The 144179-nt window shown below is 34.0% G+C and overlaps 12 protein-coding genes across 28 annotated transcripts; 4 read left to right on the plus strand and 8 right to left on the minus strand.

The window, feature by feature from the left end:
- Positions 1-2818: 2818 nt before the first annotated feature.
- LOC102607835 (putative ABC transporter B family member 8) lies at positions 2819-9429 on the minus strand. The gene is made up of 9 exons (XM_006475534.4): positions 9020-9429; positions 8832-8886; positions 8409-8590; positions 7855-8312; positions 6018-6558; positions 5728-5907; positions 3943-5229; positions 3418-3833; positions 2819-3325 (listed from the first exon to the last, which is right to left on the minus strand). The coding sequence occupies exons 1-9, from the start codon at positions 9272-9274 to the stop codon at positions 2974-2976; spliced, it is 3726 nt and encodes a 1241-aa protein (XP_006475597.1). The 5' UTR covers positions 9275-9429; the 3' UTR covers positions 2819-2973.
- A 9911-nt stretch (positions 9430-19340) lies between these two features.
- Positions 19341-23561, minus strand: LOC102624306 (tRNA A64-2'-O-ribosylphosphate transferase). 2 transcript variants are annotated; one of them, XM_006475501.4, is made up of 7 exons: positions 23161-23561; positions 22901-23061; positions 21725-22418; positions 20479-20579; positions 20277-20385; positions 19915-19974; positions 19341-19811 (listed from the first exon to the last, which is right to left on the minus strand). In XM_006475501.4, exons 1-7 carry the CDS (start codon positions 23441-23443, stop codon positions 19645-19647), a joined length of 1575 nt encoding a protein of 524 aa, XP_006475564.1. In that variant the 5' UTR covers positions 23444-23561; the 3' UTR covers positions 19341-19644. The 2 variants fall into 2 exon arrangements, with proteins under 2 accessions (XP_006475564.1, XP_024953703.1); XM_025097935.2 differs by having other exon boundaries at positions 22901-23056; positions 23161-23309.
- Positions 23562-36224: 12663 nt separating this feature from the next.
- On the minus strand, positions 36225-38259 carry LOC102624599 (hypothetical protein). Its single transcript, XM_006475502.4, has 5 exons — positions 37478-38259; positions 37114-37247; positions 36838-37004; positions 36674-36758; positions 36225-36587 (listed from the first exon to the last, which is right to left on the minus strand). The coding sequence occupies exons 1-5, from the start codon at positions 38045-38047 to the stop codon at positions 36437-36439; spliced, it is 1107 nt and encodes a 368-aa protein (XP_006475565.1). The 5' UTR covers positions 38048-38259; the 3' UTR covers positions 36225-36436.
- A 7092-nt stretch (positions 38260-45351) lies between these two features.
- LOC102624878 (hypothetical protein) lies at positions 45352-52844 on the plus strand. Of its 2 annotated transcripts, none has more exons than XM_015529464.3 (15): positions 45352-45523; positions 45641-45781; positions 47040-47095; positions 47227-47401; positions 47903-48004; positions 48400-48471; positions 48901-49017; positions 49643-49720; positions 50297-50359; positions 50431-50527; positions 50669-50747; positions 50822-51033; positions 51691-51836; positions 51973-52095; positions 52323-52844. In XM_015529464.3, the coding sequence occupies exons 2-15, from the start codon at positions 45695-45697 to the stop codon at positions 52473-52475; spliced, it is 1560 nt and encodes a 519-aa protein (XP_015384950.1). In that variant the 5' UTR covers positions 45352-45523; positions 45641-45694; the 3' UTR covers positions 52476-52844. The 2 variants fall into 2 exon arrangements, with proteins under 2 accessions (XP_015384950.1, XP_015384949.1); XM_015529463.3 differs by having other exon boundaries at positions 45651-45781.
- Positions 52845-53431: 587 nt separating this feature from the next.
- On the minus strand, positions 53432-58005 carry LOC102625157 (cytochrome B5-like protein). Of its 13 annotated transcripts, none has more exons than XM_052435629.1 (8): positions 57857-58005; positions 57592-57652; positions 55266-55424; positions 54974-55085; positions 54850-54890; positions 54643-54720; positions 54417-54508; positions 53432-53639 (listed from the first exon to the last, which is right to left on the minus strand). In XM_052435629.1, exons 4-8 carry the CDS (start codon positions 55050-55052, stop codon positions 53573-53575), a joined length of 357 nt encoding a protein of 118 aa, XP_052291589.1. In that variant the 5' UTR covers positions 55053-55085; positions 55266-55424; positions 57592-57652; positions 57857-58005; the 3' UTR covers positions 53432-53572. The 13 variants fall into 13 exon arrangements, with proteins under 13 accessions (XP_052291589.1, XP_006475575.1, XP_006475568.1 ...); XM_006475512.4 differs by lacking the exon at positions 55266-55424 and adding an exon at positions 55224-55265 and having other exon boundaries at positions 57857-58000; XM_006475505.4 differs by lacking the exons at positions 57592-57652; positions 57857-58005 and adding exons at positions 55823-56410; positions 56527-56861.
- A 7843-nt stretch (positions 58006-65848) lies between these two features.
- LOC107176660 (uncharacterized) lies at positions 65849-66652 on the minus strand. Its single transcript, XM_015529477.1, has 2 exons — positions 65963-66652; positions 65849-65881 (listed from the first exon to the last, which is right to left on the minus strand). The coding sequence occupies exons 1-2, from the start codon at positions 66650-66652 to the stop codon at positions 65849-65851; spliced, it is 723 nt and encodes a 240-aa protein (XP_015384963.1).
- A 9769-nt stretch (positions 66653-76421) lies between these two features.
- On the minus strand, positions 76422-79837 carry LOC102627548 (uncharacterized). 2 transcript variants are annotated; one of them, XR_003065038.2, is made up of 3 exons: positions 77788-79836; positions 76647-76910; positions 76422-76552 (listed from the first exon to the last, which is right to left on the minus strand). XR_003065038.2 is itself a non-coding variant. In XM_006475517.4 (2 exons), exon 1 carries the CDS (start codon positions 79550-79552, stop codon positions 77789-77791), a length of 1764 nt encoding a protein of 587 aa, XP_006475580.1. In that variant the 5' UTR covers positions 79553-79837; the 3' UTR covers positions 76422-76907; position 77788. The 2 variants fall into 2 exon arrangements, 1 of the variants encoding a protein (XP_006475580.1); XM_006475517.4 differs by having other exon boundaries at positions 76422-76907; positions 77788-79837.
- Positions 79838-80596: 759 nt separating this feature from the next.
- Positions 80597-82731, plus strand: LOC102628045 (mitochondrial import inner membrane translocase subunit TIM17-2). 2 transcript variants are annotated; one of them, XM_006475518.4, is made up of 2 exons: positions 80597-81389; positions 82481-82731. In XM_006475518.4, exon 1 carries the CDS (start codon positions 80699-80701, stop codon positions 81374-81376), a length of 678 nt encoding a protein of 225 aa, XP_006475581.1. In that variant the 5' UTR covers positions 80597-80698; the 3' UTR covers positions 81377-81389; positions 82481-82731. The 2 variants fall into 2 exon arrangements, with proteins under 2 accessions (XP_006475581.1, XP_006475582.1); XM_006475519.4 differs by having other exon boundaries at positions 82486-82731.
- A 570-nt stretch (positions 82732-83301) lies between these two features.
- Positions 83302-85452, plus strand: LOC102628527 (probable 3-hydroxyisobutyrate dehydrogenase-like 1, mitochondrial). The gene is made up of 2 exons (XM_006475520.4): positions 83302-84559; positions 85036-85452. Exon 1 carries the CDS (start codon positions 83500-83502, stop codon positions 84553-84555), a length of 1056 nt encoding a protein of 351 aa, XP_006475583.1. The 5' UTR covers positions 83302-83499; the 3' UTR covers positions 84556-84559; positions 85036-85452.
- Positions 85453-88840: 3388 nt separating this feature from the next.
- On the plus strand, positions 88841-92469 carry LOC102629286 (receptor-like protein kinase 5). Its single transcript, XM_006475523.4, has 2 exons — positions 88841-91813; positions 91912-92469. Exons 1-2 carry the CDS (start codon positions 89194-89196, stop codon positions 92334-92336), a joined length of 3045 nt encoding a protein of 1014 aa, XP_006475586.1. The 5' UTR covers positions 88841-89193; the 3' UTR covers positions 92337-92469.
- A 378-nt stretch (positions 92470-92847) lies between these two features.
- LOC102577960 (hexokinase) lies at positions 92848-99132 on the minus strand (the record flags this gene model as incomplete). Its single annotated transcript, NM_001288857.1, is given in 9 exon segments — positions 92848-93534; positions 93847-93928; positions 94477-94607; positions 94696-94794; positions 94896-95051; positions 95202-95276; positions 96444-96626; positions 96717-96867; positions 98646-99132. Coding segments are annotated over 9 exon segments (1497 nt in total). The 3' UTR covers positions 92848-93186.
- Positions 99133-109066: 9934 nt separating this feature from the next.
- On the minus strand, positions 109067-111558 carry LOC102608126 (protein DETOXIFICATION 52). The gene has a single exon (XM_006475535.4). It carries the CDS (start codon positions 110849-110851, stop codon positions 109256-109258), a length of 1596 nt encoding a protein of 531 aa, XP_006475598.1. The 5' UTR covers positions 110852-111558; the 3' UTR covers positions 109067-109255.
- Positions 111559-144179: the final 32621 nt, after the last annotated feature.

The raw sequence follows: 144179 nt of genomic DNA on the forward strand, positions 1-144179 counted from the left end.
CACCAGTAACACACAAACACAATCATCAGCAAGACAATTCTAGAATAGTAACACACAAACACAATCAACCGCAAGACAATTCCAGCACCAGTAACACACAATCACAATCAACAACAAGACAATTTACTAATGATATTACTAAATCAGCATATATTACCCTAATCAATGCAATTTTACAAGTTGGGGAAATAATCATTTCCCAATCAACCAAAATCTCAATCAGCTAAAATAATCATTCCATTTCCTTAGGTCCAGAACTATCAGTGATGGCAACGGAGACCTGGGCAAGGGAACCATGGTCTGGCGGTTGTCACATGACTGTGATTGCCAGCTGTCGCGTGTGAGTGGATGAGGAGGGTCGTTCATGTTACCGTTGTGAGTGCCGGCTTTCGCGTGACTGTCGATGATGGCAACAGAGATCTCGATTGAGTGATGGCGGTGGTCTGTTGTTTGTACTGGCTGTCGCGTGACCGTCAGTGATTGTAGCTTTTGTGAGTGTGAGGTAAAAGAGTGTGTTTTCAATTCGAGGTGGTGGTCTGTTTTTGTTTCTATGGTTCGAGGTGCAATTCATCAAAAGAAAGGAAAGGAAAAATGTGTTAAACGCACCGTTTTTAATTTAATCAAAATGGTGCGTTTTAAATTCGGAGCCCGATTCAAGGTTAAAGTTGAGGTAAGTAGTAGCGCTAATAATTGCATGCTAATATGTAGCTGACTCTTTTGTTACCTTTATTGGCTATATAAATTCATAATCAGCTTGTCAATGTTTTTATCCAAGCTTCAATATTCCCTTTATTTTTGTGTAATTTTCTCTTAAATGATTTCTTAGATTTTATTACTTTCTTTCATTTAGCAATGGAGGCTTTGGGTCAACAAATTGCAGCAATGAGGCAATGCTTCTTTGATGAGGTTTAATTTCTTTCACTCTCACTATTCTTCTTATCTCGAGCTTTAATGAATTTTGTTTTGTTTTTTTTTTAATGGATTTTGTTGCTTGTTACTCTTTCAATAAAATATATTTTGGAAGGTTTACATCTTACTGTATACGTAAACAATATCTTGATTTTACTATAGTCATGAATAAACAAGCTTCTATTTGTCAAAATGGATGGAATTTTTTTATGAAAATAATCATTTTTATTTTATATATTTTACGAAATCTATTTCCACAATTTTTTTTATTCTTTTTCCTTTTTGACCAATCCAAAAGTTTTAGACAAAAGGTTAGCGCTGCAAGGGCAAACACCCCCGGTTTAAAAAAAAAAAAAAAGAACTCTGAAAAGATAAGAGTCTTAGTTGAAATTTACTATTTATGTTTAAAAAATTATTTTTTACCTCTCATTTTATAGATACTATATTTCGGCGTCTTTAAATGTGTAATTTCTTCATTTTAACCCCATTGAACCAAAATACTAATTCCGCCGAAGACCAAATTAGAAACCAATTCTTGTATATGTTGTCCACTAAAGCTTCAAGAAAACAATTGTTAATGGAGATCATAATCGATGTATATGATTATTATGATCTCAAATGTTTTGTTAATGATAATAAAAATAATAATGTAGGCTATTTTCTTATTAAAAGATTACGTATATTAAAAAGAAATTAACAGTGAATGCTCCTTCTTCCAGGAAATATTGAATAGGTATTTTATTCAGCTTGAACAACTTGAAGAGAACAACCATGGTTTCGTTGAGGATGTGTTGAATGTGTACTTTAGGGACTCAACAAGAAGATTGGCTAATATTGAGAAAGAATTGCAAATTAAGCTTATCAATTTCTAATCCTATTTACCTTGATATTATTTTATGATGATTTTTTTTATTGTTATTATTGTAATTTAATTATAGATAATGATCATTTACAATATATTCTGCAGGCAAAAGATTAAAGTCAATTATGTTGAACTGGATAGGTTCTTTTATAATTTGAAGGAAAACAGTGCTAGGTACTACCGTATATGAAAATAAAAGAAAATTGACTCAAAATTTTGCACTTTCTTATGTATACAAGTCTTATAAAGGTGCATGTTCGGCCGCACCTAAACATAACTTTACATACAAGTATTCTTTTTAATCATTTCGTTTTATGCTAACCATTATTTACTATATTCATTATTCATAATTCCAGCGTTGGTGCTAACAATGTAAGGAATGAAGTTAACAAAACAAGAGCACTCTACAGGGCAGCAACTCTGGAAGAGTAATTTTATTATTTTATCCAATATTTGTTTTCAATTATCATGATAAATCAGAGAATGAATGAATTTATACTTTACAGCATAGCATTTTGATATTAATTATATAATAGGGTTGCAATAACGTGAGCAGGGCAAAGGTCTCCCTAGAGCAGCCGAAGGTGGAGCACTCCACTACGAAAGACAAACTCAAGGCTTATTTTGAGGTTTAATTATTAATTATCCCATAAATAGAATTTTGTTGCGTAAATTTATTAATAATAAACTAAACGAATTTTCTTTTTCAATTTCTTTTAACAGCTGGCGGCTCAACTTCGAGCTGACGCTGATTAGAGAACTGGGCATCAAAAAAAAAAAAAAAACCCAAGATGAAGTGATATTAAACAGAGTGGAGGTTGCTGTTTGGTCTGAGCAAATCAACCATTTTCTCTTAGGAATTTACCTTTTATGCTTTTGTCTGTTTTTCATTTTAGTGTAATGAGCTCACAGCTAGTTTTTCAAGGGGTTGTCTTTTGTAATAAAGATTGTTCATGGTTTAGGTGACCCTTTGTTGCTTTTTAAAGTTCTTTTAACCTTCAAAACTTCATGTTGCAATTAATTGTGCTTTGTGTTCAATATATTCAATCTCTCATGGTCTCATGGCCAAAGTTACTAAGTTGAGAAAAGATTAAGCCGTTAAGGAAAATTGTTACAATAATTACACTCGCTTGACCACCCATTCCTTGATTATTTTAATAAGTTTATTTTGATCTCTATGATCTATAAGTTGATTTTGATCTCTATGATTGAAGGGTAGCAAGATTGAAAAAGGCCCCTCGCATGTGCGTTAATTGAGCATAGGTACCTCTTTCCACTACTCTCCCATCAGCAACCAAAGCAATGGAGTCAAGCTTTTTAATGGTGTTAAGCCGATGAGCCACCACAATTGTGGTTCTTCCCATCATAATTCTGTCCAATGCTTCTTGAACAACTTGCTCAGATTGCACGTCGAGTGCACTTGTAGCCTCATCAAGTAATAGGATCGTCGGGTTACGAATTATAGCTCTTGCTATTGCAATTCTCTGCCTTTGCCCTCCTGATAATTGCACTCCCCTTTCGCCGCATTCAGTTTCATATCCATCTTTTAAAGATCTACAGCAAATACAAGTAGCAGCCCAATAAAAATTTTAGTATACTTTTGCCAATTAGGTGCTAAAAGATTACTAGTTAGCAAATGTGCTTACGAGATAAATTCGTGAGCATTGGCAGCCCTAGCAGCTTCCACCACTTCGTTTTCCGAAGCATCAAGCTTTCCAAACACAATGTTGTCACGTATGTTGCCAGCATATATCACTGGCTCTTGGCTGACGAGTGCCGTATGCTTTCGGTACCAGTGAACATCGAGCTCCCTTACATCCATCCCATCAACTCTAACTGATCCTTGTTCAACGTCATAAAATCTTTGAATCAATCCAATTACTGTTGATTTTCCACACCCACTTTTCCCAACAAGCCCAACACTTGTTCCTGGCTTCACCTCCATGCTGAATTGCCGTAAAACCAGAGCATCTGGCCTGCTTGGATATGCAAAATCAACCCTTCTCATCTCTATCTTTCCAGATATTTTTTGTAACTTGCTTCCACGTGTGCCATCCCCTGCCTGATATATAGAATTACAAATGAATTATTCTTATATAAAACTTATGCTATAATGAAACCTGTACATATACGTATATATATATGTATATATAAAGAAAAATTTTACTTACTTGCGAAGACCCTGGAATCAAGGATTGCCGGTCAAGAATCTTGAACACAGATGCGACCGCAGTGGAGCCCTTGGCTAGATCAGAAGTCATGCTTCCTGCTTCAGCAATAACCTTTCCAGTGCTTACTAATATGAAAAATGTTTTAAACACATCCCCAGCTGATATTTGTCCCTTCTGAACCAATGTGCCACCGTACCAAAAATCCAAGGCCCATGACATAAAAGTTAGGCACTGGGCCGACCCCATACCAATTCCTGCAAGCCATGACTTTTTCCTTGCCTGCTTTCTGGGTTCCTCTTGAGCTTCATCGAAGATTTGAAGAACCTTTCCAGCACTTCCGAATGAAGTCACAATTCTGTGATTAATGACTGCCTCCACAGCAATTTGAGTGCTGCGATTTTGTGCCTTAACGAAATTTGTCGAAACACTTGAGAGCAGTACTTTTCTAGTGTAGAAACATAGAATTGTGAGTGGCTGGACTGCTATCATAACAACTGCTAATTTCCAAGCCACAACTAGCCCCATGATCATTGCAATGGCGACAGCAGAAGTAGTTTGAACTAATAAAGATACTCTGTCTGCAACTAGGGACTTAACCATAGATGCCTCATTGCTCAATCTGGAACATAATGCCCCACTTGAGTTTTGCTCTTCATCGAACCAAGCTGCTTCAAATGTAAGAATCTTTTCAAGCATTCTTAACCTGATTCTCTTGGTTAGTCGGCCACCCATATAAGCAAAATTGTAATGTTGCAAAAGATTAAAAGCCAGAGAAATCAAGGAAAGAGAACAGAAAATGAGTGAATATGTACGGATTCTTGATTGCATTTCACTGTGACTTTTAGCAAAGAAAGCAGAGATCATGCCACCAATGGTCAAGGCATAGGTAGGTTGCACTGAGCCAACGGCTATAGCTGAAAGGCTTCCGATTAGGCCTTGTTTCCATTCAGGTGCGTTTAAAGAGAGCAGCCGGAAGAATGAAGGAGGCAGGTAAGTTACTGGCTGCGGGCTATCAATGACGGGTAATGGCGAAGCAAAAATAGCTGGGCTAGATCTTGCTGCACTAAGCCGGCCACCACTACTTCTTGTAACAGATGACACATGTGTTTCTGGGATTGTTTCTTGGTCATCACAGCTGAATTGTCTCTGCAATTTGGCCATTTTTGCATAGGGACCATCTATTCTGTTGATGAGATCATTGTGTGTGCCTATTTCTACCAAGCAGCCATTGTCAACTACTGCTATAAGGTCTGCATTCCGGACTGTTGAGAGCTTATGTGCCACCACCTGACATGTCAAATAACTATCAGAAATATTTAAAGTAATATTTATTCATATTTCACTTTAATATTGGATCAAGGAGCTCTCCCTTTAGTAACTGGTTGCAAGCAAAATGAGACACGTTATTGAAAAATATGGAAAGGTATATGTTAAAATTGGAACTTATCATAATTTTAATAGATAAATCTACATTGGTAAAACTTTTCCGCGAATGGTATTTGAAGTGTGCAACTGAATACATTATCTTGAAGATTAACTTTCTCTATTGTCTCAACTTTATTTAATTAAAATTTACTTTCAATTTAAGTCAGATTAAAATTGAAGCTTTATAACTTTTAACTTACATATATAAGAATAAAATTATTAAATGTCAAAAAAATTACTTTTTAGTGATTGGTAAGCGCAAATGTAAATGGATGTTTACTAAATATTCTAATTGTTGTATTTTCAAATTGACATAAAGTACAATACGTTTGACCAACAAATTTTGATAGCAATATTTACCAGTGTGGTTCTTCCCAAGGAGGCCTGATCAAGGGCATTTTGCACCAATGTCTCAGATTCTGAGTCAAGTGCGCTTGTTGCTTCATCAAGCAGAAGAATCACGGGGTTCTTGATAATGGCTCTTGCTATAGCAATTCGCTGCTTTTGTCCGCCTGATAAAAGTGCTCCCCTTTCACCAACCTATTGCACATGAAGATCATACATGTTGTTAGAACTATTCTTGAAGTCTCTTATTTGATAAAAACTAATCTTGATTACAAGAAACTGTATGTTGTTGATTTTGCAATTACCTTTGTTTCGTACCCTTCTGGAAGCTGCCTTATGAAATTATGAGCATTTGCAGCCGTGGCTGCAGCAATAACTTCATCCATGGTAGCATCAAGCTTCCCAAACATTATGTTATCCTTTATTGATGTCCCAAACAACGCGTGCTCTTGACTCACAAGACCCATTTCCCTTCTAACCCATTTCAACTGGAGCCTTCTAATATCTACACCATCAATCCTCACAATCCCATCATCGGCATCATAAAACCGTTGCACAAGGGCAATTGCAGTTGATTTGCCACTTCCGCTAGCCCCAACAAGAGCCACGGTTTTTCCTGCTTTAACTTTGAGATTGAAATCTTTGAGAACAATGGAATCAGGACGAGAAGGGTACGAGAATTTGACATGCTCGAATTCTATTTCTCCGCGAACTTCATCTAGCACGAGTCCTTTTGTGTCTTCGCCATCAATTTCTGGAACCCTATCTATCCTGTCGAATATTCTTGAAGCCGCAATTGAAGCTTCTGTGAAGTACTTCAGTTCAGGAAGTGCTGATCCCAGGGATCTGCATTACATTCACCACAGCACAAAATTATTATAAAGAGGACGTCCATAAATACATGAGCAATTAGACAAAGATAATTATGCAAGATCCTCATATGAGGGCAATAATATGAATATTAAACTTTGTTTGCACATAACTCCTTCATTAATATATCATGTTGAGCTAGTTTCTTAATTATTTTCTTTCCTTCCTATTACGTGCACAAATTTTTCTAGTGAAGATCTTGCTAATGTGAGTCATAAGGATACAATAATAAGTAGACCCCTAGCATCAAGAGTCTTGAGAGAGATCTCAAAATTGATTGAACTTGACAATTTACGGTGCATCAAATGTCAAAAAATATAGGAAAGTATTAGCATACTTGTATTGCTAAAACAAGCTATGGCATCAATACATATCTGAAAACAAGAATTGCTTTTATCAAGCTTTGGCATAAAGACAAGTTCAACATATGTCAATCTCTTAGCCACTTCTTCTTCAAAAGAGGTAGTCACTTACAATAAGACATGTACACTTAGCAGATCCACTACATGAGATGCCTAATTTGACAGTAAATTGTCAATCGACAAGGGAGTGGGTGGAAGAAAAAGAAAGATATAAATAGCTAAATGCAATTGACTTCTTTCTTCTGCAAAGTGGCATAATAAAGATTCCTCTAAAGCAACAGATTTCCTGGTGGAATAAAAGACTTTATGAGATCAAAAGAATCCAATAAAGGCAAACACCACATATTATTTATCTTTATATGCAAACTCTTATTCATTGATCAGTACAAGGTCTACAAGCTTACAGTGAGAATTAATTAATCAAAGTATAGGACTTTAATTTCTAAAGACTTCCTCTAATCATTAAGATCAAACAGGCAATATAGCTACCCAATTATAAGTTCTACATATATTTATTCCTTGCACCACAAAAGATAAAGGTCCATCCCTCAATAGTGATCATCAAGCTTAAAATAGCTATATAAAACAAGTATGTAGTATTATAAATTTTCACTTGGCTTATGAAGGAGCTATATTTTATGAAGTTTTTTGTTTATAGAATGAGGCTTTAGAAATGATATCTAGTTCCTGGAGGATTCCACAAAACTATTCGGATCAAGATTCGCTCATTAAATAAAATTCAGATGGATGACTATTGGAATCATATTTCGTCATTTATAAACAATTGTGATCTTTAGAAGCTCACAATAGCTTAGATCCTAAGGGAATATTCCTCATTCAAAGAACCCTAGTCATTAAAAAATCCATCGTACGAATGATCACAATAAAGGAGAGAAAGTTGAAGACGTACAGTCCGCTCAAAATGAAGGAAATGCCAGCAGCATAGATCTTTCCACCTGTTTCTCCTTTGAACATGACCAGATGACTTCCGTACCAAGCAAGAAAAGCCCATATCGCAAAAGAAAGCCCTGTACTCCCAACAGCCAAACCCTTAGCTGTCCCTTGCTTGATTCCAAGCTTTGTTGTACTATCCAATATTGCTTCATACCTGTCAATGATCCTCCTCTCAGCAGAGAATGAGTATACAGTCTTAATAGAGCTCAGAGCCTGCTCTACAATTGCATTCGCTTTGCCATACTCCTTGTATGCCTTTTTTGAAAGATATATAAGGTATTTCCCATAGATCATTCCAGGAATGATCAGGAGAAGCAGCGTTGGAAAGGCAACCAGAGACAATCTCCATGAAAAGTAAGTTGAAAATGCAAGTCCTGATATGAACACTGAAGCGTTCATAACAAAAATGGGCACCTGATCAAGTTTTGAAATTTTAAACTCATTAGATAAAAAAACGTTATCTGATTTTAGAGTGTTTGATAATAAGTGATCAAGATGACCAAGCTGTACCTTTTCACTGAGAAGTTCTTGTATGAGAGAAGTGTCTTTTGAGATGCTGTTAATGACCTCTGAAGTAGTAGTTGCATCTTGTGAATCAAAAAATCCAACTTCTTGTCTGAGAACAGCTTCCAAATACTTGTACCGAATCTTCACCACTTGCCGTTCGCTTGTTTTGCTCCAACAATAACCCTCTGTAAAGCACAAATTAATTAAGATTGATGAGTTCCAGAATAAGCCATTCTAGGGTTTCATAAAAAATGACCTCATTTTTCTCTCCGTGACTTAAACTCTGAAGCAAGTGAAGTAATTAATGTTTTGTCTTCTTACAAAGTTACCAAGTTATTAGTACTGATTGAGTGAACATTAAAATTTTCCGAACATGCCCTTGTTATCCTCAAAAAATGTTGGAAAAAGAGAGGTTTTTGAAATTACCCAAGAAAGCCACCACCATCACTGCTAATCCCAAGTACACAAAATACAAGCTGCACTGTTAAGGAAGATTGAAAAAAGGGGAACATGTATTGAGTGAGTGAGACCGTAAGCCGTAAAAATGTTTGGAATAGAAATAAGAATGAAAATGAAAGTGTGTTTTGTTGACTGCTTAGTAATCGCTAGCTTACTTTTTCAACCTCGTCTAAGAAATTCTCATGATGATTTTGTTGGCTCTGAGTCTGACCAAAGCCCAAGCTATTCATTATGCGGCTGGCGAAGACCAGTAAACAGTTTGTGGACATGCCATCTCCAATAGCACCCACGGTGCCCAACACCATTAGCAAAATATCTGTCCTATCAGCAAATCTGAAAATTATGCCTATGTTGTTTTTGTTCTTCTCTCTTCTCATTATCATCTCTCCTTTATTCTCTGACTCATTCATCTCATCAGAGGAACCGATTTTGCCTATGAGCTAGAATATTGGTAGAGTACTAAGACAAAAAGCAAAAAGATGAAGTGTTGTTTGGGCGGAAAGGACTTGATATGTTCAAAAGACACACCCTACATTTCTGCTTATATATATATAGGTACAAGGGGTAGTGATGACCGGTGACTTTCCCTGAAGCAACCATTTGTGTCGCATGCTTTTTTTTTTATGTGGGGTTTTCAATATATATATATATATATATGTATATGTTTAATGAGGTTAAAGGTAATCATTCTTTTTTATGTCTTTGGTGGTGCCATCTTACTTTTTTATAATACTACCATATTAGAGAAGCAAGGATATGAAAACTATTTCGTTAATGGGCTTTTTTTATATTAAACTTACCGTCCCTTTCTTTACATGTCGTTTTTATGATGTGAGATTCGCTTTCAACACACGTCGTTTATGTCTGCTTTTATTTAGCTATTGAATTTGATCCTGGGTAAAAGGTGTTGGGATATTCCTAACTTTGGCTCTCATGGGTCCAAAATATTATCCCACCAAAATTATCAAAAAGATATAGTCCCAAGTTGTCTAGAAGATAATCGTAATAATTTAATTTACGAGTTGTCTAGCAGATAGATCATAACTATTCTTAGTTAATATTGGATAATAAGAATCGGTTTTTTATTTAATTCTTGTAATATAGAATAGTAGTGTGGATTCATTTATTGGTGAGTCATTATATAAAAATTTATGGGATCTAACTCAAAAGCTACCTCTAGAATTGAGAATTATCTCCATGCTTATATTTTTTGTTCAATAACTATTCTCAATTAATGTAGCATAATATACTCAACAGAAAGCATGGTCAAGGATTAATACCTTTTTTTCAAAATTGGTGAAAGGAAAAAAGAAAAAAAGAAAAATTCCCAAGAAGAAACGTCATGAATAATTATAAGGGAGAGGGAAAAAAATTTAAAAACCTACTAGATATTTAAACCCTTTTCTTGATTTGGTAGAGCTATTTTGTAGATAAAATAATAGCCTCGTATATATGTAGGTGTGTGTGTGTATTTTTTATGTATGTTCTTGCATTTCTTAATTGCATGTAAATTAAGTCGGTTGCATTCACAATCTTCTTCTGACATTCCACTATGTCCTTAGCTGTATATGTTGGACTTAGTCCTCTCTAATCACACCTAATGACTTAAGATCTTTGGATTTATTCTTTTCTTTGATTTTTTTTTTTAATTGAAATTTCAAATAAAAACAGTTTCCAAGTTGTACGAGAAGAACTTCTGTGGAGTGTCAAAATTTAGATATTTCGTAGAAGGCATGATTGTTATAACATACAACATCTGACAAATCAAATTCAAAATTTTATAATTCGATGACCAATGATGATCATTTCGAATCTTTTAGACTCTTGTTAGTCTTACGATTATGATATATTCCCTCGTTGATAATTTAGATCATCACAAAGTTTGCTTAAGGATATTGAAATCTTGAGGGGTTATGAAATCTCTCATAGGATTTCTTTCTATGGCGACTGAATTTGTAAATATTAATATATATGTTCTAAAGTTTTGATCGATTACTTTTCAAGTAATTTTATTTAATTAATTATCTGAATTTGAATCTTAAAAAAATACAAAATAAAATATTAATTTATACTTTACCCATCTCTTTACCCTTAAAGAAAATAATTACTGTTTCACATTATGGTAACAAAATATAAGATATAGACAGTCCATAATTTCTTTATCTCTTAACCAACTTTTTCATCATCATATTTTACATGTTTGTATTTTGAAAAAGTGATGCTTTACCCATAAAATGACATAATGTCGAAGAATTTTCTCTTTTTTTTTTTTTTTTTGAGAGGGGGAGGGGGGTTATTGAGAAAATGGTATAGAGAACAAATTACATGCTTAATCTGAAGATATCATGTTAGGACCTTTTTCCTAAAGGCTAATAATTTATCCTAATCCTTATTAGTTTAGGAATATTTTAAATGCAATTTGGAAGACCCAAAAAAAACCTGCCACAGCTACCACTATTCCATTACTGATTTATATATATATATATATATATATATATATATATATATATATATATATATATATATATCTCTGGTTCCACTTGTCGCTACATTCTGCTTTTTTAACACTGTTTTTACATTGAATTCCAAAAAAAAAAGAGCAAAAAACAAAACTCTGTATTTGCATTAATTCTTTCAATTTTAAGAATTTTCTTATCAGAATAATTTTTTTCCTGAGCTGCTGTCAATCGATCTTTGATGCTAGCTACTTTGGAATTTAAAATATGCTTTATTCATTTATATCTTTTTGCCATTTTTTTTTTTACATTAAGCATCAAACGTGCAATATTTGAGGGAATTTCTTTTCTTTTCTTTTCTTTTTTTTTTTTTTTTGCCTCTTTTGGCACTGAGGGAACAAATGGAATATAATAATTCTTGGGGGAATGCATTAATTTGATGAAATGTACCTCATGTTGTTCATTAACCACATGCTCAATAAGATTTTACTTTTTCTGGTATTAATTAATTTTAAGGACATCTAAACCCACCTTTTTTTTAACGAAAGAAACTTCTAACAACCTCCTAATATTTCAAAGTACTCAAATTGATGGCTCCCATCTGCTAACAAATTTCAAAGTAAGGACAGTTATTAACTTTATTGAATATTATGAGAAAATTTTTCATGTAATCTCTATATTTTGAAGATAAATATCTGTTCAATCTTTATATTTTTAAAAGGGAAATTATCAGCTATATACTCTTAAATGACACCCGTATCAGACGTGTGTGAACATTTTTTAAGTGTATCACTTGTATACCATAAGTTGACAAAACACTTTTGCCGTCCACCAATCCGGTAACTTCCGTTTGCAAGTGCTGACATCATAAAGGTAATCTAGTCTTTTAAGATGGACGAAACTTTGATTAGAAAAACGACAATGTCATCCCATTTACCTAGTAAAAAATGACATGTCATATGATATATATTGATAAAACTGACATGTCATCCCATTTATCGGATAATTGTTAATAATTGCTAAAAAAAATTACTTTACAACCAAATCTACTCCTCTAAAATTTAACCTAAATTTTTGAAGATCTACTCCTCCAAGCTCCAAATTTTTGAAGATCTACTCCTCCAAGCTCCAACTTGAATTTTTTATGGTATAATATGTATAATTGTAAATAATACGTTGTTAACAAATTTTTATGGTATAATATGGATATTTTTTATGGATAATTGTTAATAATATGTACCATTAATAATTCATTTTTTTAATCAAAAATTTTTTTGTTAATAAAAAAATAAAAAAATTGTGTATTGAAAATCTACGTTAATTTTTGGGGTAAATTTATCTTTTACCACATTTTGAGTTTCAAGGGTGAAACAGTCAATTTGCCACAATTCTGTTGACTTTCTAACGGAAGTTAACGGATTGGTGGACGGCAGAAATGTTTTGCCAACTTAGGATATACGAGTGATACACTTGAAAAATGTTCACACACATTTGATACGGGTGTCATTTTAGGGTATATGACTGATAATTTCCCTTTTTAAAAATACTTTGAGACATTATTATTGTTAGTTATATTACACTCCTACCCTTACTTTTTATTTTTAAATTTATAATAATATACTTGCAACAATACATTACAAAAAAATGTTAATGTATTAAATTGACCCTAAGATTGAATTAATAATTTAATAAATTGATTTTTTTTCATTAATCTCTCTAAGATTATTGGAAGGGTATTATTGCAAAATTTAAGAAAAGTAGGCATATATCAGTAGGACCATCTTAAATTAAGGGGTCACACATATCAATTGCACATAGCATATTTGATCCACTTGTAATGTACAAGCAAACCAAAATTATGGGTGAGGCTATTTAATTTGAGGGTAATTTTTTAGGACAAATTACACCCATTATCAGTATGCCCGTATTTCAAATTTGTAAACAAGAATTTTACAGAGTGATGCACACGCTTTATAAACTATGACACCTCCAAAATGTTGTTACTATAAAAATATACGAGCTTAACTCATACTTAAAAATTAATTCATAAATTAAAATTTATTCAAACCTTATATAATTAATTAACCCAAGGTTTATTCTATGCAAAATAGTATCCCGTACGTACTATCTACCTCCATCACAGTAGATACAAGAAACTAATGAAGGAAACTCGAATGAAAATTATATTTAGGGAATTAATTAATTTAAGAATGTATGGTCAATATTATCTCTATTAATTGTTATCACCACAAGTGCTTATATTCTTCATGACACGTATTCATCACTCTTTGAACTGGACATTTCCCACTGTCCAAACTAAATCAGTTCAATAAATATCGAAATTAATTATTCTTAAAAAAATACCAGCCATACTACATGTAACATCTATATGTTTAATGTCCATATTTAATTATCTAGTAAATAAAATTGTTGAGATGATGATCATTGTTTAATATTTAAACTAAATTAAAAAACTTAATAACTCTTGGATTAAATTAAATGAATAATTGAGAGTTTGTTTGCTATTCTAGGTAAAATAAAATAAAATGAAGTCAAAATAAGATGATCCATTTAGAATTGTTAAAAGTTAATTATGTACCCAAAACGTTTTTGTTCACACCAAAAACGTGGAAAAATGAAAGTCGAGGGCCGGCTTTCTCGCCTTAAACCCAGCTGATTCTTTTCAAATTTCGAGGACTACAACAATTAGCTGTCATTGCTCATTAGTTTTCAAAGGACGATGGCGGCTTGCTCTGGTCAACAAAAAGTAAAGATTAGAATTATAAAAATAAAAAAATTGAAATTAAAGACAAGGATTTTATTTACTTTAGTCTTAACACATCTTTCATGATTAAAAAATATCCCACTAATACAAAGCCAAATGTGTCAAATTAGGTCAAAACAATTAATCTGATAAAGCAAATCCGAAAGTGCTTTAATTAACTAAAACAATAATTTTTATATGGGGAAAGAGGATGATTGTTATAAATTGTACTATGTTAATTGCTCCAATAACCACGTGAATCTTATGCTTTATTTTTCTTTAAATATATAAAAGTCTGGTGTTTGGGTATGTGCCTAACTTCATTAGTTGTCTCACAATTCAATTTGTACGATGTCAAGTATTTTTATTGTAGTTTGGGCACGCATGCTAAATTTGAAACCGTTGAGTGAAAGCCAATTTCTTCTTTTTTTTCTTTTTTTTTTCCTTTTTTTAATCCCAAGCAACATGTGAGTTGAATGGTCGGAATTTGGACATTTAGAAGTTGGTTAGTTAAAAGTGTACGTTCTGCAGTTGTTTTAAGGATTTAGTATCCTATTGCTTCTTTGTACAAATGTTTTTAACAAGTCCAATTTGGAATTTATCTGATTGTATTGTCACTACGTGTTTATTCTGGATTGGATAATGAAATAGTATTGTATTGCTTCATTTTACCCAAATCAAATTTTCTTTTAATTTTAGGAAAAAAAACTATTGCAATCGATATCACCTATGTCTATTGCTATAATTAAGTAACTATCAATTAATCATCCAGCAAACTAATGAATGGTAATGTTCTTTTAAGGTAGAAAATATTAATATGGAATTGTCTTGAATGGTAATGTTCTTTTAAGGTAGAAAAGATTAATATGGAACTGTCTTGCTAAAAGTGTTGCACTGTTAGCTAACTTTTTAATTGGAATTTTGTGTGTATATATCATGATTGAATTTGCTAAATTTGGTGTGACGTAACGTAGAAATTTATGGTCAAACTTATTTTAAAGTTCTCATTAATTGAGATTTGTTTCAACCAAGAACTATTCTCAACTAATGTGGGATTATCTCTCTAATAATTCTTGTCATATGTAGTCCAATCTTTTTTATCTGATTCTTATCAAGTGGAAAGATAATATACGATGAATCAAATAAGCCAATAAAAATCTAGTGTATAATGTCCCTGATCTTTAATACTTAGTCCAATAACTATTACGTGTCAATATTCTCCGTAACACATAAATCCGACTCACTTATTAGTAAAATCAACTTTTAAGAATAATTTTTAATACTTTTGTAAAATCAACATACCCATTTTACATTTTTACTATATTTTCTTAAATATTAACTTGCAATAATGCATACATATCAATTAGTTTATGAGTGTCAACTAGTTTAGTTGGTATAAAATTTGTTGAGTTAGAGTAAGAGATTTGAGGTTTAGCCCTACTCATAAAGAGAGGGAAAAGACCAGTATGTTGTGCTAAAATGAAAATATGTATTCAACTCATTTGTGCTCTAAAACTAAAAATAACTAAACAAGTTTTAAAATATGATAATTCTAAGTCTATTCGAGCTCACTAACTGGAGTAGTCCCGTAGAGTTGATGTCGTTTTCCCTTGGAATTGATGATGGCTGTGTTATAAAGTGCCATCCTCTTTATAGATATTCCAAGGGATGCTGAGAGTAGTTTAGGATTGCTTTTGAAAAAAAAAATGATCTTGATCTTGGCAATCCATTTTAATATGACTTTATCCGGATAAAAACCCTAGTGTATGTAAACCCTTTACCTTTTAAATATGAGAAAGAAAGAGGGGGACTGGGTGAAGCAAAGGAGCTTTTGTTATTAAAATATGAAGTGAAACTTTGGCATTAGACACTTTAACTTGGTGCCACTCGTAAAATTAACTTCAAGTCCTAGCCACTAATTGTGGTCGTCTGAATCATTTTTTTTTTCTTTTTTTATGAATGAATAGTATGAATCATTAACCATGCAGGAACTGAGAAAGAAAAGTTTGAAAACTACAGTGTGCTAATTTGGCTTCATTTAGGATTTTCTTAACCTTCTCGTGTATTCACACGACAATTAGTAATTAGTTTATGGGTTTTCTTATATTTTTTGTAACTAATAATTATCTAAATTGATGTAAAAATAAATAACAGAGTAATGGAATATGATTATAAACTATATTAAATATAATTTAAGGACACCTTTAATTTATTTGTTCATGCTGGATAAGAAAGTGGGCCTATGCATGGTTACAAAAATAGTATTACCACCATGATTCAAAAAACAATTATTAAAAGCTAGCCATGTTCATTATTATCAAAAGTGAAGAGATTCAAACTAGTTATCAAATTAAAATGAAGCCACTAATTAGATTAGTGGTGGTAAAGTGGGTATGGTTTTTGTTGAATTTTCGTTGTAGGTCACTGTTTTACTATTGCCACGTTGTACTATTGCTATCTTCATTGTTTTTGTGTTGTTTTGCTTGTTGGTTTTTGAGTTCGTTGTTGCTTGCTACATACTAATTAACTACAATGGTTTTGAGTTCTCATGTGCCTGATGTGTGGAAATTAAATATCTTTCAAATATTTGAAACTAAACGGGATTTTTTTTAGACTTAGCTATCTAGACTCTGTTCTCACAAAGTTGATTTAGAAGGCTTTAACAAACTTGTCATTATACATATTAGAATTTTAAAAAGAAAATTATCACCAGCCACCTCAAAAATATTAATTGAAATTGCAAGTATCTACCACGAGATTCTAATAATATATTTGAACCACCTTGAATTTTAATTTTATATCATTCAGCAACCTTTTCGTTAATTCTGTTGTCCGTTGTTCAAGAATTTAAAAATAAAAGTCTTTTTTACCCCTGAAATAAAAAATAAAGAGTAAAATTATTGTTTACTTGCTTAACTAAATCTATGAGTAAACTAATCTTTTATTTTTAAATATGTAAGTTGCTTCCTTATGTTTGTTGGTTTTTTAGTATGTTGGTTGTTGTTTACTCATTAATTTTGAGTCCTCCAGGGTGTACTTTGTGAAAAAAAAAATATATAATTTATATTTGAATTAACTAAAGCTGTTAACTCATAAATTTCCTATAAAATACCTTTTGAGGGACTCTAAACAAATGATTAAACAGCAAGCATCAAACTCAAAAACAACGAGCGAGCACAACATTAAGTCAGGTATGTTTGGTATCATTTTCCACCTGCTAATTTTCGTTTTGTACGAACGAAAATCAAGAAACATGTTTGGTGGGCCTCTTTTTTAATAGTAAAGTCAGAATATAAATGATGAAATATTTTCATTAGGAGAGAAAATCTGGAGAAACAAAAAGAGTGTCGCCAGTTGTCCCCAACCGGGCCCGCATCTAGCCATTTTCTTTAATTTTTTTTATTTTTTTTTTCATTTCACCGAATATACTGGTTCATTTATTTCCGCTAAAAACTTTTACATAAATTTCTCTCCAGCAGATTTCTAGTTGGTGGGTTAGATCTTTTCCTTTTCTTATGTTATGTCCTTTTTTATTTGTTATTTCTGAATATTATTATTCAATATTTCTTATTAAATATAATTAGTTGCAGTTCAAACTTTTGTTTTTAAGCTGGTCAAAATTAAATGCTATACTTTACATTAGCTTGTTTGCATTTTTTTTCAATTGGAGTGGAGTTAGTTGAACCTACTAAATTACTCACTTGCATTCTTCTCTTAATTAAAATTTTTATTGTAAAAATATAATTTAATTAATTACTTATTTGGCCTTTATTCTCTCTTTCTTAATCTCCTTTATCAAAATTTTTTTGTGACGCATGAAGTAATTGCATTTAAGATTTAACAAATGAAATTATTCAAAAATTAACAAATTCAGCCTTATTGTATTCTAAAACAAAATGAAAGGAAAAATGACCATTGTATAAAAATTAAAAAATAAAAGTATTTGTACTACTTTGAACCTATTAGAGATTTTTTGGTTGAATCTCATAAATACAAACTTTGAATGATAATAAGAATTGATAATTTTATAGTTAAAAATAAGAAAAAGATAAAGTTGAGTTAGCAAGAAAGAATAGAAAAGAAAACTTGACAGAGAGAAAAATTAGTGTAGCTTTGGACCATTATTGTAGAAGAGAGAGAAAATAGTTTATCAAGAAGAAAATAGTCAATCCAAGATAATTTTATAACTTTTAAGAATTAGAGAATTAAAATGGGTGTTAAAAGAAAATTAATATGTTCAAATAGCCTCACCCTTTTAATTAATTAACAATCATAATAGATAATTTTAAGAGATAAATATTATATGATTAAATAACCAAGAATTGAAAAAACTATTTTATAAAAAAAGATTCACCAAACACAATTTCACTATTTTTTATATTCAGACAAATAAACTTTTCATTTTTAAGAACGTCAAATTTAAAAATAAAAAACTATTTTCCTCCTCTGAAATAAGGATAGAAAACTCCAATTGAAAAACAATACTAAGTTATGTATGACATATTTGAAAATGAATCCGATTGTTTTAGACCCAATTATTCAGACTCTGTTATCATAAAGCTAATTTAGAAGGTTCCAATAAACTCCTAACTGTAAATATCTATATTTTTTTTAATAAAAATTTAAAACTTACAACCTTTTAATCAGATCTGTATAGTCTGAATATCTGGACCCATAACGAGCATAATCTATTTTAATGGACATAATCGAAAACTCGCAGCCTCCTAAACAAGCACTTTAATATTTGAACTTTAAATCTTAAAAATAAAGAAAAAAAAATCCACCACTCAACTAAAAAGATTAAAAACATTAAAAACATAAGTTATTTCTTTTCATCATCACAAAGCAGCCACAAAAAGCTTAAAGTAGCACAGTCAATTCTATGCAAAAATGGAGGGGTCCAATAGTCGATTTCGACTTTATGCGTTCGTGCTTTCGATCTTGTTTCCAATTATGGACTGGCAAAAGGTTCAATGAGATCATGCGACGTGGTTGCTCCAACCACCCGAGCTGGGCCGCCGCCGCCTCACGCCAATTCCTAAAGTCTTTTTAATTCACTGTAACTGCGTGTTTCCTTGTTTCTGAATTATCATCTTCACCTGTTGCATTAAAAGCCTAATTTCTGCCTTCTTTTGACCTTTCTCTTTTTAAGTCGGAAAGTCAAGATTAATTATTCTGCGGCCCCTATTAAAAGCTCATTACGACTAAAGATTAAAGATCCCGCAATTAAAATACTCCAAAACCAGGCCCCAATACTGGGAAAAGAAAATTTTGAATTACAGCAAGGCAATCATCAATCGGCTCAGAAGAAACAATTCACAACAAACAAATTTTCATTTGGTACTCACAAAACAACAAACTTTTGTCTATTTTCTTTCTTTCTTTAATAATATTATCTCTAAATCTCTTAGGTCAGTGGATGGGCTAACCCCATAGGCCGAAGTGCTATGCTACAAACCTAAAAATAAAAAATAGATAAATAACAAAGGGTCCAAAATTTGCATTGCAGACCCTCCAGTCCAGATTTGTCAAGCCAACTGAAAAATATTCCGGGCGTTAATTAAACAGGATCAACACTTCCACCACCAAGAAAACTAAATACTTGCTTCAGATTTCCTCTGGATGGCCGAGCATTTGATGCAAATTTACAGATAAACACAAGCCGTCGCCGCATCTCCAATTTAGTAATCCGAGTCTGATTGAAGGATTTCCCATCATCGAAGATTCCTGATAAAAAGATGGCTTTCAAGTTCAGACATAACACACAGAAGCAATCTTAATGAAAGAACTGGCAGCAAATGTAAATATCTGGTACCATACGGGTAACTACCTTCATCATCAAATAATGATGTCAATATTGCCAGACAAACACACACACTAATATCTTCCCCTGAAACAGAATGCATGAGATTAAGAAAATATTAGGAGGCATTTTCCCACGGCAACAGAATGAAAATAGAAAATAGGAAGTCCAATTCATTTTTCATATCTCTATCATTTATAGGTGTGTACCAATTGTGCAGACCAGCAATTGCAGCAGGAAAACAGATAGTACAAGGAACCGATGAAAGAAAGCAATATAATACAAAATTCAAATTAATGCTACAGAAAATAGAAGAAAAATAATCAACTTTATATAGCCTGTTCAAGAGTGCAACTTTTCAAGGTAAGATGGCAGATAAAAGTCCTTACCGCTATGACAACAAATTAAAAGTGTTTTTCCCTTGCTAATATTGAGCTTCACAAAATTAACCGCGGAAGGAAGATTCCTTAACAATGAAAACCGATCCAGTTTTGAATTCTGAAGAATAAAAGCCAAGCCAGGCAATTGAGTACCAGAAAGATAATTTAAAATTTAAAATGTTAATTGTTCAATTTTTGCTCTTATACGTACCACCATTGGAAGATGAAAATAGGCTTCTGCATTTGAAAGACAAACAGTGATGGACTCTTGATCACAATTCAGAATACAATCAACATTACGCTCCTCTGCAGCTGCACCCAAAATTGCAAACCAAGGGTGAGCCAAGTGCGAAGCAGAAGCACAAGAGCATAGGGAAAATTGTCATGCATAATCAGTGACAGAGAAACTCATGCACATGCACAAAGATGAAGTTCTCAGGGACTTCTGTTGAGAGTATTAAGAAATTACCAGGCCCCCAAGACAAACACATATATTAACCAGCAATAAGCATCAGTAGCACCAATATCAACCAACCTTACCTCCACTTCTAGCACCACCGGTACTTCTATTTAATCCGCAGAGTAAGAATCCTCATCCAAATAACAATAGATGCAGGGAATCAAGCCAAGAAAGTTGATTCCAGAGATTCAATTCCAGACCAGGTATATCATATCTAACTCAATCAGAAACTATAAATAAATTGTTCAATAATAACTGTTTCGCATTTAATATATCAATATGGAAGGGGGCTGGTAAAACAACATATCATAAGTTGGGAAAATGTAATACTACTAACTACAGGCAAGAATTTGGCATAACATAAATTTTCTGGTGCATTCCTTTTGAAGCTACATCCAAAAATATTTCAATGATGACACCACTTAGACTCAATCTTCACACTGCAAGGTATAAAACCAACCATTTCCAGAATCCATGTTTTGACGGATTACTTCCGTCAAGCAGGCCATATTCCCTGAAGCATTATTATAGGTAATAAAACTAGAACATTTTAATAAATCACAAACAGTAGCATGACTGCATTGTATTTACAAGCACAAAATTGAAACCCCCAGGATACATTATCCCCCTAGTAAATAGACACAACTTTTTCCTTCTTCTAGAAATCTAAGAAAATGTAATATTAACTGACAGGAACACACACAAGGATGCAAAAAATAATATTAACTGTAGAAAAATATCCTCTGAAATTTAAATTCTAGGTGCTGAGAACAGAAGACAAATTTCTTTTAAAGTTGAATTTAATTTTTATTTCCCTAAAAATTGCCAAATGAAAAAAATGTTGGCATTCAACATCTGGAAACCAGATTTCCATTTTGAGAATGAAACAATAGCATATACTACAAACATGGATCACACAACCAAATGGTTCAATATGTAAAGGGCAGTTTATATAGAGCAGCACGAGTACAATTGAACAACTGTCAATTCAGCTTACCATGTTGAGATGTACCAACCGCTAGATTTGTTGAACCCAGCCAAGATATTGTACAACTTTCATCAGAGGCCTTCAAATCAATATTAAGGTCTGAAATATCTGAGGATAAAGGAGGTTCTACGTGAGAGAGATCAGATGAATTTCCCGACAATTTTGAGGACTTAAGAATGACCTGGGGAGCAATCTGTCCCCTTTGAGCACGATACACTCTATCCTTTTCAACTATATCAGCTACCTTCTGGTTACAGATATCAGGTCCAGAGTTAATAAGATCATAAGCATTCTTCCAAAACAGATTAGGAGTCAAACCCCTGGCCCAGCTCTCTTCATCATCTCCAGCTCCTGGAATATAATTCCAACTAAATTCCGATGTAGTCCTGTTCTGAATTATGCCACTCTGGGAAGAGGCAGAAACAAGGATGATTGGGGTGAAGTCCCAAGAATCATGATCGGGCACTTCATTTAACCAAATGACAGTTTTTTGAGAAATCCATAGCGGTCGTAATGGCTTCTTTAAACATGATGCAAGTGAAGCAATGTCAGCCCCACTGGCATCCAACTCTTTGATCCATTCTTCCACACGGTCATCGATAGCTGCCTTTTCTGTGTCCGAAACCCAGAGAGGAAGATGCAAGGAACAGTCCCAGTCAGCTGTGAACTGACTTGTACTTTTCTCATGTTCATCGGAAGCATTCTGCTAGACAGCAAGAGAACAGATTAAAAAAATCACAAAGATTTTCGTCAGCATTTCTGACAACATATGCAAACCAAAGATAGCATATTATATATAAAAGTATAAAACTGAATAACTGGAAACGCTATGTTAAATTAGCCAAGCTGATCCTACATGTAACAACCTAGCTCACTGAATAAATAAAAAAGCGCTTGGTATTGCATTCGCAGTAAGCTTTTTAGTTTAAAACAGGTTCCTTATAAGCATTATAAGTCCTTTTCTGACTCTAAAAAAAGCGCTTTTCCTACCTAACATTATGTAATAGACCCAATAGAAAAAAAGAATGCAGTTTTAGCTACTTGAAAATACTCTCAATTTCAATCTCATATTACTGGACGTCACAATAAATTCACGTCAAGGCTGAGTAAAGTAAGACAATTTTCACACAATGTAGTAAAAGGAAATAAGTAACTAATAAATGAAAGAACATTACCAGCACTCACCCCCTTAGCAAGCACAACGCCACCATTGCACATTTTCTTGCGATACTTATAAACGGACCGGTTCAAAACACACGTCCAAATCGGTATCGTTTTGGACATGCTATCCGGAAATCGCTTCCCTTTCCTCGTTGAATCAACTATGATACACCCTCCCTTCTGTCCTACCCATTCGCATTCAAACAAATAAAAAAAAATTAATTTCAAATCCTCACATTTATTTGATGTGATTAATTTTTTAAAAAAAAGTGAGGATACCATACCAGCTAAGAGTGCCGCGTGGAGGTTGAGGCGGGAGGTGTTGAAGGACCAATTGTTGGTGTGACCGTCGGTGGATTTAAAGTAGCAAGTGGAGTGGAATTTTGAGGAGTACCAGAGACCGCAGCGGAGGTTAGCGAGAAGAGGAAGTTGCGGCCACAGCTGCGAGATTTCGCCGACGAAAATCGAGTCGTCGTATATTGATCTCAAAGCGTTGTAGAGTGTGTTTTGCCGTCTCTTTATTGTCCTTGCTGCTCTGTATATGCTTATGTTTGCTTCGTTCTCCATTTGCAGAGCTTGATCGCGCGAGGCCGCCACAACCGCAAGGGCCTTTTGGCGAAGGTCTTGTAGACGATGGACCAACTAGGAACACGAAATAAAATACTTAAATGAAGACGTCGTGTTGTTTAATCGTATTTTATATGAATCCAATCCTTAAGCGTGCAGCGTGCTTTTGTATTGGTTTGTATTAATATATATTATATTATTTTATGTAGATATATTATATTATACTGTATTATATTATATATTATATTAATTTTATTTTTAATTATATTAAATTGATAAATAAATAATTATTTTTATATTAATTATTAATATATAAATTTAATATTATATAATAACATAATAAAAATATATTATTAGCATTGTGAAATAAAATAATATTATAATTTTATTTAAACTTAGCTTCACAAATATTAAGTTAATTTCTACTGCATCCAACGAACATTTTAGTTAGCGCCTTATACTTTTTACTATTTAAAAATTGTTATTCAATATTGTACTTGTATCACAATACCCCCTCTCTTTATTATTTTGAAATTAAATAATTAACATGTTTAATTTAGAACATTACACTCTTTTTTTTTAATATTAGGATTTTTTTAAATCCATTATCAAATTTCATTTAACACTCTACACTTTTTCTACTATAATTTAGTAAAAAAAAAATTATCTTTCATATATAGTAATAAATTTTTTAATAATATAATGTCAGTCCATGCTACATAAAATTACTTTAGCACTCATTTAAAGATGATGAACTATTGTTTACAACAATAAATTAAAGGAGAAAAAAATTTACACAGTAAATTAAATGAGGGCTAAATTATAATACTTTTTGTAATAGGATTATTGGAATTACATAATTTATTATGCATGTAAGTAAAATGTACTATAATATTTATTAAAAAAATTATAATAGAAAGAGTGTAGAGTGTTAAATGAAATTTGATAATGGATTTAAAAAAATCCTAATATTAAAAAAAAGAGTGTAAGGTTCTAAATTAAACATGTTAATTATTGTATTGCGATACATGTGTAATATAGAATAAAAATTTATAAATAATAAATAGTATAAGGTGCTAACTAAAATATTCATATGAAAGCAGTAGAAATTAACTTAATATTTGTGAAATAAAGTTTAAATAAAAAATAGTGAAAGGGGTTATATGAAAATGTACAGCAGTGCTACCACCAAAGACAAAAGAAGTGGTACGGTACCATTATTGTACTGTAGCTGAACCCTGGTTATTGATATATAAATATATTATTATATAATAATATAATAAAATATAGTATAATTAAATAAAACAATATTATCATATAATTTTTTTCTATATTTTATTTTTTAAAATATTATTTAATAATAAAATATATTATTTTTATATTATTGTAATAACATTTGTCTGAATTGAGAATGCGCCATTTAGGGCCCTTAAATTTTACCAAACATGTTCTTGATATTAAGTTAATGGGAAAAATAATTTAATACCCTATGATGTTATGTTCTAAACACACCCTAAAATCATCAAGTTGGGTTATGTTGGATTGTTATTAGGTTGAATTGGATTAGATTGAGATGATTAGGTTAAAATTATACTAAAATTAAAGATTAAATAAAGCAAAAGATATAAAACTTGAAGTTATACTTATCAATATCAAATATACATCTAATTTAATATGACAATTTAATTAATTATTTAGTGTTCAATAAAGAAAAATAAAAGACTAATTATCTTAAAATTAAGAATGTTTCGACAATGAACTACTAGGCATGCATGTTATGTAAAAATAAATAAACTAATTCAATATTATAAGTTAAAAATGCAATGAAAAGAATTAAGAATAAATGAAAGAAATACCTTAGTTTGACTAAGAATTGAGATTTGGGATTAGAGTTTAGCGCATTAGATGCAAGAATAAAATAGTCTTTTTTATAAAATAATAAAAAAAAGTTAAAATTTATATTAATTGTTTTGGTTTTTAGAGTTTTGCAATTAAGGATTAACATAATCATCATCATCATCATCATTGTGAATTAGATTAGGTTAAATGAATTCATCACAATCAATCCAATCCAACTCAAATATTAATTGGGTTTGAAAAAATTGACTCAATTAACACCCATTCAGTTCAAAAGAATCTGCTATATAAACAACAAATCATCCTAATAAAGAATCCAGCATGTGAAATTAACACCAAATGAGCATGCTTGTAAGTGACAACAATTAAATTGAAAACTAGTGTACACATGAAGACCAAACAAGCAAGAAGTCATTTTAAAGGACTTTGCTTCACCAAATTCTTTATTTCTCTCTCTTAGGCCTACCAGCATATTTAATAATAAGTGGTGATTGAGGATTGTCATGCACAACTGGAGGCCATTTGCTCTCATCAGCCATTAGATATAATTTATGACAATAGGTGTTCTTGAATGTTACTTTCTTAAATAGCGTATAGTCATTTGTATTGTACCTCATGGCATCAATGTTACAAATTGAATGCTTGCAAGGCAATCCTGATATATACCACTCACTTTAGTCGTAATTTTTTCCCAATAAACCAACAATAGTCCCTATAGATATCTTTCATCATCTAAAATATTTCGATTTGACCAAATATTATTGTCATTGATCTAGACACCTCTTTTGCTTTCATAAGCCTCTACCTCACAACTAAAAGCCACTCATCTTGCCAAGTAAGAACATGTTGCTGTCTCATGTGAATCATTTTCATTATTTTCTCCTTATTTTTTCAAGCATTATAAGGATCAAGATGCTTTTGAAATTTGAGATCCAGTTGTTGGAAGACTCAGTCATGTTATTAGTGACATGGTTATTTTTAGTTTGGGTAGGGAAATAATGTTTGGACCAATGGACAACTAGCATTTGCATCAACCAATCATGTCCACCAGGGCTGATTTCATTCAGTTCAACCACATTTGCATTTCTATATGATTGTCAGAATGGTTTCCTATGCAGTAAACTGGAAATTTTCTACTTGAAGTTTGCATAAATGTTCCTACTTCCTACAACAATATCTCTTTAAAGCTTGAGAAAGCATGTTGCATAAATTAGCAAGTGTACTAATCGGCACAAGTAATATAATAAAGAGTAGAGTATCGTCCTATAGAGATTGTATATAATATTAGCTACCAAAATTATTCTAACCCTAATTTATTTGAATAATTGAATAAGTAAATTTAGATTAAAAACTAAAATAAAACAAAGTAACTAAAAATTTAAATATGATGCAGGAAATTATGAAATTAACAAGAGATTAAGACATTAGGACATCCGACTTCACGATAACTAATTTAATTTAATCCTCTATATATGCTTTTAAAGTTTATTACCCATGTTGACAGTGAATTTGCCTAATTTATTTAATATCCTCTCTCAAGTCATATCAAAATACATTCACATATTAACCTACTATATCTCTAAATATGCAAAAATTCATTAAGCTTCATAGAAATTCTTAGATAAAACTGCATGAATCACATTGGCACATCTCTGTCTTTCGTTTAATTCATGGCATTCATTACACAGAGAAAAAAAACATAAATCTCCTCTCGGTCTCATTATGTATCCTCAAATTATTTAAATATTGGCTATATATTTAAAAGCATTAAGCACAATAATGAACACTCAATCATGAAATAATAAACTAAAAATAACATAGATTTATGAAATTAAATTTTCATGATTAGGCTATATCGTAGCCCTAACAAAATAAAGTAGTTCATGGGAATATCAAGAGAATTTATAAACATTATAGGGAACATTCAAGTAAGATAATTGGAAAAGGGAAAGAAAAACTCAATTTCAACGTCTTCTTCCTCCTCCAAATTGTTGCTGCTCTTGGCTTTTGTCTCTAGTTGAGTGCGGCTGCTGCTTCTCTTTTCTCCTATCGATTTTTGCTCCCGTTTCCTCATTTTATAATGGTCAATCGGTGGCCTTTAAATCCTTAACCCAAAAGGATTAAAAACAAAAGTAAGCCAAGCCGCCTTTGAATTCTTAAGCCATTATATTGCAAATTCAAAAGCCCAAGTTCACGTGCATGCATGCATAATGGTTAATTAAATCCTCCTTAATTTGTTTAAATTAAATTTCTTTATTTCTTTCCCTTTCTGATTTCTTCAACCATATTTCTTTCTAAATATTATGATTTAATTCCTCTTTAATCTCAGATTATACTTTAAATAACAAAATATAAAAATGAAGATAAAAATTAAAATAATAAAATATAGTTTACCATAAAATTAAATTAGGGAAACATTAAAATAATATATAAATTATTTGCACATCAAATCACCCTCTCTAATGCATGTATGTTGGTTACACATAAAACATAAATTCTCCCAATCATCGCATCTTATTTGTTCATATAGTTTATCTATCAAGTACACCCAAGATCTGTGTTTTTTTTTTCTATTCCACATATTGCTAATGAATAAATGCCATAATTGGCATCTACACTAACAGTAGACAATAACACTCTCTTATAAAGATCTTTAAGAAAACAATCATTAATACCTATAAACTACCTATTGCCCCCAAAGAATCCTTTTATACTTCTATCAAAGAACATAAAGAATGTCTTCAAATGAGGATTAACTCCACCCCTAACCAATCCCTATCTAATGACAGTGGAACCAAGATTAGAAGTAAGTATAACATGTATATACGTGAACAGTTTCTAGTAGTTTACTTTATGGTCATGTCCCAATAATTCTAAAGGCTTGTTTCTTGCTTGATACAATCTCTAATTACACCAAGTCATCCCATATCTTCTGAAAAGTTCTGATATAATAGCATCAATTAGCAGTTGAGTATTACTTCTAAAGAGATAAAGAAAGGTCCACATTGATGTTGCTTCATACTTCTTGTTATTTCTTGCACAAGTATGCTTTGAACAACGTGTCTTAATCTAAAAATGCCCCTTATTCTAGTTTGGACTAGCATGTACCCTCCAACTACATCTTATCACAGTACACATAAATGCTACTCTTGAATTCCCATTCCTCGCTCTTTCCAACCTAAAGGCATTTTTTACTGTATACATTTTCACAACCTTCCTGAATACACATATACATCTTTGAACAGTTGACCGAGTCTAAATACAATATTTTCACCATCAGCTTCACCATCAGCTACAAACTGAAATCCACTAAAGTTTGTCTCTGATCAACAATAAATGGGTTGAGCAGCCTCATCATCAGCCTCATCATCAGTCTCATCTAAATCAATACAACTATCATCACTAGATCAATAGTCATCCAAACCATCAACAAGCTCAGCAAATGCTTTTCATCTCCTTTTTTCTACAGGTTCATCCTCATGAGCATCTCTATCATCAATTGCTAGCAGCCTTTTAAGTGAATCTTCTACAACAATAGTTGGTGCTAACAACTCATAAGTGTGAACTTCATCATTTAAATAAGGGAGAGCAAACTCATTCTTGTCTGTAAAGTCAAACTAGTGCATTTATACCTCATCCTCTAGTGGAACAACAAACTGTTAGCTGGACTTTTAATTATGTCGATTTTGTCTTAAACAAAGTTAAGTTGTCTATGTCTCTTGTCAGGTCATCTAACTCTATCTTGATCATAAACATAGCCCAAATACACTTCCTATCCCGTAGCTTGTTGAATGCATCTTGCAAATCACGGTCACTCTTCATAGTAATAGTAGATGTCTCCCAAGGCAACATAATACTAAATCACACTTTAGTGGCATGCTAAATTGACTGATCGAAGCACAAATCTTTGATATCCTCCTATAACTTCTTCAAGCTATACTGCTCTAGCATTACTGAAACAATAGAAAGCATGTTGCTTGCAACAACAACCTGTGTGTCCATGCAACAATAGCTGAAATTACATAAAAGCATCTCTTTAGAATAAAAAACTTAAAAGAAAAAAAATAGGCATATGTAAATATATAAGTGAAAGTACAACATAAGTATCTTTGTTAATTATTATCCTTTGGTGGTAGTAATAGTAATAGTAGAAGTAACAGTAGCAGTAGTAGTAGTAATAATAATAATAATAATTAATAAATAAAATAAATAAATAAAAAATAGAGTTATATAGATAACAATAATAATTACATTCATAATTCAAAATAGAGACAATAAACACATATATACGTCGTTGTGCCTATTGCACAAAAACACAGCAACTTCATAACAACAATTCAAACTCAACAAAATTTGGTTGGAAAAATAAAAAAGACAATTGTGACCACTTCTTTTTTACATACCCACCTGCATAAATTAATAAATTAATGAGTTTATATGCTTCCCCAGTCTATGAATAGCATAAATCACAAACAAAATACAATCAATAACAATATTCATCAACCAATCCAAACATGTGTCTAAATCCATTCTCCTTTTAATCAATTTTTTTCACCACCAGCTTCATGAAAATAGCTTAAACTTAGCAAAGTTTAGCGAGAAAAATAACAATGACAGCTAGGACTACTTCTATTTTACATATCAATTTGCATAAAAATCACATATTACTAGGCTTATATGCCTTATTACATTATAAATAGTATAAATCACAACCAAAATACAGCCAAATAACAATTTTTTTCAACCCATGCAGACGTATGTCTGAACTTGATGTGTTTAGAATTTATATATTATTTTAATACTTTTGTAACTTAATTTTATGTTAAATTATATTTTATTATGTTAATTTTTATCTTTATTATTATATTTTATTATTGTAAGCATATGCAAGGAATATTTTACATTGATACAGCTAAAATACAAAATCAATTAGAACTTATAGGAAATAATTTAAGAATTCTGGAATGTAAAAAGAAGCCAAGCTGAATTAAAAAGTTGATTTCCAATCAAGCCATCGGGTGAAAGCAAATTAGAAAAAAAAAATTGCCATATTTAATTAAGGATGTATGTGAATTACCATGTAAAAAGTAGTGGCCAAATCCTAATATATTTATGAATTTAACTTATGTATGTGGACCAGGTTTTTTTATCATTATAAAAAGCATAGAGTTGCTGCAGTAAAAGAGCAAATAGAAGCCAAATGGCAACAGCCGCACAAATAAAACCAAGAGGAAGCAGCTACAAGAGATCCAAGAGAGAAACTGAGATTAATTCTTGAGTTTTTCTTTTCCTTTTCTCTATTGTCTTACTTGAATGTTCCAATTAATTTATTTTACTAGGGCTACAATGTAGCCTAACTATGAGAACTTAATTTTATAGATCTATGTTGCTTTTAGTTTATTATTCTATAATTGAGTGTTCATTATTATACTTAATGCTTTTAAATATCTTACACATAATGAGACCGAGAGGAGATTTATTTGTTTTTGCTCTTTGTAATGGATGCCATGAATTAAATAAAAAGACAAAGATGTACCAATGTGATTTGTGTAGATCTATCTAAGAAATTTCATAGAACTTAATGAATCTTAGCATATTTAAATTCACATAAAGATATAGTTGGTTAATATATGATGGCATTTTTTTATAATACTCGAGAGATGATATTGAATAGATAAGGGAAATTCATTGTCAACATGAATAATAGTATAGATGAATGATTAAATTGAATTAGTTATGGTGAAGTCGGATGTGCTAGTATCTTAATCTCTTGGTGATTTATGTTATTACTTGCATCTTTATTCAGTTTTTAGTTGTTTTATTTAACTTTTAATCTAAATTCACTTATTCAATTGTTCAAATAAATTTGGGTTAGAATAATTTCAATAGCAAATAAAATATACAATCTTTGTGGGACAATACTTTACTCTACATTATATTACTTGTGCTGATTAGGACACTTGCTAATTTACGCAATAGAACCCATTTTCCTTTTAACTAATTTTTTTGCCACCAACTTCTTAACAATAGATGAAACACAGCCAACAATAATTTCTAAAATTTCTATCTCCAAAAGCAAGAAAATCAAAGCTAAACAATAAATTTTAGACCTTGATAAAGTAACTAACATCTTTCGAGCTCCAACACTGGTGGCATAACTCGGCCACCGTCGATATTCACTAGTCTCTACTCTTTGAAATTGTGAAAATTTTCTTTGGTTACAGCGACTTCGAACGAGAGAGTATAGTAGAAATAGTTCAATTTCTTGCAGTGAGAATGAAACATTTTGCTTCAGTTTTGTGTGATGAAAGAGCAAAGTCTTTTACACATGGATATTAAGTAGAATAATAATACAATTATCCAATGGGTTTTCATGGGCTTCAACGCTTTTTTTTAATTTATAACAAATCCTTTACATGTTTACCCTTGTATACTGAGTATTCATACTAACGACAGGAGAGGTAAGGGAGGACACAAGGAAACTCGCCATCCAGTTATAATTAACTCAAACCTTAGGAAATGTTTTTAAAAATAACCCTTTTGTAAATTAGGTGTTTAAATTCACATGGGTTACAATTATTTTTGTCACAACTTATGTGATTAAAATTTTAGTCTTGCCTATTCCATGGGACATATTCTTAGCTTAAAATAGTGATAATTTTTAGAGTACATAACAACTCTATCTATAGAGTATTAAGAGTATTTCTAGCTAGAAGCCAAATTTTTTTTATTATGTAATAATAGTTTTTGAAACACTCTGTAATAGTATTAATGCACTCTTCAAACTTTTTTAGGAAATATGGAACACTCTTAAGAAATCATTTGCCTAACATTTTTTTCAAAGAAAATTAATTGTGTTTCTGCTTAGTCATGAAAACCAGAATAGAACAACTAAATAATTTCTTCCAAGGAAGAAAGATTGTCAATTTTGGTAGTAACATTAAACAACTACTAGATGAAGTTGCATTTTGAGTCGTAGATCTCTTGCATTTAATTGAAAGGCAAATGACTTTTCAAGAGTATACCATACTTCAGAAGAAAGTTTCACAATGGACTGATATATCTACTAGAGACTATTTATTTTGATTCTGTTAGGAAGGACAGTAGCCAACTAACTAAAATTTTATCTTGCCTATGCCATTGAACATATTATGAGTTCACAGAAATTTCTGAACAGCAATTTTGAACACATTGATGACTGATGTGGCTTTCCAAGTCATTGCCGCATCTAAAAAGCATAACTTGGGGTTTTCAAATCAAGATATTTTTGGGAATTAGATGTCTGTTAAGCATTCAAATTGTTTTGTTAGATACCAAATCACAAAATGAAATTTTTTGTATACTATCCTAATGGGACGTTGCACCCATTTATATTAAATAACTGATAAATAAAAGCTTATTGTCATTGGGGTGTCTATGCCTAGTATTTCTAGTTATCCAATCCAAAAAGCTAGTCTATCAAATAAAGTGACCTATTCTAGGTATAAACCCTATTAACTCTCCTTTGCTAGCTAGTGTAGGACATAACTCAACAATCACTTCAGTCCTTTCAACTAACATACCTGAGTTATTCCATCACCTTTGACTCTAATACCAATTGTTAGGGTGTCTAAGCATAGGATTTCTAAGTATCTAACTCAAAAAACTAGCATATTAGGTAGAGTGACCTATCTTAAGTATAAACCCAAGAAATTATCCTTTATTAGCAGATATAAGATACAGCTCAACAATTGTTGACATGATAATTCTAACCTTCCTATCAGTTTGAATAACTCCATGTTAGATTTTAATGGTGAAAAAAATGCAGAGTAAGTGGCTAACTGATGTAGAAAGCATACAGGGTAAAATAGATTAGAAATTACAATATTTTAGGTCAATTTAGTATTTAATATTATTAGGATTTATATAATTTTATTGAGCTTATTTGATTCATATTTGTAATTCTAATCTAATTAGGATTTTAGATTATTTCTCTTATTTGAGAAGGATTAAGATTAAGCGAGTTACTAAAATATATAGGTTTGTTATTCATAGTTTGTTAAAATACATAAGCTTCTCTTTAATAATATTCAGTATTTTCTCAATTGAAATATTTTCTCCTTTATGAGAGCCATCTTTCTTGAGTTATTAAGAATGTACGTTAAAACGAAATCTAATATCGATTTTGCCCTACATCAAGTGATATCAAAGCTTTTTTTCTGTGACAAACAACTTTCCAGACCATCAATCACCCTCCATATACAAATCCTTCCTCTGTTATCCATTGACTCCACCAAGCAACCCCCACAGCCACCGTACGCGACTACCGCATTTGTCGCTCTTCATCTTTTCCATTGAACTTCTGCTTCATCAAAACTAGAAAAAGCCGCCGACTATACACAAGCCATTAACACCACCAACCCCATTGTAGCCACCAAAAACATGCAAAAACAGCCGCTAAACCACCACAATATCCGCCCCTCAATTCACCAAAGTACGTCGTGATTTGACAACCACCACCACTACCAATCCATTCACCATCATCAGCCTTTCTTTCCAGCCCACTCTCACTGCCAACCGATGCCCCATTCATTGAAAACCAAAACTAACCTCCAACCGCCACTTTAATTCAATTTTTGGTCAATCCACAATGAGTTGAGTCAAACCACCACCGCCAGCACACTCACAGGCCTAAAATATTCTAGATCCACCTATCCTCGTCCAATTTTTTTTTATTACAATCAATATTACCCTATGATTTTTTTTATAAAAAAAACCTCAAAAAACCAAAACAAAAAAAGGAAAAAAAGAGAAAATTAAAAAAATGGTATAATGAGATACAGAGAAGAAGATGATGATCTTTTTTATTATGATAAATTTACTAATCTTAAGAATATTTTCAATTGGATTTTCAAAATTGAAGATATTCCAAAGAATAAACATGTTGAGTACGTGTCCTCAAAATTAATAGGACATGCATCACGATGGTGGACAAACTTACAAGCATCACTAATTCAACATGAAGAGATAAGATTCGAACTTAGCATAGCATGAAAAGGAAGATAAAAGCTTATTTTATTCCTCCTGAATATTTCAGATGATCCATCGTAAATTTGATAAGTGTCAACAAGGTACAATTTCGTTTGATTTTATAAATCTAAACTTCGAAATTATCGTTGTTGTGTGAATCTTTCTAAGATGATGAAGATACAATTTCAAGATTTGTGAAATGATTACATGCTGATACTAAGCAATGAGTTTTGTTACAAATTGTTGCCACTCATGAATATTGGGATGTCATTAAAATTACTTTAGAAGTTGAATTGCAAATCAAGAGAGAGAAAAAGCAAGCATTGAAGAGATTTAAATGAGTGTAAGAGCATTATGAGAGCCAAAAAAAGAAAAGATCAAGAGTTTAATATATTCATTTCGCCAAAACTACAACATGAGAGTTCATTATCCAAAAAAGATCATATCAAGGACTTCTCCGTGCTGAAGGATTCTAATATTGAAAAGCAAACTTCGTATGCCAATAAAGATTAAAACTAGCTAATGAAAGAAAATATTGTGCTTGAAGACTTTAAAGTTACTGAAGATATATTGATTGTTCAAGATTCAATCATTGTAGTAAGTGAAAATAAAGAGTTTACCCAAGATTCTGAAGTTAAAGATGTTAATATGGAAGAGCAATCTTTACTAGTTTCATCATTGGAAGAATAGAATATCAAAAAAGCTTCTTTTGAAGATATTTCAAATGAGCTTGAAGTTTTCAATGTAGAGGTACAATCAATTCTTAATTTGAGTTTTATATCTAACAATATGGTTAAAATTATGCAAGAAGCTTAAGATGAAGAGACATCAATTGTTTTAAAGATGATGAAGTTGATATGGTTCTACCAATTATTCATGAAGCTAAGCAAATTGTTCTTAACGACCTAGAGATAATTGATTTTGAAGTTAAAGCCAAACAATTTATTCAAGAAGACCCAAAGATAATTGATATGATTTTGCCTCTTCATAATGGAGACAAGAAAGTTATTCTTGAAGAAGATATTATTGCCAAGATAAAGTTACTTGGTGAGGACATTGAGCAAGGTTTGACAAAAGACTTGAAAGGCTTAGAAGTTATTCGTTTGTATAAGACTTTACAATTTTATAGAGTGACTAACAAGATCAAGAAGAAGATGAAGTACAAAGCATTTCGAGTTTCAAAGAAGATCGGTAAGAAAGACTAAGAGTTCGAACTCTAAGATACATTGCTAATCTACTTTAAGTTTCATCCTCCAGATAGTCTTTTGTTTCCAGCAAAACTCCAGGACAAGTTTTTTTCTTCGAAAAAGAGGAGAATGATGTAGGAAGCATATATGGTAGAATATATTAGAAATTACAATATTTTCAGTCAATTTAGTATTTAATATTTTATTCATCTTATTTTATTAAGCTTATTTGTGTCATATTTGTAATTCTAATTTAATTAGAATTTCAAATTATTTCTCTTATTTGAAAAGGATTAGAATTAAATGAGTTATTAGTATATATAGGCTAGCTATTCATAGTTTACTGAAACACACAAGTTTCTCTTCAATAATATTCTGTATTTTCTCAATTAAGATATTTTCTTTTTTGTAAGAGCTCTCTTTCTTGAGTTATCAAGAATGTACGTTAGAACGAAACCTAATATCACTTCCGCACTGCATCACTAACTTAGCAAGTGATGCATGCTTGGATCCTTGAACTTATAAATGGATTATTCTTTTTGTAATTAGTGTTTGAGAAGTTGGAAAATATTTGGACTGCTTCTTGAATAATACTTCAATAAATGTTTTTGGAAGATGGAAATAATTTAATTGATTCCTAAAAGATGCTATTCCACCAAGCGCTTCCAAGTTTCAAACTTCACATATGTAGCGAATTTCCCCACTGAAACAATTCCATGATGATCATATACAAAATCATCAGACAGCAAGGGATCTACTCATAATTAGCACATCAAATACATTGCAACACTCAATGAACTGAATTGGGTCCATTTCAAATTCAATAATCTTTCGTCATGATCGCAGCAACTTGATAACATAAAGACATTGTGTTTCACACACTTGTTTAACTTCAAACAGATGAATCCATACTTCACGGGCAGTAATTATTTTACGTTTCTTAAATTTTCGCATTCCTCAATGCTCCTTTGGACACAGTTGATGCTGGATTGAGGGCCTTTCGTATCTTCAACACATTCCAAGCAGTGGAAGCACAGTGCCCTGCAGTTGCCAGCACATCCCCTGTCGCCTCCCCTGCACTTTCCCCAAACCTGGAATTCAAATACCGCAAATAATGTTGGTCAAAAGAATGTAAGTGTTGTAAATTGTAATTTGGACATCTCTTTCCAGAATCTACCTCTCAGAGACGGCTCTGGTTGCAGCCTTGGAGGTTGCTGACAGCGCTTGTTTTTCGGCAGCTTCAGCTGCATCTAGCACTTTATCTATAGGTGGTAAAAAGTGAGATGATAAAGTACCCTGATATGGAAATTAATAAGTTAAATTTGGGCTTTAGTAACTTACTAACAGCATCAAGTGAAGCTAAGAGGACCTCTCCTGGAGCCATAGAGAAAAATGTCTTGCCTGCCTGGGATTTAACCAAAGGCGCCATTACTGATCCAGTGGCAACGCCAACAACATCAAGCATTGATTTGCTTAACTTATTTGTCATCTTCGACAGCTTTCTCACACTAAGAAGCAGGGGGAAAAAACACAATTGTTTGACTTAAAAAGTGAAAAATTTTGGCTTTGTTCATAAGATGTTATTCTAATCACAGTACTGTTCTTATCTTGGGATACCGTTTTAAGCTTTTGTTGACTTGGCTCTTCTTTCCGGACCCATCACTTCTGTTGTTATTATTACTTTCTCTAGCTGTGACACACTTTTTCTCCTCAGCAGCTTGAGTCAGTATCATTTCTCCTCCTTTATGGACCTGCTTTTATCCATACTCTCTTTAGATGAAGCAAATTTGGCAATTATAACATTTATTATTTGTTTTCATGGACAATTTATTATAACTTGATTTTCATACAATTTTCCCATTTCTGATGTTGCTAGTAACACTAAGAAACTATTAATAAGCTAATAGTTATAATTAAACTCAGCAAGAGATAATCCTAATTAATGCAATTTTGAATACTGTTCAAGTACTTGAAAATTGACCTGGTTGGTGTATGCGTTGCTGCATTTGAATATCCCCTTGATGATCTGTCCTGTTCCTCCTGCAATTGCCTTGGCCAAGACATTGTTGTAATTATCAATCTTGGGAGCAAACTCCTTCCAATCAATATCATTTTTCCTAGTTGACGTCGCCGCCCCAGAAAAGCACGAATGCTCTCTCAAAAACGAGTCCAGCAAGCCCAAACTGCTACCATACGCTTCTGAGAATGTCACTCCATAACTCAGTGGCTCATCATCTTTCATCGGCAACGAAAACAGATAGTGAAGGACATCAAGCTTCACTACAGGCTCATCTTTTGTCAAAGGCCACTGAAGGTCGTCACCAACTTTAATGATAGTCGCAAGAGAAACATTCTCGTCGAAAATCCTGACAAGCGTGAACTCCCCCTTGGCGAGCTCTATAGCTTCTCCTTCGTCCATGAGATGAACTGTGCATCCTGGAATTCTCAGCAGAACTTCCTGTTTCAGTGTTCTGGATTCTGGGTTTGATGGAGAAGCTGAAGAGGATTTCATGGCAGAGGTATTTTTGGAACGAGACCTGAAACAGCCCATATTCTTGTTACTTGTTACACTTTGTTCTCAAAGTAGAACTGCTTATCTAATGTTTAAATTGACAGGCACCAGAGAGGGATAAAGGGGATTGGATTACAGAAAAGTTATTCTGTGATATTGATTCTTTGTTTGTGACTTTATACTATTCCTAGTGAATAAGCTTGGGCGAAGGTATTGTTACTTTCGGTGGAAGAAAAATGTGACCTCAAAAGTTAAACATACGGCCATGCCATCGGTGCATACTTTCCAGGGTAGTCTTTTAGCTTAATCAAGTGCACTGCTGGCATGCTGATAGGTTGATGGCCCCACTTATCAGTCAAGTTTGAATTTCTAGTCCATTTACAGTACATCAGCCGATTTTGTACCGTCCAATTTGTATTCCATCAATTGGGTTGAATGTGAATGATAGAAGAGCATTTGGAGACTCAAAATTCAACCTAGTTAATCAAACTTAAGTTACCTTAGCCAATCTAATATTTTATCTGTTCAGAGTATTTTCAATTGATTTTATTTTTTCAATACATGTAAAACGTTTAAATGGTGGGTGCAATATTAAGATCCATCTAATACATCAAATCTTTTTGGTTCAATTAAAGATAGATCAATTCAAGTCATATGATGATGCTGCAGAGAGAAAGCAATGAGCTAGTGAGCTCTTGGTTGAAATGTGTCCTGTGGTAGAACACAATTCTGTCCCTAATTCTTATAGCGTCCTTTTGTTTCTTATTAGTCAAGATGAAACTTCAGCATGGTGCTCGTCTTCGTTGGATCGTTCAGTTTGTAAATTTTGTGGCAGTTGATGTGAATGTAGAAATATTTTTGTTGATAGGCGAGTGAATAAATGGGAAAGAAAAAGTTAAAGGAATCAATTGTGTATCATATTCCAGCTACTTAATTTCATCCTCTAGTAACTCACAAAATTTGTGACCTACATGGATTATTAGAGATCTGCTCTCCCTCGATATCTTGGGAAGGGAATAATATATGCCTTATTTGATCTCGGTTTAGTATCTTTCGTGGTCGGATGACCAAATTACTCTAAATGTCTATTTAGTATAATTCTTCACTAGTAAAACCTCAAATTTTGTGTTTTTTTAAGTAGAGGTTGAAAAGTTTTTTTAAAATATTAAAATGTCTAAAATATTTTTTTTTTTATTTCATAATCTTATTTTATTTGTTCATAACGTAACTTTAAATAACTTATCTACTAAAGTAATGTTACAATTTTAAAAAAGAGCTCTCACTGATAACCAAACAAAGAATTTTTTTTTGGGTAAAATCTTTACTTGTAAAAACTCTACTAATAAAATATGTACTTAAATAAACTCTATTTGAAAATTATACCAAATGGAGCTTAAAAATGATTTCATATATGCCTCCACACCCTCCATATCATCCTTAAAAATGTTAGAAACTTTTAAGAATTACAAATTTCAATTGCAATTCAAAAATAGATAATTGACTACCCACATTGAAATTCAACAATTCAAGAAATCAAAAGCTATTTTAGATTCCACCATCCAGAATTTTGCTAAATGCCAGGAAGTGTGATAGTGTGTATATCGAAAAGTTAGCCCATATGTATAGACAATAGTTTAGTTTTCAAGATTTTGCTTTGGGCACACTCAAAAAGAAAAATAACAACTAAAAAGTGACTGAAGTCTCTTCTGAGCCCTTATGTGAATGCCGATCGTATTTATATATGCTCACATTTATTATATAAACCCAAAAATACTATTATTCAATTAAAAAATAAAATCAAGAAATTTAAAGAGAGAATTAGTTAATTTTTTTATTGTCAAAATGAAACTAATAAATAAAAATAATATTTTTTTACTAACCAATTATTATATATATACACACAATTAAAAATATTTTAGACAAATATTTATATATGTTATGTGTAAATATAACATAAGTAAAAGACCGGGGTGTATTCAGCCTAAACATCAGCATGCCCATTTGGGCCTCCCGGTTGTCACGATCCATCTGCAGGTTAGATGGTCATTTTGTTGAGACACTTTTGTAGAAACATAAAATTAACACTTTCGCTTCATAGCTTTTTTTTTCCCCCTTTTTTATTTATAGCGTTTATTATGAAGGCAGTTTGTTTACAAAATTATTATCTAATGGAAGTTATTAATTTGTGAGAGTATTAGTTTAACTAGGTTTTACCGTAATTATTTAAATTTTGATTATATTTCAAAAAATTAAAAAAAATCAACAAATAATATTGTGACACATATCACCAACGGCAAAAACAAACGCGTCATCAAACTATATCTATCTCCAGATGGGGTCTCGTGGTATATTCAACAATCAACATCCAATGAAGTTGCCGGACCGCCGCTTAAATTTAAGAGTATTCTAAAAGTTCAATCTATTAAATGCAAGGGGAAAAAGAGAGAGAGAGAGAGAGAGAGGGAAGTTATCCTCTCGTGAAAGTGGCCGATCTCAAGTGCTTTTTAACCTTTGAGGAAGTGAAAAATTTCAACACTTTGTGTCACAGCGAGTACTCAGCAAGCAAAGCTAAACAGGTCCTAATCTTGACCGTAAATGATGCCACATGCATTCTTCAATGAACTTTCCAAATGGTGGTATTCGATAGCAATTGTGCACATGATGATAACGTTGTTGTGTATTTTTTTTTTTTTTTTTTTCCAAGCAAAAACGCTGGCAGTATCTGACTCGATTTGCAATTCCGTCGCTCAATGTACAATCTTTGTCAAAATTAATAACAAATAATTCCACTGGTCAAGCTCAAGCCAACGCCAACTGGAATCTCATTCTGTGGTCCTATTTATTTTTAGGAGCTAGCTACGGTACAGATTCTGTAACATACAGACCAGGTTAACCAGCCCCCAGTGGTGCCATTTGCTTGCTTTGTTTTCACATGGTGGGACACGTGGAGTGCATGGAGTGGGGAATGTATGTTACAGAATCTGTAAGATAGACTTCTCCTTATTTTTAGCGTGAAAAGTAAAATTCTCACTCCGTGAGAAAAAGTGGAAACCTACCCCCACTTCTTCTTCTTTTTTTTTAACCATTTTTATTAAATTCAATATAATTATATTTAATAAAATAAAATAAATAATATTATTATATTTAGTTAAAAATAATAATTTACATTGATTCTATGTTAAAATTACTTTAAAATAATAATATTATATTTATTTAATATTAATAATTAATAATTTATTCTAAGAAAACATTAATTGTGTACTATCTCATTGATTATAAAGTTTCATTTGTGTTGCTCTTATCAATAATTTTTAATTTTCATAATTAAAATTAAAATCAATAAAAAAAATTGTGATTACATAATGAAGAATATTAATAATTATTATTAATTTAAAAATATAATAAAATAAATATTTTATTTTTCAAATATTTTTTATTAATTTTATAATTAAAAACTATAATTCTTTAAATAAAGGTAAAACTATAATTTGAAACTATTTACTCCCAATTTAAGACAAAAGAAAACACATAAATTGGGTTTTAATTTCGGTTCCATACTCCCATTTCACCATAAGTAAGTAACATATTCTCACTCCTACTCTACACTCTCAATTTCAAGATTACTATTTCTCCGGATTCTCATTTCAATCCAAAATGTAAATGCTACCTTAGGATTAGTTTGGTGATATTGTATTTTTCAAAATAATTGTTGTTTGCTATCATATAAAAATAATCAGTTGCTAAGAGAATTAGTTAAATATTTAATAAAATATAATAAAAAAAATTAAATTTTTAAAAACAATCGTATGTGTTTAGTAAATCTCACTTTTAAAATATTATAAGAATACAAATGACTTAAATAGATATGATGTTCAATAAAATTTATTTACACATATATTTATATATAATTTTCTTTATGTGTATATAAAACCATTGATAACTAAAATAAATATTTTCATTTCATTAATTTTATTTTTTATTTTTTATTTTTTTATCTTAATATAATTAGTAATAACAATATTCTTTATAAATTTAATGATTCTATTCGTTAAGTGAATATAGTTAATATGTTAAGATATATACATAATTGTATTAGATATAAAAATATTTCTTAAAAACATTTCTTAACAAGCTATTCCTTTCTTTTTCTTTTTTCTTTTTCAAAATCTCTTGTAGGATGGGGTGATTTTACCAACGGTATTTTTTTTAAAAAAATTATCAAACACTAAAATTAACTTTTAACTTTTCAAAATCACTTTTATGTCTTTTAAAATCAATCACAAACAAATCCTTAGTGCCTATTTAGTTTGACTTATTTAAGAGACATAAGTGTTTATTTAATTTATAAGCTCTTTTCAAAAATTTTGTTATTGCTTGGTTGTGTTTTGAGTAGAGCTTTTGTAAATTAAATATGTTATTTTGCTTTTACAGACAAAATCTCAAATTTTGAATTTTTAGTAGTTGAGGTTAAAAAGTTTTTTTAAAATATTAAAATATCTAAAATATATTTTACTTACAATCTTAGTTTACTTTTTTTTATAACACAACTTTAAAAGGTAACTTTATAATTTTTAAATAACTAAAATTTTTTAGTAAAATCTCTACTAATAAAAATGCTACTTAAATAAGTTTTATTTGAAAAATTATACCAAATAAAACCTTTAGTCTTTTTGTGTGGGTGGTGTTGGCAATTATAAAATACATAAGTAATTAGAAAATAAGAAAAAAAAAACTCCAACGTATATTAAAAGTAAAAAAAAATTACTTAAAAATCACTTTATCAAATCCACTTCATGAAATATATGTAATACCCGCCGATAAAAGTGGAGGTTAGAATTTTTGACCGCATGTACCAGTTTTAGAGATTTAGAAAATTAAACTAATTTGTGGACAGGAAGAAACGTCTCTTAACTTCTTTGGTTCACATGCAATTATTATTATTTTTTTTTCGAGTTAAAAGCCAAAATTACATCTAATATTCAAAACATAAGCCTTTATGTTGATTATGACCGACCCCTGATGGTTAGTCACTTTTCTCACATGACATCGCAGGTGATTGTTAATCATTAGTCAATTGGCGAGTAGATTGTATTTCGATTCATCCACCAATGTGTCTGCCCATAGTTACGATAAATCTGTCCCTAGCGAAAAATTATGAAAAGTTTTCTTAAAACCGCCGGACATTTTATTAATTAAAATCTAAAAATTTCAGAATAATTCGTTGATGCCCACGTGGTCATTTTTTAAAACCTGGCATTAGAAAACACAACACGAAAACGAAATTGGATAAAGTTAAAATTATCTAACTGGAGTTTAGAATATAATAAAATTATTAAAAATAATTTCTATAAATTTTTCATTATAAATATTAGTAAAATCGTGATTATAATATACCAGTATATTTAAAAAAAATTCTATAATTATTTCTTATTTTTGTATTTATTAACAAAATTAAATAATCGAAAGTGCTGCTTTCGTATTAAAAAAAAAAAATTGCTGCTCCCAATGTCTATCTCTATCATTGATTTCTTCCAAGATTGACATACTCATTTTTAATAATTAAATCAACCCGTATCAATTTGTTTATGTGATTGAATGCTTATCCCGTTTTAATAATTCATAGTTGTTGTGTGCCGTCGCTGTCTCCCCTTAAATTTCCACCAATGCCACTCCTATTGACAAAGCGAAAAGAATCTATAGATAATAGACTGCACAATTGGCCAGTCGCCATTGGTAGATCATGAAGCTTGGCAGAGAGAACCCCTCATCACCCTTTTTATGTCAACAACAATGACGTCTCATGAATCATAGACTGCAATTTATGAGAATACAATAATGTACTTCATGACTTTATGCTTGTGTGCTTCCAAAAGAACTCCATGCTTTACTTACTATGGAAATAAAGCTTTAATAATTGTTTAGCTTTCATTTTTCACCTGTTTATCTATTTCTTTTAAACTAAATAACAGTGGTGAAGCTTCAATGTGTTAACAAGGGAGAAAAAACTTTTCATTCTTAAAAAGGAAGGTCTCATTTCATTTTTCTTTTATGAAAAAAAAAAGGTGGGTAAAGTTCAAATTGATTTTTTAACATATGTTTCCTTAGAATTTATACTCGAGTACCGATTAAAAAATGTATTTAAAAACCACTTGATTTCAATTCGAATAGTAACTTACTTAAAAAAAACTTTTGAAAATAAAGAGAGCATCTTTCTAAATAGAAATAACAAATAGTTAACAAAAGTAATTATGACATTTTTTATGCTTTATTGGAAAGTACATGAAACTAATGGAGATTCAAATAATATTAGATAAAATGACATAACTACTGAAAATGCCGTTTCCTATCTCCAAATTTGTTTGTCTACAATTATCAATTTTTATCATGCTATGTGTGTTTGATTTAATTTAATTTAATTTTTTTGGTTTGTATCCTCATGCTCTAAAAATTAACATGTTGTTATTGCCTAAGTTAGGGTTAAGCTCAAAACCTAAAGTTAAAATAATAAAGTCTACCTTTGGTTAGATGAAATGAGAGAAGAGGAAAGGAGCGGCAATGAGAAGAAAAGATGATTGATTTTAATTTCATTATTTAGTTTAACAGGTAATGTAATCCTTATTTTCTTCTCTTATTTCATTTCCCTTCCCTTCTTGTCTCTCATCTCCTCTCCTAACCAAACATGGCACTAAGATTTGTTTCATTCAAGATAATGAGATAGAAGTTAAAAAAAAAAGTACATGAAAGCTCTTTATTTGATCTAGAGTGATGCTTGATATAGAGAAATTTATCATCTTTTTCTATCTACCCACTTTCACTCTTTCCTTTTTTTATTTAATTTTCTCATTTTTCTCTTATCTTTCTCTACACTTAGTATTTTTCTTTGATCTACTATAAAGATATGTTTGGGCATTGTAGATTATTTTCTTCTGTGACTTATCAAATCTTTAGTTCAAATCAAATAGTTAGTATCAAAAGATTGCATATGTGACAATATTTTTTATTAAATAAAGCCTACATGATTGGGAAATCTCTTACCTAAATTGATTATTCAATTTTGCATCAAATTTGAAACCCCTAAAAATTTCAATGAATCAAGATGGAAAATTGCGAAGCGCCCTCCACAACGTTCCCGAAATAGGGTAGCGTGGCAGTAGCCGAAATTAGGGCTGACATTGGAAACGCCAGGGGCGAAGGAGAAGGCTTCGAAAAGCGACAGCGAAAGGAAGGTTCCGTTTCAAATTATAGCATCTGCCCCACGAGTAATGCATCCGCACGTGCCAGCCACCTCTCACACGGGTCCATAATCCTATACTATAAATAACAAACGACCCACCATCATGACCAAAATCGTCATCATCTATCTAACGGTCTCTCCCTCTTCTATCTTTCAATAATCAAAACACACAAACACTGTACAGCTCAAACTTTAAATTAAAAAAATAAAATATAAAAATATAACCAAAAAAAGAGTTGTCTGTCGCACTAACCACTCGCTTGGTCTCGGGCCTCCATTTGGTTTGTTATTTTCTCTCTCCCTTTCTTTCTTTGGTGCTCCTCTGTTATTAGTTGTTTCCGTTTGCCGGTCATGGCGATCTGAGCAAAAATACGGGACGGTTAACGGCTAAAATTTAGGATTTTGTAGGCAGAGAAGAGAAGACACGAGAGAGAGAGAGAGAGAGAGGAACAATGTCTGCATTGGACTCCATCGATTCGCTTCTCTTCTCTCTCGCCAGAGCTTTCTGTACTCCGCTCGCTGTTTTCATTCAGATCCAGGTACGTCTCTTGCTTTTGTTTTCTTTTTCCTTTTATTAATTATTCAATTAATTTTCAGATCCATGTTTGTATTCTTGCCTTGTTTACGCCAAAATTGTTCTTCCTCATCTTTTGGAGTTTAAAACGTGTTTTTTTTTCTTTATGAAAAGAATTATTTCTTTTTTTTTTATATGATATTCATAAATGTTTTCAATTAAGCTATTACTTCGTTTTTTTTTTTCTAAATATAATTATTCTCAATGTATGTGACCGATATTTGATACTGGCAATTTTGGCGCAGTAGAGTTCAAAAGTTGTAAATTTTGGTGACAATTGTGTTGTATTGTTGTACAGTGTAAACTTATTGGTTGCTATTTCATTATAACATTTTCTTCCTTTATTTTTTAAATTATCGTCTTCTTCCTGGAGTTGTTTAATATTGCAATTATTATTATTTCTCAAGCTGATAAAAGCTTGTCCTTTCGTTGGATTCAACTTCTTCTGCATTGTTGAATAGCTACTAGTTTCAGGATCATCCTACATTGTTGTTTGAGCTCCAACGCTCATGTTTTTCTGTGTTCAATGTTTTGGAATTGCTTTCTCTATTGGGCCCTTTGCGTGCTTCTGTTGTGCGATGGATGCCGTTTCATTGTTAACAGAGGCTTGGCTAATACAATGTATGTAAAATTACAACCTTCAAATCAAAACTTGAGAACTCCAACAGTAAAGTTGAAATCCTAATTTAAATCTCTTAGCACTAAATTAGAACAGCTAACGCAAAACTTGAACTCACAACTGTATAGTATTGAATCCCTTTCATTGGTCTATAAACTTTTAGCTGCAATGCAAATTCACATTCTTACCAAAAGAGTTAGAATTTTAAGAACTAGTTTGAATATGTATAGCCTAACACAGAAAAGTGTCAGGTGATGTTTCAGATAAAATAAGACCTTATTTTATATGTAATGGAGTTTCACATGCTCCCTGTTGTTCACGTGGTTTACATGGTTCTGATTGTTTATATGGTACTTCAGAATTGGAAAGCTTTCCAGCATACTTATTTTTAAACATAGATGATCATTATATCTATTTTTTTCTTGTGGGTTCGGAAAATCTGAAGATTTTTATGATTCAACTATTGCTTTGGGGCCTTTACATTTATGTTTTCATTAGACTGCATTGCTTGCTGGTGATTTTGTCATTTTACTTCCTCTTTGTGGCACTAGAGCATATTTCTTTTCTGACATCTTCAGTTACAATATCTTTACAATTTTTGTAGGGATGTATGATCTGCTTGATTCTTGCTCTTGGATGGGCCTGCGCTGCCTATGTCAGGTATCAAGATTTTCTTAGCAGGATGATGGTGATAAGCCTCCATGGCTGATGTTCTGCTACAGTTTTGTATAACCACTTGACTGTGCTATTTGAGGCACTGCTTACCCTGTAAATGGTTTTTCCACTCTCAGGAATAGAGAGATCAAACGAATGAAAGATGGCATGAGATGTGGCAATAGCTTTTCATTTCTTTGTCATGATATTAGTGAACTAGAGCACTCCAATCAGATCAAGCTGCCCAGAGTGACTGTTGTCATGCCTCTAAAAGGTTTTGGAGAACACAATCTACTCAATTGGAGATCTCAAGTAAGTCCTTTAATGCTGGAATTTTATCCAGAACTTACTCTGAGTTACTGATAATCTGCAAAACAGTTGTGAAGTTTGGCGACCTTTTTTGTTCACGCCTTTATTGGGTTTCCATCACCAATATTATGTTGTTACAAGATTATAACTTGTAACATTTGCTAGGGAAACAGGGCAGATGTAAAATTCTTGCTTCGATTTAGTATAAAATAACAACTAGTTAGCAATCAGATAAGAAAGAAAAAGGAAAAAATATGCTCTTGGATATTAGGTTTACACTTTACAGGGTCGGGTGTTTGAACTTTTGAAGCTAATACTTGGGCATTTGGATCTTGTTTTCAGATTGTTTTATTGTAGAAGCTATTATTCTGGTTGTAAAATTTCAAAACACCATACATAAGGCTTTTTTGTTTTTCCTTCTTTTTCTCTCCTCCTCCTCCTCCGTAGCTGCCAAAAGTAGATTGCTTTCGAGTTAGTTTCATTTTAATTCACTGCTGGATGCAGGTTACATCTCTCTATGGTGGTCCTTTAGAATTTCTTTTTGTAGTGGAAAGTAAAGAAGACCCTGCTTACCATTCTGTGTTACGGTTATTACAAGAATTTAAGGTATGTCCAATTAAAAAATGTGCTTTGTTCACGTGATTGCCTTTGTCTCACAGGGGCCTCATTTTATGCAAATTTTCACACAAAATGTCAAACTGTTGGGTTAATGTATTCTCAAATGTTTAAGATTAAATCGATGTCTGCAATAATTGTCCATCAATTATGCTTTTCAGATTTAATCTCAATCATTGAATGTGAATTGATCCAACGGTCTAAAAATATCTTAAAAAGTTATGTAAAAGATGTGGTTCCGTGGGTCCTTCCCTTGCATATAACACTGATGTCAAATCTAAATACTTGCCTTACATTTGGCATTTGGGTGTTTGAGGAATCTGTTTGAATGTCTTCTTCACCTTGGCTTCCCTTCCTGATGTGTGTGTAATTATTTATTTCCACAGGATGATGTTGATGCTAAGGTTGTTGTAGCTGGTTTATCAACAACTTGCAGTCAGAAAATCCACAACCAATTGGTATGTAGCAAGTTTAGAAATTGGCTTTCGTTTTTTCCAATTTTGAAATGTCTGGTAACATATCTTTAGAGCAATTTTATGAAAATGAAAACGATGAAAATGTATCTCATACTAGTATATGCAAAAAATGAAAAAAAAAAATTTGTGGTTCTGAAATCTTGTTTTCCAAATTGCATAAAACACCTCAATTTAACACTATATTTTGAACAATGAATTTCAGTTCAAATTCTGTTTTTCAAATACAACACCAAACAATTCTTTCCTCTGTTTTAAACTTATGAAACAGATAACAGGTTCTGGATATGTTGAGAATTTCTTCATATTATGTTTTTTTTTTTGTAGAATATTATGAAGTTTGTTAATTTGTCTATATTGGATAATTGTTTTGATTAGCACTTAGAAGATATAAATTGTGCTTCTTTTGTGAAGGTTGGAGTAGAGAACATGCATAAAGACAGCAAGTATGTATTATTTTTAGATGATGATGTTAGGCTGCACCCTGGGACAATTGGAGCCCTTACAACTGAGATGGAAAAGAACCCTGAGGTAGGTAGCGTTGTTTTTTGTCTGAAAACTAAATGGGTCTGAATTTTTCTAAAGTCTGAATGAGTCTGATTACGAAAATCTAAATGACATTTTTGTCTTTTTTTTTAAAATATCTGAATATAAGTGGCATCTTGTTTGTTTTTACAATAAAAAACATCTTAAACTTGGTTATTTGACATTTGTGTCTTGGTAAATTAAAACAAAAAAAGAGGATTAGATTTTATAGTTTAGGAAATAAGTTATTTTACAAAAATATTTTTGGAATATAATATTTACTTGTCATTCAGACATTTTTTCATTCAGATAAAAGTCACAAAAGTTGACTTTTTCTATTCAGATGTAAATGTCTGAAAATCAGACATAAGTTCTAAAAAACAAACAAACATATTTTAAAAAAGGCCTGAAATTAATAAAATTTCAGACTTCAGACATTTATCAAACAACCTCGTAGTGCCCAGCATAGGAACACCTGTTTCCTTCTGCAAGTTTAATTTGTAATTGGATTAAAATAAATACTTGTCTCAATGCTTTTTCTTTAGGTTTATGCTTCTGTTATCCTTATTGGCAATGGGTTCAAAACTTGGATTCCTCTAATGGTATTAGTTTTTTCTGTGTTGTTGTGCAGATATTTATTCAAACAGGATACCCTCTTGATTTACCTTCTGGAAGTTTAGGGAGTTATTGTATCTATGAATACCATATGGTAGGGTACCATCCATTGCTATTTTACTTAAATTTCTTATGCGATATAATTTGTGTATGTAGTCTAATTTCATCTTGGATAACCTCTTATGTTTCTGTTCCATTCAGTCTTGATCTTCCTATTACTGTAACTGCAAAAATATAGAAGATTAACTTACAGACTTAGTTTGTATCAATTAGATGGAGAGAATCGAATGCGATTATGTTTGATCCACTACTGAACAATCTATGCCAAGAATTATGTCATAAGAGATTGATATGATATACAATCTTGAGAGTTCTCTGTGAAACATGCAAATGCTAGCATGATGAAAAATATCAAATCCTAAAATTTGAAGTAAAAATGAGCTTACAGCTTAATGGTGATCAGTTCTCTACTGCCATCATCATCACTATTGATATTCTTGATTTTCTTGCCAAGTTCTGAGCTGGAGTAGGTTTGGGTAAAGCTTTGATCTGTATGGTCTATTCAGTTAGATACAAAAAACTGCAATAGTTTATTGCTAGCTTGCTATCCTTCTTACTTTCTCCATTTTCATTCAACTCATGTAAACGTTGGACATTTGTTTATGCACAGCCTTGTTCGATGGGCTTTGCTACTGGGGGGAAAACATTCTTTCTATGGGGAGGATGTATGATGGTAAGTGACTGTACCATCAAGATGCTTCATGTTTAACTGAATGTTAATCTAACTTTTTAAATTGTTTTCAGATGCATGCTGATGATTTCAGACTTGACCGCTATGGTGTGGTTTCTGGACTTCGTGATGGTGGATACTCTGATGATATGACTCTTGCCGCTCTAGCTGGTAATGTCCTCGTCAGAAGCTATCTCCTCAAGTTTGATGAGAGTGGACTTGGAAGCAACCTGTCTACAGATGTCCAAAAATCACAATTTAACACTAACATTGCCTGTGCTGAGTACTTTCTCTTTTGATGTTTCTTCCCAGGGGCTCATAATAGACTCATTACATCTCCTCCGGTTGCTGTTTTTCCTCATCCTCTTGCAAGTGATCTTAGTTTTGGAAGGTTTGTGATACTCATTCAATTTATGATTAATTCTATGCATCTTTTTCATGTTAACATTCTCCCTTCCTTTGTAGGTACTGGAATTACTTGAGGAAGCAAACATTTGTTTTGGAATCATACATCTCAAAAGTTAATTGGATAATGAATCGTGCTTTGTTTTCTTCCCACTGCTATCTCTCTTGGGGATTTGCAGCACCATACTTCATGGCATTGATACATGTTGCAGCAGTACTGCGAATCTATGGCAAAGGATATTCACTTGAGGAAACAAACATTACATCTGGTGGTGAGCACACTAATTTTCCTTGCTAGGTAGGTTAGTCTTGATTCAGGCAAAATCATTGCATAGTGAAAAAGAAAGGAAAGGGACTAGGAGCTAAAACATTGATTTTTTTTTTTTTTAAATCCGCAAGTTTTGTTGAACTGCATCTACTTGCTTGCTAGAGAAGGTGACCCTTTAGTTTTCGGGTTTGCTTGTCGTTTTTGTTTGAACAGAGATTCTGTTAGTGTTACTAATGCAGGATGTAATTTGCATTTAATATATTCTGTATTGTTTATACAGGATCGTTATTCAATGATACAGCTTTTGCATCTCATTTAAGGGACAATGAAATATTTGCAGTGGATTAATAATCAATGGGATTGCTAGTCTTTTTGAGAATTAGAAAAGCATTCCATGCACTCTGACCTTAGTTGTGTTGGTAATTATTTAATATTGGATGTTACACACAGATTACAATCACGTCTTGCCCCGTCCCTCTGTAAATGCTTCGGTAGTTCACACTTCATTGTATCAGCTTTGGGGTAGTCTAATTTTAATTCTGATGTGTTTAGCTTCTTATCTACTCACTTTTAGACATTAGGAATCGGAAGCTTAATATAGAAAAGTTCATTTTTGTGTTTTAATTATGTTCTTACAACCTAGAAAATTGCCTTTGTCCAGGTTTGTTATTGGTGAGCTGCCTAGCTATATGCACCTTCACAGAACTTCTTTCAATGTGGAACTTGACAAGGATAGAAGTTCAACTTTGCAACATGTTATCCCCTGAGGCACCTAAACTTTCACTTGCTACGTATAACTGGGTCCTTGTAAGTATTTTTTGCTCTGTTTGTTTGGTCGAAGGACTTCGTAGAGTTCCTTTGTAGAATCAATAGTGTTTCTAATCGCTGCTGTGTATTACAACCTGTCACATTATCGGCATAACTTATGAGTATTCCCAATCAGGTGTTTATTGCATTGGTGGTGGATAACTTTTTGTACCCTCTGTCAGCATTCCGTTCTCATTTCTCTCAGTCTATCAATTGGTCTGGTATCAGATACCACTTGAAGAATGGGAAGATAAGCAAGGTATGCCCATTTAAAGCCAAAAGCAGCAGTATAACTCCAATGACAGATCTTACTATCATCTATGCTTTAAATCTCATTTTCACAGTTAAATGTCAGGACTATTATACATACACGGTAGAAATGAAAATGTAAAGTTTATGGGCCGAGAGATAGCAATAAAGCAAAACACAAGTAGCCTTAGTTGATTTTCACAACCTTCTTATCAGCAGTATTTACATGTTCTGCAGATTGAAAGAAGCAAGGATATGGGTCCAAAATTTACAGATTTGGGAGGAAAGCACTTATACGGGAAGAAAGGAGCTCCTCCGAAAGTCTCATTTCTCAGCTCCCTGGCCAGAAGTTTGGCACAGTGGCGCCAACCTAAAAAATTTGATGTCTAAAATTGACCTTCCGCTTGCATAATCTTGGAAGCGTTCTTCTTGGTCTCTGTGATCTGGTAAGCAGCAAGCGTTACAAAGTAAATTATATGTAATTGGTTATTGGTGGTTCAATTGATCCTCTTGTATTACTAGGCAAATTCAAATTGATTGATTTTAGTGATTTAGGAAGTTTTGGCTCATTATTTTTATAATCCCCATTCAATCGATTTGATTCTTCAGGGTCAACCCGCCTTGTTTGGGCTGATCATGTAATTTGTATTCATTTGTCTATGTAATCTATAGATTCTTATACAGTCGAAACTCAAACTAAAAGACAGTACTGCAACTCCTACTGGGGCAGTAGTAAAGAGTGGAGTGGTGATTGTCAGATTTGCAAAGTGTTTTCCTCTTCTCTTTGTTCTGTTGCAAAATACGAAAGCAATTCCATACCGCCAGATGAAACTATAAGACTTGTATTTGCAGTGGCATGGAGACAATAATTTATCAGGCGGACGACACAAAATTATTGATGTAAATGAGAATACTTTTCATAAGCTTGTTTAGCAAATTGATTTATATTTTGGCAACTGTGAGGCAAAGCAACAGTTCGATATTGAATCCAAAAAAACAGAAAAACGCTCAAGCCATTGCCAATGAATGAGCCAGATACTCATCAGTCTTGAGACTTGAGATTCAAGAAAGTGTCTTATGACACTATGTATGGTCCTCCATATGAGCCAAGATCCTAATTTATGAAACTCTTTTATCATTTCGTTATCAATGGGGACAACAGCAGCAACAGACATTATAGTTTGAGGTATATCATGCTATTGGGCTAGGAAAGCTTCTACATTCATAGTAGACTTTCCGTCAAATACATCTAGTTTATCTTCTACGTATTCAATCAAACGACAAAAGTGTTGAATAAATAAGACCAGCAATAGCTCACTCAGCAGAAATATATAAATAAGGGCAGATAAAAGAAAAGGAAAGATTTCTCTTAAAATGTAAATGGCCACAAAAGGTGTGCAAGTTTAGGCAAAAAAAAGACAATGGAAGAATAAAACATGGAAGTCCAGAGTCTGTTGTTAATTTTACAACTCGTTGGCTGCAAGTGATTATTGCTTCAGATCCCCAATGTAAAAGTCATCTATCATGTCAAAGACTCGGGTTGCATGCTGTGGCCTGTGAGATTAATATAAACAGATTAAACTAAAGAGTATCATCAGGTAAGATGATGGAGAAAGAAAGAAAATATAACTTCAGATTAAAAATCCGTAAGAAATGAAAATTCTGTTTGTGATCTTGTTATGCGTCACAATAATAGGAATGATGTGTTTGTCACAAAGTTGGAAACATGAAGAAATAGTGTAACTTTGCATAAATGAAGCACAAGAACAAGTGAAATTGCCAATGAGAGTCATCTAATGAATAGATTATAATTTTTTTTTTCATATTTTTTGATAACCCAGATTCCCTCGACAGGCCCACAATATACAAATATTTTGCACTGCAGGACTAAGAGAAATCAAGAATTTTGAGACAGGAATTCAACTTAGGCCTCTGTACTGCTATAATAAACTTTAATGTAATTTAACTAACTTCTAATGTCAGTCAGCCGTATAAATTATAAGTAGGCAGATCCAAGCCTGGATATGAGGAGAATTTAATTAAGGATACAGCAAGTATAAATCAATATCAAACCACTATCAGTCAACTTTTAGCAGGTGCTTAAGACTTAGTTTTCACACGGTCCAATGTCATGCATTAGCAAAAGGAAAAAGCAAGGAGATGCAAACTTAAAGCACGGTAACTATATATCACATAAATAATCAACAAGACATTTTCTATTAACAAACACTTGTGGACACACGAAAAGTTCAAAGAATTGCCTATTACTGTCAAATGACCCATGTGAATAAGCAAAAAAACATTTTCAGGAGTCAGCTAACAGATGCATACCCATAAAATCCTTCAGTTGAATCATCACCAGCATGTGCTAGGATAGCATCGCCACCTGGGTGTTCCTCTACATATGAGGTAACATCATACACCTGCAGTTGTAATGAGACAAGAAACACAAGAAACTGATAAAAGTGCTCAAATCACATTAACATTATTATCAGTTCCCGGTTGCAGAAGCTGCATGAATCAAATCCAAAAACCAAGACAATACTAATACTAATACCTTGTTCTTGATAATGATCCAACAGTCATCTCTCTTATTATGCAATGTTACTTCATCTTTGCTGTAGATTTTTGATGCCTAAGAATTAAAACGAAAACCTAAATGTTCAGTAAAATGAAAATTATTACAATGTAAGACATTTTAGGGACCTACATGCAACAATCATTTATCCTATTACATGCCAGTTCAATCATTCATTAATAATACCTTGTTACTGTTAGCACTTGAGCGAGTACTTTTTGAATGGCCTGCATTTACACCCAGAAGAAAAAATATCAAACACAATTAAATAAACACTTTCAAATCCTTTAATTTGAAATGTAAAGATTACCAGATGCAGGGTGTCGTGGGATGAAAATAAAGACTCCCAAAATGGCACCTAAAATTAATGCGGCCACGATTATAACCATCTTTCAAAATCCACTACCCAGCTGCTACGTGCTCTGCTTTCAATAGATTTACAGATAATAAGCCAAATTTCAGTTCTTTTCTAAAAGAGTGCTTTCTACTAGTCACTTTGCTCTTGTAAAGAATATTTAAAGCAAACAAGTGCAGTAAGTAGCTCTAAAGAAGTAACTAACTTGATGAATGGCGCGATAGAGAAAACAAGTCAGATTAGTTACCTGTGAATTATAAAAACAGCAATGGATCAGATTAAGTAGAGAGATTCGAATCGGATTTGCCGGATAGATTTTACTTCTGTTAGTATTCCCTCTCCGGCACAGCCGCGGTGTTATTTGTTTTCACTTGGTTCTAGGCCGCTACATCTACTGCTACTTGGCCTAGGAAAGTACAATGTATGAGGGCTGTTTAAATTGACTATTTGAAACTTACTCAAAATCTAACAGTAATATTACAGTTAAGATATTTTGTTTTATTACTGATATGTTAATAAGAAATTAATTGATAGTACAATCAAAATTCTATCAAGAAGATTAACTTTTATGGTACAACTCAGATATAGCCACCCTCATTAGTATTGGAGGATATATTCACTTTACCCACAGGCCTATTCCTACCTAATTATATAATTAGGAGGAAAAGTTTGAGTCCAACACAGTGGGGGGAATTTGAATTAGATAATAGATGTACTCCATTCATGCCAAACTATCACAAATAAATACTATGAAAATACTAAAATACCCTTAAATCAAATAAAATCACTCAGCTTTATACTAACTTTCTCGATCTTGCACTTGACTTCGTATTCAACTCCTTAACCTCGTCCTTGACTTACTCCACTTTCTCGACCTTATATTCGACTACTGGACTTATTCGCCAAGATATTCAACTTGATAGTGGACTTAATCGACTCCATACTGAAGACGTGGCGCAGTGGAGCTATGTTGGGTGATCGCAGTCACGATGAGGGATGGCAAAATCCGGATCCCGCATCCGGATTGACATTGTTGTTTCCGGATCCGCATTCGGATCCGTAAATTTTTGCGGATCCGGATGCAGATAATATCCACACGGATTGCGGGCGGATATCCCGATATCCGGATCCGTAAAAAGTAAAAAATATATCAATTTAAGAATGAGATTAAGCATTTATAAATTTACATTATATTAAAAAGCATTTAATTAAAGTAATTGAGCCAGAAACCATAAATTCATTCTGACTACTAGTTAATAAATTCATCAATTAATCAGTTAAAATTTTGTAAGTGGTTGTTGAGATTCAAAGAATGAAAGAGGGAAAAACGTTAGATTCAATCTTCAAAATTAGCAGCAACAGCAACAGCATGCTAATGGCAGCCACTTGTCTCTGTTCAAAGTCACCAAGGGAGATGTGTTGCATGAGATTCGACAAGTGGTTTGGTGACAGCCAAAAAAAAAAAAATTATAGAAATTGAAGTAATTTGCAAAGTCAAAGAAGATTACAGAGATGCAGTCGGATGCAGTAAGCTTAGCGAGCCAAAGATGCAGCCGCGTGCCGGCGTTTGGTGACAGCAAAGTGCGGTCAGCGAGGCGAGGCTGGGCAGCCAGCACTCAACGACAGCAACGCGTGTCTAGCTCAGCGACGCAGCCGGCGTTTGATGACAGTGACTGCGAGGTAGATGGCGTTCGACGGTTATAGATTTGGGGTTGTTTCCGATTTCGGCTGCAGCGGGTACTTTTGAGCAGTGAAGCTGTGAGTGTGTGTTTCCAGTTTTAGATTTTAGGGTTGTTGGGATTGATTTGTTTTTCTTTTCCCCAATTTCAGTTTATGTATTTTTCAAATGAAAACTGATTATATTAATAATTTAATTAAAAATAAGCCGGATCCGGATTCAGATTCGCATTTTTTAATATACGGATCCGATTTTTCCGGATCTGAATTTGCGGATCTTTACGAATACGGACCGGATCCAATTTTTTTTGCCATCCCTAATCACTATGGAATTGCCTGTGAAAGGTGCTGGCTTGATGGTGGTGCCGGCTTGATGGTGGTGCTACTAAGAATTTAAATTGAACTGATTTAAATATTTTTGTTCTCTATTTGAGCAGCCATGCTATTTGTTTTTAAAAAAGTGCTTTCTAGCAGGCTCTAAATTCTCGCACTCTTTTTGTTTTAAAAATTTTCACCCATATTTCTCTTCTTAAATCTATTACATTGCACAAAACCCAAAATCTCAAATCAAGCCAACCGTCAAGTCCCTAACTGCATAAAGCTCAACAAATCCCAAAAACCAGATTCAAAACCTTTCAAAAGAAACAAATATTCCTATTAAATCACCAAGTAACTAAATTCACGAATTTCAGGCATATCAATTAAGCAAGTCACTTAAACTATCAAATAAACAGAGTTATTCATACAAATTAAGCTCTACCCATCGAACACAAATACAATGGTATCTTATAACTTGAACCATCAGTCTCTTCTAAAGCTAAAGCATTACAGGGGCACTGCAACAGTAACAAAAGAAAAAAAAAATTGAAGCTTTGACAGCAAAAACAGAACCTTACCTTAAATCAACAAAAAGGTTGCAATCGAACTTGCGGGGCTTTCAAGGTTCTGCAATTCCACCTGAGAACAACAAACGAACAAACACTATTTGGGAATTTTTTTTTGCTACAAAGCGTATACATTGGATTTAATTTATTTTCATTTATTTTGCTTATTTTATTTGCCACTGACGTGCTGCCACTGGTTTAACATTGTGTACTGGTGAAAGAGTGACACTGCCAATGATGAATGGCGTGATAGAAAAAGAAAGTCACAAGTAATTACCTATGAATTATGAAAACAACAATGGATCAGGATCAGATTGAGTGGATAGATTTGAATCAGATTTGCCGGAGAGACTCTACCTTTTCCGTTTTAGCCCCTCACACAGCCGCAATGGTTTTGGTTTTGGTTTTGGTTTTACTTGATTCTGGGATGCTACTGGGCCTAGGCAAGTACAATATGTGAGGGATGTTTACATAAATTATTTGATTTTTTTAAAATAAAAAATAAACAACAAAAACTTTGTAACTTAAAATCTAATTGTAACGTTATAGTTAGAATTTTTTTTTTAAAAAATATTGATATGCTATATTTAAAGTATCATTAATATTTACAATTAGAAATTTATTGAAATATACTAAGATTTAACCCCAGTGGCATAGTCGGACTTTAGACCAAATGGGGACAAATTTAATTTACTTATAAAATTTAATTTTCTAAAATATATCAAATAAGTTTTTACTTGACATACTCATTAAATTGATTTTGATGATAATTATATTATTTTGAGCCCTTTTTGTTAAAATATTCTTCAAGCCAGTCAGATGAATAAAAACTTTTATCAAGGCAAATATAATTTTTTATTGAAATTTGAAAAAAAAAAAATATGTCCTCATAAAAGGGAAAATGTGAGGAGGTGAAGGAGAGCACTCCTGCTTGTCCCTATGTAGTTTATCACTGGCTAACCCAAATCAATTTATGATAATACAACTTTGATGAATCTACTCTAATTAGTTACATTTTTCCAAGAAAAATATCTATTCTTGCCTAATTAAATAATTAAGAGGGAAACTCTGAGTCCCAACATAAAGACTAGGACTCAAATACTTATGGGTGCAGGTCCATTATCATCGGGAAATTTACAAAATTGACCAAAAAAATTTTATATTTTTCACAAATGATCGAAAGAGTTTATTTCTATCAACATGAGCCAAACAACATCAAGTGACAAAAATACCTCTCTCATTCTCACCAAGATTCCTCTCTCAAATAGAACCATCTCTCTTACCCAAATCAGTCACTCATCGCCAGTGATTTCCCACAATACGTCAGAGTCCATCCTCGACAGCCAACATCACCAAAATCACAACAAAGATCTAAAATCAATGGCTAGTTCAAAAACCTTAAGTTTTATTGCATGTTCTTGTTTTATGTTGTTATTATGTTGTGTTAGTAATGATTATAGAGGATTGAAGTCTTTGTGATGTTGGTGGTGTGGGTGACGGGATGCCTATCACAAGAATTTGGTGCAATCTTGACAAAATTCGTGCGATAACCTACCATCCATGGCACCATTGCACCTGATCAGGTGCAACAGGTGCGTGCTTGTCACACCTAATATGTGCGACATGCATGCATTAGTCGCACAACCTATTGTACCTAGTACACTTCTGTTGCATGAAGTTACAGTTTTTTTTAGTGTGAGGTTATTAATTTGTTATTAATGCAATATAATAATGTTATAAATGTAATAGATACACAACAAAATCCAAAATAGCAAACCATGATCCAGCTGGATCGAGAAATGAACTAGGCATGATGAAGTTAGCTTATGCCGGTCACTTTCCCTGGCGTATTTTGAGTATGTGCAAATTAGCTACAGCCATAAAAGCAATCTAGAAAAACTTAACAAAACGACAGTTACAACTATTCAGGCAAAACATATTTGGGCATTTCTTAGAGTGTCGAAACTTTCCGTTCAGTGGTGTAATTTTGCATAATGTGTTGCTTAGGCAAGTGGCCCATGGGGGTTGCAACGAGACATATTAGTTATGGTTTCAAATTGGTGAGCATTTGATACGCTTATCAGTTGGAGAATAGTGCCTAATTATGAGACTTTTCTATTGTGAAAATGCTATACTATAAAAGTCAAAACACTGCATAGGCTACTTAATACGTATTTTGACGACTTGTTTTGCAACGTCAATCTTAGGCAATTTGACTCAAGATTTGAGGATTTGAACTTCGAGGTTATGGATGATGCACTAAAGATCGTGCTTTATTACTTTATCAATAGAATACTAAATAGAAGAAAAGATCATTGTCAAATCAATTTCCCATTGGTTAATGAAGTAAATGATATAGATCACTTTTGAAATTGTCCATGGGGTCATTTGTCGTGGGAAATGATATATGAAAGTCTGGACAATGTACTAAACAACAAATATGAGAAATTTAAAAAGACTCGGTTAGAAAAGCCAAATCATGAAATTAAAAAGTATAATGTTTATAGCTTTACATCGGGGTTTAGGTGCATTGATAATTTTCTTTGGATCAATTAGTTTTCTAATATTGAATATTTAATAGTAGGTTTTATGAATTTCTCATTTTGGTTGTTACAGGCTTGGATTTTCGAAACGATCAGAAACTTACATTAGCATAGGTCGTGAAAACGAAAAAGAAAATATCTTGCATCGTGTAATGAAGTAAATGATATAGATCACTTTTGAAATTGTCCATGGGATCGTTTGTCGTGGGAAATGATATATGAAAGTCTTGATAATGTACTAAACAACAAATATGAGAAATTTAAAGAGACTCGTTTAGAAAAGTCAAACCATGAAATTGAAAAGTACAATGTTTATAGCTTTACATAGGGGTTCAAGTGCATTGATAATTTTCTTTGGATCAATTAGTTTTCTAATATTGAATATTTAACAGTAGGTTTTATGACTTTCTCATTTTGGTTGTTACATGCTTGGATTTTCAAAGCGATCAGAGGCTTACAGTAGCATGGGTCGTGAAAACGAAAAAGAAAATTTCCCGCATCATATAATGTAAGCCCATCGGTTCTTCTAAAATAAACTTTGCTGAAGTTTATTTGTTGTTGAATGACAATTTTCTTCTTGTAAGTAACATATATTGTTAGATGTATAGTACTACTTTTATATTACTAAATATTAGATAATTAGACTAACTTAAAATTTTGGGTTGAATTATTGTATAGAAACGTTTTATAAACCATTGAGTCGAACACAAAGAAGAAAGCCAAAAAATATTGACAGACTGTGAAAAATTACGTGCTCCGTAATGTAGGTATATTATAGTGCATCAAACCATCATTATTTATCGATTAATCGAAACTTGAAATTTTTTAGCTTATTATTTACTCAATTTCAATGTTACTTTTTGTAGCATCAATCTTCAATCAATTCGCCGCCCGTTACAAGGCAAACAAAAGAGCATTACAACATACCACACACAACACTAGAGCAGCAAAATCTCATTGAGGATGAGATGCTTGTAGATGACCGTTAGGAATAGACACAGAAGTCTAATGACAAATAGGATTCAGAGGTATAAATCATTTCATTTCCTCATATATAAATTATTATAACACTCTCTCATTATATATATATACATAACGATTTTTTTTTGTAATAGGCGAGGACAAAGCATCATAATGTTTACATTAGATGACAGATGGACAAGTTTGATCATAACATTTCTAAACTGAAGTCGGCTTTTAACGCATAGCGCAAATAACATAAAGAATTTAGAGAAGTGGTGATGGGATTTATCAGTTCGTATGCTAAATGCTCATAAGGTGGTTCTCTGATTAGACGCTCATATGCGATGAGCAAATTTAAAAGTTAACAATTTATTCTTTTAGCTTTTAATATGATATTTGTTTAATATGTTAATTCATCGACCGGCCCCAGATGAAAGTTGAGTATATACTGATGTTGGCAATTAGAATGTTTATACTCATATGCCATTGTATAGTTTTATGGGGATGTAAGCAGGGAGAGTGAGCATATTTTCACTAAGGCACCTCCATGCCTTAGTAAGTTTGGACGTCTGTACAAACCATCATATTTTTTTAATAGTCCTTATTTAATTTTTTTATTTAAGTAAGGAAGAAACATCAAGCCTCTACTTGCACTCCAAATAATGGACTTTGAAATTAATTGAAGAACGATTGTAGATATAAATCCACTTAGAGAATTGAAATATCCAAGTTATATAATGAGTTTGACCTGTAGTTTGCTGGCGAATTCACAGTGGATCAAACTGTTCGACAGTCGCACTAATTCTTTCAAATACTTTTGACCATATTTTGATGGGATGACTATATGACGAGGTAATTTTTTTTTAATTTCTTGAAGTGTTGTTGATTTTGTATATTATTTTTTTGTTCGGAATTGACATGTTTCTATTCCTCCACAACATATTCATGAGTATTTTTGCTTGATCAGTGAAAAGCAACGGCAGTATCCGAATGCCTTACCTCAGCATGTCACATATGCAGACAATTTTTTTTTAGTAATGTGTTTACAAAACTTATAATCATCATTTCTTTTTTCTTATCTCCTAATAACTTAAGGTGTTGTTAATTTCTTTTTTTTTTTTATGTATTCTATGTATTAAGTGTTCTTAAAGCAATTATGGAATAACAAGGATTGTACAGTCAATTCATTAGAATATAACAACGACTTAAATAACTATATTGGTGGGCAGCAGCACATCATGTCAAAATAGTGGATGGATGTCGATATGGTATTTTTTTTAATTTTATAGACACAGTCCAATGTACTTTTTTTTTGTATTTTTTGTGATTTTATACATAACAAAGATGATAAATTTGTGAGAATTTTTATATTCAGGTGCTCATCCTTGCTAACCTAGGCAGCGATAATTGGGTATTAGCTCAAGTAGACTTTTGTACTTATAAGATCTGGATTTATGACTTATTAGTGACATTTCGAGACAATAGAATGTACAAGGATCAATTCAGGCCATTTGAAGTAATCTTTCCTCGATGGTTGGAATACCCTCGATTCTACAACATCTGACATGAGCTGCAGAGTGCCGACCCCTGGAAAGTCATCGCAGTTAAAGGTGTGCCATAAAAAGATCTTGGTAGTGACAATTGCGGTATTTTTTTTGTTGATGCTTACGATATATTTAATGTTTGGGCTTAGACTTGATTGTAACAGTAGTCACAGGGAGTATTTTAAGAAGAAAACTGTAGTGGATATATCTAATGGTGATATTGGATTGTAAGTCATTATAGTCATTTGAATGTTGATGTATATATTTTTTCCCCCCAAATGTACTTAAGTATATACAATTTTAATACTTACTTTTTAATAATAAATAAAATAAAATTAACTTCATTATATATAATTGTCCAATACACAAAAAATAAAAAATCATTGTACATAATTACTTGGAACAATGCAACTATCTTCGATTTGAAATTCTTATATCGCTTACGGTTATGTCCTAGTTCATTGCACCGCCCACATTTCACAATCCTCCGGTTTACATCTTCGTTAGCAGAAGGTATTCTAAACTTTTTACGATGACCAGATGGTGGTGTTTCTACAGGTGGATAAACGTGTATCTCTGAGATTTTATATGGAACTTCTCAATCTGCCACGTCGCCAATCAGCTCCACTAGTTGTGCGTAAGCTCTCACCAACGATTCCTTGGTGTTAAAATCAGAACAAATGCTTATATAATCCACTCAGATAGTTAAACAAGTGGCAATTGCATGTGCACAAACAAGTTGATCAAGTTAGAATACTCTACATGAGCAATTCTCATTATGTATATCAACTAACCCTTTATTAATACCACTACCTAAAACTTGGAATCGATGCTGAGACACAGAACGAACGATCATTTTTCGGCTAAAGTTCTTCTCTCAACGATTATTTCATCTGCCCATGTTGTTAGACGAGTACCCATCGATTCAACCATAATTTTTTAATTATGAAACTATTGTTGCAATTTTTTTTAAAGTGATCAACAAAATGAGTAGTCAAAAATTTTTGCAGTTCCCTAATGAATCACACTCTCCATGATGTTAGTGGTAAGATTATATCTCATATCTTTTAGCTCAAACCTTACCCAATTACACGTACTTACATTATTCTCTAAGTAATCCACCAGACCTAAGTGCAACATCCACAATCCCTCAATTTATTTTTTAAATTCTTTGTGTCCATATATTTTTGCTATGTTTATAAAGATAGGCTTAAAATTATCCCAAACAACTTTAGACATCATGAATTTTGACTTGATATTACCTTTAACATGGTAAAAGCAAATGCCGTGGGTAGCATTGCAAAATACTCTAAGAACAACTCTCTTAATGGAAGTGTATCAGTCGAAAATAATTACTAAGTCTGGTTTATTGCAAATCACTGTATGTAACTTTATCATAAACCATTCCCAAGCATCATTATTTTTCGAATATATGACTACAATGGCTAATGAATACAATTGATTGCTTTCATCCAAACATGTTGCCACAAACATGCTTCTCTGATGTAGCTTCTTTAGATGAATGCAGATCTGGATATCCAATTTTTTTGATGCACTTACATCTAGATCTGGATTTACATTCGCATAGATCTTAGATTTTAGATTTCAGATCCACATTTTTTAATATGGGATCCAAATTTTATATATTCAAATCTTTCGAATATTTGCGGATGCTGGTCGAATCTGAATTTTCTTACCATCTTTATTACTATCAAATCAATTAGAATAAAAAAAATTAGCACAATAAATTTATTTTTTTCAATTTTAATCAATTCAAATATCGGAGTAGGTATAAGGGAAATTATCACCGGTATACCCTTAAATGTCACCAGTATCAAACGTGCTACAACACTTTTCGCTTATATCACTCGTATACCCTAAGTTGACAAAAGAGTTCTGGCGTTCACCTTTCCGTTTACTACCGTTAAGAACTTAACAGAATTTGAGCAAAATTACTATTTTACCCTTTAAACTCAAATAAACTTAAAAAGATAAATTTACCCTGAAAGTGAAGCAATTGAAAATGTAATCGTTGGGAGCCAATAACGGTTACATTTTTGGCTATATAATGACCTAAAACACAATAAAAATAGCTTACAACATTCAACCAATTTCCAACAAGAAATCAGCCACCACACACCTGATAATCTCTTTAAATTCAATCAATTTGTTACTCTTTTCCAACTAAAAACCAGAAGCACATTAACAAATCATTTATCTATCACATGTCAAGCAATCACATACCAAGCAATTCATATGAAAATGGCCTCCAGTAAAGCATCAAGTTCTGCTGATAGTGGACATACTAGATATGATAAAGTAAAATGTCAACCAAAATACTGCAAGTGTGGCGTGCAAGCAGTGGCTATGGTGTCAACTACATTGCAAAACCCTAATGCAATGTTTTGGTCATGCAGGTGGAAGTATTGTGGAGTGAGGCATTGTGGATTTTGGGAATGGTTCACTGTGGAATCTCTCATATATCCTAGTACTAATGGCATGATGGCAGGGAAAAACTTGAAGCTGAATGATGATTTGGTTAAGATAAAGAAAAAGGCTAAAAAGCATCGAAGGAAAGCTTAAATGAATCTTAATTGTGCTACTGTGTGTCTTTGTAATTGTCCTTATGAGAAAGTAATGTAACACACAAAGTTTGTATTCAAGAAATATTCAACAGTCATAATTATCAACTAAAACATCATTAATCTAATCATAACATATCCAAAATATGCAGATAGCAACATATCTCCTTCAAATACATATTCTAAAAACCATTTTGATAGCTTAGCTCATGCAAGAGCATAATTAAGTTCAGTTGAAATCACATAACTAGCATAATAGTTATGGAAATTGAAATTGATAGATTGTTTCTAACAAAACATTGCAAAATGAGCATCAAACTTAATTACAAAGCACCTGTGACAGTGGACGCTTGTGATGGATTCTGTGATTGGGTGACTTGGGATAGGTTGACATGTGAAGTCTTTCATATATTACAGAAAAGAAAATAAATTAAGCTCCTTATATGCAATTATGAAATATGAACAAAAAGAAACGAAATTCAACCTTTTTTTTTGCTTGTTCCAGCAACTCCAACAGCATTTGCGCTTTTTCTTTTCATCGATCCAACACTGGAGCTTTTACTTCAATCACTTGGTATATAGTCTCTCCTCGCTGTATTTCTCGTTCTGGTTGGTGTTGATCGCTGGCTTAAAGGATCTACTGACTGGCCTGAAGAATTCCAATTGACAGCTGAAAAAATGTAACTTTTATGTTAGATGACAATATAAACAATAAACATAAATGAATAAAATTGATGGACCAAATAGATACCTGAGAATTAGTGCTTGTAGCTTTGGTTGCCCTTGCAACCGATGGTCTCAATGGACAAGATCTTACATTGTGGTTTGAGCCACCACAAACCGAGCAATTGACAAAAATTCTCCTACTGCGTTTTTGAGGTTCAGTGGCTGCTCTCTTCCTGTATTTCTTTAGCCTTCCAATCTTTTTCCGCACAATTGGGGGATCAATTAGGGGCCTATCACCATGCTCCCATGTCTGCTCATCGGGAATTGGACTAAACATAACTGAATATGTATTAATGTAGGCTTGCTTGGTAAAGCAAAATGGAATATACTCCTCAATTTCATGCCTTGCATAGCCTATGACAGCCATAGCATGATAGTAAGGTAAGCCGGCAATTTCCCAATTCCCACAATCGCACGCCTTGTCCTCTAATTTCACTATAAACCTCCTAGATGGATAATAAGATTTATTCATGACTTGAAAATTCAAGTCTCCCGAGGATTGCACAATTATTTTTTCTCCTTTCTTGAAAGTTTGATCCAACTCTTTGTAAATCCTAGGAGCAATATTTTTTTGCCAAGTATTTCCTTCATTTCTTCTCTTTGTAAATCTTTTCATCAGTCTGCATCTAATTTCCTCAAGCATTGACAAAGCAGGCATGTCTCTATAAGGTAGAATCCAATTGTTAATGCACTTAGAGGCATTGTTGTCAGTCATTTCTACCTTGCAGTTTCTATCGTATGTATGCATAGATCAAGTGTATCCCTCCAGCTCTGTTTCCAACCAATTAGATGCTGCTAACTTTTCCTCTTTGATCTGTGCCATTGCCTCCTTATAATCATGCTTGTTACTACTTTTTGCTGCCTTCCAAAAAAGAGTCTGCAAGTTGGCACCAAAATGTTCTTTTGCAAAATTAGCATACACATGCCTACAACATGCCCTATGATAGGCAGTGGGCTATGTGTTCGGAATTGCATTCAACATCCCCTTTTACCTATCACTAATAAATGTTACCCACCTTCCATCATCTAAGTAGCTATGCAAATGATCAAGAAATCAAGTCCATGTTTCTGTGTTCTCAATCTCGCATACACACAATACCAATAGGACAATCCCTTTATTAGCATTTGAAGCAACAATAGCCAACAAAACTCCACTATATTTTCGCTTTAGGTGACACCCATCGATTCCAATGCACGGTCTGCAGCCATTCAGAAAAGCATTTCTTTATGCTGGAAATGCAATAAAAAATCTTTAAAATAGACATTTCTTAGGAACAATGACTGCATCACATAACACTTTGGAAATGGCTCCTGGCTCAGCCCGATGAATAGCTGCAGCGTACTGAAACAACTTCTCATAGCCCTTCGAATGGTCACCATATATTAGAATCCTTACTTTTTATCTAGCCCTATATATTGTGGGCTTTTCAATCTTCAACCTGAATTTTTCTTGCATATAATTCTTGGGAAGAGATATCTTGACATTTGCATCAATAGCAACATGTCCCTTTATCATTTCAGCAATCCATGTTGAAGTAACTTTCACAGATTTCTTGGTAAGCTTACATTCATGCTTTTTCTGATATCTTTGCAGCCAAAAACCATTCTTATCTTCAGTCTTGCACCTTTAACAAACCATGGACAGCCAACCTCCTTACAAGTTGCATAATATCTCCGCGGTTCACTATATTTTATGCTAATGTTAAACCCTTTTCCTAATCATAACCTCATGCAACACTTGTCTAAAGTGATTCACATCCCTAAACATATCACCTAATCTTAGCCTATATATCCCATCAGCATCTAATTTATACTCATGTTTTTCTAAATATTTTGTAAACTTCACACTGCCAACATTGATGTCATCATCAGAAGAGTTCACAACCATTTCGACTACCCTAGTGTCATCATCTAGTAAACCATCTCCACTTCTATCGCTATCACTCTCGCATTGACTGTCCTCACTACCCTCACTATCATCACTGTCCTCAACAGACACAATATCATCAATAGGCATATTAGGTATTGGTTGCACAACAGGTTCCTCACCATCACTGTCACTTCTTTTGTCTGATCAATCTGATAATAGTTTGTCTTCATCAATTTCACCCTCATGAATAGTTGCAGTAGCTTCGTGTCCATAACCCTTTTGCATATCATCGAATTCATTTCTTGAATTGTATGGCTAACTTCTGGTGTAGCTTGATCATTCAACATATCTATAACTTCTGAAGACAGGTGTACTCCTAAGTTAAACAGCAATGATTGTATTAACGAAGCATCTGGATTTTGAGGGCATAAAACAGGCACGACTTCAATTTTAAATATAATAACATCCATCAAATTATAAAACCCAAATAAGCATTTCATCCCAAATTCAGAATCTAAAACAACCTTGACTTTACTTTCTGGGTTCATAACAGTTAATAAGATTTTACCAATTGTATTTAACCCATGTACAATAGTTATCTTCAATGCCTCAACCTTTATTCTATCAACAATCCAATGTTCAAGGTTAATCATACCGATATGATTTTTTCTCCTTTAAAAGAAATCACTAGCTCCATTGTTGACATGTCTAATGTAATCCCAAAAATAACACAATGTACTTAAATATGAATCCTTTAAGCTTTTCAAACACAGCGTTTGAAATAAATATCATACAATACTCAACAGTCCGCAAGTTGAAAAAAACCCCAATTAGTTTTAACGAAATACATATAACAGCAAACAGACCCTCAATATGCAAAAACCAGAACCGATATCATTTACCATCTAAATGCACTTCTATAAACCTAAAACATTGATTGCATAAGAATAAAAATAACCCAAAAAATAACCATTGCTTATTTCTTCGTTTTCTACATTCTACGGTTTGTAACAAAAATAAATTCTCATGAATTCAGATAATTTCAAATTATTTCTTACATCTATTGACTAAATACAAGATAAGAGATATATTGCATGAAAAAAAAATTATATATGAACATACCTAACAACTCGATGCTTCGCTCGCTGGATTCGATCGAAATCAGCTTACTCTTCTGTCAAGGTCCAAATCAATCTCCACATCTATCACTTAAACTTGTTTCATGGTCAAATATTGAGGGTTTTTAGTAAAACGATGACAGGCATGCATACAGTCTTGCACCGGTTGTTCATATGCATGTAAACTTCTGTTGATGTGAATAAAGAATGGGGAGGATGGACCACTTTTGTCTTTTTTTGTTTGAGTTACAGTGAAACGATGTCGTTTCTCTATAACTTTTTTAACCAAAATAAAAAAACGACGTCGGAATTTTTTCTTTTTAGTTACAGTGAAACGGCAGCGTTTTCGGGGGATTAAAACGACGTCGTTTTGTCCAACAAAAACGACGCCGTCTTTCTTTGCAACCTCTTCTTTATTAAAAGACTATATTACCCCTATGACATCAGCATATCTTAACAGTAGTAAACGGAAAGGTGGACACTATAACTTTTTTGTCAATTTAGGGTATACAAGTGATATAAGCGAAAAATGTTATAGTACGTTTGATACCGGTGACATTTAAGAGTATATCGGTGATAATTTTCCTAAATATAATAATTACCTAAACTTTAAATTTTTATCTTTTTTATTAAATTTTACTTATTTATCACGTCAGCCACCTATATCAATCACTTTTGTATTATTTTATTTACAATAGAAATATCGAAATAACCAACACTCTCATAATTAATAGGAATATCGAAATAACCAACGCTCCCATCATCAACTGCACTATTAAAGTGAGTACCCCTCGTACTATTACACGTTCCACACACATATTATCCACTTTTGTGTTCTAATGTCATTAGAAGGATCATCATTGTCGCAAAAATCATTGTTGTGAAATGAAGAGTAACGTTGCTCTGACGACGGTAATACCTCTTCTCCAACATCCGCTAATGGAATGTCGTTGTCATCAATGGTTTAATTATTGTCATGGAGTGGACTGACTTGTCACATCAGCCACTTATATCAATCACTTTTGTATTATTTTATTTACAATATCTAAACAAAATTTAAATTACAAAATTTAACTTATAATATCTAAAGCAACACTCCGTTCTCGAGGAAAAAAATAAAAAGAAAAGAAAGAAAACACTCTCTGTCGCAGCAACAAAAATGAAACCGAATCAGCAGATGTGTCTTAGATCTCTCTCTTCTCTCATTCAATTGGACGGCTCAACGATGCCGTCCTGCCAGTGACAAAATCTCATTCTTTTTCTTTTTCTTTCTCAATTTTATGTCATTTTTTCATAATTTATTTTATGAAAATAAAAATTGTCATGTCATCTTAATATTTTATAATGAATTTATTTTTTATAATTTTGTTTGCATTAATGGGTATCAGTATTGAACTCGACTTTTGTTTAAGCTTTTAACTGCGTTTTCAATCTTCAAAATCTGCAGCAATCATCGGTTTGATGTGTACTGCTTAAAACCCTTGATTGAAGATCTAAAAACTACAAAGTAGTATAAGAAATTATCATTTCTATCACGTTCGCGGTGAGTAGCTATACCTTTATTTGCTTTAGTCAAAACGTGAGAGTATTTGGGAAGTAAGTTGTATGATTTTATAAGATTTCCTTGAACTATTTCAAGATCAACTTCTTTGCCCTGATATGTCTGTTGATATGTTAACTAAACACCATATTCTTGCTACATGTCTACTCTAATGTCATTCGGAGTGTATATTTTTTTCATAAATATATTTATCAACGATAATATAACCAACTCAACTCCTTACTTGACGACGACTATCAAACAATATCTCATTATGACAAGTGTGTATATTGTCAATTCTCCTAACCACTCAAGGAACATTTTGCTCGTTCGAATCTCTCATTTTTTGAATACGCCATTTACATGATTCCGAAGAATAATGGGCCTCGAAACATGTCATTGTGGACCGTGCAATCTTGAAATCAAATTTATCCCTAAAGGCAATCTCGTACAGTTCTAGTATTAAATCATTATTCTCAACGAATAGTTTACCCACACTAATATCATTTGAGTTACAACTTTTAACGAAGTTTAGAGCAACTATGTTTAAAGGCAAAATTGAAGCAAGGCTTGCGAGGGGTTCAATCTCTCTTATCAAATGGGCTATTAGAGGAGTGGATTAGTTGTCTCTGTTATTTGTAGGAATATCATTTTGATGTTCTTCCTCATCATAAATAGGAATATCGAAATAACTGATGCTCCCATCATCAACTGAACTATTAAAGTGAGTGCCCCACGTACTATTATACGTTCCACACAAATATTATCTACTTTTGTGTTCTAATGTCATTAGTAGGATCATCATTGTTACAGAAATCATTGTTGTGAAATGAAGAGTAACGTTGCTCTGACGACGGTAATACCTCTTCTCCAACATCCGTTAACGTAATGTCGTTGTCATCAATGATGTTATTATTATTATTATGGAGTGGAGAGTAACGTTCTTGCAACGACATGATCCTTGGCAATACTCGTTCTTCAATATTGAGGATAAAGATGTTTGCTCTAAATGAAGTTTCAGTTTCGACAAGTGGGTCAAGATTTTAGCTCGAAACTTGAGTAAATGTGGTAACAAATATAGGGATGCATCCATAGTTGGCCACATCAAAAGCCATATGTAACACAACCTTGACCATTTCATCATTAAATATGTCTATGGATAATGAACATGCACGATAGATTGTCATACTGGACCTTAATGTTGTCTTCATCGTGATACAATCTTCATTAGGATTTATCTACAAGACCTCATAAACCCTTGCTAGAAATTGATGAAATATACAATTTTTCTGAACTAAAAAAATTAGAATCTTAGCATTCACATACTTCATTCGGTCATCCATCAACATCTCCTACCAACTGTCATCACATAATTGAAAAACAACTAAATCTATTAAGCCTAAAATTATAATATATATATATATATAAATAATTATACACTAGAAAACATAACAACAAGAATATGCAGTTGATAACTCTATAAAATGAGAGTTATCATGACACTTTTAAACTTAAATTAATAATACTTAGAGAGTAAATGATGTGTTTTCATTGCATTTTTTGTTATATTTTGTATAAACATTCATCTTAGTTTATTCTTAATAAATTTTGTTTCATCTAGAATAATTTGTGAGCTTAAATCATATGCATAATTGTAGGTGATTGGAAGCTCAAATTTGGAGGAAGGAATGTTGCTGCAATATGCTTGCAAAATATGCGATCTACTGTAGCAACCATTGCTGTAGCAATCTTGAAATAACGACAGAGAAAATTCCGCGCGAAATACCTAGAATATTGCGATCTGGAGTTTTTTAATTTAGATGATGTGCGCCCTACACTTCCGTTTACCATAATTTTCAAGTATAGAATAAGCACATACGCCAAAGAAAAGAGGGCCGTCAATTAAGATTAAAAAAAAGTAGAGAAGAAACAACAAAAAAATAGAATTCCTGTTGAAGATTTAAGGCTTTACGAGTCGAAGACAATTGGAGAATTAACTTGAACTCATTTTTTATTGTTCTTTTCTTGTTTACTTGTTATTCATTGATTATAAAGATATATTTAACGGCTAGAACTCAGTTGTTTGTTTACATTTCACAAATTATGAACCGAATTTATTTGTGGTTGAGTGTTAAACAATCTTGATGGTTAATTGACTGAATATAGGTGTTGCTACATATTTACTATAGCATGTTACTTTAATAAATTTACATTCATTATTTCAGTTGACTACTAATTTAATGATACAAGTTAAAAAAGAGCCGCAAAAGGGCCTATTTTAATGGAACATATTAGAGTAATACTTGGCCTTAAATTGAGTTTTCTGGATTTAGTTTAACTTGAGTCCTAAGAGGGTTATACTAAATCTAAGATTAGTGATGAATTAGATAAAAGGATTCACTTTGTAAGGTAAAGAAGACTTATGCGTGTAATGTTATATCTTATGTTAACATAACAACTGGCCATTGTTAGATTGCATGAAGGTATAAGATATCCAACAAGCGACAACTGAGGATATAACTAGTTTCTACCCAATGTTGTAGTAAATGTTGTAACAACTGAGCTTAACATGAATAAAACGGTTAACACCAAAAAGAGAGTTTAATCACTCAACCACTTAATTCCAAGTGAATTTACTTTCATGTTTAACGTGCAACTTTCATTCATTGCATTTTTCTTATTATTGTGATTTATCTTACTCAGTCTAGCAGCTGAATTAGTTGTATTGATTTAATTTAGAATATAAATTGCACTGTTGAAATTGTCGTAGCAAGTCTGATAGCATCAATCCCTATGGAGACGATCTTGAATACTCATAATTTTATTACTTGTTGTATTCACTTGCACATTGACACCATTAGCATTTGAATTTAAACCAACAACATCACATTTTATATAACATTATTATATTACATTATAATAAATTAACGACATAACATTTAAAAAAATTTAAAAAATCTCTATATTGGTGACACATGCTGTTTGATTTGTGTATGATGAGCGTCTTGTCGCATGCATGATTAAGTGCGATAGGCACCATGTCGCACCAATCTTGTGTGACAGGGTGCCTCTCGCAGTAAGAGACAATTGCACCCAAATTGTCTCACCATGTCGCACCAAGAGACAGTTTAGGTGCAAAACTGACTGTTGGTGCAATTGCCACCATGTTGCACCAAATTTGGTGCTACATGGTGCATGTCGCACCAAGAGACAATTACAACCAAATTGTGTCTAATTGTCTCTTGGTGCGACAGGCACCCTATTGCAACAATTTTTTGCTACAAGGTGCTTTTCTCACCAAGAGATAATTGCACCGAGATTGACTCTTAGTGCGACAGATACCCTGTTGCATTAAGACACAGTAGCACTGAAACTATCTTATCGCACAAAATCGACCACAAACACACCTGCCAACATAACAAATGCCTCTTAACACTTGGTTATACAAAAGCAAAGTATAAACAATCTAAGAAATATTTCATCAAACATCTAATGTACAATAGTTATACGAAACCAAATTCCTTTCAATTAGCTTACCTAGATTTTGGGGTCTAATTCAATTTGTTAGAATCATGTCGGATTGGTGCTGGATGCGAGTTCGGATGTATTTGGTTGAAATTCACTTTTGTCGTCACTGTCGCTGTGGTTGTTCGCCGCTGCTGATGATGATTCAAGAGAAAAAAAGCTGCCTACGATTTGGTGTGAGGGAGAGAAGTTTGGGTAGAAATAAGAAGGGTAATTTAGGGTAAAAAACTTATATTTGGCTACTTATGATAAGAAAAAATTAAAAAGGTTAAATGTGAAAAATCAAAAACTTTTTAGGTCAGTTTTGTAATTTTCCATTATCGTTGGCCTAAAGGCATAATGGCTATAGATATAATATTTCATTTTAGAAGTTTGCTATCAACATTCTTTTATGACTTTATTATTATAAACATTCATTCTCAAGTGCAGACGTCCTTTTTTTTTTAAATGTGAACACGTTGTTAAACCATGCAACTTAATAGCATTTAAAATATGACTGTATTTAATTGCATGACTTAAAAGTACGTCCGTATAAAAAAAAAAAGAGGGCGCCTGCACTTTATGTTGATCAAAATGACTAAGTTTCATGACTTAACCATGTATAATAATTAAATTAATCTACTCAGGTTTCAATTCAAATGATTACTATAAAAATTATAGGATATAATGTAGTCATGCCACTGTTTACTATTATATATAATTAATCATAATTCATTTAAATAATCAAAATAAAACAGCATGATCAATCTCATCTTCTATGCCTTTGTAAAACATATAGTGCTGTAAACTTTAAAAATAATTGCAAAAACTAAAACCCAACAACTGCAAGGATTTTTCGATCATACCAATGAGCCTTTGGTCTAATGGGAGAAGCCTTACACTTACAATGTTGAGTGCAAGGGTTCGATCCTCCATAAGAACTTTATGGAGGTTAATTTCAGTTCTCCCTAAATTATTAACTAATTGAGTAGAGACAGTCTCTCCCTTACGAATTGTGAGTGGAGTAGACACTCTTCGAATATTAAAGAGTGTTTAAAATATTTAAGTAAGTGCTTCAGTGTGTCAATGTATGGTGCTGGTCCCAATTGTATAATATGATTGTAAAAGTTAATTATAATATCTGATGTAATATTAGTAACAATCTGTATATAATAGAATTCAAAAAAATAAAAAAGATGTTTCGATCATAATAAAATAGACATACACAAATTTCTCTAATTGAATTTGGTATTATAATAATGTAATATATAGATATCAAATTCAAATGCATGTACTTAATAAATCCAAGAAAATTTATTCAAGGGTAACCTATATAATCATAATATCATATGATGCAATTTATAATTCCATGCATTTTTTTATATATTATAAATGCAATCGGTGTCAAAAACTCAACTCCAATCAAATACACTACGATATGATTTGAACATATAAATAAAAAATATATATATTGAACGACAAGAACGACAAGAATTGAAGGTGGCTCTGATACATTAAATTAAGATAGAATCATATCTCCAATCATAATTGTTCAAGTTTCAAGCACTCTCTACATTCACCAAATTTTAAGAGGTATTTATTTAGTTTATTCCACTTTATAGCCTTTCTTTTGTGATAAAAAACAAACTTTAGCAAACATAAATTTGTCTAGGATAGGGACTCTTTCTATAATAGTATTTCATAACTTAAATACTTTACACTTCCTTCCATTAAAGAAGTGAAATTAATAAACTTTATCATTTTCATTGTGAAAGTAGTTAATAAATATTAATAACCTTTATCACTTCCATTATAAAAGTGGTTAATAAACATTAATAAACTTTACCACTATTCCTTCAAACAAGTAAATGAGTCATTAATACGAGTTTATCTATATATTTATTTAAACTAATGACTTACCACATAATGAAAATTCGTACAAACCAGTCACTCGCCCTCGTATTAAAAGATCATCTCACCCTGTGGTCGACATTCCATTCCCCTTAGTCGTAGGTGCTCGTTCTATTTTGATTTGAATGGGACGGGTCTCCCGAAGTACATATGGTCGACCCCTCAGAGGTAGTAGGTATAGTCATTACTTAACTCGACCTGCAGACACTCGAAACTCCCATATCTTGGTTGGATCAAGGCAATTTCTGACAAGTTCCCGGAGCTTATGAGCCAATTAGAAGAAGAAGAAGAAGAAGGTGAATGAAGACCCCTATTTATATACCTTTAGGCAACGAAGACATGCATTAAATATGCATTAAACGAAGACATGAATTTTACTGTTCATCAGGCATGAGGTCTCTTTGATATTAGTTGTAACATGTAGTATTATACTATTACTGACTTAAATAATGAATTTTATGATTTTCCAAACCTGTGTTAACATTTTTTTTTTCTTAACTGCATGCTTGTTCATTTTCCTGGTTTTTCATAATCGCCTGCCTAATGAAATCTTACACAGCACAGGTGTAGTTGCTTTTATTTCTAATGAGTTGATAAAAAATACAAAGGAGAGCGGAATTGCGGCCTTGGAAAAGATAGATTTTTGTTAAACAGCTCCTCAGACTTCATTTTCTGTGGGATAATTAAGAAATTTAAAACAGTTTTAGTTAAAAAATTTAAATGATCACTATAGAAGGGGGTATATGATATAATATATGGAAGCAACCTCTTCCCCTTCCCCAAGATTTGGGAGAGTTCTGAATGAATGGGCATCCTTCAGCCTGTTGAAACTTTGAGCCATACTGCACAGTTGTCCCAAACCGGCTCTCCTTGCGTTCTCAATAAACGACTTACCATATCCCTGAGAATCTAGCTCCTGTTTCGTCGCAATTTGCAAAAGCTCAGTGAATCATTTTAGACCCTGCCCAATTTTTGCATCCAGCAGCATGAACCACAAATTGTGATTCTTTTCTTCCCCGCTCCCCTGCTTCTAAATTCAACAAGACAATGGAAGCATGATATCATAATGGTTGTGATCTCTTGGTGTTTGTTTTCACAAATGAGAGGAGAAAAACAATTCTTGGAGAAAATATTTACATGTAGACGATGATGAAATTGAGATTATAAATGATGTGACACAAAACAAGAATCTTGATATAAACACCAGAGAAATATAACTATGAAATGAAAATATAAAATGTCACAGTCCTTTAATCACCACAATTTAATAATTATCTGAGTGTCCAAATTTGGTCTTTTAGCAAAAGAGAGGGAGAGAAGTGAGAGTTACTTATAGACATCCATACATATACAGACTGGTGAAGAAAAGAAACCACACACTGCCAACATTAGTAAATGAAACCCCAATTTTAATAAAATATCTGCTATGATAAATTCATGTACTGTTTACTGACTAGTAGCTATTAGATGTATGATTGATTTGATTTGGCTTTTATTCATTTGCTTATATCCCTCGGGGACTAGGTTTTTTCATTCATTTGACCTATTAAATAGTTGACAGAGAAATTACGGAGCCAATCAAACTCGTAAACCTATCCTTGCAATTAAGGAAATCCTCTCTGATGATGACCAAAACTTCTGGGTTAAGTTTCAGGAAAATGAAAGACATCACAAAAATTAAAGCAGAAAGTGAATAAACAAGAAACAAAACTCTTAATGCAATAAATTCCCAGCCGGGAACACGAATTCCTTATCATCAAAGAGACCATTTGCATGTCAAGTTGAAGGAAATCCCACAAATGTTGCTAAAATATGCGAAATCCATTTATGTTAGAGGAATAAAGAGGATAGTTAAACCTAATTCTATAAGTGGCCTGAGACGAAATTTCAAGATAGCGGCTTGTTACCTTAATCAACTGTTGCAGTCGAACTATCCTCTATGTGGCTGTTATTACTGACCTGGTGCCCAACTAAGTGGTGAAGCAGCACACCAGCAGCAACACTGACATTCAAGCTCTCCACAGCCATAAATGACTGGAACTGTTCTGCTGACCCATGATTTCCATTAGCATCCACATCATCAATTTCTCCAGCAGTTACATCAACTGGAATGTTTCCAGGGATCCTAACCAAATGTGTACATGATCTCTCCACCAAAGGCCTCAATCCTGTGCCCTCACTGCCCAAAACTAGAATAGTTGGCTGACCAGGAGGAATCTCATTCAAGGGAACTGCTTTTGAAGAAACTGAACCGCCAAGGACTCGCCAGCCATTTTCAGCTGATGATACCAAGAACTGCATCATATTGTTACAGTACCTCAGCTCCACCAATTCAAGTGACCCTGCACTAGCCTTGCTCACAACACCACTCAATGGTGCTGAATTTTTTGCACACAAAACCACCCCTGAAGCTCCAAAGAAGTAAGCAGACCTAATGATGGCCCCCAAATTTTGAGGATCTGTCACCTCATCCAGTGCTACCCAAAGAGAGGCTTGATCTTCATCAGCCGAAATAGGGTCCAATTCTTTTATTTTGACCATCTCCAATGGAGATGCGTCAAGAACAAGACCCTGATGAGGGCGATTACCAACAACCATATTGAGATCATGCTTTGAGGTTTCCTTTATGCTGATTCCCATATTTTCAGCCATCTTCAATACCTTCTCATACCCTTTCTTGTCCTTCTTCTTTCTATTGTTACTGCTTAAAGACAATCCTTCTTGAACATAGAGTGCATAGAATTCTCTTGTTTTTGCTGACAACGCAGCTAGAACTGGCCCTACTCCATATAACCCTTCACCAACCATCTTAGGTACAGTCGATGGAGCAGCCTCTTTCCATGTAGTTCTTCCAGAGTTTTCCTGCCTATTCCACCTTTGATATTCTGGTTTCTCTGTCCTGGCTTTGACGTCCCGTCTGAAACTATTCCTACGCTTATTCCATTTTGAATCACTAACAGCCTCCATTTCTTCTCCTTCTTCTTCTGCAGTTCCCTGGTTTTTAGCGTAAACATTTTGGTGACCTGTTGACATATCTACAACCCTTTCTCTATGTTCTTCTGTCCTGGAAAAGGTTTTAGTCGATTCCTCCAAAGAGCGGCCAATATTTGTAGTTGTTACTTTCTCCAACCTTTTGGCCGATTCCTCCCAAGAGGAATGACTACTACTCACATCTTCTAATCTTTCGGCTGATGCCTCCCACGATGAACGACTAGCCTCAGCACTTATCACCTTCCCCAACCGTTTTGCCTCCTTAACTTTGTTTGATTTCAATGAAGCAAGTGGTCTTCCAGCTCTCAACACAGGACTTCTTTCATCAACTCTCACCGAACTCAAACTCGAAAAGCCCCTCCCTCTAATCAAATCACAACATTGAACAGCACATTTCACTCTCATCACACTTGACACTCTTCTTGGCTTCTCTAAAACGCCCATTTGCATCGACTTATTACAAAATACTAATGAAAAATTTGTGGATTTTGAGAATCCTAAACTTCTGATGTGACCATTCCGAGAGAAGCTGATAAAAGAAGGGTTCAATGGAGGTTTCGAAACAGACCCCATTGGTAAAGATTGAGACTTTGTGTAAATATATTTAAAAAATCTGGTGGGTTCGGAAGAAATTCTAGTTGCCAAGGACAGTGCTTGGCTACTTGTTAAATTAGAGTACATTGTGCACAAAGAGATAATGGATAAGCTTTGTACTTTTTAGTTATAAAACAAATGAATCAACTTGAAGCAGCGGCTGATGAATATAAGAATATACCTGGATTGTAACCAAAGGCCTTTGCAAGCAATACCCAGATTCTTATCTACAGCCCATGAATCGGTAAGAGTGTTTTCTCGCAGTCCCAATCTGTTCTTGTCTGTTTCAGAAAAATAAATTGGAGGATTTCGTTTTAGGAGCGTGGTGTGGACGATAAGTGGAAATAAATAAAACGACGTCGTGTGGTGGCGAAGTGGTATTGATATCCTGTCATGTGGGTGTTAACGGAATGCGCCGTTGGCGCTTGAATTCGCCAAACCGCCTGAGCATTGTTGAGTTATTACCACTTATATCCCTTATAAGTTTTTTTTTTAATTTATTTATAAAATGTCCCTTATAAGTTGAATTAAAAAATGTTTATCTTAAAATTAATGAATTTATTAAAATTCAAACTAAAACATATATAAACTAATTTTATTCTTATTTTTAGAATAAGTTAACGCGACCTTCTCAAATTCAATCTAATTTATCTTAGTATATTAAGATCAATAAAAATCATACACATTATTAAATTTTTTTAAGGTGAGAGACTTAATTTGAATAAAATTTCCTTAAAATCATATCAAATTGGTTTTTTTTCTATTTTTTTAATTATATTTATTAAAATTATATAAATTTCTCAAACTCAATTGAGAAATAATTTGTTCGTGCAAATTAGATTAGTTTTACTTTTTTTCTTTCATAGTTTAAGGAGGACCTTTCTCTAAAATTTACGAGATATTATTTTGCACAAAATTTAATAGTATGTTGCTATTAATTGACTTTTAAAAGCAAAAAAATTGGATTCATTACTATGAACAGATCTCATTAAAACTAATCAGTTTTTCTAGACACAAACACTAATAATTTTAATTTTTAAAAAATTGTGTTCCAAGGACTTTTACGTCAATTCACTCGAAACTAACGGCCCAACTCCCTTTCCCCTAAACGAAGGTGGAGAAATACAAAAACAAAACCTAGTTTTGTGCCGAGACCCAAAACCCCTCAAAAATCTCCGACTCCCTTAACAAAACACAAACACAAACAAAACAAAGAAAAAGTCTCCGTCTTAGATGGGAACTCCTGAGACGTCCCGCGAACCCTGCCCCGACCGGATCCTCGACGACGTCGGCGGCGCGTTCGGCATGGGCGCCGTTGGCGGCTCGGCTTTTCACTTTCTCAAGGGCATCTACAACTCACCCAGCGGCACCCGCCTCCTCGGCGGCACCCAAGCCGTCCGTATGAACGCGCCCCGCGTCGGCGGAAGCTTCGCAGTGTGGGGCGGCCTTTTCTCGACCTTCGACTGCTCCATGGTCTACCTCCGCCAGAAAGAGGACCCCTGGAACTCCATCTTCGCCGGCGCCGCCACAGGTGGCTTTCTCTCCATGCGCCAGGGTCTTGGCGCCTCCGCTCGATCCGCTGTATTTGGTGGCGTTCTCTTAGCTTTAATAGAAGGAGCAGGGATCATGCTCAATAAAGTCCTCAGCGGGCCGCAGAATATGCCGATTATGATTGATGAGCCGGAGCCGGTTCCCGGGATGGTTGGTGGTGGGCCTCCCGGTATTCCTGCTGGCTTGCCGGGGAATCCCGTACAGGTAGCAGAATCAGGTTCTTCAGATTCCGATTCCAGTTGGTTCGGGGGGTGGTTTGGTGGAGGTCAAAAGAAGGAACCGGCCACAAGCGGTGGAAGCAAGACGGAGATTTTGGAGAGTTTTGATGCGCCTCCGGTGCCCTCTTTTGAGTACAAGTGAATCGAAACATGAGGTCTTAAAATTGAAGAGATTAAAATTTTAATTTTTAGCTACAGTTGCTTGTTAGAATGTGTGATCACGCAGTGATTTATGTGTTTGACCAATGAATGATTGTATGCGATTCCTTTTCATTGTTTTGATATTTGTTTCTTCCAAATGATAATTGATATATAGTTGCATCGTTGTATAATAATTCAGATGGAATCTATAATTTTGAGCTCAATTTTGACCGAGTTTATGCTTAATGCTCTATTTGAGTTTTAAGTTTTGAGCTTTCTGCAGCTGAGTGTTTCTTATTCTGAAGTCAAGAATGCATATCAGAAACTCAGTTTCTTGGTTTCTTTTGTTCATTTTTAATTTTTATCATGATGTGAGTTTTGCCGTCCTTTATTCCATTAGCAAGTAAAATGTGAAAAAGTGAAGCTAAATTTTATGGTTTTAATGGTGTAGTTGCCTGGAATATTTTGAAATTGAAGCAGTTTTTGAAGAAATTGAATTCTGTGAAAACATGATGGTCTTGCTTTCACATATCAGGTTATGTGAACATGTTTGTATATGTTATGTTTTCTGTCAAACGATGGAGGTAAGGCTACTCTATATCTTTTCATTTGCTCCGTTATCTTAAAGGTGTTTTCTGTATCTCTGAAGACCGAAGGTTATTCTGTTCTATTCATCTGTCTCTGTGCATCTCTGGCATTGTTACCATCTTAGCCATGCTTGAATTCTGATAATTTTGACGTCCTTTTTATGCGACATTTAATGTTGGTGAAGTTAGTACTCTTTGTTAAAGTTACGGAGTTTGTATCTTTTAACCCTTTCTAGGATTCTTTTTTTTAAAAAAAAAAATCTAGACAACAACTTATTCTTTCTTTATCATGTGTTTATGCAACTTATTAGCATTAAGTGGAAATATTTTATTGCTGTTTGTTGGATTTGATGCAAGTTTGATTTTCAATCATGGAGCATTTTTTTAGCATTCAACTTAAGAATATGTTTGACTAGTAAATAGTATTTGCTTCAATGATTATGCTTTTATTTTGAGCATATGAACATATAAATATGTTGAATTGGCTTGTAGTGCCATTCCTAAATTGTTTTTTTCAGGGCAGAGGATTCTGGGGGTGTGGGAATGAAAGGACCCTGTTCCAGGTTGTGGCACAGGCTTTTTGGGTACCAATGGATTTACCATTTTCCTGTCTAACCAAATAAAAGGTCCTCGCAGTTTTGTTAGTGGTGCATTTAAATTGTCACCAATAAAATATCATTTCTCGGTTTCCTTGTACTGTAATGGAAGTTTAGAATCATGGTTTCTTCATGGAATCATGTACCGTCAATGTCGTGATTGTTTATATCTAGCGGTGGTGAAACTTAGGTGAGTTGCTTATAAGCATGAGCTGCAAATGAGATTCACATTCTTGCATACGCCACATTGGTTAAACAAGAGATTTTCTAGACGCACTGGTTTGTTTATTGCACGGTTGTACCCTCCCTCGAATTAAGTTCATTCTACACATATTTGTATCAGTAGAAACAGGTATCTTCTTAAAAGAATCACAGTTACAAAAGCTTCTATTCTCTTTTGAAAATTTAGCTGGAATGATGTCATGGAATGTTGAAATTGTTATGTAGAGACTGGAAATTCATACTATTCTATCCTAGTTTAGCTGCAAATGAATATACAACGGTATCTTTTTCTTCCATATCAAGTTCTGAATTGTTTTGTAATTTTCTATGCGGGCATGACATTGACTAATGAGTTGCTGGCTAATGAATCAGTTCCATCCCTACAAGTTTTCACAGTTTTTGGAATGACTTATTATACAAATTTTAAACCAAAGAGAAAAAGGGGAAAAAAAATAAAATAGGAAGCGAAAAAGTTCACAACGACGAGATATTTTCACTGCCACAGAGTGAATGAAACTTAGCAGCGCCCAATTACAATTGCAAGGTGATCAGGGCTCACCAGTGTTTGTACCTTGCAGAACCAGCCTGTAAAGTAAAAACTAAGGCAGTAACCAATATCCAGATGTCTTGCCCAAAATGACCTCGATTTTGAATAAAATTACGGCGTTACCCAATCTGGATAATATGATATTTGATATTCCATTCGCCGAGCGTTGACCATGCCACCGCTACTGCCACTCCTACTGGTACTGCGCTCCCGCACGGCTCACTCTTACTCCCTCTCAGTTTCTTCACTCGTGACTCTCCTCCTCCGCCGCCGCTCAATGGCCACCGTCGCATCCACCGATCCCGTCTGCCCCACCAACACCCGCATCGGCTGGATCGGCACAGGCGTCATGGGTCGATCCATGTGCGCCCACTTACTCAACGCCGGCTACACCGTCACCGTCTTCAACCGCACCCTCTCCAAGGCCCAGCCTCTCCTCGACATCGGTGCCCACCTCGCCGACTCCCCCCATTCGCTCGCTTCCCAATCCGACGTCGTTTTCTCCATAGTCGGCTACCCTTCCGACGTCCGCCACGTCCTCCTCCACCCCTCTTCCGGCGCCCTCTCTGGCCTTCGTCCCGGTGGAATCATCGTCGACATGACCACCTCCGAACCCTCCCTCGCCTCCGAGTTATCCGCCGCCGCCTCCTCCAAAAACTGCTCCGCCATCGACGCCCCTGTGTCCGGCGGTGACCGCGGCGCCAAAACCGGAACCCTCGCTATATTCGCCGGAGGGGACGAATCCGTAGTTCAAAAGTTAAATCCCCTTTTTGCCCTCATGGGGAAAGTTAATTACATGGGTGGCAGTGGGAAAGGACAATTCGCGAAGCTGGCGAATCAAATCACGATCGCTTCTACGATGGTTGGATTAGTGGAGGGAATGGTTTATGCTCACAAGGCAGGGCTAAATGTGGAATTATTTTTAAACGCCATATCAACGGGAGCTGGAGGTTCCAAGTCGCTGGACTTGTACGGGAGTAGGATACTAAAGAGAGATTTTGAGCCGGGTTTTTATGTGAATCATTTTGTGAAAGATTTGGGGATTTGTTTAAAAGAGTGTCAGAATATGGGGCTTGCTTTACCTGGCGTGGCTCTGGCTCAGCAGCTTTACTTGTCACTCAAGGCTCACGGGGAAGGCAATTTGGGTACTCAAGCATTGATTTTGGCTCTCGAGAGGCTTAATAATGTTCGTCTTGATAATGCTGTCGCGTCCAAGCCGTCAGCTTAGATTGGTAATTTTTTTATATGTACCAACAAGCATTTTAATTACTGACATTGATCTTTCATCCATTGTTGTGTCGATACCTGCAATATGTTGCTGTTGTTTGTTATTTTTCTGTTTGGTATATAATACTGGTAAATTATGGTTTAGTGTTTATGGAAATGGAAAAATTCAAGAAGCCTGAAGTCTCTAGCATGACAGTTGTATTACATTCTGTCCTAGTAGTTAATTTATCTTGTTTATCAGTCTCTGCATGTGTTAGTTTGGATGATTAGCCATCAATTTATGAGATGAATAACTTCAAAATAATGCTAAGAAATTTAGCTTTGCTTTTTTTTTTTTTTTCCTTTTTAACTTAGACAGTGTGTTTGAGATTGCAATGATTGTGGGACTTCAAAATTCTTATATATAATTAATTGGTTATGTAGACTCATTTGTCTATCACATACTCACATAAATTTCCTTGGGATTGATAAATTTGGTCAGGTATTTGCTGAGACCTCTGCCTAGATCAACTCTAATATGGCACGGCAGTCCAGACTTCTAGGCCCAAGGGCTCCCAAAAAGGGAGAAATCTAATGCCACTGACCATGGGGAGACTTGAACCTCTCTCTTCAAAGTTGGCAGTGGAGAGGTGTGACCACTCAATTAAGGTGGCGATCTCATTCCAATTGTATTCTTTGAAACAGAATTTGTCAGTGGAAGTTTAGGTCAAAGGATGTTTGAGACCATAACACTAAATATGGTTATATAAGCTATTGGCCTCAGTAGGAGTATCATTAGCTTGCTGTCTGTGAAAGAGCATTAGACATTAAAACCTTGTATTGCTGAAAGCGTTACTGTATTTTGGAAGAAGTTTAATCTTCATCTGATAAAAGTCAAAAGAGGTCAACTTTTTATCCATCTTTTAGGGACTGGTTCTTTTCAGTGACTCCAATTTGTTGCTGTTACTATTTTTTTTTTTTCGTGGTTGCTTCCTATCAAAAATCAAGAAGGGCTTATTTTGAACTTAACTTAGTCAATTAAAGTCAATTCAAATATTTTATTTTATGTGCCATTGGGAGTTTGGAGTAAAAAATGTTGCTGTTCGATACGTTGGGCTACATAGTATCTTGAAGGAGTTTTAGCACTGTCCATCTCTCTTTTCAGTATTGTAGTTTTTTCTTTGATCTTTAATGTTTCCAAGTCAAAGGCTTATAGTTTTCAAATCTTCCTCCTGCATAAGTTTAGGATAACTGACATCTTCTTTGAGTATATATAATCTATCAATTACATTACTAAAAGAGGATATTATAGTTTTATTCAAGTTTATGACTCTCTTCCCAAGTGTGATTCAGTGGGAATTCTAGGTGTGGATTGCCTAGGTTTTGTCCCTTCATTCTGTCTTCGCTTTCACCTCATCTCAATCCCACTTGATCCGAAAAGTATATAGACCAATTACCCTGAAATAAAGATATAAAGCTGAATAAAATTTTCCCATTCTACGTTGACCTACAAAGGGTAAGTGGCATACCCACTAGCCAGTAGAGCCTTTGCTTCTGCTGTGACCATATACTTCCACCCCTTTAATGGACCAAATGTGAAGATATGCTTGCAACTTGATGAAATGGCGCACCATGTTGATAGAGATGTTCTTTGCTCACAATATCGCGGAATATTTTAATATTTATTCAGTTTTGTACAAGTTATTTCATTAGTCTCCTCTCACCTTGTGAAAGTAAGATGTATGGGACTAAATATCGGAGTTCTCATTGCCCCATAAGTTTATTCTTCTCAAGAAACGTGCAAAATTTTTCCAAGGGCCTTTCTTCGTGACTCTTATTTCGAGTATACCAGTACGAGATTTTTTTCTTTGTTTCAATTTTCTCGAAGGAACATTTCACCTCAGTTTCTTGCTCATTCAGTTCCCATTCTCTTAGCTTGTGCAATTGCTTGGCTTTGTATTTTAGGTGCAGAATGGACTCTGACTCCGAGTTTTGATAGAAATTACCAAGTTTGGTCGCGCGGGGGGTGGGGTGTGGGGTCTACGAAGAAAAGTGGCAGCCAGTGATTTTTGTATTGTGTCCTTCTAGATGTAGCTTCTAGATATAGAACTTTCTCTGTGGGTCAAGTGGGGTTGGATGAGAATGATAGGCTGAGGTACTGAGCTTGAATTTGGTTCTTCAGAGTGGACCCAAATGGAACGGATTCTCTTTAAGATTGGTTGCCTTATTATTAGTAAGTATAATTATAATTGTAGACTTGTTCAAAAATACTACATTTCGTAGCGGATCTGATCTAGAACATATTGGAATTCTGGTTAATTTAACATTTGGAATTATTTTATAATTTATGGTATTGTCAGAAGTGAAATTGGGTCAACTTTATAATACACCAGGTTGGTTCCTTCAGAATTTGGGCAAGTTACCAGTTTCTTTAGATAGGAAACCTCTGTGAACGGACGGATCATGAAATTATCAAATAAATTAAGGGTTTTGCTAACTTATAACTTGTGTAACTTATAATCTTGCAAAAATACTAAAGTTAGTAACATGACAGTGGGATTAGTGCCGCTGTAACTCACACAAATAGTAACTTAGTAAGACCTATAATTTTGTGAAATTTATAGACTAAGTTTAAGAGAGCTTTGTCGTGTACAGATACATGACGTTGAATTTTGTGAAAATTTGAAAAGTACACATCACATCGCCTGTGTTGTTAGAATTCTAGAAACGCAAAAAATAATAAGGGCTACAGATAGGTTTCAACAAAGGGACTGGCTACCTTGAAACATCTCCACCGTAGAGCAGCCATATCAAACTGTTGGATACATATTGTTACAATTGTTTTAAAAAATTTTAACATGCATTTAACGGTTAATGTAGCTGCTCTACGTTGGATCATCTCAATCATTGCCGCAGCCTTCTACAAATTTAACAGGTAGGTAGAGATTTTTTAAAAAGGAATAATTATTATTTTTTTAATTATAAAAATTTCATGATATACATCAACAAATACTCAATCCACCACCACTACCACAACAACAGCAACACACAACCACAACACAATACAAAGATAAAATAAAGTACTTATTTGAAATTGTTAATTTAAAATTTTTGAATTTCAATTGTTAATTTCAAAGGTCTTTACACTGCTATTGGATTTGATTTCGATGGAATTGATGTTGTTGGACGTGATTTCGGTGAGATTGGCCGCCGATGATAGACTTTGATGTTATTCTACACTGTCGACGATAGGTGAGAGATTTCGATGAGCTTGGGTGAGAATGACAGGGATAGTTTGATTCAAAATTTTGGTGTTTGTCTAGTTTTAATAAAAAAAAATTATGTGGTTATTTTTATAATTTACTAAATTTTTATAGTTATATTCATAAATTTTTCATAAATTATAGGAAAGACAAACAGGTTCAAGAGGAGAGCTACTATATATTTAATGTAAGGTACAACCATCTCTATTGGATGTGAGTCCAAGTGTGACCCGCAGCTTAATTTGTGCCAATGTAAATGTAAGGTACAGAAATCCAATTTAAGAGAAGTTTGACATGTACGGATTTCATTAAGTTTAATTTTGTGAAATTTAAAAAGTACAGGTCACATCACTTGTGATGTCAGAATTCTAAAAACCAAAAAAGAATAACACGAGCTACAAATACATCTGTATAAATTAATATTCTTAATTGATATGACAGGAAGCTTTTTTTTTTCCAAAAGTGATAATAATTATTTTTTTTAGTTACGTAAGTTTTATGATAGTTCTATATAATTAATTTCTTCGTCCTTTATTAATTTATACACATTTATTTATATAAAATGTTTTGTAGCTCTATTATTATTATTATTATTGATAAAGTTTCTTATAAAAATGTGTGAGATTAGCTTAATAATGAGTTTCATCTCAAATACTGTTTGAAAATGAGTAAATATATCTGTGTTTAAGCTGTGACGACGGCAGTGGTATTTCATCAAAACAGCCTTAGATTGTCAAATGTTTATTAATTTTTTGTAGACTTTTTTTTATCAACCAACGCTAATACTTAGACAGTGAAATACGGTACCCATAATCGGATCCAAGTTTCGAACATTTATCAGGAAAAGTCAGAGAATTGAAGGAGAAATTTCCATTGAGGCGACTAGTCAACGAAAAAGTTGCGATAACTAACACGACACGACGTCAAGACTCGCAAAATTTCCACCTTGAAGTGCGTAATGAATAAATGACATAACATTCAAAGTCTCCCACATCTGCTTTGTCTCACGTTTTGCCAGTCTTCATTCAACAAAGGCGTCTTTCCATGAAGCTGCTCTTTCAAAAGCAGTTAAAGCAGAACACTGCCAATAAAGAAGCAAGGCATTGGCGGAATTCAGGCGGCTAACAGGAGAATCATGTCAATGTCATGTTGGTTATTGAATTATCATTATTATCTTTTCGTTTTCGTTTTTCTTTTTCCAGGAAAAGGAGGTTGACCATCCTTTTCAGGAATTGCCAAACCCGTTTGTCACACTCCAAGAATATCAAGAATCAATGTGAATGGTTGCCGCTGGTTTCTGCAGTTCAATGTAATTGTATTGGCCGTATTCTCAGAATAAACAAACCTCGTATTGCATCCGCATTAGCCCAGTTCGAGCACCACTAACCCCTTTGAAAATGTCGAAAACAGCCCCAACAACGTCTCTCCAAATCCTACTCAGCACCCTTCTTCTCTTCTTTTTCGGCCGTGCAAACTCCCAACTCTATGATCGAGAACACGCAGTCCTACTGAAACTAAAGCAACACTGGCAAAATCCACCACCCATTAGCCACTGGGCCACAACAAACTCATCGCACTGCACCTGGCCTGAGATCGCCTGCACTGATGGTTCTGTCACTGAACTGCACCTCACCAACATGAACATGAATGGAACATTCCCGCCATTCATCTGTGACCTCAGGAACCTCACGATCCTGGACCTGCAGTTCAACTATATCATAAGCCAATTTCCGAGGGTTCTCTACAACTGTTCTAAGCTCGAGTACTTGGACCTCTCTCAGAACTACTTCATTGGCCCCATTCCTGAGGATATTGATCGTTTGTCTCGGCTGAAGTTCCTCTATCTTACCGCCAATAACATGTCGGGGAAAATCCCTGCAAGTATTGGACGACTAACTGAGCTTAGGCAACTTAACCTCGTTGTGAATCAGTTCAATGGTTCTATCCCAGCTGAAATTGGCAATCTCCAGAATCTTGAAGCATTAGAATTGGCATACAACACAGAATTTTCGCCATCGAGCTTGCCTTCAAATTTCACGCAATTGAAAAAGCTGAAGAAATTGTGGATGGCTTCTACAAATTTGATTGGTGAAATTCCTGAAACAATTGGTGACATGCTAGCTCTTGAGTTTCTTGATTTGTCGATTAATAATTTCACCGGGAGCATACCCAGCAGTGTGTTCAAGTTGAAGAACTTGAGTAAAGTATATCTTTACAGTAACTCGTTATCTGGGGAGATTCCTCAAGCTGTTGAGTCATTGAATTTGAAAGTCATTGATCTCTCCGCAAACAATTTGACAGGAGCAATACCAAATGATTTCGGAAAGCTGGAGAATTTGTTAAACTTGAGTTTGATGTTCAATCAATTATCTGGTGAAATCCCAGAAGGCATTGGGCTTCTTCCATCATTGAAAGATGTCAGATTGTTTAACAACATGCTATCAGGTGCTTTGCCTCCAGACTTTGGCCGGTATTCACCACTGGAATATTTTGAGGTCTCTGTCAATAACCTTACGGGCAGCCTACCTGAACACTTGTGTGCTGGTGGTAAGTTGGCAGGTATAGCAGCTCAGGATAATAATCTCAGTGGAGAATTGCCGGAATCACTTGGGAATTGTAGCAGTCTGTTGATGGTCAAAATCTACAACAACAGTTTTACAGGAAACATACCTGCGGGGCTATGGACGGGATTCAATCTGTCGATGGTGCTAATAAGTGACAATCTGTTTACAGGTGAGCTTCCTGATAAAATGTCAGGGAATCTCTCACGGCTCGAGATTAGCAACAACAGGTTTTCTGGTAAAATTCCTACTGGAGTGAGTTCTTCGAAGAATCTGGTGGTGTTTCAGGCCAGTAATAACCTCTTTAATGGTACAATTCCTGGAGAATTGACAGCTCTTCCTTCTTTAACGACCCTGTTGCTTGATCAGAACCAACTCTCTGGCTCCCTTCCATTAGATATAATCTCATGGAAGTCATTAACTGCTCTGAATCTCAGCCGAAATCAGCTTTCTGGAGAAATTCCTGAGAAAATTGGCTTTCTACCTGTCCTTCAAGATTTGGACTTGTCAGAAAACCAGTTTTCTGGAAAAATTCCACCACAAATCGGCCGCCTGATGCTGACCTCCCTCAACCTGTCTTCCAATCGCCTCACGGGAGAAATCCCAAGTCAGTTTGAAAATCGTGCATATGCCAGTAGTTTCTTGAATAATCCTGGTCTCTGTGCAAGTAGCTCGAATGTAAATCTGAAAAGCTGCTTTTTCGTGCCGCGGAAATCAAAGAAGGGTTCATCCCAACATGTTGCTGTGATCATAGTTTCTGTGATCGCAGTCTTTTTGGTGGCACTTCTATCTTTCTTTTACATGATCAGAATTTATCAGAAGAGAAAAGATGAATTGACTTCAACAGAGACCACCTCATTCCACAGGCTGAATTTCAGAGACTCGGACATTCTCCCAAAACTGACAGAATCAAATGTGATTGGAAGTGGTGGGTCCGGAAAAGTATACCGTGTTCCTATCAATCACACGGCTGAAGTTGTTGCAGTGAAAAAGATTTGGAATGACAGAAAGTTAGACCAAAAACACGAGAAAGAATTTCTAGCAGAAGTCCAGATACTGAGCACAATCAGGCATCTGAACATAGTAAAACTGCTTTGCTGTATTTCCAGTGAGAATTTGAAGCTTCTTGTTTATGAGTATATGGAAAAGCGTAGCCTGGATCAATGGCTGCATAAGAAGAATCGATCATCTCTTTCAGGCAGAGCCCGTGATGAAGTCCTAAGCTGGCGAAGGAGGATGCAGATTGCGGTGGGGGCTGCCCAGGGGCTTTGCTACATGCACCATGACTGCTCACCAACCATTGTCCATCGAGACTTGAAATCAAGTAACATCCTGTTAGATTACAACTTCAATGCAAAAATAGCTGATTTTGGTGTAGCTAAGATCTTGATCAAGGAAGAAGGAGAATTTGCAGCAATGTCAACCGTGGTTGGCTCTTGTGGGTACATCGCTCCAGGTGATGAATCTTGCAAAAACATGTTCATTTCAGTTCCTTCTTTTTATGTTAACAGATGAGTTTTATCTAAATTTCTGTACTTCTGACTCGCGATGCAGAGTATGCTCGAACAAGAAAGGTGAATGAAAAGACGGATATTTATAGCTTTGGGGTCATCCTTCTGGAACTAACAACAGGAAAAGAAGCTAACAATGGTGACGAGCACACATGCTTGGCTCAGTGGGCATGGCGTCACATTCAGGAAGGCAAACCTATAGTTGATGCTTTGGACAAGGAAATCGATGAACCTTGCTTCTTGGAAGAAATGATTCGAGTCTTCAAACTCGGGGTAATTTGCACCAGCATGCTACCTACTGAGAGGCCAAACATGAGGATGGTTCTCCAAATCCTACTCAATAATCCGATTTTTCCCACGGAAAAGAATGGTGGAAGAAAGTACGATCATGTGACTCCACTCCTCACGGATTCAAAGCGTGAGAAAATGTCTGAAAGTGACGATGCTTGTTTGGTTTCTTTAGTGTAATTTGCTAAACGGGCTAGGGATCATGTTAATCCATAAGAACTGTGTCCATCATCCGCCCGAGAAGCAAATGATATCATCTCTGCATGTGCCTGTGTGCAATATCAATTTAATTTGGAATAGGTTCTTGGCAGCATCTCCACTCCACACTTTCTCCCGTCAGCCGGAATTTTGTGTTTTGCCCAACACTTAGAAAAAGAGTCTCCATTACTAATAAGTCGAGTAATCCAAACTTCTTTGCATGTTCTTTGAATCCCATTATATCATTACCAATCCAAAGATCAAATTTCGAATACTAATGCACAATGATCTGTTCTTGTACTAATCTCTTTTTCCCTTTAGCAGTTAACAAAAGACATTGACTTGAGTTTGCATCAGTTTTAACGACACTGTCCTAAGACTAAGACCCCACGCACAGAAATACTAACCAGCAGACCACACAAAGGCAATATGCAGCTGCTAATAATAGAGCCCCGTTTTATTGGTAATGAATATTTCATCCAAGAGTAAAAACTGAAAGAAAAAGTTCTATCCCCCATTTTATTTTCTAATTCAGGACATATAATGTTATACACTTGTACCAACATTGTGCCCCAGCTTTTGGGGAAAAAAAAGAAGCAAAATGCAGAATGACAGCAATAAAGCTATTGGCCAGTGGCTGCCCAGAATGACTGCACAATTGATCCATTACTCAATTATACACTCCACAGGAGCCAAATTCAAAACTTTTGTAGCTAGAATTCTTGAAGCAGGGATGTGGAGAGCTCTAAATAAGCCGAAAGAACTAAGAAGGGAGAGTGAGAAATGGGAAAATATACAAAAACTAGGATGTTGTGTGTAATGGAGGCAATTTTCAAGACTCTTCAACCTCAAGGTATTGGGAGTGCGAAGCTGCAAGGAGTGCGGCTCCAATGCCTGATCCATCATTAGAATGCTCAATGACGACGGTCTCAGAAACTTCCTCTCCCAGCAACTCCTTGACCGTGCTCTGCATGCAGGCACTAAATTTCGTGTAGTGCTCAAACAAACCGCCATCCAATGCTATTACTGACTTCTGTTTTTCCCCATCTCTTACTGTGTCTCGTCCTAATTTCTTGAGGATGCCTACAATCCCTGCAGCAGATAGGCGGGCACCTCGAGTTGCAACTATGTCACAGAGCTCAACAACAAGTTTTCTCATCTTCAAAGAGGTATTGGATATCTGACACATAGAACAACAACAAAAGACAACTTATAAGATATTTTTGTTTCTAAACAAGAAGCTACAATGTTCACTAATAGATAGGAGATCTTGCTGCGCCGATGTATAACTTGTAAGAAGCAATATTTTCCAGATCAAATATCACTAGTTCTTAGTTCTTAACAACATATTTGTCCTTGGAAAAAATTACAGATAAGAATTTTTTATTTCATGCTGCTTTTTTCTGGTTAAAAAAAAAATAGCTTCAAAGCAAGAAATAAAATGCCAGCATAACACAAGCTGTTCTCCAACTGTATCTACAGGGTATAATACCTCTAATATATCCTTTAGTTTCTTCCCAACTACTCTCAAATCTGGAGATGTGTCGTGATGCATAGCCGACATGTGAGGAGTCCTGCGTATTTCAGGATATCAGTGCAACAGCTCAGCAAGCACACCATTCGCAAAATCAGTGAGGGTAAAAATATTTTGTACAGGAAATGAAATATCCAATGCAAGCATAAACTTAAATAAAATAAACTGGTAAACATAGACCGTCCCAACATACTTAAGTATGTAGCACAAGACAGTCCTTTAGCACTAAAAATTCGAGTTTAAATGCAATATGAAAACCAACCAGGTCCGATTTAGTTTTAGATATGCAGACTTGGATTACAAGTTAGACAAGTGGCTCCTAATACATGGTAACCAGTACAATCCCAAAATTAATTTGCTTTAATCTTGTGAAATTCTAAGTGCTAGAGGTCATGCAACCAATAAGTTTCCAGTTACAGGTTAAATATAACAGTGGCTATTCCCTTCTAACATGGAAAAGGATGCATTGATGAACCATTGAAATGATGAAAAATGAGGAAGTAAACTTCATCCATACTTAACAAGTTCCGATACAAAGATGAGATGACAGAGTTTGACAATAAAAGCGCAAAAGCACAAAAGACACACCTCAATATGAATGGAATTTTCAATTTTGGAGGAACAGTATCACCAAAAAAGTTAGCTTCCTCTGCCATCCTGCACAAGACTCTGCGTACAATTTCTCCCAAATACATGCCAGAGATGATTTTTTCAAAAATCTGCAAGCACAGCTCTGGCATTATGAGAATCTATAAAGCTATCTATATAAGCAATCGTAACGTGGAACTGGCACATTAAAATAGCAACCTGTTCACCGGGGTTCAAACTCTCAGTGTCCAATGCTTCATCATATTCTGTTAGTGGAAGGTGCGATGACCGGAAATTACCCCATTCCATATTGATAACCTATGTTAATGAATATAGTTTCAGAAGAAAACTATAGTTCACCATATAAAGATAGTAATATATTCAGATCAGATATGAATATCTGCAGACAGCTTACTAACCATTTCCCCTGATTTAGGCAGAAGACCATGCCACTTGGGAATTGCATGTGCTCGCTCTACATATGCTGCATTAGTTCCAGTGCCCAAGATTACAGCAGCAATGGCATCCTTGTTGTGGTATCTACCACCAGCTAATGTTCCGATGGTGTCATTCACCTGCATTAACTCAGCTGTCAAGCGATCCGCAGGATAAGAGGAAAGACATTTGAAGAGAAATTATATCATGCTACATTGTGAGAGAAATTTCTCAGACTGAGAAGAAAAAAATAAGCAAAGTGCTAAAAAGTAAAGCCAAAATAGGCATACCAAAGCTGCCACACGCATATCAAGCCCGATTCTTTCCATGGCTTTAGTCAATTCTCCGACTACATCTTCTCCAACCTATAACAGACAAGAAGAAACAAGACAACACAACAGTCAGGAAAAAGAGAGCAAAAAGTTCACATATAAATTTGTTATTAGAAAAACACACATCCTGACATTGGCATCCATTCCAGAATAGCTACACACCATAGCTCTACCTGGCACAGCTATTTATGAAGAAGTTGCCTGCCTATATAAAACTCATGTGAATTGAACACGGGATGTGTTATAGAAACAAATAAATTCACCTTGCAAACAACCTCAAAAGTATATCTACAAGCTCTCCCACAGATTGTGCAAGATCTCACAATGTGTCATCATAGAAAAAACTTAATATCAAGGGCATATACATGACAAACCACATACTGACATGCCTGTGGATAATAAATTCATCTCCACAACACATTTAACTCCTTCCACTACATTCAATCATCAATCATGAGTCAGATGCTATATGGTGATAGTACGGAAGGAAACTTTCAGAAGGATAAAAGAACCAACTATACCAACAACCTGAATTATCTGGCAGTTCAAATACTCAATGTCCACTCCCAAAAGTAAACATAGCAAATTGGAATTTTCACGTTTCTTAAAAGAAAGGCCAGGGCCAGTCATAGCAGTGAGGGTTTCAACACACGCCTCATTGCCCCATTGGAGTTTTATTTATACATCATGATGCTCGTGCAGACCAAATAGAATGGGCATAAAATTTCTAACTTGGGCAACAAGCTCTAGTTCCTGATTATCAGAGTGTAGTTGGTTATGAAGGACGATAAGGAAAAACAATATCCATAGAATCAGACAACATAACACGTGAGAAAACTGCATTATTAAATTCTATGAAGTTGCTTTCAACACCCACCTAATTTAGACAATCACAAGAGCCAGAAACATTTGTGATAAACCACACAGGACCAATATAAATCACTATGAAGCAGGAGTAATTGTAATAAGAATCAACTACGTTACTACAGAGGGGGAAAAGTTGAAAAAATAAAGGAAATATCAGTGTAGCAGAATTTTAACAGTTGTTAACTTCTTCTTTAGATTTTAAAAGAATCTCTGAAAGTTTGACACTTATATCAGACAATGAGCAAGTCTGGAAACACCATAACCACAGACATGAATTGCAGGATCATTATGAAAAATATTGCCAAAACAAGGGCTAAGGTAAGTATGACTAACCGTATCCTCAATAGAGAAGCCCTTGGTCCACTTTATAAGATCCCCTGATGCTATTGATGTTTGCCTAACAGGAAATGAGAAGGTAAAACCCAACTCTCTTTGTCTACCTGGTGAAACATGAAATCCTTCACCTTCAGTAGCAACAAATTTTGCGAGTGCTGCAGCAATATAGTCAAATAATTCCTGAAATCACAACCATTAAGAGAAACTCAAGAGCATGCACCAATGTAACCAAGTTTAAATTTTGCCACGATGGTTTGTAAAGACACTCACATGCGAACTCCCAGTCATCAAATGTGGAGGAATTGAAACTTCCTCAAATTCTTGTTTAACAACACGGCCTTCTCTTCCACCCAACTGTACTCGCAGGACACGGAAGTTTGTGCCGCCCAGGTCCAATGCATAAAACAATCCCTTCTCATCCCTGTAAAATTAAGGGTGGCAGTGATGGGCATATTCAACAGCTATCATCAGCAAAAATAAAAATCATCTAACTAAAATTACATTTTCAGCAGGAAAAAACTGTGCGTAAGAAAACAATTGTCCTATTTAAAAAACACTTGCCACTTCTCTTTAATAATTTCCAATTTTATCCCATCCTTTTCCATCCTTACTTTTCATTTAGAGGTTATAACATATTTCATCCACAACCATTGATATGGTAATTATGAGGAACCCTACTACCAAGGCTAGGAGACCACTCGTGTTTCTCTGCAAAGAGCAATAATTGCTCAAATCAAGGACGTTTACCCTCTCACACTACATATATTCAATGTAAAAATAACAGAAAAACGCATCTAGGGCATAGCAGTTCTTTCATCCCAGTCAATTGCAAAAACTATCATTAGTTAAAGACCCTCAGCCAAAGTGTTCCAATGTAATAGAAATTACTGACGGAATCTCATATTTCAGTATATAAGGTACAAATAAATTTGAAAATTAGAGCCATTTTTTATAAAGAGAAATGACGAGGTAGTCCTTAACAAATACAACATAAACATACAGAAAAAAGGAAAAACCAGAACATCACAAATTATGCCAATTGATGCTTATCTTTCAAAGTGTGAAGTGTCGTTCCACTTAAGTGTTCTTTTAAAAGTACCTCTATACCAAACCATCACGTTATCATATAAACAGCCAAAAGAGAGAACCAAAGCTGTAGGAAAACTACAAGAATCTTACAATCAATTACCAATTATATGCTTAAAATGGAAAAGGAAACGAATAATCGGATGGTGATCTATACCTCAGAAAGTAAAAGATCTCTTAATTTAAAAAATAAAATAAGTGATGGTTGGTATTTGATGAACGATAAGAAAAGGAAACCAATTGGGCAGTGTTTAGGCAGCTGAAAAAGCAAATGCTACATTTACTAACCTTCAAAAGAGAAATTGCCCAAATCCCAAGCAAACAAAAAAGTAAGTTTTGAAAAAGAAATGGAATATGCTTTTCCGATCAGAAATGTCCATTAGAACAATTAACCGGACCCATTTGCAGCAAGTTTTGAATGAACCACAGCATGGGTAGTGGTTCTTTCAATCCAAAAAAGATTCTTTCACACAGAAGAGTTGCAGAACAACATACAAAGAATTCTCATTTTTCCATCATATAATAAGAGCTCTCAAACAAGAATAAAAATAAATTTTTGGCAGTTCCAATAATAATCTATCAATTTGATAGAAATCAGAAATCTGATAAATCAGCTCAAACATTAAATACGACTAATTCCAACCATACCAATTGAAATCATACAAAAACAATACCATAAATGATAAATTACAACTTACAATCAATATCCCAATTTTTTTTTTTTTAAAAAAAAAGGGTCTTGAATAATGATCAATTACGCAACCAACCAACAAAATTATCGATATAAAAGTTATTATTAATTAAAAGAATCCAACACGGTGGGAAAAAGAATAGATTTTTATTTTTTCCTTGTTCCTTTTTTCCGTTGTCGTGTGGTAAACACCAAGAGAAAAATTTATCTACCAATCACTTATTAAATATGAGATGATTAAATTAGACAAGACCAAATAAGACAAAATAAAAAATCGATAAATGAAAATAATGATAATCATAGTCCCAAAAAAAATACTTTTCTAACAAAAATAAATCCGATAATATAGGAAACGAAACAAAAGTAGATTTTTTTTTTTGGTTTTATTTTGATATTATTGATTTGTTCTGTATGGTACCCACCCAGTGGGGAGATTATCGACATAGCTGATGAGCATCTTGAGCTTGCTGCCGCCCTCCGACGCGAGGCCGGCGTGCATCTCCACCGTCATCGCATCAGCTACCTGCCTCAGCTTCCCTATGGGGGTCCCACACTTCTCCTCCATCTCCTTCAATATAGCAACCGCCCTGGCCCACCTCCCCGTGCTCTTCATCCTACGCCTCACCACCAGCGCCGCCGCCGCACACACCGCCGCCGCGCACACCACCGTCGCCGCTACCGTCACTTTCCCCATCACCTCCGCGCGAAAATAATTAGAAACAAAAAAAAAAGAAGTAACTCACTCTTTGACTTGGACTTTTATTAGAAACAGAGCTCCAACCCTCCCCGTCGCTTTTTGATTCAAATTTAAAGGTTTTGTCAATCCCAGATCGAGCTGAATATTGGAGCTGAACGAGAGTATTAATTTTTTATATTTATTTTTTTATTTATAGAATTATAAAATATTTCCTTTTCTTTGCATTTTGTATTTTGTATTCACCTTTTTATATAGTATTGGAGGGCAAAGGCATTTACTAATTGCAGGCAACGAGGAGCTGTGAATCTTTTATTGGATTTTCATGAGAGAAGATAATCAGGACAAAGAGGTCACGGTTTTGGATTAGAATTACGATATTGACCGTCAAAATGTCTGATTTTATTTTATTTTTATTATTATAATAGTGGAAAAATTTACGGACACGATTTGTCATGCGCTTTGTACTTAGTGATGTTTACGGGTGGCACGAGTAAGGATTTCTTTGTTTGATAGCACGTGTTATGTTGGAAGTGAGTTTTTCAAAATTCTTTAATTTCCGTTCTCCAAAAAGAATAATTTTGGATAATTAAAAGTGATTTTATGAATTTTTGATAATTAAAAAAAAAGAAAAAAGAAAACAGATAATACAGTCATCCGAAATTCCTAATAATACTTTCTGAAAACACGGCTTGTTCTTTTTCTTCTCATTCTTCGTGCAAATTTAACATTCCTTTGACTTGAGTAAATTGGTGGCGAGTCGAATGCGTGTCGGTGAGTGAGCGAATTTGGATTGGATTTAAAATCAACCGAGTCTTTGACCCAAAGAAAGAAAAAACTCGTTGGCTTTTTTAATTCAATTTATAATTAGCTGATGAAAAATATATACATATTAAAAAAGTATTGCCAACAGATCTAGGGCGTCCGGATTTTGACCGAAATTTATTTTTGGAGTAATGACATTTAGGCCCCATATTTTAATATATTTTCAAATGATTGCATGGATATTTTTCATTTGATTACATAGGTCCACTCATTATGGTGAAATAACAGAAATGTCCTTACTACATTGAATTTAGCCCTACACAAAAATCTTCTCTTGCTAGTTTGCTGTGAGATCGTGCTCTTATTAAAAGAAATGAGTTATATGGAGCTTGAATTTATATCCTAACATATGTTCAGGAAATAAATATCACTAGAGTACAAGCTTCAATGATAGATGAAAATTGGTATTTAAAACTAACATAATTCAAAGAAATTCGCATTAAAATTATTTTTCTTTGTATCTTTTTCCGGCATTTATTCTAAAACAAAAACACTCATTTCTTTCCTTGTTTCTTTTTTTTTTCTTCTTTGTTTGAGGATGGATTTCCTTCCTTGTGAAATTAAATTTATCCTAAATCTTGATATATAGAGTTCTATTGCCACCCATATCTTGATCTATGGTGAACTAACATTTTTATTATTATTTTAATTTGGGACAATAGTTTCTCTTCTAGATTTTAGACTTCTATACCTCGGATTTCAAAGATTACAAGCCGTATTAGTTGGTTCTCAACAAAACTTTGTTTCTACATCAACTAGAAAGGCTAAATCAAGTGGCAAAAGGTTATGTGAAAGAGCTCACGTGGTGTAGCTTGATTTTCATGTGCACATTATCCTTTTGTGATAGAGATACTAGTCTATATCAAAAGTATATTTTTTCCTTTTTAATCATTAGTATGTTTATTATGGTATTGCCAACTATTGATGGTAATGGAATTCTATATTTGACTTTCATATACATGTCATTTATGTTATGATAAATTTTTCATTGCATTATAATATTTTTGTGATTTTTTTAATGTAATTTATATTTACATTCAAGGAGAAAAAAAAAAAAGAAGAAGCTAACTTACAAGAAACTAAGAAAGTGTTCCAGGCTATGGGGCATTTGAGTCATTTCAGTAAAAGTTAGTTACCAGTTAGAGATCTATTTGGTACTAAGTGTCTGTTTGGTATGGCTTATTTAAGAGCCATAAGTGCTTATTTAATCGTATAAGCACTTTTTAAAATTTTTTATGGTGTTTGGTTATTTTTTTAATAGAGTTTTTTAGCTTAAATAAGCTAATTTACCTCTACTAGTAAAAGCCCAAAATTTGAGCTTTTGGGAGTAGAGGTTATAGAGCTTTTCTAAAAATATATAATATAAAAAATATTACACAATTTAATGGTTCAAAAGTACTTTTTTTATTGACAACCAAACACCCAATGACTTTTTGTCCAAAAGTTCTATTGGTATAAGCTCTACTGCTATAAGCTCTACTGTTATAATCTCTATTTAATAAGCTGTACCAAACGGAGCCTAACAAGTAACCCATGTGCCTCTCTTAAAAAAAAAGTGACCCATGTGCCTATTAAGAAAACTAGAACTCCAGGGACCAGAATGTCATTATCCCAACTTACCTCTGAAAGTAGGATTGTTTCATTTAAACATACAGGCTACAGCCAATCTTAACCAATCCAAAATCAAAAGGTTAGACCAAGTTTTGGGTTGGAATGCCTTGTGCCAACTTCAATCCGACTCAGCATCTACTCATCATTCATTTTTCTGTTCTCCAAGTTGGTTTACGATCTTAAATCAACAAACAATTCACCAAATTTGCAAGTCAAGAGTCAAAGGCCAACGTTTTATCATTAGTTATTTAACATTAAGAGCAAAGCTGCAATTTATGATTTATCCCATCTCTTTTTTTTTTCACAGGCAAATAAAAGAGGGTTTTTTTTTTCTTTTTTCCAATAAGATAACAACCGATAAATGAATACTTGTATTCGATTATCGTACATTCATTGAGGAGACAGGAGAGTGCATCCGTGGCGCTTATTTCTATGTGTCAAAGTGCCTGCCAAAGCGGTGCATGTATGTATTAGCTAGCTACTTGGTCTAGAAATTCACATTCCGTGAAAAGCTTTTTATCAACTTGCTTAAAAATCAAGAACTTGCCGTAAAGATAAAAGGCTATTATTATTATGATCCCTACGTACTTTACAATTCTCTCATATGAATAGTGAATGAACCCACATCATTCACTATTTATGTTATGTACCTTACAATCCTTTCACATGAATAATAAGTGAACCCACATCTTTCATTATTCATACGAGAGGAATGTAAGATATATGCATATAACTTAATATTAGGCTTATTATTATTATTATTACTAACTAGGAAACCAATGGAGATGATGGGATGTGTCTCTGTAACTGACAAAAAGGGTCCATCGATCTCTATAGTTAGTATTTGCATTGCATGCCATTGATTGGGCGGTTCGATTTCAACTCCGTAAAAGAAGGAATCTAAAAATATCAAAAAGCGTTCCTGTCAATATCTCAGCGCCAACTTGTTCTACAACATCAAGTAATCAAATCAAGAAGTATCCGTTGTTCTCAACCCAAATCTGGTTTGAAGAGTGGGCATCAACCCTTTGGTTGCGTAGCTTCTGTTATTTTCTTGACGGCAAAGCTGAGAGATCATGTTGTTTTCAGAAATGAACACATCAAATTTTTTTTTTTTTTTGGGATAATTATATCATTTCATTATAGTAATTCAACTGCATTTTATCTAAACATAATTATCCAAGAAGATTTTTCCTGACTATTTTACCATATCGGGTGTCCTTGTCTTTCTTCTTTCTCTTGATAATATTTCTTGTGCGCTGGTGAGCGGAGCCTGCTGTGCCATTTTGTGAAATCATTACTAGTTAGTTCATATTTTTATCGAAAGATATGAATCAATGGCTCGGAAAGGTTGAAAATATTCACAGTGATGGCTTGGTGTTTACGAAACATATATTGGGTTGATATTTGACAAGACATCAATTTCTCTTTACATCCCCAAACGATAAAAGATACCATACCCACATTTCTATCAAGCACCAAAGTCTCTAGTGACCATTGAGAGTTTATCATCAAAGTGGGTTGGCTGTTGTTACTTTTTGCCTTTTGTGCGTGATCAAATAACCGAGCACCTACAAGCGTTGAGAAGGCATCGGATTAGTTGACTTAAAAAAAGTGGCTTGTGAACATTGGTCTGCACCAATTCTTCTTCTACTTCTAACTGTCAACTGTGAACTTGATAACATTGGTGTTAAGAATCCAAGAGAGCTTTCATGAAACTTGGTAGTTAATGAGCAGTTACAAAACAAGCCAAATATAACAGTTGTTGTCCTGTAATGGACATTATTAGCTCGGATGACTGAAGGCTACTTCCCTATATGTCAGCTTGTAACTGAAAGAGAATGCTCATATGTTGTATAGCAGATAAGGAGTGGAATTGTGTAGGCCAAAATTGTCCTAAAATTATCTGTTAAAAGCTGTCAAGACTTGTGGTCGAAAAAGCGCAAAAACTTACAAGCTCATGAACCTATAGCATTCAGTCTCCTAACTGCTTACAAAGTACTAAAGATAAGAACTATGAAACTATCCAGCTAGTTCTTTTCTAGTTGGAATTACAGGCACAAGAAAATTCCCAAATGGTGAATCAAAAATTTTGAAGTTTCCGGTGCAGCCCTCTTGCTGTGCTTGTGCTACTGCAAAATTTTTTGCTTGTTGAATCCTCACATTAATTTCACTAGTTTGAGCCACCGGAACCTACATATTGAAGCACAACAGCTTAATGATTTTGCAAGATATGTGAGAACTAAGAAACACAAAAAAGAAAATACTTACTGTTGTATGACTTGTTGATGGTACATCTCTGGTTTTATCTGCGGTAGATGAAGAGTCAATCCTGCAGAAAGGGAAAGGCATTGTTAAGAACTTGCATTGTCGGCATCAAACGTACAAGGAAAGAAACCTGACATTGACAAAACAGTTTACTGGCACCAGTGTAGAGGAACGCTGCCGATAAATTGATAATTAATTTGCGAAACAAAGTTTTTTTCCCACATAGCAGATGGCATGAAGCAAAGAACGTCCAATCCATATAGCCCATAACCATTCCAATGATGTAAAGACCTCGATGTTTAACAGTAAATGCAATTCCAAAGGATCTAGAGACAACTTCTAACTCTGTAAATTTAGCTTGAACTATGTAATCTCGAAAAAGTCTGGTAACACTGGATTGAAACAATTGTTTAAACCAATTTTGAACCAGAAACTATTGCAATCGTATAAAAAGAGCAGTTAAAGTCTGCTATAATGTGTTCACCATCATTATGTTATTAAACCATATGATTTAATAGTTTTCCAACCTCAACAAATCCGGAATCCTCGATTGTAACATTTCTAATATATATATATATATATATAGGCAAAATCACTTCCCTTGAGTGGTGGAATGTCGTACATAATGATATTAGGGGGAAAAAAAAGAAAAAAATGATCATAAAGTCACAAAGACTGTCTCAAGTATTTGCCAATCTCACCAAAGGGCTTAAAAATTCATGCCCTTACACTCTTTCCATATAAGCTATTTCGATCTTGTTTGTACATATTCATGAAAACAAAAAAAATCAATGTAACAAAATAGAATCGAATTAAACTTTAAGTCAGTTTTTTCGAATTCTTATTATATTCTTCAATTCAATCACAAAACCAAAAACTAGAGAGTTGTGAAAGATTACCGGCGGGGGGGCGGCTGATTGATCTTTCTCCTCTTGTGCTCAGGTGGCGTTTTTGCCATTGGCTTCGGCGGCGAAAGGACGGCGCCAGTCGATGGTAAATGATGATCCCCAGCAACAATTGGGCCTTAAAAGATTTGGATAAAAGTTGCTGATTCCATTGGATCATTCGGATCGTGAGCCCATTTAAGATGTAAACTAATGGCCCAATAAGGAGAGTTACTAACACGTATCTGGTCAAACCCATATTGTCAATGAACTTTTCACCATTTATCAATTACATAAATGGAGCATTACTCTTTAACTTTTTTTTTTTTTTTTTGGGAATTAAGCATCACTCTAACTTGTTGGTTCCATCTCTATCTCAAACAAGGCAAGTGCCTTTAATCCAGATAATTTTTTGCCAATTATTTTTGCGGTGACTACACAGTATTATTTTTATCTTTCATAATTGGAATCACTTTCATGATCAATCAATTCAAAATGAATGTGTACTTCTGAAGATTTTATTAGCTGAGAGAATAGATAAAGTGATATGGCCATTGCAGCTGAGGCTTTTTCTTCGTTGAAAATGACTCTTGCTTAATTAAAGATGGCAGTTTGTGATAAGACTTATCAATCTGACAATAACATGAAACAAAGTTATAATGGATTTCGGTTCGTAGTTCTCGACGTATGAATCTATTTAAGACGCATTATAATTATTTGATTAGTTATATATCACATTGTCTATTAGAACTACGGTACATTTTGGTTAGCATTTAGGTACATAATAACACAAATACTTTAAAAGAATATATTAAAGTATACTTGACTGGTGACACAAATCTCACTCAACTTATTGATACTTGTGTTAGATTAGTCTTTAATTTTTCTTTTCTTTTCTTTTCATATATTAATAAACAAGCCAAATTTGTATCATCTTCAATTATTGTTTATACACATACGTACATGGCATGCACGAATTATTGCCGTTCCTATACTTGACTTTATATCTTGTGGTGACTAATATTAAATTGTTTGGCCAAATTCTTGAGTCTTTTTATCAAGTCGCAACTATTTCATTATTGGGTTGTTGCTTAATATAAATATATCCTTAGCCTTAGCCTTAGCCTTAGTAGGTTCTCAAATTGAATGTGACCTGGAAATTCCAACAAAACAATCGTATAGCATCCATATCTTCTTATATCTTTTATTATCTTTGCTAACCATATATAACCAGAATTTGCAAGCAAATTAATAAAATACACATACTTGCTGAACACAGAAGCATGTTTGCATGTTATGTTTTTTCTTCCCCCACCTAATTCGCGTACTAGATAGTTTGAAGTTATAATTAATCAAACCCCACATCTAGAATGGGCCCAGGTGTCAACCTAAGAGGGAGAAGAGAATAATGGGTGAGAGTTAATGAAGCCTAGAGCATGCCAATGTGCTCTAGAATTACATTGAAGTATTTGAGCTCCTTGCCTGGAGACAAGGCAGGCAGAGTTGAGAATTTAAAAAAAAAAAAAACAGTAAGTTGAACAAATCATGGAACTAACCCTACTCATAATGCAATGCATTGCGGAGCTACTGATCGTATGAGAAGAAGAATAATTAATATTCAAATTGTGCCCTGTTGTTGCATATGACGAAGGCAGCAAAGGCCAGGCCTTGAGCCTTTACATATATAGGCTTCAAGGCCTTTTAGGGCTTTCCTTGACACGGTGAGACAGGAATGATGGAGATGGTTTTGGGTGACTTAATTTGAAATGAAAGGGGTGGCAAGAAGCTTTGAAAAAGTGGGAGAGAGATATAAATTTAGATAAGGGGGACAAAGAAAGAGAGATGAAATGAAGGAATGGAGTGGTTGCTAGCTTAAAAGGAGTAGCCATGTGAGAAGCATCATGCTCCAGAATGATGTTGTCTTTCGATTTAATTTCCTTTATATATATATATATATATGCACACTTTCGATCTTTGTATATTTTAGTAACAAATTAAGGGATGGCATTGGCCTGTAGCCATGGCCCCTCAGCTTTTTGATGATCCACCAGTGGGGACTTAATGGCTGGATCCAATCTAGGGCTAGCTAGTTTGCTTTGAGTTGCTTACTTGCTTATGTATTCTATTGTCAGCATGCATGCTCCAACACCAAAAAAAAAAAAAACTATGTAAATAATAATTGTTAAGTATCGTGAATAACACATACGTATGTACACATATGACATGTGGTTAAATATGTTTTCAAGTTGAAAATGATGCTTCGATCGAGGAATCTTTATGATCAAACAATATACAAACTATCAATTATTTGCTTCTTTTCACTCATCAATCGGTACGTTCTGTTCTGGCAGCTAGCTAGTTGCACCCTAAGTATGTACTATGGGTGTGCAGGCATAAAATGTTAATGGGAGATCCAATATTTCATCTTTAATATCAAAATCTCAAATTAAAAGAAAAAAAAAAGTGAAGGACAATAATAGTCCCACATTACGTATATTCTACTTAATACTCAGATGGCTAACTAAATATATAAAACTATTTAAAAATCACTAAACCAGACTCTTAAACACAATTTTATTAAAGTTTGTCTCGAGATTGCTTGGTCAAAGTCATCCCACATCTCAGTATTTTTTTTTTTGGATGTATCAGATGAACCCTAAGGTTCATATCATGTGAAAAAAGCAGTTTGCTAAAATTCAAATGGTCGCGGGCCTCTCCGATTTTTGAACTTTTTTCTTTGTTTTAACAAAAATTTCCTAAATTATGGGCCAAAATAGTTTTGGATTTGATGGCAAATGGAGCCCCCAGAACAGTAAATAAGAAGGTATCCATTGAAAGGGTACGTGAATTGCTTGTCCAGAATAAATAAAGTCATCAAAAGCAAAAAAATGTACATGGGAAAACAACAAATGCATTGTGGACCGACTGAAATAAAATGAGCGTTGGCCCCCTCGTGCGTGCTCTGCCAAGAGAGCTAACTGGTCTTCTCACTCCTGCCACTTCTTAAACAGACAAGACCTTGTTTTGTTTTCGTTCCAAAGAGCTGCTGCCAATGCCATGCCACGCCATGGTGATCATATATATATTGTTTTTGTGTACTCGTCTGCTTGGACGGCTTTTTTTTACCCTTTCCCCCCCCCCCCCCCCCCCCCCCCTCCCCCCTCTCATTATAGCTCTTGTTTGTTTGTTGGCTTTCTTTTATCCATAAGGACAGAATTCATCAACCCACCTGATAGAATTGTGTGTGTGTGTGCGCGCTTTTGAAACCAACCATACAACTTGATTCCTAATCATAGACACTGTATTTGCATTTTAGTCTTGTCCCATGTGTACAGAGTAATTTGGTTTGTACACGCAAAATGATATGATATACAATCGGTTGATCAAAAATCATTTTCATGCCTTTATAATGTTGTAAAACACTTTTACGATAAATTTAAAAGCTTATCAATGTTAGTTTTCGTTTTTGACAACTCTGCAGAGTCTTTTACAAATGTTATAAAAATATCGAATCGGTATTTTAAAAAGTTAGGCTGTCTGCATTAGCTAGAGAAGGACTCATGGGTGCAATAATATGCATACATATCTATGATAGTCCCATTATCTTTTATTACCCATACATGTAGTAAGTTAAACATGAAGTATGCTATGTGTAATCGTTGGTGTCACACTCAGTACACAATTTGCGTATGGTTTGTGTTTGCTTTGGACAATATACAAAAATCAGTTTTCTTCCACATTAAAATTATCTGGTATCCGAAGACTAAAGACTACATTTAGTCAGATAGGACCATTAGGGCAGCAAACCTCTCCCAAGCCTCGAACCGAGAATCTACATTGAGTCGGATAAAACCATTAAGGCAGCAAAGCTCTCACTAAGACAGCAAAACTCTCCCAAACCTTGAACCGAGGATCTTATTTGGTGTAATTAATTTAATCAGAGTTACATTTAGGCATGATTCTCGATTAGATTACGCGTGCGGTGTGGGGGTCACATATGACTCATCACACACAATTCACAATTCAACAATTCGTTTTCTGTACGTACTTTTTAGCTAGGGTTACAATTTTAGTCGTCAGGGCCAGGCCATGCAAATATTTGCAAAGCTGCTAGCTAGAAATTAACGTTTAGGTTGGGACCAGATTTTGATGAAAAGTCCTAAAAGATAAGATGATGATGAAACAACGACCCCCACTAAAGGAGAGTCAGATCGGAGAGGCCCAGGTCATTTTTTTTAGCCATGTCACATCGTCTTCACGAGCATGCCATTGGCATTCTTTTTTTGGCAACAAGTTTCTTATCCAGTGACAGGAGTTTGAATATAAAAAAAAGACTGCCGCCATGTGTCAGCTACTGATATGATGCTTGCTAGTTTGATATGCTTCTTCCAAAAGATCAAACATGTCTGAATATTTGAAACACCAGTCACCACTGTTTTTTAATATATATGATTTTTATATAACGCTAAGAATCACTTACCGTTACTGTTTTGTTGTTTTAGAAGATAGGGAAAATGGGTGAAAAGTTAAAATTCACCATGCACAAAAGAGTACGTATAGAATCATCATTAAACAAAATTTCTTCTTTATATCCTCTTTAAGCAAATCGCCATCCCTCCTAACCACCAATAAATAATAATAATAATAATAATAATAATAATAATAATAATAATAATAATAATTCAAAAACCAGATGAGGAAAAATCAATTAAAAAAAAAAACTAAAGATGAACTAAAAAAAAAGACTACATTAATGTGAATCCACAGTTACGCAAATCAAAGGCTGCTTCTCCTCGCCCTTATCAACAGTTAGTAACCCAGTAGTATCGACACACCCGGTGTACGTTAGTATTTGGGCCCTCTTGGCTTGAAAATCCCAGTCAGTGGTCCCCACCACATATAACATCAAGCCTGCGCAGCAAACCTGGGCCGCTAACAGGCCTTGCCAAAGCCCACAAAAACCAATCCCAAGCAAGAACCCGAGTCCAATCGCCACAGGCATGCCTGCCAGGTAGAATGCACCAAGGTTCACATTAGCTGCGATGGACGGGCGGGCACTGCCTCTGAGGACCCCACAGCCCACCGTTTGCGGGCAGTTACCAAGCTCACACAGCCCTAGGATCGGTAACGCTGCTGACGTCAACCTTATGATCTCCTTATCGTTGGTAAACAGCCGACCCCACCTATCTCTCATCCCTGATGCAAAAACCGTGGCTGACAGGCCCATGATTGCAGCTACAAACACCGCCACCACAGCGGATAATTTAGCTCTCTCAGGACGGTTGGCGCCGAGTTCGTTACCCACACGTGTGGAAACCGCGAACCCGAGGGAAGACGGGAACACGTAGATCAATGACGTCGTTTGGATGAGAATGCCCATTGAAGCAACCGTTGATTTGGGGTCCACAAGGAGTCCACACAAAACGATCATGATCTCGTACCACCACCACTCCAAACAAACCGATACGCAACTGGGCGCGGCCAGCTTAAGCAGAGGCTTCCACCCGGTTAAGCATTCTCGGGTCGGCTTAGTCCAAGTCGGCTCGTGCAAACCGGAGGCCCAAATGTACACAACCAAAGAGAAAAGAACACACAAGTTGGAAAGGGCGGCTGCAGCTGCCACGCCGAGTACGCCGAGCCGGAGATGAGTGACCAGGAGAAAGTTGATAGGTAAGTGAATAATGGTGCCGGCAAGGGATGCTAGAGTGAGCGGGTGGGTGATGCCTTGAGCGCGAAGGTAAATGCGGATTGGGTGAACGAAAGAGTTCGTTAAAAGATCAGGGAGACAAAACAGGAGGTAGCTGTGAGCGATGTGGGTGATGTTAGGGTCTTGATGAAGATAAAGAAGGATCTTGGACATGTTAAGCCAGAGAAGAGAAATGGGTATTGAAGAGAAGAGAAGGAAAATCACAGAGCGTTGAAGGGTTAAAGATAGAAGCTTGGGACGCTGAGCCCCGAAGGCTTGTGAACAGAGTGGCTCCATCCCTAAAGCCAGCCCAGAGAGGACAGAATAGCCAGTGATGTTGGCGAAAGCAATAGCGAGAGAGCCACCGGCAAGCTCGAGGTCACCCAGGTGACCTAGAAAAAGCATGGAGAGGATAGAGCGAGAGTAGATAATAAGAGCTGTTAGGGCAATAGGGAAGGCCAGATTGAAGAGTGATTTGGACTCTGTTATGATCTCCGAGATGGAGGGCAAAATGTTATTTACTGCTGGTGGTGATGATGGTTCAGAGACTTTCTTTATGGCGTTGGGCAGTGATAAAAGATCAAACTGCGTCTGTGCTGGTTTATCGGTAACTGTTAAGATGGGAATAGTAGTGGTACTGGTGGCGTTTGAATTACACATGATGATGATGATGATCAAGAAAATACCTGTTTCACTCGTATAGGTAACAATCTTTTTCTCTTTACAATCTTGAGATATTGTGAAGAGAAAGATCAGTTTCTCTCTATCTCTCACTATATGTGTATGTGTATGGATGCAAAGGTTTCTGTTCAAAGATAGATGGATGGGTTGCTTTTTGCCGTAGATGAGGAGAAAGGGAGGGGGTATTAATAGAGAAACTAAGGTGGGGTTTCTCGCTCTCTCTCTTCCTTCTCTTTCTTGATTTTTTTTTTTAATTTTTATTATTATTATTATTTTTTACAGTTTGTATACACGGGGTTGATATTATTGTGTGTTTTTCTCGGGTGTGTGTAATAATTTTTGTTGCCTTTATGTGGGTTTTTAAAGAAAGCGAGACGTCAGGGCTTGTCAGATCCTGAGCGAGGCTTCAATTTCCCATGACCATTTTTGGTCAATTTTATTTTCCTTTTGGTGACATTTTCTCTTTCACTCCTCCGGCAACCCCCCCACCTCTGGTCTCACTCTCTGCTTGCTCTTCATTTTACTGGTCATGCCCGTAAATATACAATTTCCAGTAACAGTATTTACTACATCTGAAAAAACTGAAGGCATCGAGAGATTGATATTTATGCATTAATTCGAGCACTCTCTCTGTTGAGAGTTGAACTCTTAAAGTTAAACCGGACACTCCTCTCAACATGAAAAGACTCTACTATCCTCGAAAGAATTGGAGCCACAAAGTAGGGCTAGCCATTTGCTAGGCCTCGTATATATAATAAGGGTAATTTTGGCGTCCCCACTTGATGATCTGTTGTTGACCGACATAATAATTTTTAACGTTAATTAAGTTGAAATATGAATTCTTGGAAATTAAAGTCCTGAACTTTTAAAACAAACTTATTTCTTTGATGTCATAGGTCAATTGGAGAAATTTTAGAATACATCAGAGATATCATGTCAGTCAGACAATAAATAAATAATATTATGACATGTATGCATTTATTTTGAAAAATCATCATGCAAGTGGTGATTATATTAAATTCAACTACACATGTCATGTATACATCAATTAGTTGTAATATATCATCAGAAGTATTTTAGAATTTCTCAATCATTAGATTGCACCTCTATTAGATCGGAAAGAAATACGTATAGAATTCGTTTAGACCTTAGTACACCGCATTGTAGTGTCTCGTATTCAATGCAACGTAATATCTTGTATTAAAGTGTATTTAAGAATTCGTATAGCACGTCACCTTGCTCGTAATTAAACTGGATTTTGACTTCTTACTACTTATCAAATTCGGGAGAAGAGTACATGTAATGGAACTCTAATGCTTAAGTCGGTGTATGAGAGAGAAGTTTAAAAGAAAGATTAGAGAGCAAGAACATTGCGCGTTTGACTCTAATTAGTTCAACGAGTACTCGATCTAAATGGATCCAAAAGTCATGTTTCTTTCTTTGGCATTATCATTTATAACCTTGCGCTCAAAGTTTGGTGCAAGATTAGATCCTTCCCATTATGTACTTGTTTCATGTAGCTTGGGCGTATTTCGTATGTGCACTTCGAGACTTTTTCTACTCCGAAGCACTTTATTCGAGTATTCTTTCACAACTGATACGTGGCACGGTGTAGGTGATTAGTTTAATGGAACCTACATACACAATACCAATTTGTTTTAGTGTGCAATTGTTTAATGTTTTAATATTCTATATGATTATGTATTGTTAAATTGTTATAGTTATATATATAACAATTTATATATATAATTTCTTAGTTCATGAACTATTCTCGCTTTAGCAAGGCATTTTCCCATTTTTAAATGCATGTTAAGTATTGATTTATATTAAAAGTTTAGGTTATTTTAACTTAAATTTTTTATTTAAAATTTTGAGTCATTGGTTCCAAGAAATCCAACTGTGAATGAATAGCCATCATTAAATGTTATTTTAATTTTCAATATTGATCATCGGATTACTTGAAATCAATATCTCAAAATTTGTATCAACAATTTAAATAAAAAAAATTTAAGTATCTATATTAAATATTTGAAAATATAATTGATAGAGCATGAGTAAAAAAAAAGATCACAATTGTTTTTAGTGACAGATTAAATTGCTTCCTAAAGAAAAATAAAGGAATTCAAACAAGAAAAATTACATGTTAATAAAAATCAATTACGATAGTATATCATTAATTTACGTAATTACATATTATTTTATTTAAAAATACACTTTCTTGGAAAAAAAAAAAGTTATCCCTTTTCTCAGAGATTTGTTGTTGACACCCATCCTTCTGAAAGATCTTACCAATGCACCAACCAAAGTTGCTTTATGTGATTTACTGGTTTCAATCCGGGAAGTTGTACATGAGGGCTATTATTTATGTATACATGAGAAAATTAAATTATATCAACAGTAATTATAATGGTTAACACTTTTTCTACACATTGTTATTGGATTATTTTTTATATACATCTTTCTTATAATTAATATTATAGGATCACGTGAGGTAACAATATGACAAGGGAAAGTTAACAATAAATTTTTTTTAACATCCTTTAACATTTTTACAAGTTCTTAGTGTGCTTTCTTTTTCTACTCATAAAAAAGGTCTTAGTTAGTGTTATCATCACCACAATAAACCATTAAATGTTAGGCGATGAAATGTCATTTGGTAGTGGCATGTTAAAGTGATCGTGATGGTACCACCCAATACTTTTCATGCAATCATTCAAATTTGAAGATTATGGAAATGATACCCAAATGAGGTTCCAAATTTAATGTTTTACTTTCTTCATTAGATTTGTAGGAAAAATTTATCGTTGGTAAATTACTTGACGTGTGTGTATCAATTGGATTTTTGTGCAAGTGAATTAATAAGGGTTTTAAATACCTTATCAATACAAAAAAAAAAAAAAGAAGAAGAAGAAGAAGAAGCACTAATTAAGGGAAGTTTAGATAATTAAGTCACTAAACACTTCACATAAATACAAAATTTATACGCATACATAAATTAATCAATTATGACCATGTAACATAACAGTATGTACCAATCTCGATTAGTTGAATAATTTATGCAAAAATATCTATCTCATTATACCTAGTGCTTGATTATAATTTTATAAAGTACCATAGACTTTAGAGGTTATGCATGACACGTGACAAGTCACACGTGCACCTGGAACTTTAGGTCCTTTGATGGCATTTTGGGGAGTGGCAGCAGCGCAGGCGATGGCTGTGGCGGTTTGAGTTATCTGATTGGGCTAGACAGTAGAGACTGCAACTGATTTAGAGAAATTTTACAATATATGAGAGGTAGCATGTCAATCATACAACAAATAAATGATGTTATGACATGTGTATATTTATTTTGAAAGATCATCATGCAAGTGATGATTATATTAAATTTAATTACACATATCATGCATGCATCAATTGATTGTATTACGTCTGATGTATTGTAAAATTTCTCACTTATAAGGTCACAGAAAAGCCAGTCCACCTCATCAATCGGTACACTCAATAAGTGGAAAATTACTACTAAATTTTAGAGGAATTCTAAAATATATTACAGGTAATACGGCCAACTAATGCATGTATGACATGTATGATTTGAGTTCAATATTTAATCACCACTTGCATGGTGATTTTTCAAAATAAATGCGTATAGTCATAGCATCATTTACTTATTGTATGACTTATATGCTACCTCTAATGTATTCTAAAATTTCTATTGCTATTTGAGATCCACGTCATATTACTCGTCAGCACACAAGATTTGTTAAAAGAGTAATTATAGACATTTCAAATTTTTTATCACAAATTTCTTCACAAATGATATGTTGTTAATTAAGTGGGTAGTAATTCTTTATAAGATTCAAGTAAATTAAATGTATTATCTCAGCAACCAATTGAGAATGCGACATCATTTGGGATAATTATTTGAATAAAAAATTTGAGGTGTGTAGCATTATTCTCGTTAAAAATCATACCTAAAACGAATCATGTCTAATTATTATTTTTGATGCACACGCAGCGCGTATATATATATATATATATATATATATATATATATATATATATATATATATATATATATATATATATATATTTGAAAAAATAGTTACAGTGTACCGATATTATAATTTGAGGTATACATAATTTTAAATAAATACTTTTACAATAAAACGTAAAAATACATATATCTGATCTAACTTAATGCAAGTGAGAGCAGCAGTCTCCCTTTTTGCTCAAAAAATCTTCAAATTACATCCATTATCAAAGTTGTTGCCCTCGTAATCGCAATATTGAATTCATTCTTGAATTATCTCCAGTAAATTAGCTAGGTTTCTAACGTCGTCTCTCTGCCGAGACCAACTTAAAAATCTACTTCCAAAACTATTTGAGAAGATGCCTAACTAGTGACTACCCAGAAACTCGAACTCATGTTCTCAACAAAAGTGGAGAAGGACACACTGGCCACGGGCCACGGCATAGGATTAATTGAAGATAATTGTCATCCATTCACGTGCCGGAGGAGTACCCTAGGTAAAAAAGAAAAATCAAAAGTACAGTTGGGCAATAAATAGAACCCAGAAAAATAAATAAATAAATCAGTGAAGAATTAATGAGAGGACTAACATGGGGCACGAGTCAAGGTCGCTGGCATTTTCACAAACAGATGGAAGAAAGGGGACACATAAATTTTACGCCCGCAAGCTCTCATCTCGTTCTCTCTCCCCCTCACTCTGTTCTGTGGCAGTACTGGCCTGCATTGGCATATGCAGATGCAAGTTGAGTTGTGAGTAATTGTCGTTTCTTTATAAATATGTTTTTTGTTTGAGAGTTGAGAGAACGACTGCGTCGTCCCTGTGGACCGTGGCTCACTTTGGTTCAGAATGAGAGCCATCTCATCTTGAAGTGACTAATGTGACCCACACACGAATAAATTTACAAAAAACAATTTTGTTTATTAGTTCACTTTTTTAACTCATTCGCCCAGCACCACTTCTTGTGTTTCTAAAACGGGAGCGTCTTCTTTAATATCTCCGCCATCCCCTTTTTAGTGGGGTGCGTAGCCGTGACAAAATTTTGTCATTTTCTTTCACGAAACTTTCTGATTCTTCGTTTTTTACCATTTGATTTTAGCTCGATTTTGACGTCTGGATAAGGCCGGTATGCGTTACGTACGTATTACCTTAAATCATTAACCACGCCTTCACTCTCACTCCCCCACCTTTTCTTCTTTCACTTCGTATAATTGATGAGGCGTGATCGTGCTTACCACCCAACACGTGTCTGCGTACGTTTTGCGGAAATCTTAATCAAGTAAAAGTACTTATATCTGTACTTAAGTGTATGTGCTTAAGTAGTTGTAATTTGTAAAGGAATTGGCAGGTGAACACTTGCAATCTTTATGATTTGTTGTCATGCATTATTTTCATCAAGCTAGCACATCATTTTTCTGTTTGTGTCACATGATGTATTAATGTGCACCTGTCATTTCATATATTAAAAAATATAGACAGTAGATATAAAAAAAAAAAAAACTAACTCAAGAATCGACGATTACCTCAGGCTTATATTATTACTCAAGCTTATATTATTAATCTCGTAACTATTCTCCGCTGATGATGCGAGATAATAATTTAGACAAACCAAAAAAATTAGATACTCCTAATTTGTGCTCCCTCATCATAACATTCTTGAAAAGTGGGTATCAACTTTTTCTTTTTTCTTTTTAATTAGTTGAGGCTAATTAATTATGATAACAATTTACAAGGATAGGTATTGGGTACACAAATTGCAAAATTAATAAAGCTTCTGTTCTCTTATTTAAGAGATCAAATGGGGCCATCTTTGACTAATTATAACTCCTCGTGGTATTTGCTTTTTCTTTGATGGTTGATTATGTTTCCATTTCATTCTTTTATTAATTTCTGTGTTTCTTGATCAAGTATCGATCTAAGAGTTAAGTGGGGTATTGGAGAAATTTGATCGGTCATTTACTGTTCTTGTTCTAGCACCATCATTTAAGGATCTATTAATTACGGCATGTATACATCAACAGTGGTCATGTAAATGCATCCATTTAATTATTATTTTTAGTTTTATCGACCACCAATTACTGGGTCTGACAAAAAAAAAAGCAAAAGACAAGATGAATAAAAAATCTTGATCTTACCAATATTAGATATATGCGTTTATGTGAATGAATTCTTATTTTTAAAGAAAAAATAAAAATCAATATAAAAGATCTTATTACATTTACTTCTAGACACATGATAACATAATCTCCAATTGTCAATACCCTTAATAATTAGAAGTGCTTTCTTTTCTCTCTTTTTTTAACCTTTTTTTTTAAGTATTAAAAACATGCAAGTTGACGGTTGAGGCAATGCCCTAGCCCCTAAGCAACAATTTGTTGATTCCTATTGGGTAGTTAGTGGGTGGGTCCCGAATGAAACATACTAGGGGCATCTTTTTTGGGTGATGGGCAACTTAGCATAGCAGCTAGCGCTAACATATGTATACAAAATATACATGTAGCAATTAGGCATTTATAGCTGCAGCTTAGCTGCTAACCCTTTTATACAACAAGCACATGATCAGCTTGCTTAGAACCCTTGTTTCATTCATATGTGTAAGATTTTGTCTGCTGTCTAGGATTATTTGTTAATTGCTTTCTATATGCTGGCCAGCTTTCTCTTCATTATGCACAAGATAGCATTCTTTTACTTCAAAGCAACAGTCGACTGGTAGCTAATAGCAATCAAACGTTCCAATTTTAATCTGATAACTGAAAACGAATTCAAGCCAGTTCCCAAATTATTCTTAGTATAGGGAACCATGAGTCTATCTCAAACCCCATCACATGCACATGTTAGTCTCAATGAAATGTGTACTTTTAAAATTTTATCAAAAGATGAGGATTGTCCAAATTTTGTATACTTAATTTGAAAATAATTCTCGACCGACATGGGATGATTCACCTAATATGATAGTATATGGTTACATCATTGTTGACCAACTCGAAGCCTGTTTACTATGGAAAATAATTGAATAAAAATTTTCTTTTTTTTCTCAACTGTTGTGCATGGGGTCCCTTATGCATATAATTCAACATAATTTAGTAGATAACATAAACAATTCCCTGGAAATATTTCAATCTTGACTTTCTCTCCGGATATGTTTGAATAAAACTATTAACAATAATCTATCAAATGTGTGGGGAGTAACTTTTCAAACTTCTAGCTTGAATCGATTTTCAAATATCTCCCAACAACCCATCAAAATTCAAGAACTTTTAATTCGTTATTCATAATTTCATATATCTTAATCTTAAAAAGAAATTAAAAAAAAAAAGAAATATGACCGTGGGAAACGTGGCAGCTCCCGGGGGACGTAAGAAGGAGGCCCCCCTGCTATGCTGCCTTTTGCCAAAAAGCTCTCTCCGTTGGAGCTTAAAGCATAGCTATAAAAATTACCATACACATAAACCCCATCTTGCATTTTTTTTATATTTTTTTTCAAAATTTCAGCTTTTTATGTCTTTTTTTATAATGCAATTAACTTTAACACTAATCTTTCGCTGCCTTGCTTTCATAAGATCTGTGTTTGAACTTGAACGGGCATGCATGCATCTGCTTCCCCAATTGAGGTGGCAGCGAGTGAATGTTGCTATAATATTATTATTATCATTATATATTCCTGCATTTTGGGGGGAAAAAAAGTTTGTTTCATGAAAGCCAGTTAGCTTCCAAAGCTTTGCATTTCTGAATGCTGATTGATTAACTAAAAGAATTTTCAAAAGGAAGACTATATATACAATATGTATATATATATATATATATATATATATATATATATATATAAGTGCCCAAAAAGGGGAGTAAAAGAAGAAATTAAGAATATTGGCAGAATGGAAGTACGTCTTTACAAATTTTAGATTTGAGCCAGCTACTTGCCTCACACGCACAGCTCATCTCCACCTTCAAGCCTCCTACGCAACTAATGCAAATGTTAACAATAACAAAGAAAAAGAGAAAAAAAAAAAAAACCCAAATATATTTTATCTGCAAAAAGGATTTTAAATGGCTGAAACATAAACACAGAGCTAGCCTTTCCCATCTTCAAAACAAAATGAATATTTAGTGTAATGACTTTGTCTTTGTGGTTTGTGTATGGAACTTTTCCACATGCTGTTTCTGCTTTACTATGCTCTTTTGGTATTGTGATCTTTGATAGAGCTGTATTATTACCCGAATAGGTAAAAGTAATTAAAAGGAAACAAAAAAAAACAGAAACAGAACCGACTTGGAAGTGACCCACACGCATGCCATATCCCACGTGGGACGCATTTCTGCACATGGTTTGTGAGACATTCTTGTCCAAATCCACAGTGTCGATGAGTGGATGATCATCATCAATTTTGCTCATTCTAAATTTTTTCAAGCTCGACATAGGGCTTGTTCGGTATTGTAGCAAAGCAGTTATAACTTAAAAAATTTATTCCTCCTTAAGTTAATTTTATCCCGTACTTATATTTTTAAGATTTGTTTAAAATAATATTATTTAGCGCTTACTTATTAATTTAACCTTTTGAGTCAAGTGGTTTCTCTAACATGGTATTGAAGTCAAGATCTTAAGTGCGAATTCCCCTGCATACAAATTTTATCAATAATTTCTTCATCTTCTTAGCTTATTTTTGGACTCCTATATTGCGGCACATCTACGAGCTTCTGCCTTAGGTCACATTTTTTGTGACGGGTGATATTAAGACATGTCTTAAATATTATGTTTGATCCTTAAATATTAATTTATACTTTTAGATTAAGTGGTTTCTCAAGCATATATTAAAAAGTATAGTATTTTTACTATTTTAATTTTTTTAAAATTATTATTTATCATATTTATTCCACTCTATCAATTTTTATAAAACAGTTTCAATTTTTTTTCCTACAATAACTTTGACTTAAAAGCCTCTACATCTCAATACCAAATAAACCCTTAAATTCGAACCCATTGCATCTTTGTGTTAAAAATAAATAAAAATAACAGCTTACAAGTGCGTCACCCACTATCTTTGACTCACTGATTATCCAATAAAGATTCTAAATTGCAAGCTGATTTAATTAATTAGCAAATGGTTATAGGAATCCAAGTGGAAAAAAAGTGTTCGGCAAAAATACGTGTTTTATTAACTAGATTCTGGTATATGCTTCAATTCCTTATTAATTACATTCCTTAAGCTTGTTAGATTTATCTAACATAGTATGGGAGTCAAGATATTAAATACCTACTGATAAATTCTTTCAACAATTTCTTTAATTTTCTAACTCACTTTTGATTTAATTTCCTTACTTATTTTCAGGCTCTTAGATCAAGCGCATATATGATAAAATCATATAATATCTCTCCTATTTTTGTTAAAATTATCATTTAAAAATCATATTTATTCTACTCTATCAATATTTATTGCACAAATATAACATTTTTTCTATAAAATTATGACTCAAAAGCCACTACATTTCAATACCAAACAAATCTTTAAATTCGATCCCATTGCGCTTTTAAAAAAAATAATAATTTAAAAAACCAGCTTACATGTGCTTCAGCCACAATGTTTGACTCACTGATTGTTCAAAAAGATTCTAAATTACAAGCTGATTTAAATTCATAATTAGTAAATGGTTATAGGAAATTGCCCGGAAAAAGACCTGTGTTCCCCTTTTGTTAATTAGATTGTGGTCTATTCTTGAATTCCTTATTAATTATGTGCTCCTTGATTCTGATTCACATTAATTTCCTTTACCCCACAAAGGGATTTGCCGCCTTTTAAAATGATCTGATAAATAGTTGTGGAGAGTTAGTGGTCCAATTTACATATGTGGCATCATTAATGGAATCTCACATTATCCATCAAGGATTAAAATTAAATTTACCGTACGAAATAAGTCAACAAATACTATTTTGCGTTGACAAAAGATTTAATTTCAAAGGCTTTGTAACAAAAAAAAAGATTAAGTGAATGATTAGTATTAGATACGACAGGATTCGGGGAGTCAATTTAGCCAAAAATTTCTCGGAAAGGAATTATTGATTGCTTGGAGAATGGAACGTGATCATAGCTTATTATGAAAAAGAATTAATTTAGATCTTTGGTTATAGAAATCTGACGATGTGTCCTCCCTTAAGAATATCACTCAGTTTGGTCGAATCTAGAGATGCCATCTTAATGTCACTAACAAAAGAAATTGTCAAGTCAAAAGCCCGCTGCTTCACTTTATACCCATCTGATTTAATTAGCAGACACAATTTCATTATTTTTGTGGTTGGTTTTTTATTCTAAGAATTATCATGACAAGAATTAGCCTGTAAAAGACCAACTTTAAAGTTTAAACAAAATGTAACCTTAAAGTTAGGTCTTAGCACTCTGTGAGTCTATCTCTTTTCTTCATGATCTGGGTGGATCTTAGTGATTCCTATGATCGTCTGACTTGTGGCTAATCAACACAAAATGGAAAATAAAAGTGAAAAAATAAAATGTATAAATGTTGATGGTGGGGGTGCGTGTGAAAATCATTGCAAAGATCCTCAAAAAGTGATAATAATTTAGAATATCTTAACCGTGTGGTTTAAGAATGATTTGTTTAATTTTAATGAAAAGAAATCGTATAAGTGGGGGATTCAAGGATTGATTATGGAGAATCTGATCATGATGCTAAGCTCCTGTGTTATATGGTATTGTTAAGAAAGCTATAAGGTCAAGAATTTCTTTGTAAATTTTCAAGCCACTTTCATGTTCGTGATTAAATTAAATGAGTCCTTTAATTAATTTATGTTTTTAAGCAATCTCAAGTGCGGTTTATTTAATTAAATGGAATCTCTCGTGAAGTTAGATTTAGGTTTAGTGTGGTGGAACACAATTATCAGACCTTAGTGTCTCTAAGTCAAGATCAAGCGCCAATTGTAGCTACTCATTCTTACACTAAAATCTTTGTCGGGGGACATGCCTTTTAAGCTATTTGTATTGTAGGAAAATAATATAGCCAGTAGGCTAAGCTTTTATATTCACTCTTCTAAGAGCTGCGGGCATTTATGATTTAGCTAGAAGTTAGAACAAGGGATTAGGATCATGTTCTTTATTTATTTATTTTTTTCACTATCCTAATTAATTTCTTCTTGACTTTATAATCTAGGGACATGTGGAATGTCTAAAATTAAGTGGTCAAAATTAAGTTACTATAGATATTTAATAGAGTAATGATAAACAGACATGGGTACAACAAGATGGCTCAAAGAATAATGCTATTTGCAGGACATTGTACTACTGTAGCGCATAAAATTTGTTTTGGTCGCCATCTTATCACCCTTATGTCCGACATTTTTCTATTTAATAGTTTAGTAATTATAAAACTTATCCTTTAATACCTTTGTAAAGTAAATTATGCAGAATTATCACAATTTTTCTTCATAGTATTGCCGTCATCGCATCATTGATCAAGGGCAAAAACTCAGTCTCCTCCATCTATTTTAAGGGAAACAAATATTTTGCTTAGTAATTCTGAAAAATGAAATCATTCCCCACTATTTAAAATTAAATTTTGTTTGATGTTGGGATCTCTCTTCTTTAGTCTCTTCTTGGCTTTCTTGTCTTTTTATTAATGGATTTGCCCCTCAGCTTATTCATACTTTTGATGTTATTGAGCACAAAGAAGATATTCCCCCTCGTCCTCTAATTGATAAGTCTTCAAACTTCCATGGGGTTTCCTATAATTAGAAGAGATAGAACAAAGAAGATATTGAGAGGACAGAAAAAGCTAAAACGTGGTCAAAATACTTAAAAACACGGTTCAAAATTATTGTATTGAATATCATGTATCACCAGCTAAAATTTTGTTAAATTATTTGAAGATACAAAGCCTAATAAGAGACTATGAGATTAGAAAACAAAGAGAGGATCTTAATCCATTATTATTTCCATAGCCTTTAATATTTAGTATGAAATCTTTTTACTTTTTTGATTGAGCATTTTATGCATGTTATTACTTATAGTTAGTTCGAGATTATGAGCATTTTTTTTATGTGAATGAAATAGTTTTTTATTAGAAAAAATAATAATACTATTTACTTAGTTGAGATATTTAGTTTTTACTTGAAATATATTTAAAATGATGTGTTACTATTTAATTGGTTGAAGTGATAGTTAATTATTTAATCTTATCATTTCTATCAAATGGTTAAATTCTATTGGTGGCAATTCAAGTAGAATACAAACTCAATATCCAAGTAAGCAGGTATAACATCACTCTTAAGAAATAAGCTTAGAGATTGGTAAATTATGTTGTTTCATTTGCTGTAAGTTTGAAAAGCATAGTATGTGTATTTGACAAATTTTATTATGAGAGTGTTGTTATATTATATAATGACTGAAATACACGTAAGTTTAAATTACTTTATATTTATATATCAAGATTTATGAAAAAATAAGACATAATTGTCTTTTTATTTAAATGTTAAGATTGTAACATGAACTTTAAAAAGATATGGTGGCTTATTCAATAAGCAGGTTATAAAAAGTAATTTTCTTCTTACTTTTAAAAGTCAAAATGGAGAAACTTATGAAATAAGTAGTTTTTAAATAATTTATTAAAATATTTTTATCAAAACTTATGAAATAAGTCATTTATATCGTCTCAACCTTAATCCTATATAGGGCCTCAATAGGGATTGAGTAGATTTTTAAAGATCTTTAAAAATACACTACCTTAATCTTGAAGTTTTAACTCCATTCAATTTAGTTATAAAAAATTGTAAGTAAAAGGTTCAATATTATTTTTGTTTGGTGGGGGGGGGGGGGGGGGGGGGCGCGGCGGGGAAACGGAGTAAATGTTTCCATATAGTTTCAAGCTGACGTCAAATGTATCAAATAAAGCATACTCACATCACAAAAATTCTACTAAAATAAAAATTTGTTACTGATATATATATTTTTTAATTAGCATAGGTTTTTAGAATACGATACAACAAAATTTTTGATGTTTTCGAAGACTGCTTTTATTGAATTTTGAATTTAGTGCTAAGCTTAATTGTGAAGTATTTTATGATCTTGTGCTATGTATGCATTTATAATAAAAATATGGTTAAGGTTTAATTATATAGTTTTGATTATCCAATAACTATCAGTCACAATATTATAAAAAGAAAAAAATTATTTCAACGCTCAATCCAAATCCGCTTTGTTAATAAGCTTTTGGCACATCATAGTTTCTAATACTTGAAATTTAATTTAGAAATTAGGTGTATAATTGTAATGTCCGTAGGCTAACACCATAACAACAAATATTTAGAAGATTTTACAGAAATGCCACAATTTTGGGGGCGATTCAGAAATGTAACTTAAAATCTGGATTATGCTTAGAAAAGCGAAAATAATATTTGAACAAAAGTTGATCAATTAGTGGGCCACAAACGGCTGCAATGGGGCCATTTAGTCGTCACAGTCCAATTTTTTCGTTTACCCCAAAATCGAATGAGGAGTTGTGGCTCATTTTACTCTATTAAGATCTACTGTTGTGAGAGTTATGGCTCTCCCATAACTCGAAGACGAGCATGGTTGATAGAAAACCAATTAAGAAAGACAAGGTTAAACTTTTTTGTGATTAATAATGGTAAATGTTTTGATGGTTGTGTTAGGCTATATAATTATGGAAAACGGTAAATGTAGAGAATTATAGGAACTTTATTGTATAAAATAATGTGTTTATAATTTTGTATGTGGAAAGAAAATAATAGCGTATGTACCATGATTTAGAGGCACAAAATTACGCCAAGTGTCCTGTACGTGCCATAACTTAGAGACACCAAATTACTCCAAGTGTCCTAATAAAAAAGAAAAAAAGAAACTATCTCGGAAAATCAAATAAGTAAATAAATTATATCCAATTTATTTAGGAGAAAGTAACACTGGAACAAAATTCTCCTGGGACTTGCGATAATAACTAAGAGTAAAAAATCATTCTAATTTTGGGATTCCGGGGTTTGAGGGAACCACGCCGAAGATCATAGGAGTAGGGAAGCACATGGGCACAGAATAAATGACGTAGGTTCGAAATAAATATATTTATTTCCCTACGAACAAGTTCACGTCCACGTGTGCAATAATAGTTGGTGGCACGTGTCATCAAGGAGAGAGACCAAGGTAAAACCCTAGACCATATCATCTATCAACTATAAATATGGACCATCTCACCAAGAAAAGGAGATCCCTCCTAAGCAAAAAAAAAAAAACCCTAATCTTGTTTATTGTTCTTGCTTCCATTAGACCTTAAAATCAAACATTGACTTGGGCGTCAGAGTGCCTTTTTCAAGTACCCACCACGCTGGATTCAAGTTCAACGCGTGTCACAAGTTCTCCACAAATTAAAAGTACGTGTGAAGGTAAATTCTTGTTGCCTTCATTGGCGCCGTCTATGGGGAAACTTGGCTGGAAAAATTTTTCTCTCACTAAAACCCAGATGAACACCACTTATCATCATCTTTTTAGATCAGATCTGGTTGGATATAATTGAAAAAAGAGGAAAATACTCACACATATTTATGAAAAATTGTTTATGTGTGAGATTTGAACCTCAAACATGCTAAAAAATACTCACAAATGGAGGTTATTCCTTCAAATACTTTGCTGAAAAAAAAGAGAAAGAATAAAGAAGATAGAGACCCATTATTATTTATTTTACCTTATTTTCCTTTTATTTTTTTTATTCCACACAACTATGATGATTTAATTACCTTCCTGCCATTTCAACTCCTCCATAGTACTTCACTATTTTTTTTTCCCATGAGTGAGACTAAGAAAAACCCCAAGCATTCACCTTATCCGGTGGAATATATGCAGGGTGTTAGGTGTTGAGTGTTAGAAAATGTATATTTATAAAGGAAAAAATCATCATTTACATTTCAAGTCTTACTAATATTCTTACTTTTGTGTATTTAAGCTTCTTGTGATTTAATTATATGTGTTTTATTTTAATTAAGTATTTTATGTATTTTAGGGGCATCATGGTCATTTCACAATGAATGAGAGTTTAGACGGCAAAACAGACATCACTTTTGAATTCAGGATAGTCGAAAACCTTAGAAGGAGTATAAAAGGAAAAATAGCACTGTTCACATGTACGGTACTGTCTACGTTACTATTCACGACACTGTTCACATAGACGGATCGATGACGTGTCATTGACCGATGATGTGGCATTGACTGATGAAGTGTCACGATCCTGTTGGACTAAAATTCTTATGTACTGTTGATTGATGACGTGGCAGCATGTTAGTGGACCAAAAATCGCGCGTACGGTACTTGCATATACACATGATTATTTTCAACCAAACTGCGTCACTGTTCAAACTGTGTCACTATTCAAACTACGTGGTCAAACCGCGCATTGTTGACTGATGACGCGGCGCAATCCTGAGCGTCCGAAATATTTTTAATCCGATGACCATGATTTACTCTATATATCTATAAAAGGGGGGCTCTCCCCCCCTAATTTGGCATCTCTGAATCCATTTTTGAGCTCCATTTTCTATAATTCCTTCTCCATCTTGTATTTTCTACGTATTTTAATAAATTTCCATTTTACCCCTATTTCAATTATGAGTAGCTAATTTTCTTTCAAGCTTGGGTTGAAGGCGAAGTCTCAACATGTGCCATGGGCTTTATTTGGTAAATTTATTTTCTCTTCCCTTCTAATTATTGTGGATGTTTTGACTTTTCGTTGATAAATAGTAATAATCTTGTCTAGATACCGCCTTGGTTTCACCGGCTCCCTAGTATAATAAGGTTATTATTATTCGGCACGATAAGCCCTTAGCACCATATTGATTAGAGTGTGGTTCATGAGGTGTGGATTCTCCCCTCATGATTTAATTGGCACTAATAAAGAATATTTAGCCCATTATGCATGTTGATGTGGATCTAGGTACCCAAGCGTTTCAATTATAATAGTTTCCACTTTAATTTAATTCCGTCATTCCAATTTAAATTTTAAGATAGTTCAAATCACTTTTACCACAAATCCATCCACCCATTTAGAAAATTAATTCTACACATAATTAAAATCTACCTCCTTGTGGGATCGGCACTCGTCACCATTGATCTATTGTACAATAGATTCGTGCACTTACGAGTTCAATAAAATTTGCACAATAAGTTTTTGGCTCCGTTACCGGGGAGGTAAGTTATTTTAATTTGTAGAATTAATTTTTATAAAAAATTTCTTTTAGTTATTTTTCTTGTAATTTTTTTCGTTTATCTTATTAATTTATTTTTAATTTTACCTAATTTATTTCACGAATTATTTTTAGTGTGTTTTCATAGTAAACTTGTAATAGCGTGAAAATGTTAGTACCATAATTTCTCTTTCTTCTTTATTTTTATTTATTTTGTTCCCATTTTTTGTGTTCTTTTCATGCATGGTCGAAGGTCACTATTATCTAATCTTGAGCCTATAGACCTTGAACTAGAAAAAATACTGCGCACACACAAACATGTTAAAAATAAAATGGATTTGCAACAACAACAAGCACCACCACAGGAGAGGCCATTTAAGGACTACTTCAGTCCCTTAGCTAATTTGAGCACATCATGCATAAGATACTCAAATGTAGCTGCTCGGAGTTTTGAACTAAAACTTAATGTGCTAAATAGTCTCCCAACATTCTATGGCCTAAAAAATGAGGACCCATATAATCATCTGAATGATTTTCATGATGTTTGTCAAACTTTTAAATATGAGAATTTTTCAGACGATGATGTTAAACTCAGATTATTCCCATTTTCTTTAAAGGATAGAGCTCATTCATGGCTCAATACATTGCCTGCTAATAGCATTATATCATAGGAACAAATGGTAACAAAACTTTTGAATAAATACTTCCAAGTGCATAAAACCAATGCTATTCGTAGGGAAATCTCAGAGTTTACCCAGAGAGATGACGAGCAATTTTTCGAAATATGGGAGCGATTCAATAGGCTACTCTTGAAGTGTTCACATCATGGGTACGAGAAATGGCACTAATACCAATAGTTTTTGGAGGGATTATTGCCGCATGTGCAAGAATGACTAATGGCAACAAGTGGAGGAGAGCTAATGTCAAAAAGTGCATCAAAGATTTGGGAATTCTTCCAGCGACAAGCAGATAATTCCCAACAACGGAGTCGATCACTCAGGAATACTAGAAGAATTAAGTGAGTAAATGAGGTTGACATTGACGAGTCAAGTTCCGAAATTAAAGAAGTCAAAACGATAATTGAAGGTCTTTCTCGACAAATAGCATTGTTAACGACTGCTAAATTAACATAATCACATGACCATGACTCATACTCAGATCAAGCCAATGCCGTAGGTGTAATGAGAAAACCATCAAATTTTAACCCATACTCCAACACATATAACACTGGATGGAGAGACCACCCCAATTTTTCATGGTCTCAAGGATTCCAACAGAATGGACCAGCAGTTCTAGCTCCACCAATGCAACCAATTCCTCAAATTCCTCAAATTCCTCAAGCCTCTCAGCCACCATTTAGACCATACAATCAGAGCCAGAACTACTCTCAATCCAGACCATGGGATGATGCATTCCAGAATTTCAAGAATGTTACTCACTCTACGATTGAGCAACAGAACCGCACCAATGATGGACTACGAAATAAGATGAGAGCATGCTTGAACTCACAAGCCCAATCAGTTTCAAGCCTCGAGAATATGGTGGGACAACTTACTTCTTCAGTTCAGACCTTAGCAATGACTGTTGAGAAATGTAAATTTCCAAGTCAACCAGTGCCTAATCCTAAAGAAGTACATGAAGTAAGTACCAGTTCACCACAGCAGCATGGAGATGTCAAAGCAGTCATGACCTTGTGAAAAGAAAAAGAAGTCGACAACAAAGTGGAGATGCCAGTGACAAAAGAAAATCAAATTGTACCTGTGAATGTGGAGGACTCACCATCGGAAGAGAAAGAAGAAACCAACCCACGAGAATATGTTACTAAAGCTCAATTTCCTTAGAGGTTAGCTAAAGGAAAAAAGGGAAAATCCACAGGTGAGATTCTTGAAATCTTCAAATAGGTAAATGTTAACATCCATTTACTTGATGCTATAAAATAAGTTTCATCTTATGCCAAGTTTCTTAAAGATCTTTGTACTAAAAAGAGAAACATTCACGTTCAAAAGAAGGCATTTTTAATAGAAAATGTTAGTTCTATACTTCAACACAAAATTCCTCTAAAATGCAAAGACACATGCTCCCCTACTATCTCATGTAGCATAGGGAACCACACAATTGAGAATGCTTTGTTGGATTTAGGAGCTAGTGTAAATCTGTTGCCTTATTCAGTATTTGTGAAACTTGGACTTGGAGAATTACACCCAGCTCCAGTGGTGTTACAGCTTGTAGATCGATCCACGAAAATACCTCGTGGTATTGTAGAGGACGTGCTTATCTAGGTAGACAAGTTTTATTTTCCCGTTGATTTCATTGTAATTGACGCTCGACCAATCCATGATTCAAGGAAGCATATCCCCATTATCCTAGGCCGACCTTTCTTGGCAACTGCCGACGCTCACATTCAATGCAGAATTGGAAATATGCAGTTGTCTTTTGGCAACATGACTATGCAGCTAAACATCTTCAACATTGTCAAACAACCTCACAATGCAGATGATGAAATTGTTGATGTGGATTTAATAGAAACATTAGTTGATAATACTTTTCTTTCAAATCTTAGTGATGGCTTTTTACAAACATGCTTAACTCACTTAGGTTTGCATTTTGATATTGACAGATCAGTCGATGAGGTCAACGCCCTACTTGACTCAGCACCATCCATGGACACTAATAAATGGAAGTCAAGAGTTGAATAACTAGCACCATCAGAGAAGAAACTCATCCCATCATCATAATCACCACCGAAACTCGAGCTCAAACTATTACCCAACAATTTGGAATATGTATTTTTGGGAGAAGAAACCACTCTACCGGTAATCATCTCATCATCGCTAAATGACGAACAAAAAGGTAAGTTGTTGGATGTTCTAAAAGAGCACAAATGAATATTATGATGGACCATAGTAGACATCAAATGTATAAATCCAGTAGACTGCATGCATTACATTCACCTTGATGAAAATGCTAAACCTATTAGGGAAATGCAACATCAGTTAAATACTAATATGAAAGAAGTTGTTAGAACTGAAGTCCTTAAGTTATTAGACGCATATATCATTTATCCAATTTCTAATAGTTCATGGGTCAGTCCTGTACAAGTTGTCCCCAAAAAGTCAGGAGTCACAGTAGTTACAAATGCTGATAATGAATTGATATCCACTAGAGTGACTACAGGATGGCGTATATGCATTGATTATAAAAAGTTGAATTCTGTCACACGTAAAGACCATTTTCCTTTACCATTTATCGATCAAATGCTTGATAGATTAGCAGGCCATGAATTTTATTGCTTTCTAGATGGCTACTCAGGATATAATCAGTTTCCCATAGCACCAAAAGATCAAGAGAAAACCACTTTCACTTACCCTTTTGGCACTTTTGCATATAGGAGGATGCCATTTGGATTATGTAATGCACCTGTTACATTTCAACGATACATGTTAAGCATTTTTTCTGATATGGTTGAACGATTCCTTGAAGTCTTTATGGATGATTTTGTTGTCTTTGGTAACTCGTTTGATTAATGTTTACATCATCTAACACTAGTTCTACAGAGATGTATCGAGAAAAACTTAGTCTTAAATTGGGAGAAGTGTCATTTTATGGTAAAATAAGGTATTGTTCTCGGTCACATCATTTCAAGCAAAGGTATTGACGTTGACAAAGCAAAGATGGATCTCATTTCCAATCTTCCTCCATCTAAAACAGTCAGAGAAGTAAGATCATTCCTTGGGCATGCTGGTTTTTATAGACGTTTCATTAAAGATTTTAGCAAAGTTTCTAGACCCTTATGCAATCTACTTGCTAAGGATGTACTTTTTATCTTTGATGATTCATGTCTTGTGGCGTTTGAAAAATTGAAGCAGTTGTTAACATCATCACCTATAATTCATCTCCCAAAATAGAGCTTACCATTTAAGCTCATGTGTTATGCATATGATTATGCAGTAGGAGCAGTATTAGGACAAAGAGTTTTTCGAATTCCCTATGTTATTTACTATGCTAGTATGACATTGAATGATGCACAGTTGAACTATTCAACTACTGAAAAAAAAATGCTAGCAGTAGTGTTTGCATTAGAAAAATTTCGATTTTATCTCATTGGTTATAAAATAATTGTGTTCACCGATCATGCTGCTCTTAAATATCTTCTCACAAAGAAAGATGCAAAAGCTAGACTAATTCATTGGGTGTTACTTTTGCAGGAATTCGATTTGGAATTTAAAGATAAGAAAGGCACAGAAAATGTTGTGGCTGACCATCTCTCTCGTCTCTATTTTGACACAATTACAGAGCCATTAATATTGAATGAGTAATTTTCAGATGAACAATTGATTAATGTGGAAGTATTACCGTAGTATGCTGATATCGTGAATTATCTTGTTACAGGTCAACTTCCAGAGCATTGGACCAAGCAAGATGAAGCCAAATTTTTTACAAAAATAAAGAATTTCTTTTGGGATGACCCGTATTTGTTCAAGTATTGTGAGATCAAATTGTTAGACGATGTGTCCCAGAAAATGAAATTCAAAATATTCTTTCATTCTCCCATGAACAATCTTGTGGAGGCCATTTCAGTGCTAAGAAAACAGCGACTAAAGTTTTACAATGTGATTTCTATTACCCAACTATATTTCGAGACGCTTACACTTTCTGTTCTTCATGTGATAGGTGTCAATGAATGAGGAGCATTACACGAAGGAACATGATGTCACTAAATCCAATTTTAGTGGTTGAGATTTTTTACGTATGGGGTATCGACTTCATGTGACCCTTTCCTCTTTCTTTTGGCCATCAATACATATTGGTTGCTGTTGACTATGTATCGAAATGGGTAGAAGCAATTCCATGTAGAACCAATGATCATAAGGTGTTGACAGGATTTTTGAAAAGCAACATTGTTTCACGCTTTGGATTCCTTCGAGCAATAATCAGTGATGGTGGTGCCCACTTTTGTAACAAAGCATTCAAAGTTCTTTTGACAAAGTATTCAATCACTCACAAAGTGGTGACCCCATATCATCCGCAAACCAGTGGCCAAGTTGAGATCTCCAATTGAGAAATAAAGCACATATTAGAAAAGACGGTGAGGCCGGACAGAAAAGATTGGTCATTAAGACTTGATGATGAATTATGAGCATATAGAACGGCTTTCAAGACCCCGATTGGGATGTCACCCTACAGGCTAGTGTATGGAAACACTTGCCACCTACCTGTGGAACTCGAGCATCGTGCATATTGGGCCATCAAGAAATTCAATTTTGACATGTAGCAAGCTAGTTCAGAAAGAAGATTACAGCTGACAGAACTTGAAGAAATTCGCAATGATGAATACGAAAATGCCAAGATTTACAAGCAACGAATGAAAGTCTTCCATGACAAGCAAATTATGAGAAAATCTTTCACTCTAGATCAGAAAGTGCTTTTATTCAATTCTCGCTTGTACTTATTCCCAGGTAAGTTACGCTCTCGATGGTCTGACCCCTTTATTGTTCACACTATTTTTCCACATGGGGCAATTGAAATTAAGGACCCAAAGAACGGTGTCACGTTTAAAGTTAATGGTCAAAGATTAAAGCCATATCTAGAGTACCAACCACATGGAGAGGACACCGAAATAAATTTGAGTGACCCATCAGATTTGAATTGAGTTTTTTTTTTCTTTTCGGTGATTTGATTTTTTTCTTTCTTTGTACTATTCTTTTGCTAATTGAAATTATTTTTGCATAAGTGTGTTTGTTTAACCATTAAATTTTCTCTTATTATTGTTAATCATGAGTGTTATAGCTAAACAGTTCCTCCTGAACATTCTTAGACCATTTCAACGTGTAAAATCTCATCTCAAAAGGTAAATTTAATTTTGTAAAACACATCGTATTTGGGCTCTGCAACTACCAGAGTTAGTATCTTATGTTGAGGATTTAGAAAGCCAACTCAGAGACATTGAGAGAGGTGTCTACAATATCCAGTTGGAGCTTGAGGTAAATTCAATAAGAGGACGATTGTAATTTTCTTTGTGTGTTTTAGTTTATTTTTCTGTTTGTGTGCTTTAGTTTGTTACCCCAGTGAAGTGGCGGATAACGGTACTCCATGACAATCAAGTTGGTTACTTCAGTTTCCCATAATAACTGATATTCTGAGGTGAAGGTATGGACAAAAACAAGATTTTAGTAAAGCTTCACAATCGATTCCTTTCACTTCCTCAGAATGCACTCTTTACAATCTATAAAACTCGGTCTGAACGCATGCAATTGCTCATGAGGAATAACATACCTGCTGACATCCGCTGGTTAATCGAGGCTAAAGTACGTTTAGCAGGTGAGTTGCCTCCAAAATTTATTGCATACATGCCTGGTTGTGGTAAAGGAAATTATGCAAGAAAATGAAGAGCTCGAAGAATTTCTGTTGCTTGTCATAAGTGTGCTAGAATGAGTTGCGATAAAAAACTATGTTCTTTAGGAATGGTGTCTGATAACAGGGAAGATAAGATTCAATTCATTAGGGATGACTTGAATAAAGAGTCATTGGATGATATTATTTTGTCTCTTGAAACCCATCCCAGTGGATATGTGCAAGGAGCGATTCCCCAGTTATAGCCATTATTCCAGAAAGAGCATGCACGATATAGTCTCGGGAATCTGACTATAAACGACCGTGTTTGCCAGTTTATAAGAAAACTGAATGGGAAGCCCATCCTCGACCCATAGAGGGCGTTCAAGCTGTTTCTGAACGTAAAACCTGAGGAAAATATGAGCCACAGTCACAACTACCTGTAAATATCATTTTACTTCACTGTTATTTTATTTCACTGTTGTTTAATCATTTGCATTATTGTCTTTAATAATTTTATTTTATCATTATTTCTTTTTCTTTTTACTGTTTCTTTTTTGACTCGCGAGCCCTGTGCTTTACGCGTTATTTGACACTGACATGCTACCTCATACACAGCTGTAACCCACTGTCACCAAGATTCTTAAATATGATTTTTTTTGTCAAGCACTCACAAATTATTTTTGAGAAGTATCCCAATGGCAGCTACTCCCAATAAACAATTCAAGAACATTTGTGTGCTTTCTTGAATTAACTATGACAAACATAAAGAGTTTGTTGAGGCAGCCATAGATCTTGGTCGAAGCATAGCAGAGAGAAAATTACACTTGGTGTATGGAGGAGGTAACCGCGAGTTATCAAAATTGGTCTCAGAAGTTGCTTTTGTCAGAGGAAGTCAAGAGTTAGGCATCATTCCAAAGGCCCTAAAAACTTTAGGCAGTTTGTCTGACTCACCGACTGGAGAAGAGTTAGTCGTCTCAAGTATGCAAGAAAGAATAACTGAAATGCTTAATTATGCTGATGCTTTTATTTTTCTACTAGGAGATCTTGCAACTCTAGAGGCACTTATCACATTAGCATCTTGGGCCCATCTGTACATTCACCAGAAACCCATCAGTTTGTTAAATGTCAATAATTTTTATGATGACTTCATCGCATTTCTTAACCATGTAATAAAAAACTATTTCATTCCTTCCACAGCGAAAAAACTTTTTATTTGCGCTCACACTGCTAATAAGCTACCTGATCTGTTACAAGCTTATAGACTGGAGCCAGACTCCTGGACCTTTGTGTTGGAGCGTCTAAATAATGATGGTAACAGTAGCCGCAGTAAGAAGTACAAATTAGATTTAATTCTCCGCTTGTAAATATTTTTTTCTCTGTTGCACTACCCAGGTGATATCTTCTAAACTCTACTTCTTTCCTTTAAAACATTGAGGACAATGTTTCGTTCTTGTTGGGGGGAGGGAATAGTCGACAATTGTGGAATATTGGTTAAGTTTTTACTAATTTTTTATTGTAGAGACTAATCGTGGCTAACTTTTTGTGTTGAAGATGGCTGAATATGGAGTGTAGTGACTCTAGAAACGCATCTTCTTAGTTTTAAAAAAAACTTTTCTTTCTAATTTCTCCTTTACAAATATACACTTTCAAATTTTTGAGTCAAAGATGGCTGAATATGGAGTGTAGTGACTCTAGAAACGCATCTTCTTAGTTAAAAAAAAATCATTTTCTTTTTCTATCATTTTAAGTGTAACTTTTCTAATTAGCTTTTCTGCATCATTTTTCACCTTTCTGCATGCATATTTTCTTTTCATGTTTAGAATAGGTTGGGGGGTAGACTATCGTTTAAAAAAAAAATTATGTGATGTGTTTTAACATTGGATGACATGATGAATTTTAAATTTTAGTATTTATATTATCTTTGATCTTAAGTGATGTTACGCTATGTTTGCTATTCTACATATTAATATCGGAGACAAATATGAGTTGCTTGAAGGAATGCACATGTCATAATAAGTAACAAGTGAGTTTTTGAGCCTATCATTTTTCTTGGAGAGTAACCTCTTTTGCTCATTCTTCATACAGCTTATCAATTTATTATTTTATATACGATCTCTAGATTTCTTTTAAGTCAACCCTCTAAAAAAAATGAAAATTTTGTAAGATAAAAAAAAAGAAAAAAATGTGTGTTGCTACATCTTGAAGGTCCATCTAATTAGTAGATATGGAAGATTATTTAGAGCTCTAAAAGATGATGGAAAGATCATCTTTGACCCGTTTAAGCCTTTCTAGCCATCCCTTTTGTGAAATATCCATAGTTAACCCTTTTGAGCCTTAAAGAAAAAAAAAACTTTTATTTGTCAACTTATCATCTTGACCCACTCCGATTTGGAGTATTACCCGATATCTTACAAGTTCCATCACTTATTTATGTTTGAGAAAAAAGTAAATAATTATTTTGTTCAGTGAAATTGTGCTAAAAAAACAACAACAAAAAAACCAAAAAAAAATTGTTGTTTGAAAAAAAATAGAAAAAAAGGGAAAAATAATAAATAAGCAAAATGCATCTTGTAATTTCCAAAATATTTCTATTTTTTCTCAAACATATATTTTGTTTTTCCAATTTTCCTTCATTTGTTAGCCATGACCCTAGCCTACGTTATGTCCTAATAAAAATCCTTCTTGATTTTACGGATCTATAGTCTGAAGTAGAAGCTAGTTGTATGGGCTACAAAGATGAATACGTTGGGTTGACTAACATTTTGACTTCAGATTGTGTTATTTTTAAGCTGTGGGCAAATTTCTTTCATCTTGGTGAGAGCGTGTGATATCACTTCTGTATTATTTTCTCTCAAATTTAACATTCATTAGAGTGACTATTTTTATTGGGTTTAATTTCCTTGTGAGAGTGTCACTACTTCCAGTGAGATTTTGGGATTTGATATGTCATTCTTGAAAGTAGTTGTGACAAAGTCTACTAGGTTGATTCATGTGGATGGTTGATGTGGGTTTGATGTTTCTTTAGACTAGAGATAATGCTTATACTTTTATTTAATTGCTATCATTAGTCTGATTGAATAAACACGAGTATTTTTTTTTTAAAAATATTTTGGAATTGAATTTTGTTTTCTCTTTATTTGCTAGGGACTAGCAATAAGGTGGTTGAGGGGTGTGTTGAGAGTTAGAAAATATATATTTATAAAGGAAAAAATCGTCATTTTACATTACAAGTCTTACTAACATCCTTACTTTTATGTATTTAAGTTTTTTGTGATTTAATTATGTGTGTTTTATTTTAATTAAGTATTTTAGGGGCATCATGGTCATTTCACAATGAACGAGAGTTCAGACATCATTTTTGAACTCAGGACAATCGAAAACCTTAGGAGGAGCATAAATGAAAAAATGGCACTGTTCACATGTACAGTACTATTCACATGTACGGTACTGTCTACGTTACTGTTTACGACATTGTTCATATAGACGAATCGATGACATGTCATTGACCGATGATGTGGCATTGACTGATGAGGTGTCACGATCCTGTTTGACTAAAATTCTTATGTACTGTTGATCGGTGACGTGGCAGCATGTTAGTGAACTAAAAATCGCGCGTACGGTACATGCTAATTATGTGTGTTTTATTTTAATTAAGTATTTTAGGGGCATCATGGTCATTTCACAATGAACGAGAGTTCAGACATCATTTTTGAACTCAGGACAATCGAAAACCTTAGGAGGAGCATAAATGAAAAAATGGCATTGTTCACATGTACAGTACTATTCACATGTACGGTACTGTCTACGTTACTGTTTACGACATTGTTCATATAGACGAATCGATGACATGTCATTGACCGATGATGTGGCATTGACTGATGAGGTGTCACGATCCTGTTTGACTAAAATTCTTATGTACTGTTGATCGGTGACGTGGCAGCATGTTAGTGAACTAAAAATCGCGCGTACGGTACATGCATATACACAGGAATATTTTCAACCAAACCGCATGGTCAAACCGTGTTACTATTCAAACCGCGTACTGTTGACTGATGACGTGGCGCAATACTGAGCATCCGAAATATTTTTAATCTGATGGCCATGATTTACTCTATGTATCTATAAAAAGGGGGCTCTCCCCCCCTAATTTGGCATCTCTGAATCCATTTTTTGGCTTCATTTTCTGTAATTCCTTCTCTATTTTGTATTTTCTACGTGTTTTAATAAATTTCTATTTTGCCCCTAGTTCATTATGAGTAGCTAATTTTTTTTCAAGCTTGGATTGAAGGTGAAGTCTCAACATGTGCCATGAGTTTTATTTGGTAAATTTATTTTCTCTTCCCCTCTAATTATTGTGGATGTTTTGACTTTTCGTAGACAAATAGTAATAATCTTATCTAGATACCGCCCTAGTTTCACCGGTTCCCTAGTATAAAATTATTATTATTTGGCACGATAAGCCCTTAGCACTATATTGATTAGAGTGTGGTTCATAAGGTGTGGATTCCCCCCTCATGATTTAATTGACACTAATAAAGAATATTTAGCCCATAGTGCATGTTGATGCGGATCCAGATACCCAAGCGCTTCAATTATAATAGTTTCCACTTTAATATAATTCCATTATTCCAATTTAAATTTTAAGATAATCCAAATCACTTTTACCATAAATCCATCCATCCATTTAGAAAATTAATTCTATACACAATTAAAATCCACCTCCTCGTGGGATCGACACTCGTCACCATTGATCTATTCTACAATATATTCGTGCACTTGCGAGTTCAATAAAATTTGCACAACATCAGGCCGATGTGGATTAACATAACTCTATACTCTAACCTAACAACTATGATTCCGCATCTAACATATTAACATATTTTATTTTTAATTTTCTTATGTCACTCCCGACTTTACTTGACTTACCCACGAGTGAGGCTAAGTAAACCCCATATTTTCACCCTTTAACTGGGAGTAAACAAATGGGTGTCACACCAACGTGGACTAATCTAACTTTTCTTACATATTATGTAACTAATAATTACTTTCTACGCATCTAGAAGAATTTGAACATGGAATGTGGGAAGTACATGTTGTGCAAATTTTATTGAACTCGCAAGTGCACGAATCTATTGTAGTATAGATCAATGGTAACGAGTATCGATCCCACGAGGAGGTGGATTTTAATTGTGTGTAGAATTAATTTTGTAAATGGGTGATTGGATTTGTGGTGGAAATGATTTGGAACATGCTAAATCTTAAATTAAATTGGTGAGAATAAATTCTAAAATTAGAATTGAAATGGCGAGGATAAATTGAAGAGAAATCTATTGAAATGACGTACTTGGGTATCAGATCCGTATCAACATGCATCATGGGCTAAATATTCCTTATTAATACCAATTAAATCATGAGGAGGGAATCCACACCTCATGAACCACACTCTAATCAATATGGTGCTAAGGGCTTATCGTGCCAAATAATAATAACATTGTACTAGAGAGCCGTTGTAACCAAGGCGGTATCTAGACAAGATTATTATTATTTGTCGACGAAAAGTCAAATGATCCACAAAAATTAGAGGGGAAAAGAAAATAAATTTACCAAATAAAGCCCATGACACATGTTGAGACTTCACCTTCAACCCAAGCTTGAAAGAAAATTAGCTACTCATAATTGAACTAGGGGCAAAAAGGAAATTTATTAAAATACATAGAAAATACAAGATAGAGAAGGAATTACAGAAAACAGAGTTCAAAAATGGATTCAGAGCTATCAAATTAGGGGGAGGCCCCCTTTTTATAGATACATGGAGTAAATCATGGCCATCGGATTAAAAATAGTTTGGACGCTCAAGATTGCGCCACGTCGTCAGTCAACAGTACGCGGTTCGACCAAGATCGATGGCTGCCTCAACGAACTCTTTATGTTTGCCATAGTTAAATCCAGAAAGCACACAAATGTTCTTGAATTGTTTATTTGGAGTAGCTGCCATTGAGATACTTCTCAAAAAAATAATTTGAGTGCTTGACAAAAAAAATCACATTTAAGAGTCTTGGTGACAGTGGGTCACAGTTGTGTATGAGGTAACATGTCAGTGTTAAATAACGCGTAAAACACGTGGCTCGCGAGTCAAAAAGAAAACAATAAAAAAGAAAAAGCAAACAGTAATAAGGAAAAAGCAAACAGTAATAAAATTATTAAAAACAATAAGGCACACAATAAAACAATAGTGAAATAAAATAACAGTAAAGTAAAATGATATTTACAGGTAGTTGCGACTATGGCTCACATCTTCCTTTGGTTTTACGTCCAGAAACGGCTTGAACGCCCTCTATGGGTCGAGGATAGGCTTCCTATCCAGTTTTCTTATAAACTGGCAAACATGGTCATTTATAGTCAGATTCCCAAGACTATATCGTGCATGCTCTTTCTGGAATAATGGTCATAACTGGAGAATCGCTCCTTGCACATATCCACTTGGATGCGTTTCAAGAGACAAAAGGATATCATCCAATGACTCCTTATTCATGCCATCCCTAATGAATTGAATCTTATCTCCCCTGTTATCAGACACCATTCCTAAAGAACATGAGTTTTTATTGCAACCCATTCTGGCACACTTATGACAAGCAACAGAAATTCTTCGAGCTCGTCATTTTCTTGCATAATTTCATTTACCACAACTAGGCATGTGTGCAATAAATTTTGGAGGTAACTCACCTGCCGATCATACTTTAGCCTCGATTAACCAACAAATGTCACCAGGTATGTTGTTCCTCATGAGTAATCGCATGCGTTCGAACCGAGCTTTATAGATCGTAAGGCGGGCATTCTGAGGAAGTGAAGGGAATCGCTTGTGAAACTTCGCTAGAATGTCGTTTCTGTCTATACTTTCGCCTCAGAATATCAGTTATTATGGGAAACTGAAGTAACCGACTTGATTGTCACGGAGTACCGTTATCCGCCACTTCACCGGGGTAACAAACTAAAGCACACAAACAGAAAACAAATTAAAACACACAACGAAAATTAAAATCTTCCTCTTATTGAATTTACCTCAAGCTCCAACTGGATGTCGTAAACACTTCTCTCAATATCTCTGAATTGGCTTTCTAAACCCTCAACATAGGCTACTAACTCTGGTGGTTGTAGAGCCCAAATGCGATGTGTTTTACAAAATTGAATCTGCCTTTTGAGATCAGTTTTGACACGTTGAAGTGGTTTAAGAATGTTCAAGAGGAACGGTCTAAGTAAGGTACTCATGATTAAAAATGATAAAAGAAAACTTAATAGTTAAACAAACACACTTATGCAAAAATAATTTCAATTAGCAAAAAAATAATAAAAAGAAAGAAAGAAAAATCAAATCAACAAAAAGAAAAAAAAATCAATTCAAATCTTGTGGGTCACTCAAATTTATTTCGGTGTTTTCTCCAGGTGGCTGGTACTCTAGATATGGCTTTAATCTTTGACCATTAACTTTAAACGTGACACCGTTCTTTGGGTCCTTAATTTCAATTGCCCTATGTGGAAAAACAGTATGAACAATAAAGGGACCAGACCAACGAGAGCGTAACTTACCTGGGAATAGGTGCAAGCAAGAGTTGAATAAAAGAACTTTCTGACCTGGAGTGAACGATTTTCTCATAATTTGCTTGTCATGGAAGACTTTCATTCGTTGCTTGTAAATCTTGGCATTTCCGTATGCATCATTACGAATTTCTTCAAGTTCTGTCAGCTGTAATCTTCTTTCTGAACTAGCTTGCTACATGTCAAAATTGAATTTCTTGATGGCCCAATATGCACGATGCTCGAGTTCCACAGGTAGGTGGCAAGCTTTTCCATATACTAGCTTGTATGGTGACATCCCAATCGGGGTCTTGAAAGCCGTTCTATATGCTCATAATGCATCATCAAGTCTTAATGACCAATCTTTTCTGTCTGGCCTCACCGTCTTTTCTAATATGTGCTTTATTTCTCGATTGGAGATCTCAACTTGGCCACTGGTTTGCGGATGATATGGGGTCGTCACTTTGTGAGTGATTGAATACTTTGTCAAAAGAGCTTTGAATGCTTTGTTACAAAAGTGGGCACCACCATCACTGATTATTGCTCGAAGGAATCCAAAGCGTGAAACAATGTTGCTTTTCAAAAATTTTATCACCACCTTGTGACCATTGGTTCTACATGGAATTGCTTCTACCCATTTCAATACGTAGTCAACAGCAACCAATATGTATTGATGGCTAAAAGAAGGGGGAAAGGGTCCCATGAAATCGATACCCCATACGTCAAAAATCTCAACCACTAAAATTGGATTTAGTGACATCATGTTCCTTCGTGTAATGCTCCCCATTCATTGACACCTATCACATGAAGAACAGAAAGTGTAAGCGTCTCGAAATATAGTTGGGTAATAGAAATTACATTGTAAAACTTTAGTCGCTGTTTTCTTAGCACTGAAATGGCCTCCACAAGATTGTTCATGGGAGAATGAAAGAATATTTTGAATTTCATTTTCTGGGACACATCGTCTAACAATTTGATCTCACAATACTTGAACAAATACGGGTCATCCCAAAAGAAATTCTTTATTTCTACAAAGAATTTAGTCTTGTCTTGCTTGGTCCAATGCTCTGGAAGTTGACCTGTAACAAGATAATTCACGATGTCAGCATACCATGGTAATACTTCCACACTCATCAATTGTTCATCTGGGAATGACTCATTCAATGGTAATAATTCCATAATTGTGTCAAAGTGGAGACGAGAGAGATGGTCAGCTACAACATTCTCTGTGCCTTTCTTATCTTTAAATTCCAAGTCGAACTCCTGCAAAAGTAACACCCAACGAATTAGTCTAGCTTTTGCATCTTTCTTTGTGAGAAGATATTTAAGAGCAGCATGATCTGTGAACATAATTATTTTACAACCAATGAGATAAGATCGAAATTTTTCCAATGCAAACACTACTGCTAGCATTTCTTTTTCAGTAGTTGAATAGTTTAACTGTGCATCATTCAATGTCATACTAGCATAGTAAATAACATGGGGAATTCGATCAACTCTTTATCCTAATACTGCTCCTACTGCATAATCAGATGCATCACACATAAGCTCAAATGGTAAGCTCCAGTTTGGGGGCTGAATTATGGGTGATGATGTCAACAATTGCTTTAATTTTTCAAAAGCCACAAGACATGAATCACTAAAAATAAAGGATACATCCTTAGCAAGTAAATTGCATAAGGGTCTAGAAACTTTGATAAAATCTTTAATGAAACGTCTATAGAAACCAGCATGTTTAAGGAAAGATCTTACTTCTCTGACTGTTTTGGGTGGAGGAAGATTAGAAATGAGATCCACCTTGGCTTTGTCAACCTCAATACCTTTACTTGAAATGATGTGACCGAGAACAATACTTTGTTTTACTATATAATGACACTTTTCCCAATTTAAAACTAAGTTTTTCTTGACACATCTCTACAGAACTAGTGTTAGATGATGTAAACATTGATCAAAAGAGTTACCAAAGACAACAAAATCATCCATAAAGACTTCAAGGAATCGTTCAACCATATCAGAAAAAATGCTCAACATGCATCGTTGAAATATAGCAGGTGCATTACATAATTCAAATGGCATCCTCCTATATGCAAAAGTGTCAAAAGGGTAAGTGAAAGTAGTTTTCTCCTAATCTTTTGGTGTTATGGGAATCTGATTATATCCTGAGTAGCCATCTAGAAAGCAATAAAATTCATGGCCTGCTAATCTATCTAGCATTTGATCGATAAATGGTAAAGAAAAATGGTCTTTACGTGTGACAGAATTTAACTTTCTATAATCAATGCATACACGCCATCCTGTAGTCACTCTGGTGGGTATCAACTCATTATCAACATTGGTAACTACTGTAACTCCTGACTTTTTGGGGACAACTTGTACAGGACTGACCCATGAACTATCAGAAATTGGGTAAATGCATCTAATAGCTTAAGAACTTCAGTTCTAACAACCTCTTTCATGTTAAGATTTAACCGACATTGCATTTCGCTAATAGATTTAGTATTTTCATCAAGGAGAATGTAATGCATGCAGTCTATTGGGTTTATACCTTTGATGTCCGCTATGGTCCATCCTAATGCTCCTTTGTGCTCTTTTAAAACATCCAACAACTTACCTTTTTGTTCGTCGTTTAGGGATGATGAGATGATTACTGGTAGAGTGCTTTCTTCTCCCAAAAACGCATATTCCAATGTGTTGGGTAATGGTTTGAGCTCAAGTTTCGGTGGTGATTCTGATGATGGGATGAGTTTCTTCTCTGATGGTGCTAGTTGTTCAACTCTTGACTTCCATTTATTAGTGTCCATGGATGGTGCTGCATCAAGTAGGGCGTTGACCTCATCGACTGATCTGTCAATATCAAAATCAAAACCAAAGTGAGTTAAACATGTTTGTAAAGGATCATCACTAAGGTTTGAAACAAACGTGTCATCAACTAATGCTTCAATTAAATCCACATCAACAATTTCATCATCTGCATTGTGAGGTTGTTTGGCAATGTTGAAGATGTTCAGCTCCATAGTCATGTTGCCGAAGGACAATTGCATATTTCCAGTCCTGCATTGAATGTGAGCATCCGTAGTTGCCAAGAAATGTCGGCCTAGAATAATGGGGATGTGCTTCATTGAATCATATATTGGTTGAGTGTCAATTACAATGAAATCAACAGGAAAATAGAACTTGTCTACCTGGA

Source organism: Citrus sinensis, chromosome 1, assembly GCF_022201045.2.
Source record: "Citrus sinensis cultivar Valencia sweet orange chromosome 1, DVS_A1.0, whole genome shotgun sequence".
Lineage (NCBI taxonomy): Eukaryota > Viridiplantae > Streptophyta > Magnoliopsida > Sapindales > Rutaceae > Citrus > Citrus sinensis.

What these genes read in the sequence shown, in the direction of transcription:
- LOC102624599 (XM_006475502.4), bottom strand. Translation starts at nt 38,047, where the DNA reads ATGGGCTGTTTCAGGTCTCGTTCCAAAAATACCTCTGCCATGAAATCC. An exon ending in GCAACGCATACACCAACCAG is followed by an intron (nt 37,248 to 37,477) that starts GTCAATTTTCAA and finishes GGATAAAAGCAG; the next exon opens with GTCCATAAAGGAGGAGAAAT. An exon ending in AGCTTCACTTGATGCTGTTA is followed by an intron (nt 36,759 to 36,837) that starts GTAAGTTACTAA and finishes TACCACCTATAG; the next exon opens with ATAAAGTGCTAGATGCAGCT.
- LOC102607835 (XM_006475534.4), bottom strand. Translation starts at nt 9,274, where the DNA reads ATGAATGAGTCAGAGAATAAAGGAGAGATGATAATGAGAAGAGAGAAG. An exon ending in TCCTTCATTTTGAGCGGACT is followed by an intron (nt 6,559 to 7,854) that starts GTACGTCTTCAA and finishes AATGTAATGCAG; the next exon opens with ATCCCTGGGATCAGCACTTC. An exon ending in CAGAAGGGTACGAAACAAAG is followed by an intron (nt 5,908 to 6,017) that starts GTAATTGCAAAA and finishes CATGTGCAATAG; the next exon opens with GTTGGTGAAAGGGGAGCACT.
- LOC102628045 (XM_006475518.4), top strand. Translation starts at nt 80,699, where the DNA reads ATGGGAACTCCTGAGACGTCCCGCGAACCCTGCCCCGACCGGATCCTC.
- LOC102629286 (XM_006475523.4), top strand. Translation starts at nt 89,194, where the DNA reads ATGTCGAAAACAGCCCCAACAACGTCTCTCCAAATCCTACTCAGCACC. An exon ending in TTGTGGGTACATCGCTCCAG is followed by an intron (nt 91,814 to 91,911) that starts GTGATGAATCTT and finishes CTCGCGATGCAG; the next exon opens with AGTATGCTCGAACAAGAAAG.
- LOC102627548 (XM_006475517.4), bottom strand. Translation starts at nt 79,552, where the DNA reads ATGTACTCTAATTTAACAAGTAGCCAAGCACTGTCCTTGGCAACTAGA.
- LOC107176660 (XM_015529477.1), bottom strand. Translation starts at nt 66,652, where the DNA reads ATGACTGACAACAATGCCTCTAAGTGCATTAACAATTGGATTCTACCT. An exon ending in CTACAAGCACTAATTCTCAG is followed by an intron (nt 65,882 to 65,962) that starts GTATCTATTTGG and finishes ACATTTTTTCAG; the next exon opens with CTGTCAATTGGAATTCTTCA.
- LOC102624878 (XM_015529464.3), top strand. Translation starts at nt 45,695, where the DNA reads ATGTCTGCATTGGACTCCATCGATTCGCTTCTCTTCTCTCTCGCCAGA. An exon ending in TACTCAATTGGAGATCTCAA is followed by an intron (nt 47,402 to 47,902) that starts GTAAGTCCTTTA and finishes TGCTGGATGCAG; the next exon opens with GTTACATCTCTCTATGGTGG. An exon ending in GACTCTTGCCGCTCTAGCTG is followed by an intron (nt 50,528 to 50,668) that starts GTAATGTCCTCG and finishes GTTTCTTCCCAG; the next exon opens with GGGCTCATAATAGACTCATT.
- LOC102625157 (XM_052435629.1), bottom strand. Translation starts at nt 55,052, where the DNA reads ATGGTTATAATCGTGGCCGCATTAATTTTAGGTGCCATTTTGGGAGTC. An exon ending in CCCACGACACCCTGCATCTG is followed by an intron (nt 54,891 to 54,973) that starts GTAATCTTTACA and finishes GTGTAAATGCAG; the next exon opens with GCCATTCAAAAAGTACTCGC. An exon ending in GGATCATTATCAAGAACAAG is followed by an intron (nt 54,509 to 54,642) that starts GTATTAGTATTA and finishes TTACAACTGCAG; the next exon opens with GTGTATGATGTTACCTCATA.
- LOC102608126 (XM_006475535.4), bottom strand. Translation starts at nt 110,851, where the DNA reads ATGTGTAATTCAAACGCCACCAGTACCACTACTATTCCCATCTTAACA.
- LOC102624306 (XM_006475501.4), bottom strand. Translation starts at nt 23,443, where the DNA reads ATGGAGAACGAAGCAAACATAAGCATATACAGAGCAGCAAGGACAATA. An exon ending in CCACGCGGCACTCTTAGCTG is followed by an intron (nt 23,062 to 23,160) that starts GTATGGTATCCT and finishes GCGAATGGGTAG; the next exon opens with GACAGAAGGGAGGGTGTATC. An exon ending in TTTAATTTGTTGTCATAGCG is followed by an intron (nt 19,975 to 20,276) that starts GTAAGGACTTTT and finishes ATTCTGTTTCAG; the next exon opens with GGGAAGATATTAGTGTGTGT.
- LOC102628527 (XM_006475520.4), top strand. Translation starts at nt 83,500, where the DNA reads ATGCCACCGCTACTGCCACTCCTACTGGTACTGCGCTCCCGCACGGCT.